The following is a 125,849-nucleotide window of genomic DNA, read 5'->3' on the forward strand; positions in this document are numbered from 1 at the left end:
CTCCCCAAGCCTGCACAAAATTTAGTCATTTTATTCATATTTAGTTTCTTTTGTCTTTTATTAGCATATTTGGTATTGGAGTAATCCAAAAGTAATTGAAAGTAATCCAATTAAAGTAACCCTACCCAACCCTGTTAACCAGAATATCCCTGTTACTGGTAGGTGCAATAGATTCTCAGAAAACAAACAAGACCCTGCATTTATAATAGGCACGCTCCGAATCTGTGCAGTTAGGAAAATAAATCAAAGCACTGTGTTCAAAAAATAGCAGTTGGGCAACCAATATCTAAGTTCATCAATTTTGGGGAAGAAAAAAAAAAAACTGGTGGAAATCAGGTGTGAATCAGGTGGCACCTGTCACGACCAGAACGGAATCAGGATCCAAATGTGTAGCATTAACCAGAGGTTTATTGATAGAAAGAGAACAGGCAGCGCCCGTGATCCAGTGCTCGCTGGACGCGGGAAGCAAGCCCCTCACGTAATCGGATCGTGATCCGAATACGGAAGTGGATCTTCAGCAGCAGGAGATGGCGGTGTCAAGGACGGAAAAACAGGTCAATAGCCAGGACAGGAGAGCCAAAACGTGGTCGGGTTTAAAAACGGGTCGTAAGCCGGGACGGGAGAGCAAACGTGGTCGGAATCAAAAACAGGTCGGAGCCGGGGACATACGGGGAGATCAGGAACGGACGGGCCGGAAAAATCAGCTCCAGGACAATCACAGTCTGCAGTTACCTGTAAGTGCTTTGACCATTAGAGGACATCTTTTGTGGACTGATGATAGTAAAATTGTCTCTTTGGGCTTATTCAGTTTTGTGTGGTAATGCCGTTTTATATTAAATTCCTTCATCACAGCCACATTTGCTTTACAAAGAGGACACACGGGTTTACCGGCAATGTCAGTTAACAAATATTCAGCCTCTCCTCGGTTTTGAAAGGCACCGTTTTCAGAATGAACTTTTTTCTTGGTCATTGTGAGGGTTTGACATCCGCCCAATCCACAGCAACAGAAACGTCACCCTGCTTTTTTCCGTTGAGCCTTCCGTTACATCGTGATAGATAGATGTTTGTCCCCGGACGTCACGTCTCCGCTTACTGAGACTAAAGACTCACTATTAATGCATTTGTTGGTCTTGTCAGGCTACAACTCGATTGATGCGGGAACATTTCCGGGAAGTCTTGTGGGGGCAGTAGAAGTGCTGCATTGTGGGTTCTGTAGTTTGAGAGTTATCAGCCTTTCATAGCCGGGCCATTTAAGTAGATGTATGTAAAATGATTTCCCGGGCTAGATATAATTGCCTTGACCTCTAGGGCAGTGTTTTTCAACCTTTTTTGAGACAGGGCCCGTTTTTTTTACATTGGAAAAATTTCACGGTACACCAATAACCAAATATGTTATAAAATAACACTAAACAGTATGTTTAATTACAATATAATTTATAATACCCCCAGTTTTTACATCACAGATACTTGACAATGACATAATATTTGCAGAAAATGATTCATAAATGTTTTATACAATTTTACATTTTAAAAAGAGACAATGGACAATCTCTCACACCATACTAGTGTGCTGCGGCACAGTGGTTGAAAATCACTGCTCTAGGGTCATAGGGGCCTCACTTCCCACGGTGTGTCTTGGGCAAGTACAGCCTGGCGGTGCCCAATGTATTCACATTTTTAAGACTTTGGAAAATTTGATTTAAGACATTTCAATGTCAATTAAAGACTTATTTTTAAAATCATGACCTCAACGCCTTCTAAGACTTTACAAGGATCCGCGAAAATATCAGGACCAGAACATAAACAGGACCCAATTGCGTTACGTTTCTTAAAAGTTTTATTAAAGGCGTTCGCTAGGCGCGGGAAGCAAGTCGCTCTCGTACTCGGATTGTGATCCGAATACAAAAGTGGATCTTCCGTAGCGAGCGATGGCGGTGTCAAGGACGGAAAAACAGGTCGATAGCCGGCACAGGAGAGCAAAAACATGGTCGGGGTCAGAAACTGGTCATAAGCCGGGACGGGAGAGCAGACGTGGTCAGGATCAAAAACGGTTCGTAACCGGAGACAGACGGGGTCAAAAACGGGACAGGTGGGAGTCAGGGTCGAAAAAGGCTTGCCTAGTATACACTGAGGTTTGCAGACGGACTGACCCAGGGGACTGACAGGACTGAATTCAAATAGTGACAGGGAGCCAATCAGAACCCGCGGCAGTTGGCGCCAAAAGAGCGTGCACAGCTGAGTCACATCAGTAATCATGACAGAAAACCCTGTGTTGTTGTTTTTTCCAAAAATATGATTTAGAAAGCAGATCAAATAAACCACTGTGTGGTGCTTGTTGCAGTGTTTATTTGGCATTCGTCATACAGCTGTAATTACAACACTTCAAGTTTGAAAAAACAAACATACATAAACAAAAGACACACTTGCAATCTTTTGATTCTTTTAATAACCTCGCCGTACATAAAAAGTCCAAACATAAGTCCAGGAATACACACAAAAAAAAAACTAAGGAACTGTAGAGCTAACCTTCACGGATGACTTGACTGGAAGAAGCACGATCCAGATCACTTTTTAGGATAAAAGCCCAAAATATAAACGAAGCCCCGTTTGCGTTCTCGGTTCTAAAATAATTCTCGTAACGAGAAAGCGCCGCAAATTCCAAGCGTGAGGTAAGTCCTGTAGCCTTCTATCGCCCACACAGGTGAGCAAAGTGACATTTTGGTTTTCAAAAATCCACTTTTTCCAATTCCTCCTCACCAAAGTACAACAGCGCTCAGTCTTGAGTGATAACGTGGGTTTTTAGAGAGGTAATTTTTGGATGTAAACACACACGAAACACAATGAGGAACTAACAGAACAAAACGAGGAGATATTAAAAAGAATTACACGCGCGAAAGAATGAAACTTAGAAGTGCGCAAAAAACATGCAAAGAGAAATCAAAAGTAGGAATCGTATTTACACCCGCAAAAAATCCGAAACTTGAAACCTCAGTGTTTGTTTATAAATATCCAGAGATTCATATCAGATGGGTGTGGTTTTCGATAACTAACATCGTATTGTAAAGAAAACCGTCATCGAAACTGGAGTATAATTATAGTCAGGGTTGGGTAGGGTTACTTTAACTGGATTACTTTCAATGACTTTTGGATTACTCCAATACCAAATATGCTAATAAAGGACAAAAGAAACTAAATATGAATAAAATGACTAAATTTTGTGCAGGCTTGGGGAATAACGGAATACATGGAACGGCAAAAATGATGTCGGCAAGCTGTTTGGATTTATTTTCAGTTTGTTTCTGTTGCATTTCATGTTCGTTTTGCCGGAGATCTAAAAGATCAAAGCCAGGAGAGAAAGCTTACCACGTGTTGTGAGTCATCATTTTATTCAGATTTAGTTTCTTTTGTCTTTTATTAGCATATTTGGTATTGGAGCAATCCAAAAGTAATTGAAAGTAATCAAGTTAAAGTAACCCTACCCAACCCTGATTATAGTGCATTAGCTTGTTAATGTTGTTAGCTTCCCTTATAATTTTTGTCTTTGGTTTTAAATCAGACTATGTTACTTGCTTCATCCTAGCGAACGCTAAGCTAAATAAAACAATCAGGGCTGGCTCATAAGCTAGCAATCTCCATTTTATTCGTTGCTAACTCGGCTTGACACGAATAATTGTGTTGCGTTAGCAAGCCGATTAGTTCGAGTCTTGTGTTTGTTTTATGCCGTTCCACTTTTAGCTTTAGTCAACAAGTTACTCATTTTAAGCCGTACGATGAACTTCCACAACAATGTAAATGTTAAATTTCCACCTATTCGCTCAAACATTGAGGTTAGCATCATTTTGTTCATTCAGACTTAATCGCTAACAGGCTTGTTTTGGTCTTCACTTCCGGTATCAGTGTCCAGGAATCATGGGGAACGTAGTCCTGCTAGCCAAAGCTGCGGATAGTGATGCTAACTGAGTAACTCATGAATCCAGGGTTCAAGATAGCAAGCTTCATAAAATGTGTTGCTAATTTGCCTTGACACCAACAACAGTGATGTATAGCTACCGAAATAATCCCAATTTCAAGCCTTGTGTTTGTTTGTACTGTTCCACTTTTTGAGTTAGCTAATAATATTGATTAATGTGTACAATTATACAATAAACTGAAAACAAAAATTCAACGCTGAGTTGCCATCGATTCACTTTAGCATTGGGGTTAGCATTCGTTTTTCCATTGGCTTTTAATCACTAGCAGACTTTTTTTTTTGCTCATTATGTCCGGGTTCTGTATCTTGGAATCATGGGAAATGTAGTCCTGCTAGTATAAACCAGCGGAAAACAGTCATACCCAAAGCTAGCTGGGTTATTCTTTAAAACAGTAAAGTGTTAGCTGGCCAAATATGACCAATTTGAATGCTTTGGTTTGTTTTGTGCCCTCCCACTTTTTGCTTTCGCTAATGATTTGTATAATAAACTGAAAAAATAAATATAAATGTTAAATTGACTCTTATTAAATTGAACTCTTTCAGGTTAGCATTCACTTTTTATTCTTATTTAACCACCGGCAGGTATGTTTTGGTCATTACTTCCAGGTTCAGTGTCTAAGAATCATGGGAAATGTAGTCCTGCTGGCCTAATGCTGCAGACAACAGTCAGAAACGATGTTAGCAGAGTTTTTCTTCAAAAGTCCAGCGTCCAAGCTAGTAAGCCTCCTATTTGTTGCTAAATTGGCTCGACACAACAACAGTGATGTGTTAGCGAGCTAAATAGTCCCCGTTCTAAGATTTGTGTATGTTTTGTGCCATTTTCCTTTTTGGTTAAGTAAAAAATTTAATGTGAAATAGATTCCGAATCAACTTTAAAATTCAGGTAAGTATTTTCCTTTCATCTACATTTAATCGCTAGCAAGTTTGTTTTTGTTCATTTGGTTTCCTGTTTTCATGTCTAATAATCATGGGAAATGTTGTCCTGCTAGCTTAAAGCTTCAGGGCGTGTGGTTTGAAAACAAAAAAATTGCATAGCTAGCTTGTCTTAATTTTCAACCTGGATAATATTAAGCATTAGCTAAGTGCTAAAATAAAATGGTTATAGTTTTGAATGAATATGTGATGGGTATTTTATCCCTGACCAAATATTAACATCGGATTGTTCGATTAGCATAGCATTAGCCAAAGCTAACAGATACTTGATTTCAACCATTTCCGCAGAACTTTTTAAGCTAATTGCTACAATGATATTTTCTTCTCGACAGAAAGTGACCCAGACGTGCAGTCCAAATATTTAAAAAACGAAAAGTTGAATGCTGAAGATGCTTGTACCAGCCCTAATAGTCTCCCTAGTCAGAAGGCGGTTTCCGGTGAGGAAAATTTACACAGTTTTTTTGTAGTTTTTCTTTCATGTTAAATATCAGATGAAAGCATCCTGATGTAAAATGAGGTATCGGTCTCTTGAAATCGCTGGGAAATATAGCAAACCAATAACCAGCAAACGTCCAAGCAGATTAGAAGAATCTATTTTTCTTTTTGTGCGTCGATCCGAGGATGAACTTTGGTGACTTTTCCTTGGTTTTACTTCATTTTTCTTCCCACCCAAAATTTGTCCAAGTCTCCCATTGGCGAATCCCAGAATGCGTCTGTCTGAGTGTCATGTTCTCAGGGCGGACTCTCAGGTATCACATGGGAACGTAGGGCCAGCTGATGGAGCTTCCGGAGAGCTGCATGTCTCGGATGAGCGTCTCGATGGGCGTCTTCCCCACCAGGCGCATGAAAAAGAGTTGGGAGATGAGGCTGGCGGGGACGGCACGGAGAGCCGGGAGTCGGAGGAGAAGTCGTCCGAAGCGCTGAGGTTGGTTCGGGTACTGCATCCTCTCGTACTCTGTGAGCGCCACTTGAGCCTTCTCCTGCAGGGACTCCACGTGAACCGCGTCTGTTAGACCGCAAGCGTCTGATGGAGGGACAGAAGAGAAACTTAATAAGGAGATGCTCAAATTTTAGGATGAAGGTATGATAAGTGGTTGGCACGCAACACCATTTCCACTCCTCAATCGTATGATCTACACGCCTGTTCATATATCTATTGTATAATTCAGCTGCCCGTTCGGCCATCCATCTATCAATATAATGGTACCTCCACTTACGAATGTCTCTACATACTATTGGGATTTAATATCAAAATGTACCGTTTTACCAAATTGTTCGAATTAGTTATCTGACTCCATTAACCAAACACGTCCTACATTCATCCAACAATTATGCACGCTCGTTTTTTGAGAGAGAAATGACCAGGAAGGCCGACATTTCGACACGGGGGCGGATGTTTATTATTCCTAACAGCAGAACTAAGTGTACCAACAGGAGACGGCCCCCACCCAAGTTGCACAGGATCATTTATACATTTCAACAAACAAAGCCTATTTGCTATGTGTCTGCAGCCAACTTAAGCTTTCTCTTATTGGTTAACTTCTCCCCTCAAGATGGCGTCTCAGCTCCTCCCATGGGCGTGCCAAGCAGTTGTTTGCGCTCAACAATCCCACACCACAGCGCCTTGATGTCTGGTTCATTCTGTGTCAGCAAATCCACGAATACCGTTATCAAAAATGTCCTAGACACATCATCTTCCACACAGCCTGCCCTGACCTTTTATGGTACATTAAACTAAAGCACAGTCAGTGAATATCTTTATTGCATTAAACTGAATAAAACTGAATACATAACGTAACTTGTAGTCAATCGTATAAAATCCTTTAATACAAAGGTTTCAGGTTATGAAGTACCTCAAGGAAAATATTGCCTATAGCTATGAAGATTGCTTGTTACAGTACGCTTCTATTAGCCGCTCCCAGAGTTTCCCGTAAGTGAACAGACTGGCTATCCAGTGTGTATTTGTGCTCCCAGCATACCCTCCATGTCACCGTCACAGTTCAGAGACGACAAGAAGGAGGGGTTCCGGCAAGATAGCGGGGAGAAAGACATTTTAGCAAAAGTCTGGAAATTTCTGGAAAGGAATAATCTGGAAAAAGTGTTTAGTCGCGCTAAATCTGCCTCGTGCATTTCCCATCGATTGTCAAAAGCCGACAAAAGCGGACGTCATTGGATCAGTTTTTCAATAAACGCGAGGGAAAAACGTAAATAGAAATTGTAATTATTTCCTTTAAACTTCAGGGTTTTTTTTTACATTATGTGCCTCTCGTCGTTTGTTTATTGTGCGGTAATCTAAATTTAATATGTATTTGTTTCATGTTCTGATGCTCTTTTATGATTTATTTAAAAAATATCATGGTTTACTTTTGTGGGGCTTGGAACGGATTAGCACATTTACATTTAAAATGCGTCTCTACTTACAAAGTCTTAAGGCTAAGAAGCTACTCCCAGAACAAATTAAATATGCAAACAAAGGTACCACTGTAATATAATCTCCCAGCCCGTTCATCCATTCATCATATCATCTACTCACTCGTTCATCCAACCAATCCTTCTATACTTTCAACCATCTATTGTCTCTTCACGCCTGTTTATCTATCCATTGTATGATTTAGCCACCCTTTCATCAAATATACTCACGAAATATTCGATCCCTCCATTGTGTCATCTACCCAGGCATTCATTTATTCATCCATCATTAGTCTACCCACTCGTTTAGACATTTGTCATATGATCTAGAGACTCGTTCATCCATCCATCGTCTAATCTAGTCACCCGTACATCTATCCAGTGTATGATCTAGTGACTCATTCGTCCATCCATCCATTGTCTAATATACCTGCCCATTCATCCAGCCATCCATTTATCATATGATATACCTGCCCGTTCATCCAACCATCCATCTATTCATCCCATCTAGCCACCATCCATCCATCGTATGATCTACCCACCCACCTGTACATCCATCCATTCAACCAACCAAGCATCCATCGTATGATCTACCCATATGTTCGGATATCAGTCAATCCATCCATCTCTCCATCCGTCTAATCTACACACTAGTTCATCCAATCGTCCATCAGTCCTTCTATCCCTCCATTGTGTAATCTACTCGCCCTTTCATTCATTCAGCCGTCCTTGCATCCATCTCTTCATCCTTCCATCTATCTGTCTAATCTACACACTAGTTCATCCAATTGTCCATCCATCCATCGTATAATCTATCCGCCCTTTCATCCATACAGCCGTCCGTCCATCCATCCTTTCATCCGTCTATTGTACACACTAGTTCATCCAATTGTCCATCCATCCATCCATCCATCTATCCATCGTATAATCTATCCGCCCTTTCATCCATACAGCCGTCCGTGCATCGATCCTTTCATCCGTCTAATGTACGTACTAGTTCATCCAATTGTCCATCTATCCATCCATCCATCGTATAATCTATCCGCCCTTTCATCCATACAGCCGTCCGTCCATCCATCCTTTCATCCGTCTATTGTACACACTAGTTCATCCAATTGTCCATCCATCCATCCATCCATCTATCCATCGTATAATCTATCCGCCCTTTCATCCATACAGCCGTCCGTCCATCGATCCTTTCATCCGTCTAATGTACGTACTAGTTCATCCAATTGTCCATCTATCCATCTATCCATCATATAATCTATCCGCCCTTTCATCCATACAGCCGTCCGTCCATCCATCCTTTCATCCGTCTAATGTACCCGCCAGTTCATCTAGCTATCTAATGAATAATCTACCCACCTGCCTGTCCATCCATCCATCCATCCATCCAGCCATCCACAGTAATAAAGGAATATGGAAGTTTGAATTTGGGTTTTGTCTGTTGGACTCTGTGTTTTGTGCAAAAGTTTTGTGGATTAAATCACGTGGGGCAGCTCTCAGGCAGTGGGAGGTGACCAGCTGTTTGGGGGCCGAGGCGGAGTCGACGCGCCATTTTTCCGGGAACGGGAGACCAATGGGAGCCAACCAAGTGGCGGAGGAGATGCTTTGCTGAGCAACTCGGAAGAAGGAGAAGAGTCGTTTATTTGGAAGAAGAAGCGTGCAAAGATGTTGTGATTTGTGTGTTAGAAATAAATCCACTCGTGAGTGAAATGCCGGCTTCTGAGAACTTTCTATGCAGAAAAGAGCGCGCAAATTGTTTGGATGAGTGGTGATTGGGAAAAGTCACAAATTGGAGTCAGATGATTAATTGAAGTGTGTTGATTTAACAAGAAATTCCAACAATATCTATCGTTTGACCTACCCATACGTTCAGCCATTTGTCAATAAATCCATCATGAATGTCCATCCATCCATCAATCCATCCACACTTACTGTACATCCATCCGTCTAATTTACCCAACAGTTCATCCATCCGTTGTATAATCATGAATGTTCATCAATCCATCCACCAGTTCATCCATCCATCTAATCTACCCAGCAGTTCATCCATCTATGTATCCATTCATCCATTCAACCCGCCCACCCATTCATCCATCCATCCATCATCTTTTGTCAGGGCTGTCACCTGGCGAGAAGAGGGCGATGGCCTTGAGGCAGCTGTACTCGGCCGAGTCCACCTGCAGCCGGGTCAGCTTGTCCACTTGGTCCTGGAACACCCTGACCTGGTCCATGAAGGAGACCACGCGTTCCGCCGACATGGGCGAGGAGTGGAAGCCGGCGGCGGCCAGCAAGGGCGCCATGTGGAGCGGCAAGGCCGACTGGGCCGCGTTAAGGATGAACAGCTCGCTCCAGCTCAGCCTCAACAACGCCACCTAGGGTTGTGTTAAGGTAGAAATCAGAAAAGTTTCCCTGTTTATTTTTATATTTAAAAAAATAGCATGAAATTACCCTTCTACTATGATTTTCTTTTTTAATTATACGACAATGTAACCTGTTTATTTTCACCGTAATATAAGACGTATATCAAAAGATATTTTAGAATTTTTAGTATGATTTTGTTTTTGAATCCAATGATATTCCAATTCATACTTAAAACTCAGGTACACTTTCTGCTGATGGGTTAAGTGTTTTAATTTTTTTTATGTATCTCATTACTGCGTCTCTTCTACATTCAATATAAATTAGTTTTTTTTTTCTTAATAAAATAATAAAAGTCCTACTTGTGTATTGTAAGGGATGGCAGATTTCTTTCTTGTAATGTTGGTAGAAAATAATTTCCGAAAACACTATCTAAAATTTTCTACATTAGATTATTTAGTAATTTGTATGGATAATATACGAAATTTAAAATAAAAACATAAAGCAATGCAACTTAAAATAAAAATAGCATTTTTATTTCTGCTAATGGTTAAGAAATCATTTTTGGGTGTGTCATTTTTCTGTTAATGATGGTTGCTCCTAAAAATATATATATACTTTATAAACAGTGCATGATTTGTAAATATATTTAAAGATGCAAATTTGATACTTTAGTTAAAAAAAACTAACCTAAAGAAATGGGTTACGTTGACCTGTTTACAAACAAAACAAAACTACAGCTAAATAATAAATATGAATAAAGTGGCCTTTGTATTTATTAGCATTCTGGGCGTGGCCGGAAAAGTTTGGATACGGGAAAAAAAACAGAGGGTGTGTTCCCACTCTTAAGTCTCATTTGAGTAAAATTAATAAACCATCTTAAACCAAAACCAGTCTAAGAAAATCCCTGCAAAAAATGCCGAAATAAAATAAAATTCTAGTGTCCTGGTTGTTGTTTTCACTTTATTTAAGCCTGTTCCAGATTGCAGCACATTCGACCCTAATCCAGTTGACATCAGGCAAAAGACAGACTAGTTGCCACTCAATCACAAAGCAGTTTTCTCATCCCATGTATTGATTTTCAATCCAATACTGCTTGTCCTCATTAGGGAAGACTATCCCAGCCTACTTGTTGAAGAGGAGTGGCCCTGGTGGCTTTGCTGAATGTAAATAACCATGCATGCATGATGAATATTGGGCCCATAGTTATCCGACTGATGAGGGGGAATATATAATGTCAGTTATCGGCGAGGTACAAAAAAAGGGGTTCGGCAAATAAGTCAACCACTGATTGTGCAAGATCACCTACTTGAAAAGCTTAGAGAGGCCTGAAACTGTCAACATGGGTAAACCTCAACCACAAGAGACAGAATGTGGTTGGTAAACTAGGAAATGACATTGTTTGGTTTTTAAAGAATTTATTTCGGAAATTAGTGTAGAAAATAGATATTTGGCCACCTCCAAGCATTATAATTCAAAGGAATCCAAATTTCCGTACAACTTCTGTGACGCAGTTGTGAATTTTTTATCTCAAATACATTGGAAAGGTCCATTAAAAAATATACATTAAAATAATATTTTCATGTTCATGACTTATTTAGCTTTTTGTTCTTAAATATTGTAAGAATTATTTATGTGAAATAAAGAAATAAATACTTTAAATGGGGAAAAATAAACCGCCATTTTCTATATAGGATAACCATGTTTATTCTAATAGTTTTTGTAATTATAGTATTACAAAAACAATCATCTAGGTAACAAAAAATACTTAAAAAATAGCTAAATCTATCTGATAGTTTTAAAAAGTAATGAAAATACCGTCAAATAAGAAATAAATTCGATCAAAGTGAGTATAATTATCAGCCAAATCAGATCATTTGGCTTGTTTTAGGTACTGTTATTTGTATTATTTTATTACGAATGCAAGTTTAAAACAATACGTTAATATTTACAAGGAGCTAAGTTATCTGCAGTGCTAGATATTCTACTAAATTTACTCAAAAAAAACTAAAAACTGAAAAATATTGCAGCATAAGAAATAAGAAATAAAACTATCTTAAAAACCATTGAAAAAGTAATAAAATGCCCTAAAAAATACTTAAAATGAAGATTTTTTTACTAGTTATTTTCAGCACTACTTCAAGTAAAATACTTTAAAAAATGTGTGTCATGAGACCTATAGCTGTATTTTGTAGTGCAACCGAAAACGAGCACAAGAATACAAACTGCGGAGTCTCCGTCTACCTTTCATTTTTCCCTCCAGCCTTCTTTTCTGAGGTTTTCGGGTAGCTTTGGCAGCAAGATACGGACAATTATGTCAGCTCCCTTTAGGTGAGGCTCATGTTATGTAAAATAAATGCTTATTTCTACCTACGGGTATTTTTTTAAACATTGCACGTTGATATGATAGATAGTTTATGTATTTTTTTAAGCATTAATATGTTTTTTTTACCACTATGGGGCTCTATATACAAACTGTCCCTTTAAAATAAACACTATAATGAAAGGGTGCGGGAAAAAAACAGAACTTGTTGATAGTTTCACAAACCTGATCCGACACTGGCAGTTCAGGAAAGTAAGGGATGTTTCTGGCCCATTCCACGGTGCTGAAGAGAAGCCGGGCGGCGAGTTCACAGATGTTATCGATGCCCATAGAATTATCCGGACCGGCTTGCTGGTTATACTGGTGGCTGTAGCGGCTGCTGGGATACGGCTCGGCTCTCAGAAGCTGCGAGATGAGCTCGGAAACCGGCTGGCCGCCGCTCCCTCCGTTGTTGTTGTTGTTGCTGTAGAATTCTCCCCCTCCCAGGCCGCCGGTGCCCCCTATGGGTGTGAGGGTGGGGCTGAGGCTAGGCTGCGGTGGAATGCGGCCGCGTTGAACTGCTGTAGTTTGGTTGGGGGAGCAAAGGGGGATGGGCAACACAGGAGAAGGGGGGAGAATATGAAATGGGTGGGGGAGGATTTAGGAAAGAGAAGAAAAGAGGGGAAAAATTAAAACTGGGTTCAACGGGCGGTGTATGTCAGATTACAGTCGGGAGGGGTTGAGACGGTTCGCTGGCGTTTTCCCTGAGATGCAAATAAGACCTCATCAATCGGAGTACTGTAACCCTTCCTTTATTGTGGTACCCAAACCTCTCACAGTATGCGAAAATCGGAAAAAAAGACTCCATATTTTTAACTTGGGCCCTGCCAGCCTCTGCTCACAGCAATAGTCAAGCAGGGATAACTAATGGCGGCCACACGGGTGCTGTTCTAAGTTAGGCGGAAAGAACAGAAAATAAAGAGCCCCCTGCTTGGCACAAATTTGCTGTCTCGGCACCTTCTCTCAGTAATAGAAGACTGGAGATAATGGATCACAACCTCAACCGTGCATATCATTCTAGGCCGGCCAGAACGATACTGCCAGTCCCTACTCACAGCAATAGTTGAACGGGAATAATGAATTACTGCCGTACAGGTGCTGTTCATTTTAGGCAGAAAGAACGGGGAGAGAAAAAGAGCCGCATGCATAAAGCTAATTTGCTCCCAGGGGCCCCGCTTTCAGCAAAAGTCGACTGGGGATAGTGGATCACAGCCAAAACAATGCAGTTTACTTTGGGCGGGATACAATGGAAAGCTTGAGCCGAACAAACCAAAATAAAAATGAGCTGCCCCTTGAAAAAAAGTGTTTTCTGCCAGCCCCCCAATTGCAGCAATCGTCGACTGGGAATAATGCATTGCACTACACAGGTGCTGTTTAGTCATACGAAAAAAGCGGTCATGCATGACATAAATTTGATGTCAGAAATCTGCTCTCAACCCCTGCCTTCAGAAATACTCCATTGTGGATAATGGATTGCAGTCAAATCAGAGCAGTTCAATTTAGGCAGGCCACAACAACACAATTCAGCAAACCAAACCAAAAAATGCATTCTACCAACACCTGCTCTCAGCAATAGTTGACCGAAGATAATGGAATCGCAGCCACAACCGTGCATCTCATCAATGGTTTGCGGCTGCATGAAGTGCTGTTTATTTAAGGCAGAAAAAAAACTCAGCCTACGCACTCAGCAATAGTCGACTGGAGATGGGCGGCCAAACATTACAGTTCATTAAAGGTGGCATGATTTGGTGGCCTGAACCGAAAAAAAATGGCTTTTGAGTTTTCCTTTCCCGCATGTAAGCTTTAGAGCAGGGAATGGAGTAATAATAATCTGTAGTTTGCAATATTATGTGATCTGTGCAGTCCTTTGAGATTCCTTGTTATTTAGGCCTATACAAATAAACATAACTTGACTCTGCCCGGCCCCTGTTCTCAGCAACAGTCGACTGGAGATAATGGACTGCAGACACAACTGTGCATTTTATTTTAGGCGGGGCAGAATGGCACACATCTGGATTAAAGTGCCTTTTGCTGGTACCCACTTGCAGCAATATGGGATTTTGGATAACGGATTGTGGCTGCACAGGTGCTGTTCGTTTTAGACAGAAGGAGCAGAGAAAATAAACGATAGTCGACCAGGGGATAATGGTTTGCGACCACACAGTGCAGTTCATTTAAGACAGACTACAATGGAACACTCTGCAGCCCTAACCGGAAAAAAAATCGCACAGGCAGAGAAGCTTGCATTTTTGTGAAATATTTAAAACAATTTTGAAGCGGTTATGAAGCAAAAAGTGGCTAGGGATTACAGCAGTGTTCTCGTTTGCCCGCGTCCCCGCGTCCTAGACGCATCATTTTTGCTGGGGACGCATTGTGTCAAATCAACGTGCGTCCCCGGGACGCAACTTTTTTGACACCAAATTGTCATTATTACCCGATTACTTTTTTTTTTTTTTTTACAAAGATTTACCGCATTCCAAACTTTTCGTCAGGCAGATTCGCCATTGTTGTTTTGGTCTCGCGCCGATCTCGGCAAACGAGATCTCGTTGCTTCATCATTGTTTTGGTGGTTGTCGAGTGAAAGAAAAGTATGCCTCCGTAAAAAACAGTTGGTATTAGGTGCAAATCAACAAAAAATTGGTAATTTCTTCAGTAAGTCGAAAAATAATACAGAAAGTGATAACAACGGCAATAATTCCGGCACGAAAAAACGGCGGAGAAATTCTTCAGAAGACTGTGATGGCAAGGAAAACACGTGTTTTGAAGCGAACGATTCGACGAAAGATAAACAAAAGAATACTCCTAGCAAGAAAAAGACTTTTCTGCCAAAATGGACTCATTTATATTCCTGGTTACGCTATGAGGAGGATGATAATGGAGGCTACATGTTCTGTGATGCGTGCACCCAGCGTGACAAAAAAACTGGATTGCATGAATCATTTGGCAATATGAACTTTCAGAAAAGCACATTGGATCGGCACAACGGCAATGAAAACCACAAATTAGCTATGGAAATTCCGTTGCTGCAGGAAGAGAGAGGCAAGTATGAACGGATACGACATCAAAAAGAACACTTGGCCATGCTTTCACTGCTAAAGATAGTTAAGTGGATGGCAGTATTTTCAGTATTTTGTATAAAGTACAATATTATGAAGTGAAAAATTGCAATTGGACCTTGAGAAGGCATTACAACTGTGGCTGGACTGCAAACCACGAAGAATATATGAACTGAAAAATCTGAAGTGATTAAAACTGCATGAATATATAGACTAGTATTTCAGCAATATTATTGTGTATAATGTACAATATTTTTCTGAACTAAAAAATCTGAAGTGATAACTGCTTTGTATTACCAATTAACTGTGATGATTAAAACTGAATCAATATATAGATTTATATTGTATATTTGTCACCGATTTACAATTTCAACCCCGATAACACTAAATTTTGGGGACCCATGGAACTCTGTTGGGACCCATAGATTTTTGAGCATGCGAGTCCCCGGGACCCATCCCTTTTCACAGGTAAGATGAACACTGTTACAGTATTCTCCTTTCTTCGCTGCTAGATAAAGGTTATCAAGAAAATTATATTACACCCGCAAAGCACAAAAGCTCAATCGCTATCAGGCTCAAAGAAGTGCCGCTCTGTGGCCGCCCATGAACCTTGACCTGCCGGTAGACGCACCCAGGGAAAGGACATTTCTCCACAGGGAGCAATTCTGTGTCCCATTATCTTGTTTTATGATGTTTTCTATTCTGTGGAAGGTAAACCACACACAACATGTGGTTCACTCTGAGATCTGATTTTCTGTACTGTCCTGGGGAGGGTTATTTGTAGGGACACTGTTTTTTTTCTACTAATACCCATAACCGATAAAATCTTGCTTTTGGTGACCAATTTCTATAACATTATTTTTTTTCAAATGCATGCTATACTTAGAAAAAAAACCTCAATCATAAATTCACACGTAAAATAAATTAGTTTTATTTAGTCTTACAACAACTCTAAAAAGTTGCCTGCCCAGCCATAAAGTTCCTGCCCAATTTTCCCAACTTGAAACACAATAAGACGACTCATCGCTAAAAAACTTGTTGTTGCAAAGTATTAAGGACTGATAATCAGAATATATAACAGAACAACACTTTAAAATTAAGTTTATCATTTATCTACAAATAACATTCATTGCATGGATATGACATCGCTGTTTTCCATCTGCCATCAGTATGTACCTGCATTTACTCATCTTCATTCATGCAATGTTTACGTTGCGTCATCTGCTTTAATGTACGTTTACGTTTTGTAGCGTCATCAATTGTGTTAGCTTCTTTTGAATCTTTCTTCTGGGGCTGAGGTTTTGGCTTGATTCTGTGTGCGTCTACTTTGTAAAATTATATTTAAATGCACAACCTTATAAGGCTCGGGAAAGTCCGGAAGGACTAAGTTATTCGATGCGGGCTTCTGATTGGCTGCAGAGTATGCAAATTGCAAATGAACCGAAATTCCGAAATTTCCAAGCCGAACGAAGATTTTGAAATCGGAATAAAGCGGACGTTTGATTTGAAAATGTTTTTAAAGAATACAAACGAAAGATTTTTTCATTTCTTTCTTGAAAAAGATGTCGGCCACCCGGGCAGAGACGTTGTGTAAGACTTACGCCCGACGTAAAAGATGCACGCCCCGGGCGTCCGGGCAGACGTTATTTCAGACACTGATACATGTATGGATAAAGAAGTGGTATTTTCACCAGGAGGCAGAAATTAAAACTGAAAATTTCCAGGGGAATTAGTAATAGTAATAATAATAATAATAATAATTGGAGTCTTCTTTTAGCAAACCAGTTTGCGTGTATGGTTCGATTTTGTGCTATACCGCATAATGATCAGTGTTCTCGTTTGCCCGTGTCCCTGCGTCCTAGACGCATCATCTTTGCTGGGGACACATAGTCTCAAATCAACGTGCGTCCCCGGGAAGCAACTTTTTTGACACAAAATTGTCATTATTACTCGATGACATTTTTGTAAAACAAAGATTTACCGCACTCCAAACTTTTCGTCAGGCAGATCCGGCAGATGTTGTTTTGGTCTCGCGGTTCGAGTTTTCGTCTGCGGCCCGATCTCGAGTTGTGTGGTGAAAAGTCCGTCTCTTTTTAGAGAAGCGGCCTTTTCGGCTCAACTCATTCAAGAGAGCCGGCTCTCAAACGGCTCACTTGCTTTAATGCATTATATTACGAATTATGATGTTGTATAAAGAAGTTAAGAAAAAAAGGAAGTATAAAAAGAGAAAATGAAAAAGACAGGTTTGTGGTTATCCCTTAAATCGGTATATTACCAACAATAATTTGATGCGGAAAATGAATTAATAATTTGATGATTAAAACTGAATGAATATATAGATTTTTATTATATATTTGTCACCGATTTACAATTTCAACCTCGATAACACTTAATTTTGGGGAGCCATAGATCTCTGTTGGGACCCATCGATTTTTGAGCATGCCAGTCCCCGGGACCCATCATTTTTCACAGGTAAAATGAACACTGAATGATATCCCAAGATGTGGGAAATTGCACATGCGCACGAGCAATACTGCATATAAATGAACGAGTGATCAGAAAAATGAAAAGAATAACCTTACTTGGATTTCTGTGTGTGTTTAGATGGCTTAACATAACAGGAATACTGGCAATAGTCCATTTCCAATCGGATTATTGTCTGTATGCAAACATAACCAGTGTCTCGAGTGTCACCACATGAGTGAATTCCAGTGTTGGAGGGTATGTTGAGCAATGTTCCCTGTAATTTTCCTTACGGGTCTGAGCGTTCACGCAAAGTCGGTGAGCAACGCTTGAAACAACAGTGAGCAACAGCAATCCCAAGTGTGGCAACTAATCCATTATCAAACATGTCCGTTACATTTTGCTGAGTTTCCGGCAATGCAGAATTATTTTTCTCTTTTGAATGGATTGACTCATGTACGATTGCAAAGGTTGCAGGGCCTACAAATGTCATTTGTTTTTACAATTCTTACACAAGATATCCATTTCTTTTTATTTCCTGATATATTTTGTCGCATAATATTAACATTTTGGGGGGCTTATTTAGTAAGATACAGAACTGTACTTAATCACATTTTTTAGTGGAAGTACAATGTTGGCAACAAGATTCACTTGATATAATTGGAAATTATTTGAATGCAACAAACTTTTTCTTCTTTTTTCCGTGTTTTTTTCCTACTTTTTTTTAAAAAAATTCCTTTAAAAAAAATCTAATTGTGTTTTTTTCCGAGCTGTTACTTTTTTCTTTTTGTTCTCTATTTACTTTTTTCCTACATTTCTTTCTTTTCTTTTTTTCTGGCTTTTTTTCAAAATGTTTCCCTCTTTTTTTCTCAGCTTTTCACTACTTTTTCATTTTGGTATTTTTTTCTTTTTTGTTCCATTCCCCCCTTCCTTTAAGTCATTTTGTGCATAATTTTACATAATATTTGGTCATATAGGGTCTAAAGAAGCAAAAACAACCTGAAGAGCCGTTTAGGACCTGAAAGAGCCGGTTCCTTTTAGTGAGCCGAGCCGAAGAAGCCGGTTCTCGACAAACTCTACTAACTTTACTCAACTTCGTTCTACTTCGACTCGACTTCAAAACACCGCATTTAGGACACAACGTCGGGGGAACCCGTGTATTTTTACCTTCATGCACTGTAACTTTGACTTAAGTCGCTTCTTAATTAGTAATTTTGAGCCCTCATTTTTGTGCGCAGGCTAGATTTTCTTGTGCGCTGAGAATGTGTGAGCAGTGCGCAATTGCGCACGCGCGCAGCTTAGAGGGAACACTGATGTTGAGCCTCAAGCACTGGCTTAAGGCTACCAAACTTTGTCGTTTTAGCAAAAGGTTCATCCGAGTAGATGGGCGCCAAGACACACCGCAGGAAATGCTGCAATCCACTATTGCACGAGTGGAAACATGTAGGGGTTACCTGTACTTTCGCTACAGTGACTAAAAACAGGAGTGAATCCAGACCTGCGTTCCAATTTTGAATGTAGAGAACATATAAAGCGATGAAAAAAAGTAAAAAAAAGAGTTACCTTCTTTGCGCATGCCCACTCGGAAACACTTTTTGAGGCGGCAGTATTGGCATTGGTTGCGGTGGTGCTGGTCAATCTGACATTCTCTATTAGACCTGCAAACATAAAATAGTCATTGGTGAGGCTTCTGACGGATAAAATTTTGTTTGAAATTCAAAAATGCATCCAGGTGATTATTAAAGGTGGGGTGCGTAGTTTGCGGTGTCATTAAAAGGTTTAAAATTACATATTTTCTTTATTAAGTATGTTAACAATGCCTAAATGAGTTCAAAGAGCCTTTATGAAAAAATCTGCTTTTATCTTACTTTTGTAATCGGTGTTCCGGCTACAGAGCGTATTAGGCTGGAGAATAGGGGGAAGGGAGAGTGATTTCACGCGTGTGCTTGCAGTTTTCTTTTATTTTAGGGTGAAAATGGTGAGAGTAAGAAAAGGACCGTTTCAAATACAGTAACAATACAATAAAGAGTTTGTCTAAGCACAACAAGCAGCTTAACAGAGGCTGCAATTTTGATTTCAGCCAGAAGATGGCGTCACCAAGTACAATATTTTGAAGTTAGGTACACCAAATATGTGATTGAATTAATAGTTGAATATTCTGAGATTACTAAATTTCTTTTTACACCTCTATTTCAGATTCAAATTCAACTGTTTTTTTAGAAGGTAACAGTCGCAAGTAGCTCAGGAGGTAGAGCGCTCGTCTTGGGATCAAGGGATCCCAGTTCGAATCCCGGCTCGTCCTTGTTACATGTCGAAGTGTCCTTGGGTAAGACACTGAGCCCCTAATACCCCCAATAAGCAGGTTAGCGCCTTACATGGCTGCAATGCCGCTATTGGGAAATGTGGAGCACATTGTAAAGCGCTTTGGGAAGTCATTGACTTGAAAAGCGCTATATAAATGCAGATCATTTCATTTCATTATTTCGTAAAAGTAGTGAGTACTTGTGAATGCTGCCAATACTTTTCACACTTAAGGGAAACAAAACATACCAAAACAAAACAATTAAATTGGGGAAATATAATCTGCATAAAATGGAAAGGGGGCAGCAAGGCGGCGCAGTGGTTAGTGCGTGTGCAGCACAGTTCTGAGGTCATGAGATCAAACCTCCTGTTTGGAGTTTGCATGTTCTCCCTGTGCTTGCGTGTGTTTCCTCTGGGCACTCCGGTTTTTCTCCCACGTTCCAAAAACATGTATGTCAGGTTAATTGGCTAGTCCAAATTTTCCCTAGATGTGAATGAGTGAGCGAATGGTTGTCTGTCTCTTGGTGCCATGCGATTGGCTGGCAACAAGTTCAGGGTGTCCCCTGCCCGAAGATAGCTGCGATGGGCTCCAGCACCCCCGTGACCCTACTGAGGATAAGCGTTGCAGATAATCGATGGATGGATGAAAATGGAAAGGTGTTTTACTACAACTTAATCGTATTTGGATTGCTTAATCACTAGGGTCCAGGGGCACCATTTCCTGTGGTGTGTCTTGGGCAAGTACAGCCTGGTGGTGCTCATCCCTCTCATATAGAACAAAACTTGCTAGTCACAGCATTGATTACCAAATATGGAATATTATTACAGTACCAGCAGTAGTATTATGTTTAAACGCTGCAAAAATTGATAATTGAAATTACCCCTTTGGCAGGAAATTTTTACGTTACTTCTCTAGCGAGATCATTGATTATTCAATATGAAAAATAAGATAAAGGAACAATCAAAATAGGAAAACAACCGTAATTATAGAAATTCTCTAAATGTTCTGCTAATGGGGAAAATGTAGTTTGTTTTTGTAGTACTTAGAGTACTTTTACTCCATTTTGTAATTTGTTTTCATTTTGATTGAAGATAATGCTTATTTGGTCATTTCTGCTCCTTTTGCTTGCTAGCAACGGTTTGCCTAACAAGCTAACATATTTCACTCCAAATATGTTTTTATTACTTTGCAAAACAACATAAAATATTTATAAACCCTTTGCATGTGACGTCACATTGCCTTCTATTGAAGAAAGAGAGCCATGACGGACGGCAAGAGGCGCATGAGTGCATGGGAGTTGAATCGTCAAATCGAAACAAATACATATAACCACTAAATAAATATATAAAACTACCACTTTTTACCGTAATGATTTACAAACCTCTAAGCCCGATTTGGAATTTGATCCTTTTTGATGACGACGGAAATGTTTATCGGTCAAACAGAGGGACTGGTGTTGTTCAGAGGCACAACCCTGGCAGCCATTAAATACTCCAGGATTTGCAGAAAACAATTTTTACAAAGTTCCGAGCAATCTTATCTTAAGTAGGTATGAGTCACGTTAAAAACACTCAATATAATAAGTAAGCCAGTGCTAACTAGCTATGTCAGTAGCTTAACATTGCCATTTCGTACTATGTAACAAGCTGCTTTTATTGTGATTACCAGGGATTCAAAACAGTATTCTTCCGAACATCACATGTATTAAAAAAGTTATGTGCTTTACCATAAAGCTTATTACGCAGAAATCCACTGACAAAATATCAACGAACAAAACCGGAGACGAACCTCGGGAGATAAAATGTCAAAGTAAGTGTTTTCAACGTGTTCAAAGGGGATTTCTATTCAAGGTCCAAATGCCCTGTCCTTTACTGCTCTATTACATTCCCCAAAAATGTAGATAGAAAGTAACAGAAGGACGTTTCATGCAGGGGGTGCATTTGTCAGCAAAACAAAGCACAGCAACGCATACCAGCTATGAAGAGCTAATAAGTATCCAGACTTTTATAGAGTTTTATATAAGAACTGTAGTTTGGGGTTACTCCCTTTACGATAGAGTGGTACAGATCATGTGGACTGAAGACTGGACGATTTGCTTGGATGTGTGAATATGTCAGAATGAAGGCTGTATGGCTGGGTAGATAGCTATCCCCAGTTTCTCTAAATAACCCCTTTTCTGCTTTTCGACAAGCTGAGCCGCACTATTTTGGCTTAACTAATCATTGCTAATTGTGTTGAATAGTATAGCTGTTTTTGTTGTTGTCTACCGCTTACTGGCCTCATCTATTGTTTACTAGGGTTTGCTACCGTCCGTCATGGTGTCGACACGTGGTTAGGTCACGTGTGTGCAAAGGGTCAATAAGGAGTTTTTTTGTAACATGTTGATCTAAATATTGTGCTTATTTACAAATGTGGGAGGAAACATGTTTGACATATTTTCACCTGCTATGAAAAAATATCGTTATGCTAACGTGATTTCGCTCGTTGGCCGACAACAGGACTACAATGATGTCGGCAGATAGCCAGGTAGCACACAAACTAAGGAGTCACTTTTAAAAAGTCTAGATTTTAAGATAGATGGTCTTATTTACTTATGTAGGGCACGATGTATTCAACACATTTTCGCCTATATAGAGAAAAACACAATTATTTTAAACGTGAGTTGGCTGAACTGACAATAGAACTACAAAGATGTCGGCATTTTGTTGCAACGGTTTGTATTGATTAACAAAGCTACACAAAAACACTTATAAGAAGTTATTACACCCAAGGTCGATGTGCTTATTTAGTTAAGTAGGACGTGGCGTATTTTCACCTAAACACAATAATACAGTGAAAAGACGGATGTGATTTCACAAGTTAGCTTAACTGACAACAGAACTACAAAATGTCGACAGCACACATTTCCCATCATGCCCCCTCACTTACCTGCACGTGTAGCTCAGGTTACGTCGGACACTTCTCTTGAAAAAGCTTTTACAGCCCTCGCAGGTGAACACGCCATAATGTTTCCCACTCGACTTGTCCCCGCACACCACGCAGTCCAACACGCAGGCTTTGTCGTCCTCTCCGGCCTCCATGTCGCTTCCTCCCGCTTGTGGGGAGCCGTCCTCATCCTCCCGCTTTAGGTAGCCCTTTTCCCCGAGGCCGTTGGTCCCGCCATTGGGATCTCCCCAGCCCCCACTCACCATGGCCATCGCTTGGATACCGAAACCACCGAGGAAGGGCAGGCCACGGCCACTAGTCGTCAAGGTAACATGAATATCCGCTTAGGACGACAGAAAACGTCAATGTTTTTCTTTTTAGGGCCGTAATGAGAAAAGGGGGACCGGAGGAGGGAGGTTGTTTAGTAGGAAAAAACAAGAGCAGCCTCCTCCTACTGCACTATGACCTGGAAACAGTGAGTGGCGTAACTTTTCAATTTTTAGCTTCCAAACGTCAGCGTGTTCTCCTTTTCACCCTGTAGGCTTATTCCAACCGCGGGGACTCAAGCCAGAGTCTTCTTCATGAACATGTGGCTGGGAAGAAATGAGAAACCTATTTTAACTACATGAGGTGGTAAATACAAAGCAGAGACACAAACATGGCCGAAATAAGGCTTGAGTGCCACACACACAAATATTTAACCTTAAATCCCCTCTTCCCTGCCCCCTCTATATGAATCATTCAATGCTTACCTTCAAATCCTCCCCTAGATATTTCCGTCCTCTATCCCGAAAGCAAGTGCAGATTTCCTACCCTGCTGTAATCCTCTAAGCGGCACCATCATGACCCACAAAGTGGAGCCATTCCACGTCATTTGCTCCTCTGGTGGTGGGCTTTTCTTCAAGGGGAAAAAACGTGTCTGGACTGTCAAGTCGACCTCCAGAAGACACACTGGCCGCAAGGAAGCGCTGTCCTTGTGCTTTCCTTTCCCTTCTCTGCAGAAGCCTTCGCCGTGCTCGGAGGTTCTCGAACCTTTTGTTGGTGCTTGGCCACCAAGAACTAATGACGTGCAGCCTGGCTGCTGCTTTTCATCTATGTGTGTGCGTGCCTTCCCCTGTGGCAAGTGGTGGGGGAGGAAAGCATGGGTGCGCTTACTCTCCCTGTCTCGTCCACACGTCCGGTTTGCATTCGGGAGAAAATCCGAGGCGACGTACAACTCTGATCGTCTTGTCTACGTTTGCATTTTGCTCCCTGCTCCTCTTGCTTTAGGTCTCTGTGTGTGTGTTTCTCTTGCCTATTTGCGATAAAGCAAGTGAGAGAGGCACAGGGAGGGAGGTGGAGTGTGTGCAGAGGGGGAAGGGTAGGTCTATATATGTGTGTGTGTGTGTTCTGAGGGATTTGACACTACTATTCAAGCCCAGTGGTTGCCATGGTGTTGCTTGCCTTATATGGCCATTGGAGTCAAAGAGCAAAAAGAGTGGGCTGCAGTGGGGCAGCACACACAGGAAGAATGTGAAGGATCTCTGCTGGGATGCAAAGAGCATGACCCCAAGGCCATACACAAGAAAACATTCAATAACCAGATATCTCCCTGCTGCAAATTACAGACACGCTGACCTTTTCTCTCACAGAAAGCTTTTCACTGTCAGCCTAATGGTCAAAATATGAACTTTGTTTGTCAATGTCATGTAAATTCCCCAGCCTGTCTGGACACCTCATTGCCCCGTGAATTAAATTGGTTTTATGGTCATTGCTCACCATGCAGGGGCTTAGCAGAGGAGCATGCAGCGAAAGGTCAAAAAGACTCTGCGCCCTCGCCGCGGTAGAAAGCCGGAGGTCAAACGCAGATAAAGAAGAGGAGTGCACCCGGAACAACCGTGGATAAGAGATAAGTAATGAATCTCCTTGTAAATGTGTGCGTGCAGAGGGGGGGTGCCGTCACGGGTATAGACACATGAAAGCATTGGGGAAGATGGATGATGTGAAACCTGTGGGGCTATCTACATGATGTGAATAAAGGTTTTAAAGTCATCCCGTCCCCCTCTCTCAACACGCAAGCATACACATTCCCAAAGCAAAACCAAGCGTACCCCCTGGAGACCACAATGTGTCTCACACAAGCATTGTCCCCGTCTTTGTGTGGCTAATAGGTCATCAGAGGGTTGTGTTGGGGGAGGAGAGTGTTTGTTAATGTAAATGGGAGTCCCCTTAATGAGGCCACTGTTTGCCTGCTTGTCACTTCTGGTTTGGGGTAGCCATGATCAAGCCTGCCTCTAGGGGGCGGTTTGGTGCTCATGTGGATGATACAAATGTATTTTATGAAACCCAGGAAGAAGTTCATTTTCAGAAGTATAGTATATCTTTGCAGAATAAAAAGAAGAAAATGCCCCCGTTGTGCTTCAAATACTGCATACCCTAGGTTAATGAGATGTTTTTTTTCAGCCTCTTGTTAGGGCATTTTCCCCACCATACGACATCGACAGTTTGTTTTGCTCCCCCAAAAACATACAGAAGTCAAACTGCGGCATTTGTAAAAATGACCAAGTGCCTCATTCATCTAAGATGCTAGTCTGCTATTGGTCAACGTTATAAGATTCTCGTCTGTCATTGGTTTACGTCATGGCATTGTGAAGATGCAGATATGCCATTAGGTGAACTCCCTCCCACAATGCCTTTACCTTTTGTAGGTCAGAATATTGTTTGCTTGGTAAATACTTTGAGTTGGTGCTATAGAATACTGTATATTTTTGTATTGTATTATTTAGCTACAAGTCCAAAGACTTTCAGTGATGCTAAAGAAATAAACTAAAACATGATAATCATGAAAATGAAGCTTGAGATAAAAAAATGAAGTAGAAGAACATGCCTACTCTGTGCGGGGAGGCTGCAGTAGCTAGATTTGAACTCTGGACCTCCATGCCGCCATAACATTGCAATGTGAATTGATCTTGGGTTGTGGCGGGGAGAGCCCTACATCCTATGCCACTAGGGATACTTGATAAATCATAATTTTCAATCTATTTGGAAGGTCAATAAACGTCCTTATCCATATGTTTATATAATATGGTTTATTTCTATTAAACACAAACAAACCATTCTATGCACTTAACTACAAGAGATACTTGATAAATCAGAGTTCAAAAAAATTGAAATGTCAATACATTTTCTTATCCAAATGTGGAATATTTATAAAAGATGGTTAATTTCTATTAGTCAAATCATGTTTATTTGTATAGCCCTTAATGCACAGATTATTGCAAACCACAGACTATTATGACACCATCACCTGATCTACAACCTACATGAAGGCAAATAATACACAGATATTGTCAACATAAAATATAGGTTATTCATATGCTATAGAAAAGCAGTGCGTTTTAAGCTTAGATTTCAACATTCCCACTGAGGTTGCAGATCGAATCTCAGGCGGAAGAGCTTTCCAAAACACCGGGCCTGGAATGGAGAACGCTCTTGTACAGGCAGATCTCTTCTTGGCTCTTGGGATCACTAAGAGACCAGCATTTTCACTTTTTTTTCCCCAAACAAAATTACCATCTTAATATTACAGCAATGCTTTTAAAAAGGGTTTTGTTTTATATTGAACTAATTAGCACATTTCATACAAATTTTCACGTTTTTGTGTGTACTTTTTGGACATGATTTTATTTAAATAATGCAAATTGTGCATAGTATAACATTCGGCATTAATGCAGCTACAGAATATCCGCAATGCTAGCATTGGTTGGTAGTTGAGGTGATGCTAGTGGCTAAAACAAATCATACCACCAAAATGATGCTATTTGATGTATAGATCGATAGATACTTTATTCATCCCTGTAGGGAAATTCTCACTTCCAGCAGGATCCTTGTTTTGAAAAATAAAATAATAAATCAAAAGCTATAGAATACAAAAATACCCAATATAACATGTTAATAAAGAGTATTTAAATACTGTTACGAAAAATACACACTAATAAAAATAGGCTAATATGCAAATGTGGGTTTGGGGTTAATGTGGGCTTTTACTCCCCCGGGTGGAGTTAAAGAGCCTCATGGCATGAGGGAGAAATGATCTCCTCAGCCTGTCCGTGGAAGAAGACTGTGATAGCAGTCTGTCGCTGAAACTGCTCTTCCGTTTGGAGATGATGCTGTGTAGTGGATGTGATGAATTGTCCATGATCGACCGCAGCTTGTTCAGTGCCCGTCTCTCCGCTCCAGTTGTCAGGCTGTCCAGCTCTGTGCCCACAACAGAGCCCGCCTTCCCCACATTTGATAATGCGGCTAGTGGCTGGGTTCGCAAAAAGTGAGCTAAATTCAGGCCAGGGACTGCCAGAAAAGAACAGATTAGGTCCCTAAGAAGTTTCAGTCCTGCACAATCTTATATCCTTATATCACCCATTCCTACTGTACAGTTAAGATTGTGTAGCGGGTGATTGTATAAAGCATGGATCACCAACATGGTTCCTGCAGGCATTCGGTAGCACCCACAGAACACCTGCAAATGGACTTAAAATAGCTCACCAGTGATGGGTCATTGTGATTTTCTTGGAAACGTCATTTCCAATTTGTCAGCTTCTTTAAAAACATGATACATTTTTCCAAATTATTTTTATTTGGTGTTTGTATAATATATATATAAACAAGGCCAATGTTTTAGTGTTTGACTGAGCTATATTAACCCCACTTTAAAAATTACAACCTGGTAGTTACATAGTAACAACATAGGTACATTCTAGGAAATAACAGCGGGTTGTGCTTCCTATTTTAGAAATGCATATCAAACTGGTAGCCCTCTTGGCTAGTAAAAAAATTAGTAGCTCTGTGCCCCTAGGTATAAAGTGTGCAGTTTCAGCCCAACCATACAGAACTGCTTATCTAATTACTTTGTTCTGTCATTATCGTGAGGAACTGCGCCAAATGGCGTCACCGTTCAGTTGGAATTTGAAGCCTTTAAAAACAGGCTGTATTTTTAGGCACAAATGTTGGCTGCTTTTAGCGAGAAAGCAAGCTCTGTGCCTGTCATTCCGCTTCCAGTGGGGGCGAGATGAATGCCACAGGGGGCAGAAGTGACGTGACCTTTGAACCACGCCGCAGCTCCTGTTGAGGAAGCAAAATATTTCTGAGGGTGTGCATGTTGAGTCAACACTTGCACAGAATTGTACACAAACAGCAGCTGCCAAAACAGTGTTCAATGTATAACGGCGTATTGCTTTGGGGTATTTTTCCTTTAATTTTTGATTTACCATATTTTCCAGTCTATAAGGCGCACCTAACAACCCCAAATTGGACATAAAGGGTGCCTTATAATCTGGCGGGCCTTTATATAAAGGGCAGAATTCAGATTCAGATCTAGTTTATTGTCATTTTAGTACACGTGTATACAGAACAAAATGTTGATACATCTGACCCGCACAGTTTCCTTGAATGTACAGATATAAATAAAATGTATTGAGTTGGAGTATTGAAGTACTAATAATATACTAAATAATTATGGATATGTATAGTATTTTACAGTAGTGCAAAGAGTGCAAGAGGAGCAGATAACCAGATGTGCAAAATGGGCAGTCAGGTAAACAGTAACAATAACAGTGTAGTACGATAGTGCAGAGGAGAACAGATGTGCAAGGAGTGGCTAGCTATAAAGAACTGCCAGTAGTGCAAAAAAGTCAAACAAAACCAACAGATGTACAGTGGATAAGAATGGAAATGCATACAGTGTTTAAGGGGTGTGCGTTATTATACATGGTTGATGGTATACTACCGTATTGGAACAACCATCAATCAATCGATAATCATCACTGGCCCAAATTGCAATACATTTTATTCAATGGGATTTGAACTCGGGTCGTGGCGGTGAAGGTACAGACACTTTATCAATAGACTACCAGTGGTACAGCTGACATAAGAAAAGGCATTAGAGCTTATCTCATTATCACACTTTTTTTACAATGCAAAATAACCCCTGCTAATTTGCATTTTTTTTTCCTGCATTCTGATGGGTTAATCAGTCACTCTACTCCAGTTTCCGTCAAAAATATTTTAAAAGACTGAGCGGAAAAAGAAAAGTCTTTTAACAAAAGACAGTCGAAGCTTTTATGTATGTATATATATATATATTAAACTGCTGCGTTATTGATGTTGTGGTGGAGAGAAGGTTTATCATAATGCAGGACAAAATGCACTATGCAAATTAGAATTTCTGGCACCATGAGTAAAAATAATGTGATAATAAGATAATCTCTAATGCTTTTTCATAGGTGATCTGTGGTAAAGTGTTGGCAGTGAGGTACGCCCTATTATTTGGCGACACTTAACGGCTGATGCGCTTACTGTATTCTCAATTTTATGCACCGTAACTTCCAGGGCGCCTTATGAAAAGTATATGACAAAAGACTATTTTTGGGAGGTGCGCCTTCTAGTGCGTAAAATATGGTTATCGTTTCAATGAAATGTGTAATTTTATTTCCGCCTTCAATGCATTGCAAGTGTTTCTTTGTGGGGGCTGGGCTCTGTAGCTCAAAGCTACAAGATTGTCAGACATTTAACCTCATTGTGTGGCATTTCAGAGTAGGCCAGACCCGTCTCAAGTCAGCTATTGATTCACTTAACATTTGAGTTAACCTTTAAGGTCCGTATGAAGAGACCCCCGCCCCCTGCAAATGGAGTCGCGCCCATCCACCACATGACTGGACGTCTTAAGTCAGGCCAGCTTTTTTGCCTAGAGCATCGAAGCATGTAACTCAATCTCAGGGTGTGAGCGAGGTTGTTCGAACCACATCAAAATATGGAAAATAGGAGGGATACGCCATACTGAAAATTTAGGGCTGAAAACCAGAAAATGAGAAAACGCTTGGCCAAAATAGCGACGAGCAGACCGAAATAAACTACAAAATGACTAAAACAAAAAATACAGAAGTTTAACACTTTTATGTTGCACTTTCTCCCTTGAAGCATAATATAAAATAATACCAGACTGGCATTACTAGCTGCTGACTTTCAATACTTTTATTTGATTCTTGTAAAACAAAGGCGTTAATGAGTACAGTAATCCCTCAGTTATCGCGGTTAATCGGGACCGAGACCACCCGCAAAAACTGAAAATCCGCAAAGTAGCGGCGCCCCTTCAAAAATGCTTTAAAAAAAACGTATACAGTATACACCCCCGCCATTAAACCGAAGTGATCGCTGGCATGATGGCAAGGAGTTATTGGGTGACTCATCTAGAACTCTTCACACTGGACCTGAATGTACCAAAACATGACCCACAAGTGTAGCCATGTCTTACATAATCAATTTACACGGTATAGGACTGTGGCGAAACCACTACAAACCATTCAGTATGATTGTATTACCTGCTCTCAACCACATGCAGCCATCGCAGTTTATTTCGCTTGTTAACACTACCGGTTACATATTGAACATAAAAACAGTGATAATTTGATAGTTGATGAGTGTTTGTGAAGCGTTTTGGGAAACAACAGTTAAAAAAAATGGTCTGTGCCCCTTTTAATGAAAGTGAAAGAGCTACCTTCTGACAATAACAACATACTTTAGCTAGCGGCATCGTACAGCTTTTACAATAAATACACGAAACCACACACAATTAGCCGTGTTTAGGTAGTACAAACAACCGCTCGCTTTTGGTATAATAAAGTCAAACTTGAGATGAAATGTGACTGAAGAGAAAATACTTACGTCGCGTCGCCGAGTTCCTACATGATAAACTGAGCGCCAAATAAGAAGGGGGTGAGGTGGGAGGAGTGAAGGAGGGGGGGTGAGCGAAGTGGTAACTCACCATGACTAAGCATTGTGTCAGGGCCTCCCCTCCCCTTCACAATAAGAGTGTCCACACAGTGTCCTCAGTTGACATAAGCTTGCGCTCAATGGCGTCAAGTCAATAAATGCTTTTATTGAGAAGGTAAGGTATATTTTTTAGACCCACGAAGCTCTGAACCCGCAAAAGTGGAACCGCAACGTTCCACTGTATTTAAAAAGTTCCTGTTGGAGAACAAAGTGCAACAGATGAAGCAAAACTGCAGATAAATAAAAAAATAACGCTAGCAGGTTCATTCCACTTAAGAACTTTAAGTAAAATGGCTGATCATGATGAAAACATAAAAAGGACATATTTTGGGGGCATTGTAGCTTTTAATGGTAGGAGTAGGATGCAATTGATGACGGCGGGGGTGCAATAGCCACCACAGTCAAATGCAAAAATGGAGTCAAGTCATGTTTTTCGTATAGCCCTTTATGACAAAGAGTCTCAAAGGGCTGCACAGACCACATAGTATATCAAACTACAGACCACACCATCCCCTGATCTAAAACCTACATGAGAGCAAGGAGAAACTCAAAACCTCAACATGAGGAAAATAAAGAAACCTTGACAAAGTTGTTGGCTCCTATCTATTAGCATGTACTCGTTAGCATCCCCCCGGTAGAGAAATTATTTATTTTCGAACTTTTTAAGGACACCTTTAACTACGCACTCCACTTTTAATTCATAATTCTTTTTAGCATAAAATTATAGTCAGATTACTCTTAAATACACTTGGTTTAGGGTTTTGGATGACATAATCTAGGATTAGTTAATATTGTTTTAATCACTCTCTTTTTTTCTATTTCAGTTTTATGACCAGCCCTCTACAAGATTGAGAAACCTATTATCAGTCGAAAAAAATGTACTTTTATGCACACTGACATTAATCTATTTTCATATCAGTCTCACAAAAATCCAGCACTTCATCCAAACTTCAAGCACTTTTTAATCCTTGAAAAAACAAAAATAAAATTCAAGGATTTCAAGCACCTCTAAGAACCCTAACAATGTAAAATAATAATATCTGTGCTACCAAATACTACGAATCTAACCTAGTTTACTACGCCAATTCTCAGCAAATGCGCATTTTCCTTGAAAACTTAACAATGAAGGAAAGAAACGATCAATGCTCGTTTTTTATTAACAATGTTGCTTGTTCCTTGGTTATTTATGATGCACTAGTGCCATCTGCTGGACACTTGTACAGGGTTCCCGCGGATCCTTGAAAAGTCTTAAAAGGTATTAAATTTATTATTCTAAAAAATAAGGCCTTGATTAGCATTTAAATGTCTTAAATCCAATTTCCGAAAGTCTTAAAAATGTGAATACATTATTAAGATGTATATACTGTTGAACTAAAAAGATTTATTAATATCTATCAATTGTCTTTTTTTCAAAAACCTAATTCACGATTTTATTTTCTTGGCAACATCGCGTAACCACAATAATGGAAGTACTAAACGGTGATGTGGTTTCAGTCGGGCCTTTCAGAGCACACACACCCACAATACACGTAAGAACTTTGCACAAAAAACGTTTACGTTGGACCACGTTAAAGTGTCCATTTAATGAGAAGGGACTGACGAATGCTTTTCGCAATGGGTAAACATTAAGCTGGGCCAGGTAATGTGTACGTGACACAATGTATTGTGTGCAAGAAATATGTGTGTTTTATTTTTGTTTTGTTATTTTCCGAGTGTGTTTTTTGGTCTTAAATTCGATGTCAAAAGGAATTAAAAATTCTTGAACTAAACTTGCCTTAATCTGTAGAAACCCTGTTATAGTAACTGCAGGTTTGGTGAGCAGTTTATTTTAGTCTTAGAATCAATTTCGACTTAAAAACGGCGCTCTAAATGTTACTATGAATTTTTAAAATCTGAAAATTTTCTTTATAATTTTTGAATTATGATTTTCAATATTTGACCGCTTTTTTATAGTAAATTAATCTTTCACCGAACAGAATGCCTTCCAATTGACTTCTGGTACAAATAGACTCAGTTGTAGAAACTAAGCTCTCACCTTAGTAAGTAAAAATTAGCCAAAGTTGAGAAAAGCTAAGGAATACACAAACTTTTGAGAAAAGCCTCGCACCGCTACCATTTTACTTCCACCTACTTTTTGTGAATAAAATGAAAAATAAGTAGCTGTGACTGACACAAGCCCCCCAATGAAAGCTAGCTTCACATGGCTTGCCTCACTAGACGAGCCGTCATCACAACATCGTTTTTTCAAAAGGGTTTATTGTCATTTTATATTTACTTTTGGCTGAAACAAAAAAAATGCAGTTCTCTTGATTTTCAAAAGAGCATTTTTGTTCAGTGCTGAAATTTCAGTGCATCCATATAAAATAGGTTTTAAGTAGTCATAAGGTGTCATTGCTTCCTTCCCACTGCACTCTGTTTACATGAAACCCTTATGGCCGTCACCGTTTGTTTGGACTTGTGACAGCTTCTCCATGAGACCACAGTGACCTGTGACCTTTGCAGAAAGGATGAGCCTAGAAACCAAAACAGAAGCCTTTTGTTGCAGCTCAAAGAAAAAACATCTGCTAGGTTCGGGGAAAAAGAAAAGGGGATTAACTTTTTTTTTTTTTTTGTATTGCTGTTTTTTTTTTAAAAGGCTGTTACGTCCTTGATTTTTTTTCCACTCGTTGTTAAATCCCCACACGACATGGAAAACCGCAAACGATACATGGAAAAGTGCAAATGAGGGAGATTTAGTTTGTATTATAACCGTAAAGTCTCAATTGTACTGATGAAATTAAATGAGACAAGAATAGATTGGTGAACCGAAATCTAAAAGTCACAGTGACAAAATGTCTATTCTCTTTGCCCCTTCAACAAAAAATGTTTAACATAGTGTTATTGTTTTTGTCATCAGAGAATAAATGAAGCCTTTTTTTGAGATCCGACAAGTATAATGAAATTTAAGACTTCTCCATTCAGTGCAAGTAGAACAAATTAAAAAGGGAAAATTGTATAAAAATGATTAAATAATTAAACAATAAAACACACTTAAAACAAACTTCTATTCTATAGCATACGAATAACCTATATTTTATGTTGACAATATCTGTGTATTATTTGCCCTCATGTAGGTTTTAGATCAGGGGATGGTGTCATAATGAGCGTTCTCTATCCGGGCCCTGGTGCTGTGGAATGCTCTTCCCCCTGTCATAGACACGTGCGGATGCGGTGTCCGTACGATGTCACTCAAATGCATCGTTCCATCATTCGGAAGGTTAAAGTCTTGGGATTCAAGAAATGCCAACCATTCCTTAGTTTCTATTTTCTTTTTCACTCGCAACTTTACTGTGCATATGACAATAAACACTTGGAATTGAGTTTAATTTAAAAATAGACACTCCATTCCATCCATTATCTGCACCGCTTATCACAGAAACATCGAGTTCAGTCTGAAACTAGATATATAGCCAGAGTAGCTCACCGAAGTCGTTGTGTTCATAATAATAATGTGCAGCCGTGGTCCTCTTATATCCGTGAGTGTAGTAAATCCAGGAGAATAAAATGTTTACAAATACAGTATAGTAAAAAATGCTTTCTGTATGCCGTCAGCCACGTGCTATACACATTCATCTTTTTCGGCCAATTGCAGGCTTTGTTTTGCCGTTTAAGCCAATGCCAGCCTGTAAATGATAAAAAGGATCCGCCTCTTGACTTCCGACTAACTTTAGCCAATAGTGATCGATTCAAATGATGATTGACACATTGGTTAGCCAATGAAACGCCGGTAAATAAATCCCAGCATACACCGCGGACTACTTGGCGTTCGGGGGAAAATCTAGTTGGCGGCTGCAAGTTAGTTGGAAGACTTTGCGATTTAATATTGTTCCATAAATAAGGCGCACTGTATTATAAGGCGCATGGTCAGCTTTTGAAAAAAATAAAGGCTTTTAGGTGCGCCTTATAGTGCGGAAAATACGGTACTTTACCGGTACTGGTGCCATTCTACCCTAGCATACACAGTACAGAGAACTCTTTCTTCCCAACAGTCAGCTGATGTTACATGTGTCCGTGATATGACTTACCAGAACCTTCCCAGCGATTCAAAATTCAGCCAATCCTCTTTAAACACACCATGTGAGCCCGATTCCTGAAATAGTGACACTTGCATGGTTGTTGTCAATGCCGGAGTGGCTAATCGGGAAGAACAGGAGATTTCCCGAAGGGCTCATGTCAAGGTGGCGTTTGGGTTGGCTGGATGGGAAAAATATTTTTAATATTCATTCTCTAGCCAGCTATTTGGCCACATTCAGCGCAACCCCAACAGAGCAGATGGAACAAGTTCTCCCATATGGGGGACTCTTCTCCTCCCAAACATTAAATTGGTTTGGCCCACCACCAGTATTCTTTTCTGTAGTGGTAAAATGAACAGAGAACAGTGCGAATGATATGAGTCAGGTTTGATGGAGGGTAGAAAGGTGCTAGTTGGAGCTGAAAAAGCCAGGAAACGAAATAGAAACGGGTTATTGAAGGACTGCTACCATTCATTTCACTCTTCTTGCACTTTTCGACTGTCATCTGTGTGTCTTCGGTCGTGTGTTGTGCTGCGTTTTTGCAGATTTTAGCGGATACCCAAATAAGCTGGTAATGATGGGAATTCCGTCTCTTTTTCTAAAAGCGGCTCTTTCAGCTCGTCTCCCAAAATCTTCGGGTTTTTTGATACTTTTATCCTTATATTAAGAAATATTATGCACAAAATTACTTTTGGGAGACAAGTAAAGATAAAAAAAATAAAAAAGACAATGAAAAAAGAAATAACAGAAGAAAAAATAAAATAAAGGTCGAAAAAACTGAAGGAAAAAAAACTATTAAAAAGAAAGGAATACATAAGTAATAGGCAAGAAAAATTAAAAGAATACAAGAAAAAGGAAGGAAAAGAACTCCATCCCTGATTGTTGTCATTATTATGCAACTGTATATCAAGCAAACGCCATTTACCATATCTATGGGAAGGGCAAATGTTTGGTTTAAAGCCCCAGTTGTGTAAAAATACTTCAATCATTTAAATAGGTCACTATTAATTCACGTTGTATGCAAAAACACGTGTACTCCTAACCATGTTTTTTTTTAAAATGGTAGGTTTATAATTTTCTATTTTTATTCCGCAACTTGAGATCCCCTCTGAAGAAGGTAACATGTTTGGATGCCACCTTATTACTACGGAAGATTAAATGACTATTTAAGGAACATAGTTTTTTCCCCAGCGGTGTTTTTAAGCACTTAAAGGCCACTTACTTTGCCACAGATGTGTCCTGCATGTGAACCACCACATTTGAGTACATTAAATTAGGGATCTTCCCCAATTTTCTCCACTGCTTCCTTCTCTAGCCACTAATGCAGGCTATAGCTTGCTGCTAGTGTTGGCTGTTCCTGCTTTGTCCTTCAGCGTCACTCGCCTTCCACAGCTGCTTGTACAAGCAAGAGTTGCTGATTTCATTCTACTTCACAGTCGCAACGCTTAACAAATTCTGCACTTCTCTTGCAATATTTTTAGTAGCCTCTCCTGCTAGTTGCTAAAGTTGGCTACTTACAGCAGGTCTGACCAACACCGGCCATACACTCTTTTCAGCTTGAGTGAATGCCACTCGAGAGGATCATCAAGTCCTGTGGCTTGCTGAAATTAATCATTGTTCATGCAAGTAAATATGCAAGTAGGTTTTGTATCTTGGGAAGTGGCAACCTTTGGGCTTCCATGGTTTGTTTTCTTCAAATGAACACGCTTCAGGTATCTATTCTAGAGGTAAGATCAGGCCTAAATAATCCAGCCCGGCCCTGCCTGCGATTAATAAGGCCTAGCCCGAGCCTGACAAATTAACTTGATTTGAGGGACAGAGCCTGAAAAAAAACGAATCTCCATATTTCATTTGAGAGCAAGAGGGAGAAGCCGTAGAAAGAAGAAAGTATGACTGGCCGCCGGGTTAGCGCATGCCTGCGTGGCCTTGTGGGAGCACTGATAAGCACGCTAGCACTGTAGGACAAAGAAATGGAACCACATAAACGACGCATGTGTTTTCCTCACGACAACTGTTGTTGTTGAATAAATAAGTTACTGTGTTTAGGTTGAAATATAAAGTGAAATGATGATAATAGTAGATCCGAGTAATAGTACTTCCAGGTTTTAGGTGTCACCTCTTGCTCTTTGATCTAGTTGTCCGTAGTAGTCACACACTGACCAACAGGACAAGCGAATGTTCTAATCAGTCTCCATCCATGTTGAAGGATTAACAAAGCAATGCTGTGAGTTTATGAAAGTGTTTTATATGATTAGATACTTACTATATCTTGTAATAGGTTTGACAGATGTTACGTCTATGTACTTTATTGCTGTGAACTTCTTGGCACATGGACTCAATGCATTCTAATGTAATTTGCAGTTTTCACCATTGATAGAAGGAATGAAAGCTACAGTTATACGCCCACTGCGGTCATAGTCCTTCTTTGATGGTTTAGCTCGGTGTCATATCGATGACACTACAACGTATGTGGCATGTAAACACAGCCACAGGATAGGGTTATGATGGCGTGACGTCACAGACTTAAAGTGTGCGGTTGCCGATAAGTGTAGCGATAAGAATGCCTACTGTAAATAAACGCCAGTGAGCACAGAGCCAGTTTCCAAGTTCCTTATTGAGCATATCATTGCCGCAAAAGATGGATCCTCTGTTCCTCGCCCTGCCTGGCAATCCGCCAGTCCCGTGGCCCCGCTGGTTAGATTTTTTGGAAACCTTTATTGAAGCCATTGGGCTATGCAATGTGCAAAGGCCTGCAATACTAAGGCCCACATCTTTCAAATCTTTGGATCTGCCAGGAAATTTGCGGACTGTATTGCATATCACTCCAGACCCTTCGCCGCTCCACAGAGTGTCATGGTGCGCAGGATTATCTTCGGGCAGTGTTGGCAGCGGCCGGTGAGTCGGTCCACCATTGCGTCGCTGACCCCCAGGGCTTAACCACCCTTTGCAGGTTTGGAGATTTGGAGGACAAGCTGAGGACACGACGGAACTTAAACTGCGGGACAAGCTCTTTTTAATGCCGGACGATGCGTCCCTAATAGAAATTAGTGAAATAAAACGCGAAAGAGAAGCCCAGCCTAAGCCAGAGTTAATGATTGACTTTTGATGTCTAACCTGACCCGAACTTGTCAGCTGACCTCACATGGACCGTCAATGCTATCGATATTCTAAAGTCATCCAGACAAAGGCTCTACTTACTTCGTCAACTCGTCATTCGGAGTCCGTCAATTCATTCCAGTCATTTTTTATCATGCTATCATTGAATCCGTTTTGACTTGGTCAATCACAGTTTGGTTTGGTCGAGTCAATCAGAAAGAATTGTCAAGGATGGAATCAGTGGTGAGGACGGCAGGGGAAATAATAGGTGCTGGCCTTCCGTCCCTGCATAGTATCTACATCGAACGTACGAGAAAACGGACACTAAAAATTATGGACGATCCCAGTCACCCTGCTCACAGGTACTTTGATTACCTGCCGTCAGGTTCCCGTCTTCGCTCCATTAGGAGCAAGACTACACGTCTTTAAGAGAGTTTTTACCCTTCCGCTATTCACATGTTCACCAAGAAATGATTAGGTTATTATGTGTAGAACAGTGTTCATTTTACCTGTGAAAAGTGATGGGTCCCGGGAACTCACATGCTCAAAAATCTATGGGTCCCAACAGAGATCTATGGGTCCCCAAAATTTAGTGTTATCGAGGTTGAAATTGTAAATCGGCGACAAATATGTAATATAAATCTATCTATTCATTCAGTTTTAATCATCAGTTTATTGGTAATACAAATCAGTTATCTCTTCAAGATTTTGCAGTTCACAACTATATTGTAAATTATACAAATTAATATTGCTGAAATAATTATATAAATCTATATTTTTATTCAGTTTTAATCATCACAGTTAATTGGTAATACAAAGCAGTTATCGCTTCAGATTTTTCAGTTCACAATATTGTACATTATACAAAATACTGAAAATACTGCCATCCACTTAACTATCTTTAGCAGTGAAAGCATGGCCAAGTCTTTTTGATGTCGTATCCGTTCATACTTGCTTCTCTCTTCCTGCAGGAACGGAATTTTCATAGCTAATTTGTGGTTTTCATTGTCATTTTGCCGGTCCAATGTGCTTCTCTGAAAGTTCGTATTGCAAAATGGTGAATGCAATGCAGTTTTTTTGTCACACTGGGTACATCCATCACAGAACATGTGGCCTCCATTGTCATCCTCCTCATAGCGTAACCAGGAATATAATTGAGTCCATTTTGGCAGAAAAGTCCTTTTCTTCCTAGGAGTATTCTTTTATTTTCTTTCGTCGAATCGTCGGCTTCAACGCACGTGTTTTCCTTGCCTTCGCGATCATCTGAAGAATTTCTCCACCGTTTTTTTCGTGCCGGAATTATTGCCGTTATCACTTTCTGTATTATGTTTCGACTTATTACTGGACAAGAAAGAAATTACCAATTTTGTGTTGATGTTCACCTTAATTCGACGACAAGCACCACAACAATGACGTCATCTCGAAGCAACAAGATCTCGTTTGCCAAGATTGGCGTGCAGACGAAAACTCGAACCGCGAGACCAAAACAACCATGGCGGATCTGCCTGACGAAAAGTTTGGAGTGCGGTAAATCTTTGTTTTTAAAAAAAAAAAAGTAATCGGGTAATAAGGACAATTTGGTGTCAAAAAAGTTGCGTCCCGCGGACGCACGTTGATTTGAGGCAATGCGTCCCCAGCAAAAATGATGCGTCTAGGACGCAGGGACGCGGGCAAACGAGAACACTGACAGTATTATTATGCCAACGAAGTTCCTCCGACCTACTATTCTACTCTAGTCTTGTTATTTACATATTCTTTCATTTTAAACTATTCTACTTAATTACCTTGTATTATACACTAGAATATTTTTTTTTACTGTATTCTCTTTATTCTTTTACATTACTGGCTAAATGAATAAATACAATAATACCTCCAATCTATTTCAACACTGTCACTATAAGTTGTATTAAAGAGTTGATTTATCATTGTTTTTGTCACCTATTCATCCATTTATTTAATCTCTTAGCTGCTTTGTCCTCCTGAGAGTCCTGTTTTAGCTTGAACTCTCTACAAAGAAGCAAAATTACCATCCAAGTGTTACTTTTACACATACTCACTCTTAATGTAGCAATTTTTGATTTTTTTTTTTATATTAATTTGGAATCACCTAGTCGTGAAAAGAAACCCATTATCATATATCTATTTATCTAAATGTATTACTGTGAAAACTTAAAGGTTGAGCAGGGGTCTCCAATCATTTCAAGCCGAGAGCCACTTTTTATCACTTATTAGCAGGGCACCCAGTTTGATATGAATTTCTACAATAACATGTCATCTTATTATGATGTTATGGTCATGCTGCTGCCCATCAATGGTGAAAACTAGCTCATGATGCATTATATCGAAAAACAACAGCTGCCACATGATGAAGGTGCTATATCTGAGTCGGATCAGAATGTTTCCCCTGCTGCAATGGAAATCGGTACCATCTGTTTCGTGTGGGGGAGCAAACCTCCAAAAAAGTCACAAAGACCTGGTACAGGTGAGCTACTTTAAAACATTTGTTGTTAGGGAGCACCCTGGTGCCCAAGGGCACCACGTTGGAGACCTCTGATTCAGACAGTTAAGAGGACAAGCTATGGCTTTTTTTCTTGTTGTCTAGTTAACTGTAGTCGCACTGGAAACAGATATACACCGGAAATGCAACTTCAAAATAAAAGAGTACAAGACACGCAATTAGACTGATTATTGAACCGTTACTTCATGTGTGTGTGAAAGATTGTTTTTATATTTAGGAATATAAAAACAAGTTATATTCACACTGTGAATTCTGAGAAATGTTACAACCAAAACGACCAACCTATCAACTGGGTGAAAAAAATAAAATATCAATCTATTCATACTCGTTTTTAGCTGCATTTTGGACTCCAATACTCCAATGTCCATATTATTTATGGCTCACGCAAATCATTGTCAGGGTTGGGTAGGGTTACTTTAACTGGATTACTTTCAATTACTTTTGGATGACTCCAATACCAAATATGCTAATAAAAGACAAAAGAAACTAAATATGAATAACATTATGACTCACAACACGTGGTAAGCTTTCTTTCCTGGCTTTGATCTCCGGCAAAACGAACATAAAATGCGACAGAAACAAAATGAAAATAGATCCAAACAGCTTGCCAACATCATTTTTCCCGTTCCATGTGTTCCGTTACTCCCCAAGCCTGCGCAAAATTTTGTAATTTCATTCACATTTAGTTTATTTTGTCTTTTATTCGCATATTTGGTATTGGAGTAAACCAAAGGTAATTGAAAGTAATCCAGTTAAAGTAACCCTACCCAACCCTGATCATTGTATTCAGATGTAATATTTTGAGTCCTCCACTGAGTGGCAGTGCAATACATGCCTGCTTTCCAGCTCAATTTAAATAATTTTACTCAGTGCCAATTCTGATTTAGAAGACTGTGGTGGGGCTAGCTCAATTAAACACTGCGAGGAAATGACAAAGGTTCTTCTTCAATATGGTTATGCACAATATTTAATATAATTGCAAAAAGAAATAAAACAGAATTCCATTTATCCCAAATTTTCAATATTTGTCAAATAGTGGTGCTTTACTGTGGATCATTGCCTTTAGAGATTTTCTCACAGTGGTAACATGTCCTCATTTTTGTAAGTATAAAATATAAAAATTTTTGTTTAATGGTCGTTTTCTCAAATAACAGTCAATCCATCTTAACCACAAATGTCCATCTAAACTTGTTTATTTTTTTGTGGATAAAATTATATATCACTTATTCAAAAGCCTTCACATGATTTCTGAGGACATGAAGAGAAAATTCCTTTTTGTATGAATCACAGTATTCTTAAACGGTTTCCCTATTCATTTATTTTCTTTGTGTTGACTAATATTACTAAACCATAACAAAAACAGGAAACTGCTTAACTTAAAGATCACGGTCAGCCAACAATTCTTGAATAGATGAATAGATAGATACTTTATTCATTTGGCAATTGAACCAGCATTGTTGACAGTGTCATGTCCTGCACGGATGTCAACTGTGGTTCTGCATTCATCTAGTGAATTTCACTTTGCCCACTTTGAGATTCAAATACTATCGGCATGGAACTGATCATTGATTTTTGCAATCCGGAGATGGAATAAGAGCTTGCTCTGTCCACTCCACGCATCGGCCCGGTATTGCAGTACCTCCGGGAACGGTGCATTCGCAATGATCGCATCAAGGCTTTAGGGCTAGGACCTAAGCTTGGCCTTTTGGCTGAGAGTAAGTGTCCCGGCTCCTAGGCTTTTTAGCGTATTATGAACTGACCGACAACGGATAATGGATAATGAATAATGAAGATAGAACAATAACCCTTAAAATTATATTATATTATTATTTAATGGAACATTTTACCACTGGTTGGTGCAAAATAATACTGTCCTTTTGAAGGTAGTGTAGTCCTATTGTATTATTTTTGCAAAGGAATGGGGATTTTGTGTATTATTCATACAGAAGCTCTATGTAGGAAAGGTCAAAGCCGACTTTACTTCCTCAGAGAGCTGGCCTCCTTCAACATCTGCAAAAAGCTCCCGAAAATATTCTATGAGACAGTTGTGGCAAGCGCCCTCTTCTATGCGGCAGCGTGTTGGGGAGGCAGCGTCATGAAGAAGGATGCCTCTCGTCTCAATAAACTGGCGAGGAAAGCGAGCTCTCTTGTGGGCTCAGAGCTGGACAGCCTGACAACAGTAGCTGAGAGACTGGCACTGGAAAAGCTGCGGTCAATCATGGACAATCCATCGCATCCACTACACAGCATTATCTCCAGACAGAAGAGCAGCTTCAGCGACAGACTGCTGTCACTGTCTTGTACCACGGACAGACTGAAGAGATCGTTTCTTCCTCATGCCATGAGGCTCTTTAACTCCACCCGGCGGAGTAAAGGCCCACATTAAGCCACACCCCCTACATTGCATATTACCGAATTTTATTGTAATATGTATTCTGTGTTGCACTATCTAGATACTCTATAGAACACGCTACTTTGGGTATTAGCACGTCACAATGGGTATTTGTATATTGTGTTCTTTTTGCTTTATTATTGTATTGTTCTCAGCACAGGGATGCTGCTGGAAATGTGAATTTCCTTGCGGGGATGAATAAAGTATCTATCTATCTCTCTACCTGGTATCTTTATTGATGACTATTCAAAAATTAAATTTTCTTTTTAAAGCCAGGGCCTCAAACGATCCTCCTGCGGCCCACAATTGGCCCCTACGCAGTAAGTTTGAGACCCCTGGTCCACATCGTGTTTATATCTTGCATTTTATCCAATAGCCATCATTTGTTGGCGCCTTTTGTATCTACAGTCTGGAATAGGACGTTCAAAACGTAGGTCCCTCAACACGTCCATGAATTACTGCTTCCTGCCAAGATGAGTTCTGGCACGCCAACAACGCCCGGCAGGAAAAAAAGAAGTGGTAACTGTTACTGTCAAGTCCTTACTTTTCCTTTCAAGTGCGTGTGTGTTTGCGTGCCTTCGTCCTGTGAGACAGAGGGCAACTTACCGACGTCATCGTGTTGGACTGAGACTCCATGCATCAAAGAGCCTGCCCTAGAGAACATCGTGAGCCATTGTTTCCCGACGGTTGTGCGCCGGAAAACACTGTTCATGATCCCATAAAAGTGTTTCTGGCACGTTGACTTTGGCAACCCTGGGCACTGCGATTTATGGATGGCTTTATGAAGAGATAAGCAATTGAAAGATTTTTTTTAGAAGGTCTCAACTTTGACATGTTTGCAAGAAGTCTTGCATGGTGACGGACAAATGTTATTTAAAGCAAATGACAAGAATGAAGATATTGCATGGGTAGTCTCTGGGATCTTACCACTTTGCTTCCTTTTCCTGGACGCAAAGGGATCGTTCGGGATATCCCAGAATGAAGAGCCACTCCGTGCAGTGGGTTGTGAGCAGTGTTCCCTCTAAGCTGCGCGCGTGTGCAATTGCGCACTGGTCGCACATTCTCAGCGCACAAGAAAATCTAGCCAGCGCACAAAAATGAGGGCTCAAAATTAGTAGTTAAGAAGCGACTTAAGTCAAAGTTACAGTGCATGAAGGTAAAAATACACGGGTTCCCCCGACGTTGTGTCCTAAATGCGGTATTTTGCAGTCGAGTCGAAGTAGAACGAAGTTGAGTAAAGTTAGTAGAGTTGTCGAGAACCGGCTTCTTCGGCTCAGCTCACTAAAAGGAACCGGCTCTTTCGGGTCCTAAACGGCTCCTCGGGTTGTTTTTGCTTCTTTAATCCCAACATGACCAAATATTATGTAAAATTATGCACAAAAGGACTTTAGGGAAGGGGGGAATAGAACAAAAAAGAAAAAAATACCGAAATGAAAAAGTAGTGAAAAGCTGAGAAAAACAGAAACAAAAGCAAGAGAAAAAAAGAAGGAAAAATTTAGAAAAAAGCCAGAAAAAAAGAAAAGAAAGAAATGTAGGAAAAAAGTAAATAGAGAACAAAAAGAAAAAGTAACAGCTCGGAAAAAATAAACACAATGAGATTTTTTTAAAGGAATTTTAAAAAACACGGAAAAAAGAAGAAAAAGTTTGTGTTGCTTTCAAATAATTTCCAATTATATCAAGTGAATCTTGTTGCCAACGTTGTACTTCCACTAAAAAATGTGATTAAGTACAATTCTGTATCTTACAACCGACTAAATAAGCCCCCCAAAATGTTAATATTATGCGACCAAATATGTCAGGAAATAAAAAGAAATCTTGTGAAAGAATTGTAAGAGCAAACGACATTTGTAGGCCGTACAACCTTTGCAATAGTACATGAGTCAATTCATTCAAAAGAGAAAAATAATTTTGCATTGCCGGAAACTCAGCAAAATGTAACTTGATGTCAAGTTTTGGACAAGTTTGATAATTAATTATCTTGCCACACTTGGGATTATGGTTGCTCACTGTTGTTTCAAGCGTTGCTCACCGACTTTGTGTGAACGCTCAGACCCGTAAGGAAAACTAGAGGAAACATTGGTTGTGAGTGATGATGGGAGGGGTCTGAAGTCAAGCTAACTTCCCATCATGGGAAGTGTGTGGCCAAGCAGTTTATAAATTCCTACCCGTGTTTACACCTCACCCACAATCCAATCGATTCTCGTTTTTTCAGCACCACACAGAGGAAACGTCTGGGCCGCTTTTGCAGTGTTTTGCGATTTGTCAGACAGACGGGCACCGGCCCTACAATACATGGACATAGCCTGTAAGCTGCTCTCATATAAATCAGTCTCCGCAGATGTTATTTGGATTCCAGAGCGCCTAGGAGGAAATTGTGGGTTTCTCTCTCCTGGACCTTCTTGGTGCAACCAGCACTCATGTATAGCAGCGGCTACTCTCAGGTGTCCAAAGCCAGCCCGCAAGCCCAGAAGAAGATGCAGTATCGGTCAAAGGGCAAAGGCTGTGGCTACTACTTGAGAATCATCTTCTTCTTTTCCTCGCTGATTCAGTCGCTGATCATCGTTAGCCTGGTTCTCTTCTTGGTCTATGGCAAGACGCAGGACTCGGCTTCAACCTCGCGCATCCAGGATTTGGAGGAGAGCTTTAGTCGGCTCTCGATAGAGAACGTGGCCCTCAGGCAACAGAGGAGGAATCTGACAACCCTTCTCAACGGCACCCTGATGGAGAAGACCCGTAACGACTGGGATCTGCTGAGATTTCGTCGCTTGTCGAACATGTCCGCCATGTTTATTCAAGACCTAGATAAGAGGCTGGTAAGTACATTGAGAAGTTTTAGAGTTAACAAATTGAAAGGTCACCTGCGTTGTCTCATCTCATCTCATTAGCTGCACCGCTTATCCTCAGTAGGGTCGCGGGGTGCTGGAGCCCATCCCAGCAAGCAGTGGGCAGGGGACACCCTGAACTGGTTGCCAGCCAATCGCAGGGCACACGGGGACAGACAACTGTGTTTTAGGAATTTAAGTAACAATCCCGTTTCTGAAAGTTATTCATTTTTAATTTACAATGGTACAATCCCATGGTACAAAAGTCAACTGGATCCTGCACTGTTTAAATCTTTATATTTTGTATAATTGTAGTAACCACTAAAAATCTGAAATAAATGTTGTTTCCGAATTACTTGCACTGTATTTATACTTGTACTGCTAAAATTTCATTTATTTCAAGTAAGCTAGAGTTTGTCCAACAACATAATGGCAAATCTATGTCATCATTTGTTTTTACTGATTTGGTGATGCGTTCTTCTTTCACAATAAACAGCAACAAGCCAATATGGAGCTCATGATGTGCAAGAGACAAGCCCAATTTCCTTCAAATTGCCCTCAAACCAATGGTAAGTAAACCATTCTATAGTTCAGGGGTCACCAATTTTTATGAAGCCGATAGCTACTTTTTGGTTTATGATGAGTGCGATGGGCTTCTAAATTGATATTTGTATATGTAACTAATGCTATTACTGTGTTATTATTATGTTATTACAATGTGCCAAGTATTTAGAAGTAGGGCTAAGATAGGCTCACTAAAACATCTGCTATTTATTAGGCCGATAGCTACTTTTTGGTTTATGATGAGTGCGATGGACTTCTAAATTGATATTTGTATATGTAACTTATGCTATTACTGTGTTATTATTATCTTATTACAAGTATTTAGAAGTAGGGCTAAGATAGGCTCGCTAAAACATCTGCTATTTATTAGGGCAGTGGTTTTCAACCTTTTTTGAGCCAGGGCACGTTTTTTACACCACCAACCAAAAATGTTATAAAATGACACTGAACAGTATGTTTAAATCCAACATAATTTATAATACCCCCAGTTTTTACAGCACAGACACTTGACAATAACATAATATTTGCAGAAAATGATTCATAAATGTTTTATAAAATTCTACATTTGAAAAAGTGTCATTGGATAATTTCTCACGGCACACTAGTGTGTCCCGGCACAGTGGTTGAAAATCATTGTATTAGGGCACTGAGTGATTTACGTATACAAATAATATGCTAATTTCAACAATCTTTTTTTAAGAAAATGATCATGCCAGGTGAAAATCAAATTTCCTAGATAATCACAATGACCTATCACGGTGAACAGTTTTCAGAATATTCTACAAAACAAAAAAAACAATACTTTTTCTGAATTCACCCAATGGCCCCCACAGACAAAAAATAAAAAGGTTCCCCAAAACAGAAAAAAAATATTACAAGAAACAGAAAAAAAAACAAATTTCAGATTATTAGGAAGTCACTGCATGTCCGTAAAAACACAAAATTCACAAAACAGGGGGGAAAAAAAAGGAAAAAATCTGTAAAATCCCCCGAGATTCGATCTGCAACCTCAGTGGAAATTTTAAAATCCAAGCTTAAAACACACTTCTATTCTATTCTATTCTATTCTATTAATAATCCCATATTTTAAGTTGACAATATCTGTGTATTATTTTCCCTCATGTAGGTTTTAGATCAGGGGATGGTGTCATAATAGTCTGTAGTTTGCAATAGTCATTGATCTGTGCAGCATTTGTGATTAAGGGCTATACAAATAAACATGACTTGACTTGTAAAAAACTATCAAACTTTGAAAGTCACTATATATTCTGAAAAATATCTGTGAATAACAGAAGAAAATATTCTGAAAACTTAAACATAATATTCCGAGAAAAAAAAATATTCAACATTATTGAAAGTCATTACACAGCCCAAAAATATTCAGCAAAAAACATTTTGGAAAATAAGAAGATACTACATTTGGTGACCCTTGCTGGACACCTAAATGAAATAGATATCTTTTTAGATTTTGTTATAAATTTGCTTGCATATACTCTATTTTTTCAGTCATGCGTGTAATGCCTGCATCTGGAGGTTGCGGGTTGGAGATGGAGCGGCTGAGCGCTCGGCTGGAACTCGTCGAGTCCAATTTTACTCAGACCACGCAGAGGATGAGAATGGAAATGGACCAGATTTCCAAGGACAGGGACAACCTTGACCTAGAAGCTATTCGCCTCCGAAGAGACAAGTCAGTCCATCTTAAAGAAATTGAGCTCAACAAAGAAAGATGCAAACAAGACTTTGTTCAGTCCTTGAGTGGCGTTTCTAACGTCTCAAGAGCCTTCCTCATGAAGATCGAATCCCTTTTCCCAACTCACATTGCTTTCCAGCTATCCTGTGAGAAACAAAGGGAGCATCTAGAGCAGATTCGAAGCAACTGTACCAGTCTGTCTAGAGAGGTGGAGGACAGGTTCCAGCGCTACCTGAACAATGTAGGCGATCAGATGTCCGACATCCAGTCTGAGAACAGCCGCTTGAAGGCTGAGAACCAGCGACGGTCCGACGACTACCGTGTCTGCAGTCAGAACCGCACAGGTCTGATCCTAGAGCACAGAAAAACCTTAGAAAAGCTTCAGCTGAAACATGACAAGGACTATGAAAGACTTCTGTTGGAGAAGAGGAGGCTGAGCGGTGATATTGAAGTCCTCGAAAATAACGTCAACTACAAAAACAAAGAAGTCGAACACCTCACGGATCAAGTCAGGAAGCTCAACTTGTCCTGTGGGCCTAAGGTGGGTTTGTGTGTTTGTCTGAGAATATTGTATAGGTTTTTTTTTTGTTTCCCTCCCCGAGTTAACATTAGTGCAATTTGAAAAATATGGCATCAGGGGCGTGGCTTTGCAATGGATTTGACAGGGAGGAAGCAATATGTGAAAATAGGAGAGTTATAATAATAATAATAATTGGGCTTCTGTTGTGGAGTACCACAGGGTTCTATCCTGGGTCCAAAGTTATTTAATTTACAGTATTTTCCGCACTATAAGGCGCACCGGGTTATAGGGCGCACCCCCAAAAAATAGTTTTTGGTCCTATATTTTCCATACATAAGGCGCACCGGATTATAAGGCGCTACAATGGGAACGTCGACAAAACAGTCAGATAGTTCAGTCCAACTTATTACCCCCTTAACATTCCCAAAGCTTGCAAAGAAGCAAATACGTGTCGTAGACACGTGTGGATGCGGTGTCCGTACGATGTCACTCAAATGCATCTTTCCAAATATCATTCGGAAGGTTAAAGTCTTGGGATTCAAGAAATGCCAAACATTTCTTAGTTTCCATTTTATTTTTTGCTGGCAACTGTGTGGACAGCAAAATAAGAATTTTATTGTGCAGGGAAACGGGGTTCTTTACTGTGCACATGACAATAAACACTTTGAATTGAATTGAGTTTAAAAATAGACTCATCACAGAAACATCAAGATCGTTCTAAAACCAGATACCGGGAAAATATAAATCCGCATAGCTCACCTAAGTTCTCTTGCAGCCTTCACGTAACCATGGTTTTCTTACAACCGTGAGTGTAGTAAATACAGGAGAGTAAAATATTTACAAATACAGAATAGTAAAAAATGTTTTCTCTATGCCGTAGTGCAACCCAACGTGTGATTCACATTCATCTTTTTTGGCCAATTGCAGGCTTTGTTTCGCCCCTTTAGCCTATGCAAGACTGTAAATAATAAAAAGGATCCGCCCCCTTTACCTCCGAATAACTTCAGCCAATAGTGACTGATTCAAATGATGATTGACACATTGGTTAGGAAATGAAACGCCGGTATATAAATCCCAGCATACACCGCGGACTACTTCGCCTTCGGGGGGAAATCTAGTCGGCGGCTGCTTGCCTTAGTTGCAAGACTTTGCGACTTAATATTGATCCATATACAAGGCGCACTGTATTATAAGGCGCATGGTCAGCTTTTGGAAAAAATAAAAGCTTTCAGGTGCACCTTATAGTGCAGAAAATACGGTACATATTAACAATATTTTTAATGTTTCAAAACTATTGAAAATAGTCATATTTGCAGACGACACTAACATTTTCTATTCAAATGATAACTATATTGATTTGGCAACCTGTATTAATCGTGAATTAGTTAACCTAAAAGTATGGATGGATATAAATAAATTATCGTTAAATTTAAATAAAACCAAAATAATATTCTTTGGTAATCGCAAGGTAAATCAAGATTTAGAAGTAAAAATGCATGGTGCTGCAATAGACACTGTATCAGAAATTAAGTTTTTAGGGGTCATAATAGACAATAAATTAGGCTGGAAAACACACATCAGACACATACAAACTAAAATATTTAAAAGCATTTCAATAATTAATAATAATGCATTGTATTTATTATATTGTTCTCTAGTGCTGCCATACTCAACATATTGTGCAGAAGTCTGGGGTAATTATTACAAAAGTTCACTACAGCCCCTTTTTATCCTCCAAAAACGTGCAATTAGAACCATACACAGGGTAATCGAGATCATACTATAATATTTTATTCATGCAGTCCAAATGATCAAAATTGGATGATTTAGTAGAATTTTTCACTGCACAACTGCTATTTAAGGTCAACAACAAAAAAATGCCAGAAAACATCCATAAATTATTCATTCGGAAAGAGGGAAATTATAATTTAAGGGGCTGTAGTAAATTTATAATCCCAAAGGTGAGAACCACCAGGAAAAGGATGTGTGTGTCTGTGTGTGGAGTCAAACTTTGGAACAATTTACAAGACGAGATCAAACAATGTCCAACTATTCACTTCAATCCAAAATTACTGGAGGAATACAGAGATGAAAAAATGGGTGATACGAGACATTGGGAATAGTGCATCTAGAACTATGGTTAACTTTGTGTTATTGATGCTATTGTTATATCATAACTGTTATTATTAATATTATTACTATTGTTGTGTATTTAATAGGGAAGATGAAGGGGTAGGGAATATAAGCATTTGCTTCTTACTACCCCTTTTCGAACATATTATGTACCGTATTTTCCGCACTATAAAGCGCACCTAAAAGCCTTTATTTTTTTCAAAAGCTGACCATGCGCCTTATAATACAGTGCGCCTTATTCATGGATCAACATTAAGTTTTCCAACTAACTTGCAGCCGCCGACTAGATTTTCCCCCGAACGCCAAGTGGTACGCGGTGTATGCTGGGATTTATTTACCGGTGTTTCATTGGCTAACCAATGTGTCAATCATCATTTGAATCGATCACTATTGGCTAAAGTTATTCGGAGGTCAAGGGGCGGATCCCTCTTATCATTTACAGGCTGGCATTGGCTTAAACGGTAAAACAAAGCCTGCAATTGGCTGAAAAAGATGTGTCAATCATCAGTTGAATCGATCACTATTGGCTAAAGTTATTCGGAGGTCAAGGGGCGGATCCTTTTTATCATTTACAGGCTGGCATTGGCTTAAACGGCAAAACAAAACCTGCAATTGGCCGAAAAAGATGAATGTGTATAGCACGAGGCTGACGGCATAGAGAAAGCATTTTTTTCTATTCTGTACTCGTAAATATTTTATTCTCCTGGATTTACTACCCTCACGGATATAAGAGGACATTGGCTGCACATTATTATGAACACAATGACTTCGGTGAGCTACTCCGGGTTTTATATTGTCCCTGTATCTTGTTTCAGACTGAACTCGATGTTTCTGCAATAAGCGGTGCAGATAATGGATGGAATGGAGTGTCTATTTTTAAATTCAACTCAATTCCAAGTGTTTATTGTCATATGCACAGTAAAGTTGCGAGCGAAAAAGAAAATAGATACTAAGGAATGATTGGCATTTCTTGAATCCCAAGACTTTAACCTTCCGAATGATGGAACGATGCATTTGAGTGACATCGTACGGACACCGCATCCGCACGTGTTCTTGACACGTATTTGCGTCTTTGCAAGCTTTGGGAATGTTAAGGGGGTAATAAATTTGACTGGACTATCTGACTGTTTTGTCGACAGTCCCATTGTAGCGCCTTATAATCCGGTGCGTCTTATGTATGTCAAAAATAGGACCAAAAACTATTTTTTCGGGGTGCGCCCTATAACCCGGTGCGCCTTATAGTGCGGAAAATACGGGTAATAATATTGTGTTGTTGAGTTATTGTTTTTGTTATGTTTTTTATTTCTATGTTCGGATAATGTCTTTATTCATTTATTTATTCATTCATTTCAGACTGGATTGGGTGGCTTGCCAGGAGCTGGTGTCGGACAGTTGGGAAGGGGAGGGACGAATAGTTTTGGCTCAAACTTCAACTCACCCGGTTTAGGATCAGTCAAACCAGCATCGACTGGGTTGGGCTCACCGAACTATGGGTCAACTGGATTGAATCCAAGTTCTGGCTCAACTGGCTCAGGATTAAACAGATTCGGGTCCACTGGATTGGGATCCTCAAGTCTAGGTTCAACTGGTTCAGGAGTAAACAAATTTGGATCAACGGGGTTGGGCTCTTCCAGTGTTGGTTCAACTGGTTCAGGATTAAACAGGCAACAATCAACAGGATTGGGCTCCTCAAATTTTGGTTCTACCGCGTCAGGGATGAACAAACAACATTCGACGGGTTTGGGCTCCTCGAGTCTTGGTTCAACTGGGTCGGGATTAAACAAATTAGGATCATCTGGTTTGGGCTCTTCAAGTCTTGGTTCAACTGGGTCAGGCTTAAACAAGTTAGGGTCAACCGGTTCAGGAAGTAATAAATTTGGTTTAAGCTCTTCGAATACTGGATCGAGTGGGATAGGATTATCCAATCAAGGCTCCACAGGGTTAGGTTCCTCTAGCCTTGGCTCAACTGGGTTAGGCTCCTCAAATTTAGGATCAACTGGGTTAGGTTCCTCGAGTCTTGGCTCAACCGGTTCAGGAACTAATAGATTTGGGTTAAGCTCTTCGAATACTGGATCGAGTGGGTTAGGATTATCCAATCAAGGCTCCACAGGGTTAGGTTCCTCTAGCCTTGGCTCAACTGGGTTAGGCTCCTCAAATTTAGGATCAACTGGGTCTGGATTAAACAAATTCGGATCAACAGGAATTGGCTCTTCAAGTCTTGGATCAACGGGGTCAGGTTTAAATAAACCTGGTTCAAACAGTTTGGGCTCCTCAAGCTTTGGCTCGACTGGGTCAGGATTGAACAAGCTAGGTTCATCAGCGTCAGGTTCCACTAGCATCGGCTCGACTGGGTTAGGATCCACTCGGCAAGGATCACCTAGTTTGGGCACTTCGGGTCTAGGTTCAACAGGATCAAATAATAAACCAACTTCAAGTGTCAAAAGTAATCCATTCTCCTTCTTCGGATTCGGGACGAGTAACAGTAACTCGGGGCAAAGTAAGACAGGAAGCGGAATAGGGAGAGGAACATCTAGCGGATCTTCACTTGGTGAATCTTCACTCGGAAGTGGACGAACCAGTGGGATGGGAGGTGGATCAGGTAAAAAAAAATACAAATCTGTGTCGGTTACAGTTCCAGGTCAATAAAATTGTCTGATGAATGTTTTATTTTGTGTGCATACAGTCACCGCCTCTCAGCACGTGCAAGAGCTGCTACGTATGATAAATCCGTCGTACGCTAACGAGTAAGTATAAAGTAGTACAACTTTCAATTCCGGTTATATTTCTGCAGTGTTTTGGTCACAAAAGATACATTCACTCTTCAAAATCTGCAACTCAATGTACGTACTATTAACAGGGTTGGGTAGGGTTACTTTAACGTGATTACTTTCAATTACTTTTGGATTACTCCAATACCAAATATGCAAATAAAAGACTTCCTTTTGTTTCTTTTTTCTCAGCTTTTCACTACTTTTTTCTTTTCTTTTTTTTTTTTCTTTTTTGTTCTATCCCCCCTTCCTTTAAGTCATTTTGTGCATAATTTTAGATAATATTTGGTCATGTTGGGATTAAAGAAGCAAAAACAACCTGAAGAGCCATTCAGGACCTGAAGGAACCGGTTTCTTTTAGTGAGCCGAGCCGAAGAAGCCGGTTCTCGACAAACTCTACAAACTTTACTCAACTTCGTTCTACTTCAACTCGACAAAATACCGCATTTAGGCAGGGTTGGGTAGGGTTACTTTAACTTGATTACTTTCAATGACTTTTGGATGACTCCAATACCAAATATGCTAACAAAAGACAAAAGAAACAAAATATGAATACAATTATGACTCACAACACGTGGTAAGCGTTCTCTCCTGGCTTTGATCTCTTTGATCTCCGGCAAAACTAACATAAAATGCGACAGAAACGAAATGAAAATCAATCCAAACAGCTTGCCAACATCATTTTTGCCGTTCCACGTATTCCGTTACTCCCCAAGCCTGCACAAAATTTAGTCATTTTATTCATATTTAGTTTCTTTTGTCTTTTATTAGCATATTTGGTATTGGAGTAATCCAAAAGTCATTGAAAGTAATCCAGTTAAAGTAACCCTACCCAACCCTGACTATTAAGTAGTACATATGCAAAAATAAATACCCATCATTCTTACTTCATTAATACCGAGTGGCAAGATTTCCCTTTATATCATGATTTTATTTATTAATTTTAAATATAATTGTTACTATAAATTATGATCTCATACTTTATTTTAGTTATGGTTGAATAATGCTCCATTTTTTAGATGAATACCAGCACAATTGTAATAAACTGTAGTCGCCGGTACTTTTCAAGAATCATATTTTCTCACTAAATATAAAACTAAACCGATTTAGGCTATAGGAGGTCGCAGGTTCGATTCCCGGCTCCTCCTTGTTATATGTCCAAGTGTCCTTGGGCGAGACACTGAACCCCTAACGCCCCCGATAAGCAGGTGATTACCTTGCATGGCTGATGCTGCTATCAGTATGTGAGTATTTGAGTGTGTGTGTGTGTGTGAATGGGTAAATGTAAAGCACTTTAGGAGGTGTTCAGTGACTTGAACATCGCTATATAAATGCAGACCATTTACATTTTAGTACCAGCTCCTCGCTGAAAATGCGATGTCTATTTCAAACATTTTTACAGCACTGGAAAACATGGAAAGTGTATGTGTTATGTTTATCCTCCTACAGAAAGCATTTAAAAATGAAAAATATATTTTCCTCCCCTATCTTTCTCCATGTGTAAACATTTTTGGTAAAGCACCAGGGTCCCACTTAGCCTCGCTAAAGAGCCCCATGCGTGTTGCTTACCCCCTGCTCAAATAGATAACAATTTCTTGACTTACGAGTACCGTAAATTCCGGACTATAGAGCGCACCTGATTATAAGCCGAACCCACCACATTTTAAGAGGAAAACCGAGTTTGTACTTACACAAGCCGCACCTGTATATAAGCCGCATGCGCCCACATTAAAAAAATGTAACACAAACACAAAATTAACCCAAACCCGCGATTTAAACTGAATGTCCTTCATAAAAGTACACAGTCCAAAAATCACAGCCGGCAAAATGAACAGAAAATGATACCGGTACTTAAGGTTTGATGCAGACCTGCAGAGTCCGGGTCCCGTTGAAAGTAATCCATGGAAAAAAGTGCATATTTCCAAAGGTAAGGGTGGGAAAAATATATATCCACTATTGTCGGCCGCGTCCACAAACACTCACCTTTACCGGTACCCACTTCCCGTCACCCGGCGTTTGTTTCGCCCCTTCTTTTTTATTCGCCCGTGCAAAACATATCAGAATAAGTGTCTGAAATAAATACATTACAAAAATATACAGTTGCAAATACATATTATACATGGTTACACATATTTACAAAGAAAGACGGTAAACCGAGAGTTTTCAAAGCTTTAATAATAATAATATAACTTTCCTCCCAAACGGTGCCTGTGACAGGGCAGTTAATGGTAGCAACACGCAAGCAACACGCTAGCAACACGCTCGCAACACAGAACGGGTCTGTTAAAAAAACATACCGTACTTGTAAAAATCACAGTAAACCGTCCTCATCTTCCTTCTTAGAACTGAAGCCATCAACGTCTTCCTCAGTGTCGGAAAGAAACTTTGTCATATAGACGTCGTCCCACGCTCCCTTATTCCAAAACACGCTAGCAACACGCTCGCTCCTTCTTTACCGGACTACTTGATTGCTTTTAGCTTGAAAGCTGCGTCATGTGCCTTTCTTTTTGCATTTTGCATGATGAGGGTATGTTTACGCTAATTTAATTTATGCACAAGCCAAGAAGTTGCAGTCTTCCTCGGCGCATGTATTCCACCGGTCTAAATCTTACCTTTTGTACTCGAGCGCCGCTGGCGGCCGTTAGAAAAATGACATAAATTGGCCGCATCACTGAATAAGCCGCAGGGTTGAACGTTTGGGGAAAAAAGTAGCGGCTTATAGTCCGGAATTTACGGCATTTGAAAAAAAAACGTATGTCTAAAAGGCAGTTTATGTATTTTTGCAGATTTTTCAAATCAACATTGTATTTGTCACGAATGAAAGTTTTTTTTAACACTAAGATAATAATAATAAAAAACGATAATAAAAATTAATAATAAAACACAATATCCCGTTAAGTGCGCCATTTTTAAGTCAAAAGTCAAAGTTAGAGAGTTCCTACAGTTTAAGGCTAGCTAAACTTAAAACTTTTGAAGACTTTTAAATGCCTTTGAAATCAATTTTGAGACCAGAGTGCCCAAAAAAGTGAGTGTGTTTGAAAGGGTAAGTGTGAAGTACATTGTAAAGCGCTTTGGGAGGTCTTCAGTGACTTAAAAATGGCTATATCAATGCAGACCATTTACATTTTAATGCATGATGCAAATTTGTCAAGTATCAAAACCATGAAATGTATTTTGCTAAAGAAGAAAAAAGCAGGAAAAATATGATAACGTAAGAAAAAATATATTTTGTTCCACTGAAACTTGTAACACAGGTTAAAAATACAGCAAAATCCAAAATCACAACAAAGATGTTAACAGTGTACTTTTTTTCAAATCTTTATTCCGATTTCGTAATCTTCTTTCAGATTGGAAATTTTGGAATTTCGGTCCGTTTGGCTGCCGAGTATGCAAATTGCTAATGAGAAGCCTGCATTGAATAACTTCCGGACTTTCCCGAGCGTTGTAAGGTCGCTCATTTGCATATAATTTTCCAAAGTAGACACACAGAGAACACAAAAAAATTGGAGAAGTGGTTAGGAATCGAGCCAAAACCGCAGCCGCAGAAGAACGATTCAAAAGAAGCTTACAAAATTGATGATGCTACAAAACGTAAACGTACATTAAAAGCATCGTGGAAAGAAGAGTTCACATGGCTTGGAGGTAAAATAGAGGTACATACTGATGGCAGATGGAAAACAGTGATTTCATATACATGCAATGAATGTTATAAGTAGATTTATAATAAGCTTAAATTTAAAGTTTTTTTTCTGTTATATATTCTGATTATCAACGCTTAATACTTTGCAACAATGGGTTTTTTCACAAATAGTCACCTTATTGTGTTTCAAGTTGTGAAAAATGGGGCAGGCAACTTTATGGCTGGGCAGGCAACTTTTCAGAGTTGTCTAGTAACTTTTTCTCATGAGTTTCAGACACTGATGTTACATCTGACTTTGTCTTTTCAGAGAGAGACAAGAACTCTCCAGAATGATGGGTTAATCTTTTGTAACAAGGAATACGGAGAAGCTCTAAAGGAGTTATATATGCCACAAAGATCATCAAATTCTCCATGGTATTTATAAAAAGTCTCCACGATGTACTCATCCCAAGGGCGGACAATCCGAAGCACTTTTTTATTCCAATATTAATGTGAAATGTGTATTTTCAGTTATCATTTATCTCTTATTGTGTATAACTCTGAAAGCGATCCCACGTTGTATTTCTAAACCTGTAAATACCAAAGTCTTTGTTCAAGTACCCATCTCTTTTTAATAAACACAATCTATTTCAGATCCCGACTTGGAAGTAACTGTTTGTTCCCGCGCTTGTCTCCTATTGTGTCGCTAATGATCTAACAAGACTCGACTGAGCACATCTGGCCCCTCGTGCGAGTCAAGGACCGGATTGCTGGCACGGCCGTTTAATCCATCTACCGTGTTTATGTTTTCCTGCCAACCTGTCGGCAGTCGGGCGCTCTCCGATGGGAGGAACCTCCACCAACGTTCGTGGAAACAATGCGATGTACTTCACTGCAAAAAGAAGGTGGAAATCGATTAAGTAAACACGATACAGACGCTCTCGGGATCTTCGCAGGGGGGCGTCTTTATTTAAGACGAATGAGTGTCCGGACCTTGAAACAATGGAGTGTTGTACAAAAATATGCTGTATATCATTTCAATGCTGAAATTATTGTATGGCAGGACAGACTTTAGTTCTAAATTTCCTGAAAAATCTGAGATGACGATGATTAAATTACCGTATTTAATCGTGTAGAATGCATGCTTGTGTATAACACGCAGCACTATTTTTTGATTAAATATCTGACATAATTGCCCACTATTTTGCTGCTATGGGTACTCCCAAAACCTTGAGAAAGGCTAGGCAAAAATGAGGAGAAAAATGATTTTTGGTCACTTTGAGTCTCCGTAGTTTGTATTCTTCAGGTGTCAAGTCAAGTCATGTTTATTTGTGACGCCCTTCATCACAAGGAGTCTCAAAGGGCTGCACAGACCACAGATTATTGCAAACCACTGACTATTATGACACCATCCCCTGATCTAAAACCTACGTGAGGGAAAGGTAAAACCTCAACATGAGGAAAATGGAGAAACTTTGAGATGGGACCGCACATGAGGTTGTGTCCCCCTTCCAGGATGACCAGGCTGCAATGGATGTTGCAATAACAAATAATACACAGATATTGTCAACATAAATTGTAGGCTATTCATATGCTATATCTGTTATATGTTATTTAATTTCGCAGCTCAAACTAAGCATTGTAAGTGACAAACATCGTTGATTAAAATCATTGATAACGCAAACTATGAACACAATACCAACAAACATAGAATTTACAATTGAGTTTGAACAATTTTTATTGACACTTTTAACAGCAATTAAATACATTCACAATTTCATTATATCATTTTCTAACAATATGAGGTTTGAATTAATTTATTAAAGGTATTTTCAATTCATCATCAGATGCGCCGGGGATTGGGAACCCTTTTTATGAGTACATCGTTGATAGTCAAGGTGTCACACCAAAAAACACGTTTTGGCTTTATATAGAAGCTCCTTAAACAATCTACGTATACTACTAAAAGAACCTTGAAATCACATCTAAGGCTAACTGGGAGCCAATGCAAGTTAGCCAAAACTGGGGTGCTGTGATCAGACTTTTTTGTCCTAGTTAAAAGCCTCGCTGCGGCATTTTGTACCAGCTGAAGACTCTTGAGTCTGGTCATCGGAAGACCGGAGAGTAGAGCATTACAGTCATCGAGACGGGAGGTAACAAACGCGTGAATTATAATCTCCGCATCCGACTGAGACAGTATAGGACGGATTTTAGCAATGTTATGGAGATGGAAGAAAGCGGTTCTAGTAATTTTCTTCACGTGTGTTTGAAAGGACAGATCGGGGTCAAGTGAACATACATTTTTAAGTGAGTCACTCTGTGTGATGTGACATTTGTCAATGTTCACAGCAGTTTTAGAGAATAAGTCGCGGCATTTAGATGGACCAATAACTAACATTTCGGTCTTTTCAGAGTTAAGACGCAGGAAATTGAGTGACATCCACTCTTTTATCTCAGTGAGGCAGGCCTCCAAATTTCCACAGTTTAGTGTGGCAGATTCCTCCATCGGGAGATAGTTGAGTAAAATGATCCTAATAATAGACCATGCAGAAAGTTATTCATTTTTGCGTTAAATCTTTTCCATTGAAGATCTTGAGAAATAGCACCAACCATAACATTGTAGTGCCAGCAGAGTTATCAAGGTCTCCTCTCACCCTGGCCACCACCTCTTTGACCTGCTGCTCTCTGAAAGATGCTACAGGTCCCTTAAAACAAGGAAAAACATGTCACGGTTGCCATGGCGCCCAATTGGCCCTCCGCCGTGTGGCGCCAGCTTCTGTCACGGTTGCCAGGGCGCCCAATTAACCCCGCCCATGGACACCAGCTGAAACTCGTTGACGGATTGCTCCCTGTCACTACTTAAATGCTGTCCTGTGAGTCGTCTTTTGTCGGAGCGTCTGCGAAACTCTGTTTTGACACGTCTAGCCCTGAGAATCTCCGGTTTTCCTGTGTTTTTGCTCTTGTTTTGCCAAGCCCTGTGAATTTCCGTGTTTTCCTTGCTCTCGCCAAGATCTGTTTGATTTTGACCAGTTCCGCGTTCTCCGGATCGAGTGTGCGCTCCTTTCTCTTCTCCCCAATAAACTGTGAGTAACGTTACGCGAGTGGGTTCTGTTTCCTGTTTTCTGTGCTGGTACCTGACAAAACAGGCTCAGAGAATGTTTCTTCCCCAAGGCTATTGCCAACCTAAACAAGCGCACAAGATTGTAAAAAAAATATATATACAGTGAAGAAAATAGGTATTTAAACACCCTGCTATTTTGTTATTTCTCCCACTTAGAAATATTGTAGGGGTCTGAAATTGTTATTGTAGGTGCATGTCTACTCTGAGAGAGATAAACTAAAAACAAAACTCCAGAAATCAAAATCCATGATTTCTTTAACGATTTATTTGTGTGATACAGCTGCAAATTAGTATTTGAAAAACCTCGCCCGATAGGAAAGGGCGAATCAGTCTGCCTTGTAGGATGGGACTTTAGGTTTTCACAACCTAGTCACTTCTTTCTCAATTTTCTTCTATTTATTGGGGGTGGCTTCACACTAAACCTAGCTAAAAACACCGACTAGAGGCCTAAAGTACAACTGTGTACATTTTCCCAAAAATCGGTTCAGCCATTTTGGAGGATATAGGTCACATACGAGCACACAGAAATACATACACACACAAATCTATAATTATGTATATAAAGTTTATATTAGATATTCATTTCCCGATAATTTCTACAATCAGAGATGGTAAATAAATGGAATACTGCAAACAGAAGATCTCTATTGGGACACACAAACATCCTGTCCGTTCTATCGTGAGAGGATGTCTGGAGCCTCCTGTTAATCCCAATGTCTATTGTTTTTGTATTGTGCTGCCAATTAATGCTTGGATTTGACTAAATGCTTCTAAAGGATTTCCTTTGTATAATATCAAGTACTTTTCCACATCGACACTGAGATTTTACCCAGACGGGGGGCCACTGGACCAGATGTCAAAATATTCAAAGTCGTTGACACTCGGGGAAGTGGTTTTATTTCACTGTCCGGGACAGTTGGTCTGGAATCATGTTGGGACGGTAGTCGTTGCGATGGAGATTTGTTTTCGTCTAAAAATGTTTCCTGTGTTGTCAGCAGGGTTGGGTAGGGTTACTTTAACTGGATTACTTTCAATGACTTTTGGATTACTCCAATACCAAATATGCTCATAAAAGACTTCCTTTTGTTTCTTTCCTCTCAGCTTTTCACTACTTTTTTATTTTGGTATTTTTTTTTTGTTCTACCCCCCCCTTCCTTTAAGTCGTTTTGTGCATAATTTTACATAATATTTGGTCATGTTGGGATTAAAGAAGCAAAAACAACCTGAAGAGCCGCTTAGGACCTGAAAGAACTGGTTCCTTTTAGTGAGCCGAGCCGAAGAAGCCTGTTCTCCACAAACTCTACTAACTTTACTCAACTTCGTTCGACTTCGACTCGACTTCAAAATACCGCATTTAGGCAGGATTGGGTAGGTTTACTTTAACTGGATTACTTTCAATTACATTTGGATTACTCCAATACCAAATATGCTAATAAAAGACAAAATAAACTAAATATGAATGAAATGATGACTCACAACACATGGTAGGCTTTCTCTCCTGGCTTTGATCTACGGCAAAACGAACATCAAATGCGACAGAAACAAAATGAAAATAAATCCAAACAGCTTGCCAACATCATTTTTGCCGTTCCATGTATTCCGTTACTCCCCAAGCCTGCACAAAATTTTGTCATTTTATTCAGATTTAGTTTCTTTTGTCTTTTATTAGCATATTTGGTATTGGAGTAATCCAAAAGTAATTGAAAGTAATCCAGTTAAGGTAACCCTACCCAACCCTGGTTGTCAGTTAATATTGCTAGTCGTTGTTTTTCCTCAATACCGCGTTCGCTAAAGGTCTGGAAGGAATTTGACCTCAACAAAACTTTTATACTACAGTTAGTCGTTTTTGGATGAATTTCAAGGTTCGAAAAGTGGAAGTCAGCCTAAAGGATTTCCTATCGATATTCGGGGTTCGTACGGGTGCTTGAAATCCTTGAAAATGCTTGAATTGTAATGTTGTGTTTTCGAGATTGAGAAAATGCTTGGAAATGTTGCCATTGTCATGTCCCTTGGCAGTCTGACTCGATAGACTACCCAATAATTAAAGAAGTAAATGGTTAAATACGTGGGCAGCACGGCGGAACATTGGTTAGCGCGTGTGCGGCACAGTTCTGGGGTCATGGGTTCAAATCCAGCTACTGGATATTGATTTTCACATAACTTGAATGTTCTTAAGTAGGGGAGCGTCTGTACTTAAGAATGGGCCCTGCACCGAACCAAGAATCTGATCAGCGTTGCCTCACCTTCACACATACCAAAATCTGGGTGAAATCATTCAACTTTGGAACACCACAGAGAAATGTGCAATGGTAGAATTTCATCTCTGAGCCACATGTACTCACGAAAAGTGCCATATATCACTTGCGAGCAATAGGTTCCCGACCCCTGATTTAGAGCCCAGTATTATGTTGTACTAGTAAGCTGTCATGGTTTCCACGGCGCCCAATTGGCCGCGCCCGTGTGTGCCACGGTTGCCGTGGTGCCCACTCAGCCCCGCCCATGTGTGTCACGATTGCCACAGTGCCCAATTGGCCCTGCCCGTGTGGTGCCAGCTGCGGCTCGTTGAGAGAATGACTTTCTGTTTATATAAAGCTCAGCGCTCTCTTGCTTCGGTTGTCAGCCCGTCAAACGAACTTCTGCCCCACAAGACGTGGGTTCTGACTCGGTCCTGGTTTCCCGTGATATCTCCAGTCCGGTGTTGTTCCCGTTTATTTTTGTACTGTTTAATTTCGGGTTCCAGTTTTGTTTTCCGTCAATTTTTGTCCTGTTGGTTAGTTTCTCAAGATTTCTTTCCCGTCTAGTTTCTCCTGTTTATTTTCGTTACCCTGATTCGTTATAGATCTCTGGCTTCGTTAGGGGCGACAGTAGCTCAGGAGGTAGAGCGCTCGTCTTGGGATTAAGGGATCCCAGTTCGAATCCCGGCTCGTCCGTGTTACATGTTGAAATGTCCCTGGGTAAGACACTGAACCCCTAATAAGCCGGTTAGCGCCTTACATGGCTGCAAGGCTGCTATTGGGAAATGTGGAGCACATTGTAAAGCGCTTTGGGAAGTCATTGACTTGAAAAGCGCTATATAAATGCAGATCATTTCATTTCCTGTCCTTTTACGCCAGACCGGCTTCCTAACGTGCATGACTCCCCATTATTATTATTAGCTGCACTGCTTATCCTCAGTAGGGTCGCGGGGGTGCTGGAGCCTACCCCAGCATTCATCGGGCAGTGTGCAGGGGACACCCTGAACTGGTTGCCAGCCAATCACAGGGCACACAGGGACAGACAACTCGCTCGCTCATTCACACCTAGGGACAATTTGGACCGGCCAATCCACCTGAAATGCATGTCTTTGGAATGTGGGAGGAAACCGGAGTGCCCGGAGGAAACCCACGCAAGCACGGGGAGAACATACAAACTCCGAACAGGAAGTTCGGTAGCTGGATTTTTTCCCAAGACCTTAGAACTGTGCCGCACACGCGCTAACCACTGCCCCACCGTGCTGCTGCATGACTCCCCATTTCCCATGAAATGAAAGGCTAGAGAGTGAGAACGTCACGCGATTGGGTCCTGATCCTGTTCTGGTTCTGACAGTAAACTACCGTTTAGCATGTTACTCTGATCTCGATTAACAGTTTTGGAATAAAACACAGATTGGCCGTATGTATAAACATTAAAACACATTTCAAGGGGTGATCAAAACACGACATCCGACGTTCCAGTTTTCCGATCCAGTTTTCCGAAGAGCGGAAATATTCCTATTTGTTTTTCGGAGCGGACTCTGGCTGTGACAACGGGATGTCGCCCCTCAGTAGCGACACTCAGCATGACGAAGGTTGAGGGTTCTATTGTCTCAGCGGCCGAGCCAACCACGGTCCAGGCTGTGCTGGTGCAGGAAAGGGAATTTTTGCTTATGATTACAACGTCCTTCCTTACCTGAGGTTGTGCAAATCTGACCTCTTTTGTCCATGGTTGCTCATGTCCCTTTTTGCTCTGACTTCTAATTGCATTTCCTATTTGCTTGTGGTGTATCTTGGGCTCATCGCCTGTTAAAGTCATTGAGCTGGGAGGGGAACTACTGCATCTTCCTTGTGCACAGAGCGTCTTCTCATGTCCCTCTAGGTGACCTTGACATTTTCAATTGGAGAATTGTAGCAAGGGAGAAGCTAGGGACCTACGATAGTTTTCAGCTCAATAGTAACCTAACCCATCCACCAGCTCAGTAGCCTAGATGGTAGTGTGCCCGCTTTGAGACTGGGAGGTCGCTGGTTCGCGCCTCGGCCGAGTCATACCTAATTGGTTAAATGGCGGCGCCCTCTGTTGGCTGCGGCTGCATCGGCTCGCTACAACGGGTCAGGTGTATCGACATTTCGTTCTGTGTACATTGTTACAAAGAATGACAATACAAAGGAAATCAATATTATTAGTATTATAAAGATATAAAACTGTCATTTCTTGTGAAGCATCAACAATGAGTTGGACACTATCGTGAAGTGGAACACACTTTGTTGGATATTTTAAACTTTCTTAACAAATAAAAAATGAAAAAGTGGGTGTGCAAAATGATTCAGCCTCATTGAGTTAATACTTTGTAGCGCCAACTTTTCCTGCGATTACAGCTGCAAGTCGCTTGGGGTATGTCTCTATTAGTTTTGCACATCGAGAAACTGATATTTTTGCCCATTCCTCCTTGCATAACAGCTCAGGCTCAGTGAGGTTGGATGGAAAGCGTTTGTGAACAGCAGTTTTCGGTTCTTTCCACCGATTCTCAATTGGATTGAGGTCTGGACTTGGACTTGGCCATTCTAACACCTTGATATGTTTTTGGGTGAACCATTCCATTATTGTCTTGTCAGAAGACAAATCTTCGTCCCAGTCTCAGGTCTTTTGCGGACTCTGTCAGGTTTTCCTCCAGAATGGTCCTGTATTTGGCTCCATCCATCTTCCCATCTTTCCTGTCCCTGCTGAAGAAAAGCAGGCCCAAAGCATGATGCTGCCACCACCATGTTTGACTGTGGGGATGGTGTGTTGAGGGCGTTGAGCTGCGCTGCTTTTACGCCAAACATAACGTCTTGCATTGTTGTCAAAAAGTTCAATTTTGGTCTCATCTGACAAGAACACCTTCTTCCACATGTTTGGTGTGTCTCCCAGGTGGCTTGTGGCAAACGTTAAACGACACTTTTTATGGTTATCTTTAACAAATGGCTTCCTTCTTGCCATTCTTCCATCAAGGCCAGATTTGTGCAATACAGTATACGACTGATTGTTGTCCTATGGACTGATTCTCCCACCTCAGCTGTAGACCTCTGCAATTCATCCAGAGTGATCATGGGCATCTTGGCTGCATCTCTGACCAGTTTTCTCCTCGTATGAGCTGAAAGTTTAGCGGGACGGCACGATCTTGGTCGATTTGCAGTGGTCTGATACTCCTTCCATTTTAATATTATTGCTTGCACAGTGCTCCTTGGGGTGTTTAAATCTTGGGAAATCTTTTTGTATCCAAATCCGGCTTTAAACTTCTCCACAACATTATCTTGGACCTGCCTGGTGGGTTCCCCGTTCTTCATGATGCTCTCTGCGCTTTTAACAGACCTCTGAGATTATCACAGTGCAGGTGCCTTTATACAGAGACTTGATGACACACAGGTGGATTCAATTTATCATCGTTAGTCATTTAGATCAACATTGAATCATTCAAATATCCTCACTGAACTTCTAGACAGTTTGCTGCATGAAAAGTAAACGGGCTGGATATTTTGCACACCCACTTTTTCGTTTTTTATTTTATTAAAAATTTTAAAATATCCAATGGCTCAGGATGTGTACAGGGCCTCAGAACTGAATTCAATTAGCTCAATGTTACTATATAAAGATTAAGAAATCGTTGACTACGATTGATAGCTACCAAGTATGCGATTCAATGTCTTTATTGCGACACAATTTGTTACTTTTCTGTCGTAGTAGTACTCAAAGTGTATATTTTATTTTTTGTACCCCTTAAACAAAGCATTTCTCCCTTGAATTAGCTTCAGGTGAACCGCTATTGGCCAAAGATTACATTTAGCTGTTGTAGCATTTGTGTATTTATTTTTATTTCTTATAACTGCGAATGTGGTGTCATAATAGTCTGCAATTTGCAATAGTCTTTGATTTGTGCAGCCCTTTGAGACTCCTTGTGATTAAGGGATATACAAATAAACATGACTTGACTTGACACTTGAAGAATACAAACTACGGAGACTCAAAGTGACCAAAAAGCATGTTTTTCTTCATTTTTGCCCAGCCTTTCACAAGGTTATTAGGGGTACCCTTTAGCAGCAAGATGGCGGGCAATTATGTCAGCTCCCTCTAGGTGGGACTAATGTTATGTAAAATGAATTCAATGTTTTTTCATGTTTGTAGGATAGTTAGGATAGTCAGAACCAGAACAGATACAGGACCCAATCGCGTGATGTTTTCACACAAGCCTTTTTTGGGAAATAGAATAGAATAGAATATAATAGAATATAACTTTATTGTCATTGTTACAACATGGGTTGGTATAACGAAATTGGACGTGGCACTCCAGTTCCACATTTTACAGTGAGGATAAAGAAAACAAAGAGATAAAGGAAAAAAAAAGATGTTTGTACTGTCCTTGTTGCATAGGCTTTGTTTTCCTCCGGAGGGGGATGTATGAGGGGGTGAGGGACAGACAGAGATGGCCGGATCTAACTAGATGTTTGATCTTACTGTACACACGGTCCAGTGTTTTTTCCCTAATTGCTCAGTCCACGTATTGAATGGATTTGGGAAGTACAGTCCTTAAGCATGCCCGATTAAAGTCGCCGGCGACGTTAAAAGCTGCGTCGGGGTGTGCAAGTTGCTGTTTATTTATTTGGGGCGGCAGTAGCTCAGGAGGTAGAGCGATCGTTTTAGGATTAAGGGATCCCAGTTCGAATCCCGGCTTGTCCGTGTTACATGTCGAAGTGTCCTTGGGTAAGACATTGAACCCCCAATTACCCCCAATAAGCAGGTTAGCAGCCTTACATGGCTGCACAGATCACGGCCGCTATTGGGAAATGTGAAGCACACTGTAAAGCGCTTTGGGAAGTCATTGACTTGAAAAGCGCTATATAAATGCAGATCATTTCATTTCATTTCATAGCAGCGGTCAGAATATTTAGCGCTATGCTAACGTTAGCAAATGGGGAGTCATGCAGGTCTGGCGTGGAAAGACAGGAAGCCTGAGACCGACATGATCGATAACGAATCCGGACAACAAAAATAAACAGGAGAAACTAGACAGGAACAAAAACTGGAGAAAATAATAAACAGGACCAAAATAGACGGAAACAAAACTGGAACCTGAAATTAAACAGGACAAAAATAAACGGGAACAATACTGGACTGGAGATATCACAGGAAAACAGGACCGAGTCAGAACCCACGTCTTGTGGGGCAGAAGTTCGTTTGACGGGCTGACAACTGAAGCAAGAGAGCGCCGAGCTTTTTATTGACGGAAATCCAATCTCTCAATGAGCCACAGCTAGCGCCCCACGGGCGGGGCCAATTGGGCACCATGGCAACCGTGACACACACAGGTCCAATTGGGCGCCATGGCAACCATGACAAGTTCGTTATTATTTAACCAATATTATAGTTTTTCAAATGAATGAAGGTCTTCTTGAACACTAGGAGGCGCTAAATAATACACACAGTGCCTTTAAAGTCTGTTCTTTTAAGAAATCGAGTTTGCATACTGTCTGTAAACCTACCTCAACTTATATGCGTGTGATCATATAAAGAGGGACCATTCACAAATAGCCTCTTTAAACCCTGCCGTATTTATCGATGTCCCTCGCAATCTCTGGCTTTGTGCAAAGCTTTAACAGGAGGGGATCAGAAGAAGATTATGGAGCATCTGCTTGCTAGTGACACGACAGAGCTAAAGCCCCCGGGGTGGGATTTGACTTCTGATGGTTGGACTTAGAGAATAGAATAGAAGAATTTACTTTTATTGTCATTCTTGTAACCATGCACACAGAACGAAATGTCGATACATCTTAAACTGTAGCGAGTGTCACGAGACCGGACCAGATCGGGGGCAGGAGGCAGGAAGGGTGAACTCATTCGCGTTAACCATCAGTTACTTATATTAAGGAAATAAAAGTCGTCCAACACTCAGGGACAAAAACATAAACAGGCTTACAGGCAAACAGGAACTCAGACCAGGAATACTCACAAAACAGGCTTTTACTCAGAACGGGCAAGTACAGGTTTCCTCAAGTCAAACAGAACAGAATAATGCAAAGTAATGCAATGAACCCGCAACCGGCAATCCCCAACCCGCCCTTAAGAAACACACACGCAAATGAGAAAATCTACTACAGCCGGTGCCAAGGGGGCGGGGCCAGCCGGTCGCCACGGCGACCATGCTGGCCATGACAGCGAGCCGATATAGTCGCAGCCAGACAGGGCACCGCCATTTTAGACCCCAGTTCCAACCCTTAATGCCGAGCAGGGAGGCAATGAGTACCAATGTTGTAAGTCTTAGGTATGACTCGGCCAAGGCTTGAACCAGCGACCTCCCGGTCTCGGAGGGGGCGCCCTACCCACAAGGCCACCGAGCTGACTGAATTTTGTCAGTTTCAACAATTAGGTCATCTTATAACTGTAAGTGAATCACCGGAATCCTTTACTGGTTGCTAATGCATTATGGGCCCTTATGAACTCTAATTAGATCATCAGATCATCAATCAACACAGCCCAAAAGATCATCGGTTGCTCTCTGCCCAGTTCAGAAGACATTGCCGGTTTACGATACCGTAGTATAGTCATTAACATTATAAGAGACGATTCTCACCACGACTACCACCTCTTTGACATGTTGCCCTCTGGTAGGCGCTACAGGTCCCTCAAAACCAGGACACAGACACAGCTTCTTCCCCACGGCCATCACAACCCTAAACAAACGCACAAAACTTTGAAAATATCTTGCGACAACTTTGTGTTTACTTCGCTTTTTGTTGTTTCCAATTGTAACTGAAAATATATATACTATTGCACACAAATGTGAGGGAAAATCTTAAATATATGCATGGGGCTTCACTCCGATTGAGATTTTCTAATGATTGTTCTAACAGTGGACCTTTTTTCACCAAGCTGCTTGGCAATTGTTTTGTAGCCCTTTCGGGGTCAGAATTTTGGATGCTACACAGGCGTTCAAATACTTATTTGCAGCTATAACACGCGAATAAATTGTTAAAAAAATCATGCATTGTGATTTCTGGATTTTTCTTTTTAGTTTATCTCTCTCGGAGCGGACATGCACCTACGATGACGATTTCCGACCCCTCCATGATTTCTAAGTGGAAGAAATATCAAAATAGTAGTGTGTTCAAATACTTATTTTCTTCACTGTATACATATTTATACACCTTGTAAATTATATTGGGTTTTTCAAATTTCTGCTGCTAAATGTTATTGCATTTATTAATTACACTATTACTACAATGCACTATATTTCTTCATTGCATTATTATTATTATATGTAGGCCAGTTCTTCTAAACACTACGTTCTCTCGTTATTTACAGTTGCTGCAAATGAATGAGTCACACACAACTTGTGGTTAGCTCCTCTGCTGGCTTTCAACACTATAAGGGGAATTAGCATTTTAGCACAACATGCAACGTCCGGCAAAACTAACATAAATGGCCACAGAAACAAAACGAAAATAAATCCAAACAGCTTGACAAGATCGATTACATTACTTATGTTGCAACATTTGTCAGTTATGGTTTTAATGTTGTCATTTAACTTTTTGCGGGGCACCAAAAAGTCGTGGCTTACCGTTAGCAGCGCGCTGTAGTCTGCCAACAGCATCCGCCTTCCGGTCAAAAGATCAAAAGCTAAACCAAACCTTACCCCATACCAGCAGGTGGCACTGTTGGACTCATCATTGCAGGACACTTACACAAAAACTATACAACATTTTTCAGCAGGAATTTCAACAAAACAAAAGTTATTATTACACCCGTTCCATATACACAGAGGTATTAGTGTCCAACATAATCTTTTTGAACTTTTTAGGTTAATTTTGTCCTCAGTTCCACTCATTAGCATCGATATGCAAATACCGGTGTCTCGTGGCGCAGAAGCGTCCCTTTGTGAATCTCGTAGTCGACAGGCATTGTGGGAAATGTAGTTTTTGGTCAAAGCACTCTTTTGAACCATTTATTTTCAGATACTCAAACATTTTAAGCTCTTTCAGGCCATATAAAATGATGTGGTAGGCCACATTTGGCCCGAATTGCCCCAAATCACCCCAGTCGGCCATAACGAGGACAAAGCTCTATTGTGAATAGAGTCACTGTTCTGGATGTGAAGGGAAAATATTGCAGTTCCTTTTTAGTTTGTAGGCTTACTCTTTGGCGCTCTCTAGTGTCCATTATGACGTAACGATAATTCCCATATACTGTAGAAATCATATTAAAGTTCACATTGACAACCAAGATTTAAGTGGTAACTTAACAGATACAACCAAAAAGTTATTAAAAATATTTTTGTTAAGAATAACAATAAAAAGACACATTTCCTTTTGTGCAAGATTATTTGTCACTTAGTTAATACGATAAAAAAAAAATTAATTGTTTATAACATAGTAAACCTTGTTCAGTTCAGCCACTAGATGGCAGCTTATTCCCTTTCTTTGTGTAACCACCCGAACATATTAACACCACTCTGTCAATAAAGCTCCTTTGGTGTTTTTTCAGTTCTATATTGATTTATTAACTGGTTTCTATTCCCCTGCAATAGATTTGCACCAGCAACCCCCCCGCCCCCTCTTCTCTCATAACCAGCCAGTCACGATCGGGGGGGACTCCTTAGCGTGTCGTAACCATGATCGTGCACCTCCTCCCCCTCGTCCCCATCTTTTCCCTCCCATGCAATTGAAAAGAAATAGACCCGTTCTTCTTTAACGTCCCTGCCTCCTTCTCCACCCGGATACATGCGAAGCGAGCATGCACGCGACGAGCGGCGCAGCGGCCGAGGGTGATGCCGCAGCCGAGGGGATGGAGAGGACGCCTGTCGGGGAGCTGCAGCATCGAACAGACGACCCGCAGCACCGTGGGCCGTCTTCTGCAACCATCGGTGTGCTCGGTAAGTGGATTTAATAGGGAATTGTGCGCAAAATGTCAAGTGGAGATTTGGAGCAAAGGAGGGGAGCAAAAGGGGATAATGGAGTAGGGGTGTTGTTCTGAATCACTCCCTGTGGAGATAAATGTGTTTATGAAATAGTCGCTGCACGTTGAAGCTTGCAATACCGGTCCACAAGTGCATACCTGTCAATCTGGAGTCATTCAAACGTGTAGCTTTCCTGAAAACTGGATTATTTTCCTTCTTTGGTGATTCTATTTAATAAAGGTACAAAGTACAAAAATCGATGGGTCCCAACAGAGATCTATGGGTCCCCAAAATTGAGTGTTATCGGGGTTGAAATCGTAAATCGGCGACGAATATATACCGTATTTTCCGCACTACAAAGCGCACCGTGTTATAAGGCGCACCTTCAATGAATGATATATTTTAAAACGTTTTCCATACATAAGGCGCACCGCATTATAAGGCGCTACAGTAGAGGCTGTGGTTACGTTATGCGACCATTAGATGGTGCCGCGCTACAGGGAATGTCAACAAAACAGAAAGGTCAGTCAAACTTTATTAATAGATAACAAACAAGCTTTCCACAACTCCATTCACTCCCCAAATGAATAAACAGCTGTTTTATTATTTTCTCTGAGGTAAAGCATTTTCGTGACACATCTTTGAACAACGGCAAGGCATAACATTTTACTTTTCCTCCATTTAGTCAACACGCAAAAAAACGTCTGATACTTTTATGGTAAATTAAACGTTAGTGCAATCGCAATATAGTGACACTCGTAATCTGCAAAACAATAACAATAAAGCAATAACATAATAACTGTAAAATGTAAAACGTAAACAGCTCATCCTCATGCTTCCTCCACTTCCGCACCATCGATTCATTAATGTTAATCTCTCTCGCTGCTGCTCTATTTCCGTGTTCTACTGCGTGACTGATCGCCTTGAGTTTAAACTCTGCGTTGTAAGCGTGTCTCTTAATAGGAGCCATTTCAGGGTCTTTATACAAACGAAAAAATAATAGACAATCGTTGTTTAATATTTCCCAGTATGCACAGCGCACTTCTTCTTCTACGCGAAAAATGGAGTCGGTGGCTGCTTACCGTAAGTTGCGAGACCTGTCGCGGCTCAATATTGATCCATATATAAGGCGCACCGGGTTATAAGGCGCATAGTCAGCTTTTTTAAAAAACAAACAGATTTTAGGTGCGCCTTATAGTGCGGAAAATACGGTAATATAAATCCATATATTCATTCAGTTTTAATCATCACAGTTTATTGGTAATACAAATCAGTATCACTTCAAGATTTTTCAGTTCACAACAATATTTTACTTTATATAGAATAATATTGCTGAAATAATTATATTAATCTATATTCTTTTGTTTATTTTCTTTCATCGAATCGTTGGCTTCAACACGCTAGTTTTCCTTGCCTCCGCGATCTTCCGAAGAATTTTTCCTGCCGGAATTATTGCCGTTGTTATCACTTTCTGCGTCATGTTTCGACTTATTACTGACACTGAAGAAATGACCAATTTTGTGTTGATTTGCACCTAATACCAACTGTTTTTTCGGAGGCATACTCATACCTGTCAACCTCCACGGCTCCATGTTTGAGAGCCGGCTCTCTTGAACGAGTTGAGCCAAAAAAGCCGGTTCCCTAAAAAGAGACGGACTTCCTTTCACTACACAAACTACCACATGAAATCCGAGGCGGCAGACGCATGCGCACAGTGGCATCAAACCGCTCGCTTCGTTTGCAACGAAAAAAAAACCATACCGAGATAGAGGCTACCGCGGCGAACTCGTTTGACTTGATTGATTTGCGTTTCATGATAACCGGTGTACACCGGATAGTACCCATCATTGAAAAATTTCCGTTTTTCCGTACAGATTTTCTTGTACGTCGTACACGTCTTAAAATGCATAATAAACGTACTTTGTACGTCAAAAACGTTCAGGTTGACAGTTATGAGTCATTAAAACGTGTACCTTTCCTGAAAATTGGATCATTTTCCTTCTTTGGTGATTCTATTTAACAACTGTAGAAATATTTACTTTTAGAACAGAATGGAGGATGTTGGAAACTACTTACCTGGTACCGTTGTTGCAGGAAGGCATGTCCGTGATCCTTGTCTTTGGCTCCATTATCTTCGACAAATATAGTAAATCTCGGGTATACCACATTTCTTCCTCATGCCCTGAGGCTCTTTAACTCCACCCGGGGGAGTAAAAGCCCACATTAAACCCCACCCCTACATTTGCATATTACCCTATTTTTATTACAGTGTGTATTTTATGTAGCACTGTTTAAATACTCTATATCAACGCGTTATATTGGGTATTTAGGTATTATATTCCTTTTACTTTATTATTATTTTATTTTCAACACAAGGATACTGCTGGAAGAGTAAATTTCCCTATGGGATGAATAAAGTATCTATCTATCTATCTAGCTAGCTACTGTATCTATCTATCTATCTGTCTAGCTACTGTATCTGTCTAGCTACTGTATCTATCTATCTATCTATCTATCATTTAGCTACTCTATCTATCTATCTATCTATCTATCTATCTATCTATCTATCTATCTATCTATCTATCTATCTATCTATCTATCTATCTATCTATCTATCTATCTATCTATCTATCTAGCTACTGTATCCATCTATCTAGCTAGCTAGCATTTAGCTACTCTATCTATCTATCTATCTATCTATCTATCTATCTATCTATCTATCTATCTATCTATCTATCTATCTATCTATCTATCTATCTATCTATCTATCTATCTATCTATCTATCTATCTATCTATCTATCTATCTATCTATCTATCTATCTATCTATCTATCTATCTATCTATCTATCTATCTATCTATCACTTTGAGTGTGTACTGTGTAGGCTAAACCTGACTAAGACCAATTTTCCATCTCTCCTCTAGATAAATTGTTTGGGAAAAGGCTTCTGCAGGCCAGACATTTCATATTGTCGAGAAAATCCTGGCTGAAAATGGTTCCCACGGAAAACTGTGATATCCTGATGACGTTCCCAGGTGATGCAAATACTTCTATGTTTTGTTTTACTTTGAAATTTGTAACATTTCGAAATCACGATTTTTACCGTCCGGTACCTGTTATATAGAATACAATAGAATATACCATTGTTGTCATTGTTACAAAATGTGTTGAACATATTGTGACAACAAAATTGGACGTGGCACTCCAGTTTCACATTTAACAGTGAGGATAAAAAAGAAGATAATGTTTTAATTATACAATAAAAAGGAACAAAGAAGGGCTCGAAAAGGGAAAACTATATCTATTCTTACTTGTTAGACTGCTTACAGTATTCCCTCGCCATTTTGCGGTTTGCGGGATCAATATACAAGCGCCAGTACATTCGAGCAATCCCAATGAATCGTTGATCTCGAGTGAAAAAAGAATAATCCTGTAAATATAAAGTAATTATTCAAATAGATGTTGTTTCCACATTTAATTTTTCATGCCGCTAACCAAAATCTACAAAGTACAAAATGTGTTGAAATGCTGTGTCCCATCTATTTACAAGTTGTGCTCGTACACAGATTTCCAGAAGCCTAGACTTACACTCTATGTAGATGGATACAAATGTGACAATAAATACAAGTGTGAACTTTTCATCATCGGGGCAGAAAATAAAATGGAAATGTCTGGATAAATCAACCAAAAGACAGAAGCATTTCAGTAAGCCGGAGTTTGGTTGTAACATTCCTGTCTGTAATACAAGTCCCACAAATCACCACGGCATAAAAACTATCCCCTTTAGGGATTTTTCTAGCTTTAATTTTGAAAATCTTTGATTGAAATGAATTTTTCTTTACTGCAATCAGTAAATGACTTTGCCTCTGGGTGCGGCTGGTGCTCCACCATAAAAAAAAAAATTCTCTGAAGGATGTGAGGATTTCCCACACTGATAAAATTCATCTCATCTCTCATCTCATTAATTACAAATGGATTTTGCTCTTATGGCTATTTGGGTGAAAAAGGTTCCTCACCACTGCACTATAGCTTGAATCTATAGATTAGATTAGGGCGGCGGGCAGCACGGCGGCGCAGTGGTTAGCGCGTGTGCGGCACAGTTCTGAGGTCATGGGTTCAAATCCAGCTACCGGACTTCCTGTGCGGAGTTTGTATGTTCTCCCCGCGCTTGCGTGGGTTTCCTCCGGGCACTCCGGTTTCCTCCCACATTCCAAAAACATGCATTTCAGGTGAATTGGCCGGTCCTAATTGTCCCTAGGTGTGACTGAGCGAATGAGTTGTCTGTCCCCGTGTGCCCTGCGATTGGCTGGCAACCAGTCCAGGGTGTCCCCTGCCCACTGCCCGATGATTGCTGGGACGGGCTCCAGCATCCCCGCGACCCTACTGAGGATAAGCGCTGCAGCTGATGAGATAAAATGAGATTAGGGCGGCAGTAGCTCAGGAGGTAGAGCGCTCGTCTTGGGATCAAGGGATCCCAGTTCGAATCCCGGCTCCTCCGTGTTACATGTCGAAGTGTCCTTGGGTAAGACACTGAACCCCTAACACCCCCAATAAGCAGGTTAGCGCCTTACATGGCTGCAAGGCCGCTATTGGGAAATGTGGAGCACATTGTAAAGCGCTTTGGGAAGTCATTGACTTGATCCAATTCAGCCATATCTAATATGAGGTACCAATATTTGACAATTTTGGAGTAACAACATGTCGTCACTTACAGTTATGCATCAAACTGAATGCTAGTTAAATCACCTAGAGGTATGAGTAACATTCACTGCTTTTGGCAGCAGACTCGAAATCTTTACAAAAATATACCGAATCCATCTAGCAGAGTTATAAACCGCTTGCCACCCAGAGTTACCGACCCGTGCTCTGAAGTCACAGCAGCTATGGGAACAACGTCAAGATGTATTCCCGTCAGGTCTGAAGTTGCAAGGGCACGGTTAGCAACACAGACTCGCAGGTTCGAAGTTCAAATGCTGGAACCTCTTAACTGTTGGGAATTAAATATCAAAATGTACCGTTTACCAAATTAGTTATCTGACTCCATTAACCAAACACAACCTACATTCACCTAACAATGCGTGCTCGTTTCTTGAGGGAAAAGATGAACAGGAAAGCCGACATTTTCACACGGGGGCAGATTTCATTTCATTAACAATTTAACTAAGTGCTCCATCGAAAACGGACGAATTAGTGTCGTTGGAGTCTCTGGGAAGCCCTATTCCGAAGTCCTTTAGCTCTCTCCTATTCACCATCTTCTCCCCGCATAATGGCTTGCCGACTCCTCCCATGGGCGTGCCAAGGAAGCCCCCCCCTGGGTGTCGCGATGTCTGGAATACTCAAAACAACACCGAGCGTTTCTGCGTCATCAAGGCCTTTCTGCGTCTGGATGGGCTGATTATCTTATCAGCCTCACGTGCCGTTCCCGCCGTTCCTGTAAACAACATTTTCCACCAGGGTGCCCTGAGATTGAACTACAGCCCAGTCAGTTAAAGGAATATGGAAGTTTGAATTTGGGTTTGTCTGTTGGACTCTTTGTGTTTTGTGCCAAAGTTTTCTGGAGTAAATTTTGACGTGGGGCAACTCTCAGGCAGAGGGAGGTGACCAGCTGTATGGGGGCCGACAAGCGGAGAAGTCGACGCGCCATTCTTCCGGGACGGGTTACCAATGGGAGCCAGCAAAGGGGCGGAGGAGATGCTTTGCTGAGCAACTCAGAAGAAGGAGAAGAGTCGGTTTTTGGAAGGAGAAGCGTGCAGAGATGTAGTGATTTGTGTTCTGAGAACTTTCTATGCAGAAAAGAGCGCGCAGATTGTTTGGAAGAATGGTGATTGGGAAAGGTCACAAATTGGAGTCAGGTGATTCATTTAAGTTCGCGTTGATTAAACCAAAAATTCCAACACAGTGAACATCTAAATGTAATTTGTAGTCAATCGTATAAAATCCTTTATAGTCAATTGTATAAAATCCTTCATAACCAGGTCATGAATGTCGCATTGTCAGTAAAGTGGAGCCTATTTATATGTGAAAATACTCTGTCACTGTGTATAGGCTCAAGCTTCCGTGACACTGTACAAAAGCGATCGAAAATATCTGACGGGACAATCAAACAACTCCATTTATTTCTATACCACGCCCTCAATCGGTCTTTGTAGATGTCTGTTTGACTTGGAAACAAGCCCAGAACAGCGAAATGAAAGTCAGCTCGTGTATATTTATCTATTTCACAAATTCAAACAATGGCATTGTGTAATGAACTCCCGTTTGGGTTTGCTCTCAGATTCAATAGATGACCACACTCTGCTCTGGCTCCTGAACCAAATCCGCGTCGGAGTCCCACAAGTCAGCATCCAAGTCCGACAGCATAAACATACCCAGGCTTATGCTTTCTTCATCACCACGACTTTTGAGAAGTAAGAGCTAACAGGAACGCTGTCCCAGCGTTGTCCTTTCTATGCTAGTTAGGGGTGTGAAATAGTTGAGTGGTTCAAAACTTAAAGGGATTATAAAATACAGTGGAACCTCGGTTTTCGAACGCCTCTCAGTTCGAACAAATCGGAGTCCGACCCAAAATTTGGAGAAATTCTTGCTTCGCTGTTCGGTCAAAAAATCGGAGTTCGAACGCCGGTAATGCGTGAGTGCGTACGCTAGGGTGTGATGCTGAGCGGCGTACGGGTGTTTTAGCCCCTTATTATGCCTCCGAAGAAAGTCGGTGCAAGCAGCAAAGTTGTTACAGGTGAAAAAAGAAAAGTAGTGCGTACAACTATTGCATTTAAGAAAGAAATAATAGCCAAATATGAAGGAGGTGTGAGAGCGCCTTCTGCTGCTGACCACCACAAAGGTAAGAAATCCTATTCATAACGTACGAATGTACGATTAGCCTCGGTTAGCTTTAAGTTTATGTTAAACATTCAGGGTGTAGGAACGGAGCCCAACATTGAGGGTGTTGGAACGGAGCCCCCTTTCCAATGAACCGCTCACCACTTGTTGTGGAGACCCGGGTGCTAAATGACTTGTAAACGACCTGATTTTTTTTTATTTTTACACGTTCATGTTAACGTAATCTTTCGTACGGAAGAATACGATAATGCGAACATACGATTAGCCTGGGTTAGCTTGATGTTTACGTTAAACATTCATGATAAACATTCAGGGTGTTGGAACGGATTAAAACGATTTACATTATTTTTAATGGGAAAAATGATTTCGGTGATCGAACAAATCGGTTTTCGAACAGGGTTCTGGAACCGATTATGGTGGAGAACCGGGGTTCCACTGTACCATTTTTTTCAATTAGCCAAAAACATCTATGGTTCCTCCATAAGAATGACTGAAAACTATATTTTGAACATTATAAAATAAAAACAGGACAAAACAAATTACTCGACAACAAAAATAATGTTAACATAACATATTCGAAAAGGGGTAGTAAGAAGCAGACGCTTATTTTCCCTACCTCTTCATCTTCCCTATTATCGTAAATTCCGGACTATAAGCCGCTACTTTTTTCCCAAACCTTCAACCCTGCGGCTTATTCAGTGATGCGGCCAATTTATGTCATTTTTCTAACAGCCGCCAGCGGCGCTCGAGTACAAAAGGTAAGATTTAGACCGGTGGAATATATGCGCTAAGGGAGACTGCAACTTCTTAGCTTGTGCACAAATTAAATTAGCATAGACTATCCTCATCATGCAAATTGCAAAAAGAAAGTCACTTAACGTAGCTTTCAAGCTAAAAGCAAACGAGCAGTCCGATAAAGAAGGAAACAGAGCTAATGAACGTAAACTTCACTTTGCAAGCGCGTTGCTAGCGTGTTTTTGAATAACGGAGCGTGGGACGACATCTATATGACAAAGTCTCTTTCCCATACTGGGGAAGACAACTTAGATGACATCAGTTATAAGGAGGAAGATGAGGACGGTTTACTGTGGTGTCACAAGTACGGTATGTTTTTTTTTAACAGACCCGCCTACTGTGTTGCGAGCGTGTTGCTAGTAGCGTTTTGCTACCCTTCACAGGCACGGTTTGGGATGAAAGTTATAATATTATAATTAAAGCTTTGAAAACTCTCTCGGTGTACCGTCTTTCTTTGTAAATATGTGTAACCGATGTATAATATGTGTTTGCACCTGTATATTTTTGTAATGTATTTATATGAGACCATATGTATCCCATATGGTCTAGCGGTTAGGATCCCTGGTTTTCACCCAGGTGGCCCGGGTTCAACTCCCGGTATGGGATTTATTGCTATCACTATCTTACTACAGTGTTATTGTTACTGTTTACCTGACTTGTTTACCTGACTGCCCATTTTGCACATCTGGTTAGCTGCTCCTCTTGCACTCTTTGCACTACTGTAAAATACTATACATAGACATAATTATTTAGTATATTATTAGTACTCAATACCCCAACTCAATACAACATTTTATTTATATCTGTACATTCAAGGAAACTGTGCGGGTCAGATGTATCGACATTTCATTCTGTATACACGTGTACTAGAATGACAATAAAGTGTATCTGAATCTGAATCTGAATCTGACGGGAAGTGGGGTAAAGGTGAGTGAGACCTGTTGTCGCGGCGGACAATAGTGGATATATATTTTTCCCACCCTTACCTTTGGAAACATAGACTTTTTTTTCCTTGGATTAGTTTCAACGGGTACCCGGACTCTGCAGGTCTGCATCAAACCTTAAGTACCGGTATCATTTTCTGTTCATTCTGCCGGCTGTGGTTTTTGGACTGTGTACTTTACAATCAGTTACAATCGTGGGACTCAAAGCTAATTTTGGGCTAATTTTGTAATCGTGTTACATGTTTTAATGTGGGCGCATGCGGCTTATATAAAGGCGCGGCTTGTGTAAGTACAAAATCGGTTTGCCTCTTAAAATGTGGTGGGTGCGGCTTATAATCAGGCGCGCTCTATAGTCCGGAATTTACGGTAGTCGTCTTATTGTGTTTCAAGTTGTGAAAAATGGGCCCTGGTGTCCGCTAACTTTTTGTGATCAGTTTCAGACACTGCTTATTGTAAAACGGTCACAGTCCCAACTCCCGCACAGTGTTTTTTCTCTCCCATCCGGTTTATTTGTGCCGCACTTGGGTTCTCAGCTTACTGCGCGGAGCGGAACAGACGAGCATGCACAAAGCAGTCAAGCCTCAGTTCGGTGGCGGGATGCGACGCTTCTCTTGTGAGGAGGACAACATCTACGAGAACATAGAGAGCCAGCTCTGCTTTTTCACGTCACAGGTTGGAGATGATTGCGATAAATTGGGTCATGGAATGTACGCGAAAATCATGTTGTGGGTTTTTCATTTGATGCCACTTTTAATGTGAAATATGCAGAATATACAATATATATGTTTAGTTGACTAGAAACATAAAAGTGATTATACTTAGAATAAGCCAAATGATTGACTATTTAAATGTATGTTTTTTTTTTCTCATTTTATCATATTTTGACACACCAAAAATATACCGTATTTTCCGCACTATGGGGCAAAAAAATAGTTTTTGGTCCTATTTTTGACATACATAAGGCGCACCGGATTATAAGGCGCTACAATGGGAACGTCAACAAAACAGTCAGATGATTCAGTCCAACTGATTACCCCCTTAACATTCCCAAAGCTTGCAAAGAAGCAAATACGTGTAGACACGTGCGGATGCGGTGTCCGTACGATGTCACTCAAATGCATCGTTTCAAATATCATTCGGAAGGTTAAAGTCTTGGGATTCAAGAAATGCCAACCATTCCTTAGTTTCTATTTTCTTTTTCGCTCGCAACTTTACTGTGCATATGACAATAAACACTTGGAATTGAGTTTGATTCACTCAACTCATCACAGCAACATCAAGATCGTTCTAAAACAAGATACCGGGAAAATATAAAGCCGCATAGCTCACCTAAGTTCTCACGTTCAATAATGATACGCAACCATGGTCTTCTTACAAGCGTGAGTGTAGTAAATCCAGGAGAGTAAAATATTTACAAATACAGACTAATGAAACATGTTTCTTTATGGAGTAGTTTAGCAAGCCTGCTATTCAGTCATCTTTTTCGGCCAATTGCAGGGTTTGTTTCGGCCCTTTAGTCTATCCGAGGCTTCGAATAACTTCAGCCAATAGCGATCGATTTAACGGATGATTGACACATCTTTTTCGGCCAATTGCGTGGTTTGTTTTGGCCCTCTAGCCTATCTGAGGCTTCGAATAACTTTGGCCAATAGCGATCGATTCAAATGATGATTGACACATTGGTTAGCCAATGAAACGCCGGTATATAAATCCCAGCATACTACTGCACGTTCGGAGGAAAATCGAGTCGGCGGCTGTTGCGTAAGTTGTGAGACCTTGTGATTTAATGTCGATCCATAAATAAGACGCACTGTATTATAAGGCGCATGGTCAGCTTTTGAAAAAAAATAAGACTTTTAGGTGCGCCTTATAGTGCGGAAAATACAGTAATTCAAATTTTAAGGTTTATTTTTCTTATTTCACTGGACATTTTTTATGATTACTAGAATTATACAAATAATACTTTTTTTCTACTCTAAAAATGAATTTAGAATATATCCAAAGTCTTAAATAGTTTGAATATTTTTAAATATTTTATATGATTACTAAAAACTGATTCAGAAATGTTGTAAAAAAGGGGATAATGTTTCGATCATTTTGCTTATTTTAACTATGATTTTTGTAATTCTTGTTTTACTACATAAATAAAATATATATAAATATAAATTTAAAAAAAACAATTTCAATTATAACTAGAGCATTCCTGAGCTAATTGCGAGAGTTGGTGCTGGATCTGGAAGATGTTGGCATCAAACCAGTAGCATCAAGTGTAACCGCGGTGTACCTGTCCCACCAAAGATCCACATTCACGCTGGACTGTATGATGAGGTTTTTTATTACAGTTTCTGCAGATGAAATGAGTCACAACATTAGCTTCTCTGCTGGCTTTGATCTCTTTGATCTTGTTGGCAGCTCTCTCTGTAGACTGCCCCAAGCATAACAAAGAGCTTGCTTTTCAATTTACATAAAATACATTTTAGAATATCACAATACATTTTTACATCCATTTTAACAAGATACTTTTAACAAGAGATTGTATAGTTGTCACGGTACCATACCAGATCGGAGGCAGGAGGCAGGAAGGATGAACTCATTCGCGTTAGCGATCAGTTACTTTCATTAAGGAAATAAAAGTCGTCCAACACTCAGGGACAAAAACAAAAACAGGCTTACAGGCAAACAGGAACTCAGACTAGGAATACTCACAAAACAGGCTTTTACTCAGAACGGGCAAGTACAGGTTTCCTCAAGTCAAACAGAACAGAATAATGCAAAGTAATGCAATGAATGCAATGAATGCAATCCCCAACCCGCCCTTAAGAAGCACACACGCAAATTAGAAAATCTGCTACAGCCGGTGCCAAGGGGGCGGGGCCAGCCACGGCGACCATGCTGGACATGCCAATAGTGTTTTTTTAACGTTTACAATGTATTCAACATATTTTTCTTTAGTCTGAATTTTAACCAACATCATCCTTTTTATATATATATGAGAAAATAGTAATAATAACAACAATGAGTATAAAAACTGCAGATGAAACAACATTGGCTTCTCTGCTGGCTTTGATCTCTTTGATCTCTATAAGGGGAATTAACATTTTAGCACAACAGAAACAAAACGAAAATAAATCCAAACAGCTTGACAACATCAATCACATTACTGTGCACGTTGAGAGATTTGTCAGCTGTGGTTATAATGCTTAAAATAAACTTTTTTTGTGGAGCACCAAAAGATGTGTCTTACCGTTGGGAGCTCTCTCTGTAGACTGCCAACAAACCCCGCCTCCCGGTCACATGTCAGAAGCCAAAACCAAACCCTACCCCATACCAGCAGGTGGCACTGTTGGACTCATCATTGCAGGACACTTACCAAAAACTATACACATATTTCAGCAGGAATTTCAATAAAACAAAAGTTATTATTACACCCGTTACACAAGTATGTAACAGTAGGGGTGTAGTCGTTAGCAATAAGGAGATCCATTGGGGAAAGGCTAAAAATCACATTTATAGTATTACTAGGGTAATAACACTGTTATTACACTGTGTAATAACAGTGTTATTACCCTGGTAATGCTATAAATGTTAGCATGTAGCAGTTGGCATATTTTGTTAGCATGCAGCTGTTAGCATAACTTGTTAGCATATAGCCGTTGGCATATTTTGTTAGCATGCAGCTGTTAGCATAACTTGTTAGCATACAGCCGTTGGCATGTAGCAGTTAGCATAACTTGTTAGCATGTTTCCATTAGCATTATTTGCTAGCATAAGGTCGTTAGCATTAAGCCATTACATAATTTGTCAGAATGAAGCCGTCAGCATTTCGCCGTTAGCATAACTCGTTAGCGACAACGGTGTTAGCACAATTTGTTACAGCATTGATGGCACAGAGTTAGCATAGCATCAGCTGATAATTGGGCTGGCGTAGCAAAACTTGACATAATCAAGTAAATTATTTTAGTAAAACACAAAAAAATATTCTAAATCATTGTAATATAGCTGAATAATGAGTTAGCATTATCGTAAAATAAAGAAATGTTGGGGGGAAAAAAAACGAACTCAGAAATCTTTATTCTTTGTTTTTAGGAGCGTCAGAGCATCATCAAATACTGGCTGGATAATCTACGCGCCAAACAAGGGGAAGTGCTTCACAATATTCATTTTCTGGAGGGACAGCCCATCAGTAAGCTTGAGTTTCTCATCTCATTTGACTTCCAAAGGACGATAGGTATATTTTGATAAGTCACAGCTAGAATTTTGGAATGATTATCAGCAAGGCTTTAGGGCTAGGACCTTAGCTTAGCCTTTTGGCTGAGAGTAAGTGTCCCGGCTCCTAGGCTTTGTAGCGTATTATGAACTGACCGATAACGGATAATGGATAATGAATAACGAAGATAGAACAATAACCCTTAAAAACCCCCCTCATGGGAGAGTTCTTTGGCAAATACTGTACTCAGTTTAAGGGATGGCCCACACAAAGGGACAAGCTAAACAAGAAAGAAAGAAAAAAAGAAAGAAATGGAATGATAGGAAGAAAGAGAGAGTGAAATGGAGAAGGATAGACAGATAAGGGAGAATGAAAGAAAGACAGAAAGACAGAAAGACAGAAAGACAGACAGAAAGAAAGAAAGAAAGAAAGAAAGAAAGAAAGAAAGAAAGAAAGAAAGAGTGAGAGCGGAAGGGAAAGGGATAAGGGAGAAAGAAAGAAAGAACAAAAGAATGAAAAAAAGAAAGAAAGAGTGAGAGAGGAAGAGTGGATAAGGGAGAGATAAGAGAGAAAGAAAGAAAGAGCGAGAGAGGAAGAGAGGATAAGGGTGAGATAAGGGAGAAAGAAAGAAAGAGAGAAAGAAAGAAAGAAAGAAAGAAAGAGTGAGAGAGGAAGAGAGGGATAAGCAAAAAAGAATGAAAAAAAGAAAGAAATACTGAAATAAAGAAAGAAAGAGTGAGAGAGGAAGAGAGAGGGATAAGGTAGGAAGAAAGAAAGAAAGAAAGAAAGAAAGAAAAAAGAAAGAAAGAAAGAGTGAGAGAGGAAGAGTGGATAAGGGAGAGATAAGGGAGAAAGAAAGAAAGAGAGAGAGAGGAAGAGTGGATAAGGGAGAGATAAAGGAGAAAGAAAGAAAGAAAGAAAGAAAGAAAGAGTGAGGGAGGGAGGGATAAGGAAGAAAGAAATAAAGAAAAAAATATCAAAATAAGGAAAGAAAGAAAGAAAGAAAGAAAGAGTGAGAGAGGAAGAGAGAGGGATAAGGGAGAAAGAAAGAAAGAATGAAAGAAAGAAAGAAAGAAAGAAAGAAAGAAGGAAGGAAAGGAAGAAATGAATAAATATTGAAAGAAAGAAAGAAAGATAGAAAGAGGAAGAGAGAGATAAGGGAGAAAGAAAGAAAGAAAGAAAGAAAGAAAGAAAGAAAGAAACAGGGTGACGGAAAGAGAAAGAAAGTGTGAAAGAAAGAGACAGAGAGTCGAAGAGAGAACGAGAGATAGAAAGAGACAAAAGGTGTCAGAAAAAGGGAGAGAGAGAGTGGAAGAGAGAAATAGAGCGATAAAAACACACAAAGTGTCAGAGAAAGAGACAGAGGGAGAGAGATAGAAAGAGACAGAAAGTGTCAGAAAAAGAGCCAGGGGGAGAGAAGGGAGGAAGAGAGAAATAGAAAGGGAGAAACTAAGAAAAAGAAATGGAGAAAGAGAGCAAGAGAGAAAGAGAAAGCGAGGAAGAGAAAGAAAAAACAAATAGAAAGAAATAAAGAAGAGAGAGAAGAAGAGAGAGAAATAGTAGGACACAGTCAACCACATTAAAAATAAAACATTTTACTAGGAAGTAATGACCCAGCACTGGCGAGGTATTTTCAGAGCAGGTCTGCGGGCACCTCAGCTGCCCTTAGGGGCCACCTGTGTGCCCACGGACACCAGGTTGAAGACCCCTGAGCTAAACTGTATATTTAAGCCCTGGTCAATTATCGACCATCATCACAGTTTTCCGAAAGACGATCTTGTTTTGGCTTCTGTAATATTTAGACTAAAAAAAAAAAATCTCCTTCCAACCCAATTGAGCTGAGTCAACTGAGCCTCTTTCATCTCCATCCAGCATGTCTCATCTGGAGGACATCTAAACACCTTTTTGCATGTCTAAAAAATCAACAATGTCTTCTAGTTCCAGAGCTGGTGGCCCGTGGTGTGATTCATCAGATGTTTCCTCTCCACGAGCGGAGGATTCTTAATCAGCTGATGACGTCATGGGTGCAAGCTGTCTGCGAAAGGCAACCTCTAGGTAAGTACCGTATTTTCCGCACTATAAGGCGCACCTAAAAGTCTTGATTTTTTTCAAAAGCTGACCATGCGCCTTATAATACAGTGCGCCTTATATATGGATCAATATTAAGTAGCAAAGTCTTGCAACTAATGCAACAGCCGCCGACTCGATTTTCCCCCGAAGGTGGAGTAGTCCGCGGTGTATGATGGGATTTGTATACCGGCGTTTCATTGGCTAACCAATGTGTCAATCATCATTTGAATCAGTCACTATTGGCTAAAGTTATTCGGAGGTAAAGGGGGCGGATCCTTTTCATCATTTACAGGCTCGCATAGGCTAAAGGGGCAAAACAAACCCCGCAATTGGCCGAAAAAGATGTGTCAATCATCAGTTGAATCGATCACTATTGGCTAAAGTTATCCGGAGGTAAAGGGGGCGGATCCTTTTTATCATTTACGGGCTCGCATAGGCTAAAGGGACAAAACAAAGCCTGCAATTGGCCGAAAAAGATGAATGTGAATAGCAAGTTTGGTTGTCTACGGCATAGAAAAAACATGTTTTACCATTCTGTATTTGTAAATATTTTACTCTCCTGGATTTACTACACTCACGGTTATACGAAGACCATGGTTGCACATTGTTATTGAACGCAACGACTTCGGTGAGCTACTCCGGCTATATATTTTCCCAGTATCTTGTTTCAGAGTGATATCGATGTTACTGTGATGGGTCTTTTTTTAAATTAAACTCAATTCCAAGTGTTTATTGTCATATGCACAGTAAAGTTGCGAGCGAAACAGGAAATAGAAACTAAGGAATGGTTGGCATTTCTTGAATCCCAAGACTTTAACCTTCCGAATGATGGAACGATGCATTTGAGTGACATCGTACGGACACCGCATCCGCACGTGTCCACGACACGTATTTGCTTCTTTGCAAGCTTTGGGAATGTTAAGGGGGTAAGAAGTTGGACTGAACCATCTAACTGTTTTGTCCACGTTCCCATTGTAGCGCCTTATAATCCGGTGCGCCTTATGTATGGAAGATTTAGGACCAAAAACTCTTTTTTGGGGGTGCGCCCTATAACCCGATGCGCCCTATAGTGCGGAAAATACGGTACTTTAAAACAACCATCAGAAAAATATTTGAGATACCATATCAGTGTTCTAGTTTGCCCGCGTCTCCGCTTCCTAGACGCATCATTTTTGCTGGGGACGCATGGTGTCAAATCAACGTGTCATTATTACCCGATTACTTTTTTTTTTTAACAAGGATTCAGCGCACTCCAAACTTTTCGTCAGGCAGATCCGCCATTGTTGTTTTGGTCTCGCGCCGATCTCGGCAAACGATATCTCATTGCTTCTAGATGACGTCATTGTTGTGGCGGTTGTCGAGTGAAAGAGAAGTATGCCTCCATAAAAAACAGTTGGTATGAGGTGCAAATCAACCAAAAATTGGTAATTTCTTCAGTGTCGGTAATAAGTCGAAACATAACACAGAAAGCGGTAACAACGGCAATAATTCCGGCACGAAAAAAACGGCGGAGAAATTCTTCAGAAGACCGCGAAGGCAAGGAAAACACGTGTGTTGAAGCGAACGATTCGACAAAAGAAAATAAACAAAAGAATACTCCGAGCAAGAAAGGACTTTTCTGCCAAATTGGACTCAATTATATTCCTGGTGGCGCTATGAGAAGGATGATAATGGATTAAACCTTGAGAAGGCATTATAACTATGGCGGGACAGCAAACCACGAAGAATATATGAACTGAAAAATTTGAAGTGATACAGTGGAACCTCGGTTTTCGACGCCTCTCAGTTCGAACAAATCGGAGTTCGACCAAAAATTTCGAGAAATTCTTGCTTCGCTGTTCGGTCAAAAATTCGGAGTTCGAACGCCGGTAATGCGTGAGTGCGTTCGCTAGAGTGCGATGCTGAGCGGCGTACGGGTGTAGATCGTGTAGATCGCCCCCACCCCGCGTGACCAACTGTTATCACGTGCGCACTTGCCTCTTTTTGCTTTCGCTTTTAATATCGGTGAACGGAGTGTTTTAGCCCCTAACTATGCCTCCGAAGAAGGTTGGTGCAAGCAGGACAGGTGAAAAAAGAAAAGTTTAAGAAAGACATAATAGCTAAATATGAAAGAGGTGTGCGAGTTTCCGATCTTGCTAGGGAATACAGCATGCGCCTTCTGCTGACCACCACAAAGGTAAGAAATGCTATTCATAATTCTTTTCTTTATCTTGTTTTTTTTATTTTTACATGTTCCTGTTAGCGTAATCTTTCGTACGGAAGATTACGATAACGCGAACGTAGGATTAGCCTGGGTTAGATTTATGATTCGAGGTAAACATTCAGGGTGTTGGAACTGAGCCCAAAATTCAGGGTATTGGAACGGAGCCCCCTTTCCAATGAAGCGCTAGCCACTTGTGGTGCTAAATGACTTGTAAACGACCTGATTTTATTATTTTTACGCGTTCATGTTAGCGTAATCTTTCGTGCCGGAAGATTACGATAACGCGAACGTACGATTAGCCTGGGTTAGCTTCATGTTTACGTTAAACATTCATAGTAAACATTCAGGGTGTTGGAACGGATTAAAACGATTTACATTATTTTTAATGGGAAAAATGATTTCGGTGATTGAACAAATCGGTTCTCGAACAGGGTTCTGGAACGGATTATGGTCGAGAACCGAGGTTCCACTGTAACTGCTTTGTATTACCAATTAACTGTGATGATTAAAACTGGAAGAATATATAAATATTTCAGCAATAGTATTTTGTATAGTGTACAATATTGTGAACTGAAATATCTGAAGTGATAACTGCTTTGTATTACCAATTAACTGTGATGATTAAAACTGAATAAAAATATAGAATAATATAATTATTTCAGCAGTATTATTTTGTATAATGTACAATATTGTTGTAAACTGAAAAATCTTGAAGTGATAACTGATTTGTATTACCAATAAACTGTCAAGGGACCAGACCAGAACGGAGGCAGGAGGCAGGAAGGATGAACTCAATCGCGTAACGACCAGTTACTTTTATTTAGCAAAATAAAAGTTGTCCAACACTCGGGGACAAAACAAAACAAAAACAGGCTTTCAGGCAAACAGGAACTCAGACTAGGAATACTCACAAAACAGGCTTTTACTCAGAACGGGCAAACACAGGTTTCCTCAAGTCAGACAGAACAGATTAATGCAGAACCAGCAACCGGCAATACCCACAACCCGCCCTTAAGAAGCACACACGCAAATTAGCTGATCTGCTACAGACGGTGCCAAGGGGGCGGGGCCAGCCGGACGCCACAGCGACCATGCTGGACACGACATAAACTGTGATGATTAAAACTGAACGAATATATAGATTTATATTATATATCTGTCGCCGATAACACTAAATTTTGTGATAACACTAAATTTTGGGGACCCATAGATCTCTGTTGGGACCCATAGATTTTTGAGCATGCAAGTCCCCGGGGACCCATCACTTTTCACTGGTAAAATGAACACTGCATATGTTTTCCTTTATGACGCAGATGATATTTGTGACTACTTCGGAGTGAAGATCAGCATGTATTTTGCCTGGCTGGGTTTCTACACCAACTCTATGCTGTACCCTGCCGTCATTGGCTTTCTCTTGTGGATACTTGCAGAAGACGATCAGGTACCTCGATGCAAATGCCCAGACGGTGTGGCGAAGCATTATACAGTACTGTATTATTTGTCAAAGTATAAAGCAGCCCTTGCCTCTGCAAAATCAGCCTATTTTTCGAGGGTGATTGCGGCACAAAAGAATAACCCCAAAATCCTTTTCGATACTGTAGCATCGCTACAAAGGCAACAGATTATCCCAGATAGTTCTACCCATTCAGCCCATGACTTTATGGTCTTCTTTAATAAGAAGATTCTACGCATACGGGAAGAAATTTCTAAAGACGATGTTAAGTCTTTTGTAAATGCTATTTTCTACAATTACCAAATATCTGAACTCTTGAATTTTTGGGCCCTTAATATCTCATCTCATCTCATCCCATTAGCTGTACCGCTTATCATTATTAGGGTCGCGGGGGGGCTGGAGCCCATCCCAGCCATCTCCGGGCAGTGGGCAGGGAACACCCTGAACTGGTTGCCAGCCAATCGCAGGGCACACAGGGACAGACAACTCACTCGCCCAGTCACACCTGCCCGGAGGAAACCCACGCAAGCACGGGGAGAACATACAAACTCCTACAAAGACCTCGGAACTGTGCCGCACACGGGCTAAACACTGCGCCGCCGTGCTGCCCCCTTAATATCTGTGTCGGGTATTTAAATTAAATTAGTCTACCAGTGATTCCAAGAGCCAAGAAGAAATCTGCAGGTTCGGGAGCGTTCCCCATCTGGGCCCCGGTGGTGTGGAATGCTCTTCCCCCTGAGATTCGATCTGCAACCTCAGTGGAACTGTTAAAATCTAGGCTTAAAACACACTTCAATTCTATAGCTTATGAATGACCTATATTTCATTGTGATGATTCTCAAGGTTAAAACTCAAGATTGTGTTAGGATGAAAAACAGAACACACTCTGAGTCGGAGATTTAGGTTTTTGATAGCCCCTTCCATCAGAGGCGCGTGATTCCAGGATGGGATCAGGAAGAAATCACGCTCAGCCCATGGAAAACACAAGAATGAAACAAGACATCTGATTGGTTCAAACGAGATTATATGAACACAGGAAACAAATCTGATTGGTCTGGACAGGAATCACATGTTTAAATGCAGTGTATAATGTTGGTCACTAGATGACGTTTGGATATAATAAATGAACAATAAGGATAGGGAAACTTTGCAACACAATACTGTAATTGCAGGGAGGCAAGCTCTCGAGCGGACTTGGAATATGGGGGAGGGAGGGAGTCAAGCTCTCGAGTGGGATTCCCGGCACCAAAACCTAGCTACAAACCCGCGTGGGGCTTAAAGAACCATTGTTTTAATTTTAACACCAATCAGTTCAGCCGTTTCGGAGTCTATAAAACACACACGCACGCAAATCGGGATTTGTAAATAGATTAGATCTAATCTCTCATCTCATTAGCCGTACCGCTTATCCTCATTAGGGTCGCGGGGGGGCTGGAGCCCATCCCAGCCATCTCCGGGCAGTGGGCAGGGGACACCCTGAACTGGTTGCCAGCCAATCGCAGGGCACACGGGGACAGACAACTCACTCGCTCAGTCACACCTAGGGACAATTTGGACCGGCCAATTCACCTGAAATGCATGTCTTTGGAATGTGGGAGGAAACCGGAGTGCCCGGAGGAAACCCACGCAAGCACGGAGAGAACATACAAACTCCGCACAGGAAGTCTGGAGCTGGATTTGAACCTACGACAGGTTCCCATGACATGAACTGTGCCGCACAAGCGCTAACCACTACGCCGCCGTGCTGCCATTTAGATTAGATTGCTTTAAATTTGACTTGAAATTTTTTTCTTTAAAAACGAAGAAGTTAAATCCAATTGATCCCCAACTTCATTACCCAAGTGGTTGTTGTTCTTTTTCAGTCTGTTAAATTTAAATTAATTAATAAATTTGATTATTGTCAGGACCAGAACGGAGACAGGACCCACTTGCGTTGCGTTTTATTGGAAGAAAGGGAATGGGTTGCGCCCACGATCCGGTGATTGCTGGACGCAGGAAGCAGGTCGCTCTGAACGCACAAGTGGAACTTCCGTGGCAAGCGATGGAGGTGTCGGGAACGGAAAACGGGTCAGTAGCCAGGACAGGAGAGCAAAATCGTGGTCGGGGTCTGAAGCGAGTCGTAAGCCAGGAAAGGAGAGTAGACGTGGTCGGGGACAAAAAGAGGTTGGGAGCCGGGACGGGAGAGTAGACGTGGTCAGGGCCAAAAACGGGCCAAAGCCAAGGGACAGACGGGAGCAAAAACGGGACAGGTGGGAGTCAGGGTCGAAAATGGCTTGCCTAGTGTTCACTGAGGTTCCCAGACGGACTGACAAAAGGGGACAGACAGGAGTGGGTACAAGTACTGATCGGGAGCCAATCAGAGTCCGTTTCATATCCGTAGTTATGACAATTATCTCATCTCATCTCATTAGCTGCACCGCTTGCTTATCCTCAGTAGGGTCACGGGGGTGCTGGAGCCCATCCCAGCAATCATCAGGCAGTGGACAGGGGACACCCTGAACTGGTTGCCAGCCAATCGCAGGGTTATGACAACTATATTGTTTTTAATTATTTTTTTAGATCGTGTTAACTTTAATTATTTTTCATTTTTAAAACATTTCACATCCGGGAAAACAAAAATAAAACCACTGAATTATTTGAGATCCGTGCATTGGTCTCTGTTTTTTTTAGACAAGTCAGGACATATGCTGCGTGGTGTTTGCACTCTTCAATGTTGTGTGGGCGACCTTATTTTTGGAGCGCTGGAAGAGGAGAGAAGCTGAGCTGGCCTACAGGTGGGGGACCCTCGATACCCCTGCAGAGTCCTTGGAGGAGCCAAGACCGCAGTTCAGGGTAAGAACCACCTCAAAATCCTGGAAACTGCACGGAAATCTTTCCTTTTTTTCATGTTCTTTTATGAAATCTCTTGTCAAAAGTCTTATGAGTCTTTCTATATGTGATGCACGGGTTCACGGATCGCTGAACCGCTAGGGTCGCATTTCCTGTGGTGTGTCTTAGGCAAGTACAGCCTGGTGCTGCCCATGCCCCTACACAGGGTTGGGTAGGGTTACTTTAACTGGATTACTTTCAATTATTTTTGGATTACTCCAATACCATCTCTCATCTCATCTCATCAGCTACACCGCTTATCCTCAGTAGGGTTGCGGGGGTGCTGGAGCCCATCCCAGCAATCATCGGGCAGTGGGCAGGGGACACCCCGAACTGGTTGCCAGCCAATCGCAGGGCACACGGGGACTCACTCGCTCATTCACACCTAGGGACAATTTGGACCAGCCAATTCACCTGAAATGCATGTTTTTTGGAATGTGGGAGGAAACCGGAGTGCCCGGAGGAAACCCACGCAAGCACGGGGAGAACATACAAACTTTGCACAGAAAGTCTGGAGCTGGATTTGAACCCACGCAGGAGGTTCCCAAGACATGAACTTTGCCGCACATGCGCTAACCACTGCGCCGCCGTGCTGCCCACTCCAATACCAAATATGCTAATAAAAGACAAAAGAAACTAAATATGAACAAAATGATGACTCACAACACGTGGTAAGCTTTCTCTCCTGGCTTTGATCTCTTTGATCTCTTTGTTCTCCGGCAAAACTAACATAAAATGCGACAGAAACACAATAAAATAAATCCAAACAGCTTGCCAACATCATTTTTGCCGTTCCATGTATTCCGTTACTCCCCAAGCCTGCACAAAATTGAGTCATTTTATTCATATTTAGTTTTTTTTGTCTTTTATTAGCATATTTGGTATTGGAGTAATCCAAGAGTAATTGAAAGTAATGCAGTGAAAGTAACTTTTTTTTTGGGGTAGGGGTTAGCTCCCACACATTAAACAGATAGCCTCCTGATCTGACTCCGATACAGCACCTTCATCATCTGGTCTTTGTTGGTATTTGTTTTAAAGTGTTATCCCGCTTTTGAGATGAGCCAGATAAATAACATAAATATCACAGATTTTTTTGACCTCCTGGATCGTCGGGGCACCAATGAGGACTCAACTCTGGACAGGTTTCTCCACTGTTGACGGTTCCTGGCAGCATCTTCGTGTTAGGGAGTGGCCGACCATTTTCTCAACCGCATCAAGCTTTCTTATTCCAAAATTATACGGCTCGCTTCTTCTTTACACATTACACCAACCATATTGAACGAATGCAGTTATTAAACAATAAAATTGTCAAAGTTCTTAGCGCTCTGGATATTCAGTACAGTAGCCGGAGCTAGCTAAGCGGCTAGCGGCGTTATAAGTCTTCAACACCGTCCGTAATCATAGGAAATGTGAACTCTCTACCAAATAAGACCGACGAACTGGCTATCCTGGTGAAAAGCTTTAAAGCGCACAGGGAGTGCAGTTTGATGTGTTTTACGGAAACGTGGCTCACGTTGAGCATCCCGGACGCTAAAGTAGAGCTACCCGGAGCTATTTGGAGCTACCCAGCTTCAGCGCTGTCAGACAGAGACACGAAAGCCTGCGGGAAGTGGAGAGAAGGTGGACTCGCTATCTACAGGAACACGAGGTGGTGTAACCCTGGGCACAAAGATTTCCATCTGCTGCAGGGACGTCGAACTTTTGGACTAGCGTGTGACGTCTTCCACTCTATCTATCTATCTATCTATCTATCTATCTATCTATCTATCTATCTATCTATCTATCTATCTATCTATCAGTATGTTTACACACGAACTAGGAAGTAGAAGCCAGATTTCTCCTTCGGGGTGGATGCTGGGTTACCTCTCACAGCGCCACTCGCCGGTAGTGGCGGAAAGAAGCACTGCAGTGCTGTCCTGTACTCGGAAAAAGGTGCACACAATACAAAATCTAACTTACAGCAATGTGCGGATATTTTTCCACATCCCGAAAAAAATGTTCGTATCTACTGTTTTACGTACCGTAAATTCCGGACTATAAGCCGCTACTTTTTTCCCTAACCAGCCAATTTATGTAATTTTTCTAACGGCCGCTAGCGGCGCTCGAGTGTTGCTACCATTAACTGCCCTGTCAAAGCTATATTATTATTATTAAAGCTTTGAAAACGCTCTCGGTGTACCGTCTTTCTTCGTAAATATGTGTAACCCATGTATAATATGTATTTGCAACTGTATATTTTTGTAATGTATTTATTTGTATTTATTTTAGACACTTATTCTGATATGTTTTGCACGGGTGAACGAAAAATGAGGGGCGGAACAAACGCGGGGTGCCGAGTTTAAGTGGGGACCGCTAAAGGTGAGGGACAGACCAGGAAAGAAGAGGGGGTAAAAAGTTGGTTCAAGAAAAAGGAGTTGCGTGAGTAAATGTGTTCATCTGATATATTTTCCCACCCTCACCTTTGGAAATATACTTTTTTTTCCTTGGATTACTTTCAACGGGACCCGGACTCTGCAGGTCTGCATCAAACCTTAAGTACCGGTATCATTTTCCATTCATTTTGCCGGCTGTGGACTTTAATGAAGGACATTTAGTTTCAATCGTGGGACTTAAAGTCGGGTTTGAGTTAATTTTGTGTTTGTGTTACATGTTTAAATGTGGGCGCATGCGGCTTATATACAGGTGCGGCTTGTGTATGTACAAAATCGGTTTTCCTCTTAAAATGGGGTGGGTGCGGCTTATAATCAGGTGCGCTCTATAGTCCGGAATTTACGGTAAGTGGAATCGTCGTAAGTAGGGGAGCGTCTGTATATGAAAGCAGACCATTTGCCGTCCACCATTTACCAAAAAACATGAAAATAAAAGCTAGGGACACTTGATTTTTCTTCATAAATCCATTACTTGCCCTTGCTCTACCCGCAGGGTGTAAAACGTTGCAGTCCCGTCACAGGATGTGAAGAGTTTTACTATCCTCCGTGGAAAAGGGCCATGTTCAGATGGCTGGTCAGCCTCCCTATCTGCCTCCTCTGCCTTTGTTTTGTCTTCCTGCTCATGCTCCTCTGCCTGGAACTGCAGGTTTGAAACACGGTTTTTGTACTGTTAAACAACCCATTTCAATGGTTTAAACCAGGGGTGTCAATTTCATTTTAACTCGGGGGGCCACACGATAGAACAAACATTGTGTCGGGGGCCGGACTAGTAGATTAAAGAGAAAAAAAAAGAGATAAAGAAGTAAGAGAAAAAGGGAGGGAAAAGGAGAGAGGGCGGGACAAAGAAAGAAAAGGAGAGAGGGAGAGAAAGGGAGAAACAAAAGATAAAAAGTCGTGAGAGAGGGGGAAAGAAATACAAAGAGAAATAGAAAGACAGAAGGAGAGAAAAGAGAAAAGAAAGCGCGAAGGGTAGGAAGAGAGAAAGAGAAAAGAGAGAAAAGGGAAAAATGAAGTTAGAGCAAAAGAGGTTCAAAGACACAGAGAGAGAAAGAGACAAAGAGCAACAAAGGAAGAGAAAAAGAGAGACACGCAGAGTGAAAGAGACAGAGACAGAGTGGGAGAAAAGGGGTGGAAAAATAAGAGAGAGAGAGAGACAAAAAAGAAAAGAGAGAAAAGGAAAAAAAGAAGTGAGAGCAAAAGAGGTTAAAAGACACAGAGAGAGAAAGAGACAAAGAGCAACAAAGGAAGAGAGAAAGAGAGACACGCAGAGTGAAAGAGACAGAGACAGAGTGGGAGAAAAGGGGTGGAAAAAGAGAGAGAGAGAGAGAGAGAGACAAAAGAGAAAAGAGAGAAAAGGAAAAAAAGAAGTGAGAGCAAAAGAGGTTAAAAGACACAGAGAGAGAAAGAGACAAAGAGCAACAAAGGAAGAGAAAAAGAGAGACACGCAGAGTGAAAGAGACAGAGACAGAGTGGGAGAAAAGGGGTGGAAAAAAGAGAGAGAAAGAGAGAGAGAGAGAGAGAAATACAAGTACAGTGGAACCTCGGTTCTCGACCATAATCCGTTCCAGAACCCTGTTCGAAAACCGATTTGTTCGATCACCGAAATCATTTTTCCCATCAAAAATAATGTAAATCGTTTTAATCCGTTCCAACACCCTGAATGTTTACCTTGAATGTTTAACGTAAACATCAAGCTAACCCAGGCTAATCGTACGTCCGCGTTATCATAATCTTCCGTACGAAAGATTACGCTAACATGAACGTGTAAAAATAAAGAAATCAGGTCGTTTACAAGTCATTTAGCACCCGGGTCTCCACAACAAGTGGTGAGCGGTTCCAACACCCTCAATGTCGGGCTGAATGTTTACTGAATGTTTAACGTAAACTTAAAGCTAATCGTACGTTCGCGTTATCATAATCTTCCGTACGAAAGATTACGCTAACATGAACGTGGAAAAATAAAAAAAAAGGATAAAGAAAAGAATTATGAATAGGATTTCTTACTTTGTGGTGGTCAGCAGAAGGCGCAGGTGGACAGTGGGGTATTCCCTAGCAAGATCAGACACTCGCACACCGCCTTCGTATTTAGCTATTATTTCTTTCTTAAAGGCAATAGTTGTACGCACAACTTTCCTTTTTTCACCTGTAGCAACTTTGCTGCCTGCACCGACCTTCTTCGGAGGCATAATTAGGGGTTTAAAATACTTCGTTCACCTATATTAAAAGCCAAATCAAAACGTAACATGTCCGCACGCGTTAACAGTTGGTCACGAGGGGTGGGGGGCGATCTACATGATCTACACCCGTACGCCGTTCGAATTCCGATTTTTTGACCGTACAGCAAAGCAAGAATTTCTCAAAATTTTTGGTATGTTGCAACTGAGAGGCGTTCGAAAACCAAGGTTCCACTGTACAGTGTCTTTGTTCGAGGCACCTGGCTTTGGCAACATCAAGTTGACATATTTCAACCTGCAGCTCATTTTTCTCTTGCGCTTCTTTGAGTGTTGTCTCGCGGGCCGGATTCATTCCTTTAGCGGGCCTGATCTGGCCCGCGGGCCGCCTTTTTGACACCTGTGGTTTAAACCGACCATTCATTTCAGAGTGAGTGACACTAAATGCTCTTCCAGGAAGTGGTTATGGAGATTCAAGAGCTACCTGGGATCACGAGATTCATTCCCAAAATCCTGCTGGCAATCACGGTAACCATATGCGACGAGGTATATAAGAAGATTGCCTATTGGCTCAATGACATGGGTAAGCAACAGCAGTGGCTCTTTTTATTCGACATCCTTTTAATGACGCAATGTTTTTTTTGCAGAAAATTATAGACTTCAGAGTGCCTATGACAATAATCTCATCATCAAGATGGTTTTTGTAAGTTTTTTTTTTAAAACTCCAATCGAATTGCAACGTTCAAACGCGTACCTGTCAAGCTGTACGTTTTTGCCGTACAAAGTACATTTATGATGCATTTTAAGACGTGTAAGACGTACGAGAAAATCTGTACGGGAAAACACAAATTTGTCAATGATGGGTAACATCCGGTATACACCGACTATCACCAAACGGCAGATCAATCAGGTCAAACGAGTTGGCCGCGGTAGCCTCTATCTCGGTATCGCCTTTTTTCGTTGCAAACGGAGCGAGCGGTGTGATGCTACTGTGCGCATGCACCTGCCACCTCAGATTTCATGTGGTAATTGTGTAGTGAAAGGAAGTCCGTCTCTTTTTAGAGAACCGGCCTTTTCGGCTCAACTCATTCGAGAGAGCCGTCTCTCAAACGGCTCACTTGCTTTGATGCATTATATTACGAATGATGATGTTGTATAAAGAAGTTAAGAAAAAAAAAGGAAGTATAAAAGGAAAAAATGAAAAAAGACAGGTTTGTGGTGATCCCTTTAATCCAGGGGTGTCAAACTCATTTTAACTCGGGGGCCACACGATAGAACAAACATTCTCTCGGGGGCCGGACTAGTACATTAGAGAGAAAGAAAATGAGGAAGTGCAAAAGAGAGGGCGAGAAAAAGAGAGAGGGTGGGACAAAAGAGAGAGAAAGGGAGAAAAAGAGAGAGAGAAGGAGAGAGATAAAAAAAAAGAACGTGAGAAACATAAGAGATAAAAAGAGAAATAGTGAGAGGGGGAGAAAGCGAGAGAAAGACAGAAATCCGAGGAGAAATAGAAAGAGAGAAGGAAAACAAGAAACTGAGAGAAAGAGAGGAGGGGAGAAAGAGAGAAGGGGAAAGCAAAAGAGAGAAAGAGAGAATGGGAAAGCAAAAGAGAGAGAGAAAGAGAGAAAAAAGAGAAAAGGAAGAGAGAGCAAAATAAAGTAAAAAGGCAGAGAGAAAAAGAGAGACAGGGGGGAGTGAAAGAGAGAGATAATGGTTGAGAGGAAGAGAGAAAGAAATACAAGTACAGCGTTTGTGAGAGGCACCTGGCTTTGCCAACATCAAGTTGACATATTTCAACCCGCAGCTTGTTTTTCTCTTGCGCTTCTCTGTGTGTTGTCGCGGGCCGGACTCAATCCCTTAGCGGGCCTGATCTGGCCCACGAGCCGCCTGTTTGACACCTGTGCTTTAATCAGTATATTGCCAACAATAATTTAATGCAGAAAATGAATTAATAAATTGAAATAAAAAATTCTACTTAATTCTATTTGCATGTATTTTTTCCTTCTACAGTGAACGTCCAAGCGACTTCATTTTTGAACTTTTTTATAATAAAGCTCATTCATGTCGAGCGACTCAGTATCTCACGACAAAATGTTAATTAACAATATATATGATATAAGGAAACACATGTACAATATAACATGTTAAACTACATGAATAAACACGTTTGAAAGAAAAGAATTTTGTATTTTATAAGGGAAAATACAAAATTTTGTAAGACAGGTATGCAAACATGACTGATTCCTTTATTGTACAGTTTGAATTCATCAATTCCTACCTGAGTCTTTTCTACATTGGATTCTACCTCAAGGATATGGAGCGACTGAAAGAGGTGAGAAAAATTAGCCACCATGGGTCATTTTCCCCTTAACAGATGACTGAAACGCTAAAAACGGTAAAATTAACTAGACAATTCCCGAGGCAATTGTGAGAGTTGTGATGGATCTGGAAGATGATGTTAGAGAACCGGTAGTGTTGAGTTTTTTACATTTAAATATTGGCAAAACGTTATTAACTCAGAGGGATGTATTTGTAATCACTGTATTTTCCGCACTATGAGGCGCACCACATTATAAGGCGCTACAGTAGAGGCTGTAGTTACGTTATGCAACCATTAGATGGTGCCGCGCTAAAGGGATTGTCAACAAAACAGTCAGATAGGTCATCTCATCTCATCTCATCAGCCGTACCGCTTATCCTCATTGGGGTCGCGGGGGGGCTGGAGCCCATCCCAGCCATCTCCGGGCAGTGGGCAGGGGACACCCTGAACTGGTTGCCAGCCAATCGCAGGGCACACGGGGACAGACAACTCACTCGCTCATTCACACCTAGGGACAATTTGGACCGGCCAATTCACCTGAAATGCATGTTTTTGGAACGTGGGAGGAAACCGGAGTGCCCGGAGGAAACCCACGCAAGCACGGGGAGAACATACAAACTCTGCACAGGAAGTCTGGAGCTGGATTTGAACCCACGACAGGTTCCCATGACATGAACTGTGCCGCACAAGCGCTAACCACTGCGCCGCCGTGCTGCCCTCAGATAGGTCAGTCAAACTTTATTAATAGATAACAAACAAGCTTTCCACAACTCCATTCACTCCCAAAATGAATAAACAGCCGTTTTATTGTTTTCTCTGAGGTAAAGCAAGGCATAACATTTTACTTTTCCTCCATTTAGTCAACACGCAAAAAAACGTCTGATACTGTTATGGTAAATAAAACGTTAGTGCAATCGCAATATAGTGACACTCGTAAATGTGCAAAAACAATAACAAGTGCAAAACAATAACAATAAAGCAATAACATAATAACTGTAAAATGTAAAACGTAAACACACAAAAGAAAAACATAAAGCTCACTCTATCAGGTCCTCATCTACGAATCCCTCAAATTCTTCTTCTGCAGTGTTCGAATTGACCATCTCAGTGAATGGGCCATCCAACACGTCCGGCTCCGTCTCATCAAGGTCGTCATTAATCGAGTCAGTGTCGCTGTTTTTGTCTGGTAGTAAGGGGACAATTCAACAACCCACTGTTCAAGTGTGTCCTCTAACTGTGGCCATCTCACTTTATTGCCACGGAAACTTTGTTTAGTCTTCTTTACTTGGCGCAGCTCATCCTCATGCTTCCTCCACTTCCGCACCATCGATTCATTAATGTTAAACTCTCTCGCTGCTGCTCTATTTCCGTGTTCTACTGCGTGACTGATCGCCTTGAGTTTAAACTCTGCGTTGTAAGCGTGTCTCTTAATAGGAGCCATTTCAGGGTCTTTATACAAACGCACAAATAAAAGACAATCGTTGTTTAATATTTCCTAGTATGCACAGCGCACTTCTTCTTCTACGCGAAAAATGGAGTCGGTGGCTGCTTACCGTAAGTTGCGAGACCTATCGCGGCTCAATATTGATCCATATACAAGGCTCACCGGGTTATAAGGCGCATAGTCAGCTTTAAAAAAAAAAAAAAAAAAGATTTTAGGTGCGCCTTATAGTGCTTGGTTCACATTAGCAGTTAGCAATCATCCGTTAACATAACCTGCTAGCATGTAGCCGTTAGCATAATTTGTTAACCTGTAAATGTTAAATTTTAGCCATTAACATGACTTTTTAGCATTCAGCTATTAGTATTTGGACACTAGCATCACTTGTTAGCATCTAGCCGTTATAATAACTCATTAGCACATAGCCGTTAGGATAATTTGTAAACATGTACCCGTTAACATGTGGGACCTCGCTACTTCGCGTTACGACGTTCGCCGGTTCAGAGCTTCGCGGGCCTGAAAAATAATAATAATAAAATAAAATAATAATAAAAAAAAAAAAACTGAGGATAGGTGGTGCAGATAATGGGTGGGTGGATACAGAAGAACTATTACATTCCACTTTTCTTCCCAGATGCTGGCAACACTGCTGATTTTCCGCCAGTTCCTTCAGAACATCAAAGAGGTCCTGCAGCCTTACCTCTACGAGCAAAATAAGCTAGGGGTCTTCACCCCGAAGGTCCTGTGGGAGCTTCTCCAAGCCATCACGCTCAAGTATGGCCGCCTGGCTCTGGGAAAGGCCCAGGCCTCCATGACCGCTTACTCTTTCCTGGGGCCGAGAGAAGTCCCGGCCGACACCGGCGCCACTTTGCGGCCTAAAACCAGAGGGGACCTGAAAGCCGGGTTCAGGTTGTCGGAGGAAGAGTGGGATATGAACGAAAGCGCCCTGAAGCAACGAAAAGTTAGCTTCACGGAGAAAGTGGACTACCGGGATGTCGCGGCGGAGGCGCAGGGGGCGGAGGACAACTTCCCGGAGGACAGTCCCACTCTGATGGAGGACGGGATGGATCCGTCCAGTGTTTTTGACAGCTGCGATGAGGACAGTGACCTTGAAATGATGCCTCAGGTGCGCTTACACTGAATATATTTGGTTATTTCTAGTTTTAGTCATCATCCTTCCGATCCCCTCTTTCTTCCACTCAGTCGCTTTACTTCCACATCCTCTCACATTTAGTGACCTGAGAACTAGGGTTTGCGAGATCTTTCGATAGATAGATAGATAGATAGATAGATAGATAGATAGATAGATAGATAGATAGATAGATAGATAGATAGATAGATAGATAGATAGATAGATAGATAGATAGATAGATAGATAGATAGATGGATGGATGGATGGATGGATGGATGGATGGATGGATGGATGGATGGATGGATGGATGGATGGATGGATAGATAGATAGATAGATAGATAGATAGATAGATAGATAGATAGATAGATAGATAGATAGATAGATAGATAGATAGATAGATAGATAGATAGATAGATAGATAGATAGATAGATAGATGGATGGATGGATGGATGGATGGATGGATGGATGGATGGATGGATGGATGGATGGATGGATGGATGGATGGATGGATGGATGGATGGATGGATGGATGGATGGATGGATGGATGGATGGATGGATGGATAGATAGATAGATAGATAGATAGATAGATAGATAGATAGATAGATAGATAGATAGATAGATAGATAGATAGATAGATCCCAAAAATGTAACCTCTAAATCAGGGGTCCATAACGGACAGTTAGGGTGAAAAAAAGCTGACCAGAGCTGGGTCATTGTGATTTTCTAGTTCAATGATTTATTTTAATTGGTTGACTCGGTTCATTTATAATTAACTTGGTCAAGTCAAGTCATATTTATTTGTGACGCCCTTTATCACAAAAAGTCTCAAAGGGCTGTACAGAGCACAACTACAACAAAATAACTCGTAAAATATAACAGAAAGGAGGAACAGAAATATGTTAAGCAAAATATGGAAAAATTAAATATCGCAATCCATTATCCCTCCCCAGTGAATTCCTAACTTCTGACTTCAACTTCAGACTTCCGCCCCCCTACTGCCCCCTTCTTCCTCACCGCCCCCAGGGGGCGGTACCGCCCACTTTAAGCACCACTGCTTTAAACTAACAACATACGAACATACAATCTGGCTTTTTTAAACCATATGCCTTCATTGCATCATCCCCGTTTGACAGACCAATAGATCAATTAAGGGCTTTCAAAATAATATTTTTTTTGGAATGTATGCTACGTTTTTTCTCTTCCTGATACGAAAACCGGCTTCTGTAGACAAACCCGATTACTTAATTTTTTTTCTTTTCAACTGCATGTTTTTTCTACAAAAACGCATTCAAAAACTAGTTTTTAAAGTTTGTTTCTATTGAAAGACCCATATATTATAATGTTTTTCCTAAAAAATGCACGTAAATATTTTGAACTTCATGATTGTAGAGTGACCACAAGAGAGCAGCCATGAATTCAAATATTTGGAATACCATTTTTTTTTAATCACCGAATCTTATGACCCTCTGGAACAGGGGTGTCAAACTCATTTTAACTCGGGGGCCACGCGATAGGACAAACATTCTGTCGGGGGCCGGACTAGTAGATTAAAGAGAAAGAAAAAGAGAGATAAAGAAATAAGAGAAAGAGGGAGGGAAAAGGTGAGAGGGCGGGACAAATAAAGAAAAAGAGAGAGAGGGAGAGAGCGTGAGAAACAAAAGAGGTAAAAAGTCATGAGAGAGAGGGAAAAGAAAGGATGAGGAAGAAAGAAATCCAAAGAGAAATAGAAAGACAAAAAGAGAAAAAAGATAAAAGAAAGCGCAAAGGGTAGGAAGAGAGAAAAGACAGAAAAGGAAAAAGGGATGTTAGAGCAAAACAAGTTAAAAAGACACAGAGAGAGAAAGAGACAAAGAGCAACAAAGGAAGAGAAAAAGAGAGAAGCAGAGAGTGGGAGACAGAGAGTGGGAGAAAAATGGGTGGAAAAGAGAGAGAGAGAGAGAGAGAGAGAAAGTGAGAGAAAGAGAAATAAATATAAGTACAGTGTCTTTGGTCGAGGCACCTGGCTTTGGCAACATCAAGTTGACATTTTTCAACCTGCAGCTCGTTTTTCTCTTGCGCTTCTCTGAATGTTGTCTCGCGGGCCGGATTCAATCCCTTCGCGGGCCTGATCTGGCCCGCGGGCCGCCTGTTTGACACATGTGCTCTGGAAAGATCTAAAACGATCCATGACTGCTCCGATCGTTTTGTGAAATAAAAAATTCACCATTGTTATGGACACAGTTGGAAAGTGCAACTTATGCAAATGTGCATTGACAGGACACCAAAGAGAACATCAAGGAATCTTCTTCCAGAGAACCCAACGGTCTACGGCAGAGAGGAAAATCCCAGGACAAAAAGTCCTGGATCGATCCCCCACAAGAACCCCAAACCGTCACTCTGGCTCAGGCTGAAATTGAAAGTTGCATGCAGACGTATGAGGTGGGTCTCCCCTCCCCCAAAATGGTTGAGATCTGCGCTAAACAAACTCGTTACCCCACGCAGGACACGCTTCAGGACTATCAAGAGATGTTCATCCAATTTGGCTATGTGGTTCTCTTCTCCTCTGCGTTCCCTCTGGCGGCCATGTGCGCTCTCATCAACAATATCATTGAGATCCGGAGTGATGCCCTCAAGCTTTGTACGGGCCTACAGAGGCCGTTTGGACAGAGGGTGGAGAACATCGGGCAGTGGCAGGTGTGTAAAGTGGACTCAAACTAGTTTTATCTCTAAACCAGATGGTCTCACGTTTCTGTTTCATATATTGATACCGCCCAAAGGGACGTTTCTTTCTTTCTCTTTCTTTGTTCTGCCTAAATAAATGCAGTTTGGTGGGGGAAGGGCCCCCCAGAGTTGGGAGCGCGACCAAGGAGATGGACGTGTAAGTTCCTCCTCTTCTGGCCCCTCCCCCTCTCCAACTGGCAGTTGTAAAAAACAAGTCGAATGCTTGGTGTATCTTTTTTAGCGTTCGCAAATTGTAAAAAGCTCTCCCTCATGTGAGAGGTCGACTTAGACCCCACAAGGTCAGCCCCCCAAAAAACACAGGGTTTTCCTTTTTGTTTTAAAATCAAATCTGTTTCTCTCTTTGGACCTCTAGACAGCAATGGAGGCTATGGGCTTGATAGCCATTATCGTCAACTGTTACCTGATTGGTCAGTGTGGTCAACTGCAACGTCTTTTCCCCTGGTTGAGCCCGGAGATGACGGTCATCTCAATCGTTTTGCTGGAGGTGAGCGACACGGTTCTCAAGTTAAGCCATGTTTATTTGTATAACCCTTAATCACAAGAAGTATCCAAGGGTTGCACAGACTACAGAGGGCGGCAGTAGCTCAGGAGGTAGAGCGCTCGTCTTGGGATCAAGGGATCCCAGTTCGAATCCCGGCTTGTCCGTGTTACATGTCGAAGTGTCCTTGGGTAAGACACTGAACCCCTAACACCCCCAATAAGCAGGTTAGCGTCTTACATGGCTGCAATACAAGGCCGCTATTGGGAAATGTGAAGCACTCTGTAAAGGGCTTTGGGAAGTCATTGACTTGAATCATTTCAGATCATTTCATTTACAGACTATTATGACACCATCCCCCTGATCTTAAACCTGCATGAGGGCAAGGAAAAACTCAAAAACCTTGAGAAGGGACCCCTTCCAGGATGACCAGGCTGCAATGGATGTGGCAAGGGCATCAACAAACAATACACAGATACCATCAACATGAAACATAGGTCTAAGCTACAGTATAGGCAAGGAGTTCCTGTAAACAATATAAAATGGCTGAAAATATCTAACAGGATTAAATATTGATCTATTTTCTCATCAGAGGCATTTGGAATGTGTGTTTTTATATTTGAATTTGGTTGCTGTCAAATGCTGGATGAACAGTTTAACTCAAAACACACTGAAATGCTGACTTTCTGGTTTGAAAGTTGATCCATTTGTGTAGGGTTACCGAAAAAAATACAGCGGTAGTAAAACTGAGTTTGGTTGTGGTTTATTTAATGTATTGATTACAAAGTAATACACAAAGATAGATTTGTTTTCAGATTCCTCCAAGTTGCGAACCTTCAATACATTAGTCTTAAATTATCTCGCGGAAGCTGCTCGGTTTCCATGTTGTTCTGCCTGGCGTAGAAATCAACACACGATGGCAGACAAAAGAGGGAAAGTGAGGTTTTGGATTTAATTCGAATTTGGGGGTGAAACTTTTAGAATAGAATAGAATAGAATATGCCTTTATTGTCATTGTTACAACATAAATATGCTGTGACAACGAAATTGGACGACTCCAGTTCCACATTTACAGTGAGGATAAGGAAACAAAGAGATAAAGGAACAAAGGCTAACTGACTTTGTTGTAAGTAGGCTTGTTTTCCTCCTTGGGGGGTGCTGAGGGGGGTGAGGGTCAAACAGAGTTGCTGGATACAACCGGAATGTTTGATGTATGATCTTACATTACACATAGTCCAGTGTTTTTCCGAATTGCTCAGTGCACAATTGAATGGATTTGGGAGTACAGTCCATAGACATGCCCGATTTTCAGCCTTCGGTAGCATAATAACTTTCAAATTGCTAGATAGGCTACCGGCGCTAGCATCCATGAGTAGGGAAGATGGTTAAAATTGATGGGAAGATGGATGGAGCCAAATACAAGACCATTCTGGAAGAAGTCCGCAAAAGACCTGAGACTGGGACAGAGATTTGTCTTCCAACAAGACAATGATCCATAACATAAAGCAAAAGCTACAATGGAACGGTTCACCCAAAAACATATCAAGGTGTTAGAATGACCAAGTCAAAGTCCAGACCTCAATCCAATTTAGAATCTGTGGAAAGAACTGAAAACTGCTGTTCCATCCAACCTCACTGAGCTCAAGCTGTTTTGCAAGGAGGAATGGGCAAAAAGATGTGCAAAACTGATAGAGACATACCCAGAGCGACTTGCAGCCGTAATCGCAGCAAATGGTAGTAACTCTATGGAGCTGAATAATTTTGCACACCCACTTTTTCATTTTTTATTTGTTAAAAAAGTTTAAAATATCCAATAAAGTGTGTTCCACTCCATTACAGTATCCCGCTTATTGTTGATGCTTCACACGAAATTACAGTTTTATATTTTCATGCTTGAAGTCTGAAATGTGACAATAGGTCACAAAGTTCAAGGGGGCCAATAGTTTCGCAAGAACTGTATATTCCAAAAAGTGGACTGATAGACCTTAGTATTCTAATCTCTCTGTCTTGGAACGCTATGAATCAATTCGGCATCTGTAAAGCGTTCTTCGAACATTCACCCTCGCCTCAATTAAGCACAAAAATAAAACAAACTTGTCCTATTAGCAAATGTATGAGATGAAATTGTTATTCTATCTAATTGTTTGTCTATATGTGCCTCGTGATTGGCTGGCTACTATTCCTAGAATACGATGCAGCCCTCACATGGATAAGCATTCCACAACATGGATGGCCAGCAACTGTACTCTTGTCTTCACGTAGCAACATTTATACCGTAAATTCCGGACTATAGAGCGCACCTGATTATAAGCCGCACCCACCACATTTTAAGAGGAAAACCGATTTTGTACTCACACAAGCCGCACCTGTATATAAGCCGCATGCGCCCACATTAAAAAAATGTAACACAAACACAAAATTAACCCAAACCCGACTTTAAGTCCCGCGATTGAAACTGAATGTCCTTCATTAAAGTACACAGTCCAAAAGTCACAGCCGGCAAAATGAACGGAAAATGATACCGGTACTTAAGGTTTGATGCAGACCTGCAGAGTCCGGGTCCCGTTGAAAGTAATCCAAGGAAAAAAAGTGTATATTTCCAAAGGTAAGGGTGGGAAAAATATATATCCACTATTGTCCGCCGCGTCCACAAACAGGTCTCACCTTTACCCCGATTCCCGTCACCCCGCGTTTGTTCCGCCCCTTCTTTGTCACTCGCCCGTGAAAAACATATCAGAATAAGTGTCTGAAATAGATACATTACAAAAATATACAGTTGCAAATACATATTATACATGGGTTACACATATTTACAAAGAAAGATGGTACACCAAGAGAGTTTTCAAAGCTTTAATAATAATAATATAACTTTCCTCCCAAACGGTGCCTGTGACAGGGCAGTTAATGGTAGCAACACGCTCGCAACACAGTAAACGGGTCTGGTAAAAAAACATACTGTACTTGTAAAAATCACGGCAAGCCGTCCTCATCTTCCTCCTTAGAACTGATGCCGTCAAAGTCGTAGACGGAAAGAAACTTTGTCATATAGACGTCGTCCCACGCTCCCTTATTCCAAAACACGCTAGCAACACGCTCGCAAAGCAAAGTTTACTTGCAATAGCTCTGTTTCCTTCTTTATCGGATTGCTCGATTGCTTATAGCTTGAAAGCTGCGTCATGTGCCTTTCTTTTTGCAATTTGCATGATGAGGGTAAGTTTACGCTAATTTAATTTGTGCACAAGCTAAGAAGTTGCAGTCTTCCTCGGCGCATATATTCCAGCGGTCTAAATCTTACCTTTTGTACTCAAGCGCCGCTGGCGGCAGTAAGAAAAATGACATAAATTGGCTGCATCACTGAATAAGCCGCAGGGTTGAAAGTTTGGGAAAAATGTAGCGGCTTATAGTCCGGAATTTACAGTACATATCCTTTCAAATGTGTGTTTCATAAGAGTAAATGGTGTGTTTTTAATGACTGTGCCTGTATATTCAGAAAAAGCCGCAAATGTGATCAGTGTGTCCCTCTGTGGTCTGCAGCACTTTGCCATTCTCCTAAAGTACATCATCCATGTTGCCATCCCCGATATCCCTGCGTGGGTAGCAGAGGAGATGGCCAAGCTAGAATACCGACGAAGGGAAGCTTTCAAGGTATAGTTGGGATATAACTTGAAAGACCTTCGGCCATCGGCTTGAATCTATTGTAAAATGTGATGTCCACCTTGTTGTGTCACAAAAATATCAGGATTTTCATTTAGGGATGTTCGATACTAGTTTTCGTCAGGTCGATATCGATATTCAATTTTGTAGTCATTGATACCAGTTACAGATACCACTGGCACATAACACAAAATGCCTATAAATTCCAAAATTGCATAAAATGATAATAAAATAATCCTCTAATTTGGATTTCCACTAGGGTGCAACAGATACTCTGCTTCGGTCACACGTAACGATAAATTGAAATGTGGTTAGTATTGGAGACAATGCAATACATGACTTTCTAACAAATCAAAATCAATTCAAAATATATTTATACAGCACTTTTCAGACAAAATGTGAATTAATTCACCATATTAGGAAATAATATACCTGTCAGGACCAGAACGAACACAGGACCCAATTGTGTTACGTTTCTCACAAGTTTTATAGCCTGGACAGGGGGAGCAAAAACGTGGTCGGGGTCAGAAACGGGTCGTAAACCGGGACGGGAGAGCAGACGTGTTCGGAATCAAAAATAGGTCGTAAAACGGGCAAAAACGGGACAGGTGGGAGTCAGGGTTAGAAAAGGCTTGCTTAGTACACACTGAGGTTTGCAGACGGACTGACAAAAGGGGACAGACAGGAGTGGGTTTGAATAGGGACAGGGAGCCAATCAGAGTCCGAGGCAGTTGGCGCCAAAGAAGCGGGCACAGGTGAATCATATCAGTAATCATGACCAATCAATACCCCCATGTCCCCTACCCAATAACCTGGAACGCCAAATACACACAAAGGTTAAAATAAAAAGAATAAAACAAGAAGTATTTTTATAGATACAATACAATCGGTGGAATCTTTGAAGTAGAAAACTTTCTCTTTTTTTTTTTTATACAATTATCCTACAATTAAATACTCTATTATACACTGACAAACAAAAGATGTCAGGACCAGAACGGAGACGGGACCCACTTGCGTTGCGTTTCTCACAAGTTTTATTGGAAAAAAGAGAAAGAGTTGCACCCACGATCTGGTGGTTTCTGGACGCGGGAAGCAGATCGCTCTGAACGCGGAAGTGGGACTTCTGTGGCGAGCGATGGCGGTGTCGGGAACGGAAAAACAGTTCAGTAGCCAGGACAGGAGATAAAAAATGTGGTCGGGGTCGTAAGCGAGTCGTAAGCCAGAAAAGGTGAGTAGACGTGGTCGGGGACAAAAAGAGGTCGAAAGCCGGGACGGGAGAGTAGACGTGGTCAGGATCAAAAACGGGTTGAAGCCGGGGAACAGACGGGAGAAAAACAGGTGGGAGTCAGGGTCGAAAAAAGTTTGCCTAAAGTAAACTGAGGTTCGCAGATGGACTGACAACAAGAGACAGAAAGACATGGGTTTAAATAGTGACAGGGAGCCAATCAGAGTCCGGGGCAGTTGGCGCCAAAGGAGCGGGCAGAGGTGATCATGACAAAAGTACCGTATAAGTGTTTTTTTTTTCTCCATTTTTACAAGTAAATACTGTTGTGTCAAATAATAATAAGCTAGTAGACTCTTTAGCTAATCAGAAAGCAGAAAAAATCCACTATGCAAGGCACAAACAATGTGAAGAAAAGAACGTATGAAATAAAATCAAATTGAACTAAAATAAAAAAAGATTGATAAATGCATTTTTAGAAACTAACGTTAAGACCAGGACTGGGCTTTATAGGCAAAACAAATGAAATTTCATCAGTAAAATTACAATTACCTTAAAATTCGGACTATAGAGCGCACCTGATTATAAGCCGCAGCCAGTCCATTTTTAAAGGAAAAAAATATTTTGCGTTTTGCCGTACAGATTTTCTTGTTCAGTGGAACCTCGGTTCTCGACCATAATCCGTTCCAGAACCGTGTTCGAAAACCGATTTGTTCGATCACCGAAATCATTTTTCCCATTAAAAATAATGTAAATTGTTTTAATCCGTTCCAACACCCTAAATGTTTAACATGAATGTAAACATGAAGCTAACCCAGGCTAATCGTACATTCGCGTTAGCGTAATCTTCCGTACGAAAGATTACGCTAACATGAACGTGTAAAAATAAAAGTATCAGGCCGTTTACACATCATTTAGCACCGGGGTCTCCACAACAAGTGGTGAGCGGTTAAATGATAAAGAAAAGATTTATGAATAGGATTTCTTACCTTTGTGGTGGTCTGCAGAAGCCACGCTCTATTCCCTCGAAAGAAGGGAAACTCGCACATCTTCTTCATATTTTGCTATTATTTCTTTCTTAAATGCAATAGTTGTACGCACTACTCTTCTTTTTTCACCTGTAGCAACCTTTCTGCTTGCACCGACCTTCTTCCGAGGCATCATTAGGGGTTAAAACACTCCGTTCACCGATATAAAAAACGAAAGCAAAAAGAAGTGCGCGGTCACGTGACAACAGTTCTTCACGAGGGGTGGTGGCAATCTACACGATCTACACCCGTACGCCGCTCAGCATCGCACCCTAGCGTACTCCGATTTTTTTGAACGAAAAGCGAAGCAAGAATTTCTCGAAATTTTTGGTCAAGAACCGATTTGTTCGTACTGAGAGGCGTTCGAAAACCGAGGTTCACGGCTTAAAATGCATAATAAACGTACTTTGTACGTGCAAAAACGTACAGGTTGACAGGTATGTGAATGTGGTAATAAATATGGGCGGAATATGTTTAAATATATATATTTTTTTAAACGGGTTTTATTTTCGATCTCCGATCCAGCGGCATGAACTCCAAGCGCAGCACCATTTCCAGCAGCAGCTCCGACGTCGGCGCGAGGAGGAAGAACTCCATCGCCAGGCCGAAGCTCGCCAGGAAAACGAGTGCCACAAGTCGGACGCTCATCACCAGCACCACCATGAAAAAACAACCGGCGGCAAACCCAAAAGACCCAGTTCCCTGCTCGGCAACAACAACGTGATGAAGCTGAAGCAGATCATCCCCCTCCAGGGTAAGTTCACCTCCGGCGCCTCCCGTTCCCCGGCGCAGTCGCCCACCGGCGGGGAAGCCAAACTGCCGAATTTCCTCAAATTTTTGAAGCCGAACGAGGTGAAAAAGGAGCCCACCTCGGCCGTCGGGTCGCCGGGAACCTCGGGCGGAGCCGCGGCCGCCCCCGGGGGTCAGGAACGGAATCAGTCCCCCAACAGGACATTCAGTCCGGGTAAGCTGTTCGGGTTCGCCAAGTCGGAGGGGAACGGGATGCAGACGGACGGTTGTCACGGCAACAGAGCAGAGCTAAACTCGCCTCATGAGGAGATGCCTTCGAATGAGTCGGAAAAAGGAGAGGCCGACTTGGAAAGCTCAAAGAGTTGAATAACAAAAGTGACGTACGAGATCAAAATGTTGACTGGTGTGCTCTGAAAAAAAAAATGAAAATCTTGCCCTATTTGCAGATAAACTGACTCATTTCCCACTTATATTTTCTTCAAAAGGAAAAAGAAATAATACTCAAATTGAGAAATGTTGATTTCAATATTATCTTAAAGTATTATATTTGGTTATTTTATTTTGAAAAATGTATCAATTCTTCCTACTTGTCAGGTTTTTTATTTAAAGAAAAAACAAAAGGAAATAATATTTCTAGTGGGGTGTCTAAACTATGGCCCAGGGGCCATCTCTTTGACGCATGATGTACTGTAATGCACCCCTAAATATGTAAAGCATAAATCCATCCATCCATCCACTGCTTATCCTCAGTAGGGTTGCGGGGGTGCTGGAGCCCATCCCAGCCATCTTTGGGCAGTGTGCAGGGGACACCCTGAACTGGTTGCCAGCCAGTCGCAGGGCACACAGCGACAGACAATTCGCTCATTCATTTACACCTAGGCACAATTTGGACCGGCCAATTAACCTGACATGCACGGGGAGAACATGCAAACTCCACACGCACTAACCACTGGCCGCCGTGCTGCCCGTAAAGCATAAATATATTAAAAATATCTACTGTAAAACAACATTATCCTTCATGATTATGTGGTGGGAACAAAACATTTTTTTTTATTTTATAAGAAATGGGGATTCATGCACATTAGGAAGCCGGTCTGGCGGGGAAGGACAGGAAGCCAGAGACGGACGAGACCGATTCCAATTGCCCGAGTTGATATCGGACAGATGGGGTCGATACCGGATAGGAAGTGACAGGCAGAATAAATAACGGATCAGGATATCGAAAATTAACAGGAGAAACCAGACAGGACAAAAACTAGAGAAAATAATAAACAGGACAAAAACAGACGGAAACTAAACTGGAACCCGAAATTAAACAGACAACAATAAACGGGAACAATCCCGGTTAGGAAAAGCCAACAGCAAACAGAAGCGTGTGCGGCACAGTTCTTAGGTCATGAGATCGAACCTCCTGTGTGGAGTTTGCATGTTCTCCCTGTGCTTGCGTGATCTTTGGCTTTAAGTAACGTGGCCTTTAATTGGATACCTGCTAACTTGTGTCTCGTCCAAAAGCAATAAGCTTACTTTCACCAGCAGCCTGGTCAGAGTGAGAAGTCTGTGCACAATTTGGATCATTAGCTTTAAGAAACGTGGTTTTTATTTGTATATTTGCTAACTCGTGTCTCGTCCACAAACAAAGCACTTACTGTCAGCAGCAGTCTGGTCAGAGAGTGAGGTCTGCGCACAATTTGGATCTTTTGCTTTAAGAAACGTGGCCTCTAATTGGATACCTGCTAACTTTTGTCTCGTCCGCAAGAAATGCGCTTCATTTCACCAGCAACCTGGTCAGAGTGAGAGGTCTTTGCACACTTTGGATCTTTGGCATTAAGAAACGTGGCCTTTAGTCGGTTACCGGCTAACTTCCTCCTAACTCCGGGCACTCCGGTTCCTTCCCACATTCCAAAAACATGCGTGTCAGGTTAATTGGCCGGTCCAAATTGTCCCTGTGTGCCCTGCGATTGGCCGGCAACCAGTTCAGGGTGTCCCCTGCCCGAAGATGGCTGGGATGGGCTCCAGCACCCCTGCGATCCTAGTGAGGATAAGCGGTGCAGATAATGGATGGATGAATACCTCGGTGTTCTTGATTTCACAAAAGAGGTTTTATTCCAAACTGTCCTTGGATCATTTGATTGTCCTTTAAATCACAGGTGTCAAAGAGGCGGCCCGCGGGCCAGATCAGGCCCGCTAAGGGATTGAATCCGGCCCGCGGGACAACACTCAGAGAAGCGCAAGAGGAAAACGAGTTGCAGGTTGGAATATGTCCACCTGATGTTGCCAAAGCCAGGTGCCTCGAACAAAGACACTGTACTTGTGTCTCTCTCTCTCTGTCTCTCTCTTCCACCCCTTTTCTCCCACTCTCTCTCTCTCTCTCTCCCTCCCCTTTTCTCCCACTCTCTCTCTCTCTCTCTCTCTCTCTCTTCCACCCATATTTCTCCCACTCTCTCTCTCTGTCCCTCTCTCTTCCACCCTTTTCTCCCCCTCTCTCTCTCTCTCTCCCACCCCTTTTCTCCCACTCTCTCTCCCTCTTCCACCCTTTTTCTCCCACTCTCTCTCCCACCCCTTTTTTCTCCCACTCTCTCTCTCTGTCCCTCTTTCTTCCACCCCTTTTCTCCCACTCTCTCTCTCTCTTCCACCCCTTTTTTCCCTCTCTCTCTCTCTCTCTCTCTTCCACCCTTTTTCTCCCACTTTCTCTCTCTCTTCCACCCCTTTTCTCCCACTTTCTCTCTCTCTTCCACCCCTTTTTTCTCCCACTCTCTCTCTCTCTCTTCCATCCCTTTTCACCCATTCTCTCTTTCTCTCTCTCTCTCTCTCTCATGACTTTTTATCTTTTGTTTCTCACGCTCTCTCTTTTTCTTTATCCCTCTTTTTTCTTTTCTTTTGAATCTACTAGTCCGGCCCCCGACAGAATGTTTGTTCTATCGTGTGGCCCCTGAGTTCAAATGAGTTTGACACCCCTGCTTTAAATGGTCCCCAGATCCAAGTTTGGACACCCCTGTCCTGGACAAACACCTACGAAGTAGTGACTCATTTGCCATGTGAAACGTCGACTTTGCACAAAGCATCTAACAAACAGCTTCCATGTATATAATTGTACAGCACGAGGAATGTGACTCTTCCGATTTCTTTTCACTATTGCACGAATCGCACCTCAAACGCACAAATAGACGATATTAATCTCAGCGTTTTCATGCACACTGCCTCCGGAACCGATGAGGATTTTATGAACTACAGGAGGAAGGAAGTCGGATTTCAAATGGAGAGATATACAGAGTCCTGATCCCTGTGATATTCTGCATATTATTCAATTCAAATCACATTTATTTGTGACACCCTTAATCACAAAATGTCTCAAAGAACTGCATAGGTTACGTTTTACGCTAGGTATTTTAGCTCCTTTTGAGTTTTTTTACCAGTTTACCTTTCTAGATAGCTATCAATCTACTTTTTTAAACTATTTTGCAAGCTATCTAGCTAGCTTCTTACAATTTTTGTATGCTATCTTAACATTTTACCTTTTTTACTAGTTATCAAGCTAAATATTGACCTCCTTTCTTGATAGCAATATAGCTTTTTGTCTAGCTATTTTAGTTGGATTTTTACTCTTTCTAGCTCCCTTATAGTCGTTTTTTTAACCAGTAATCACGCTACTTTATAGCTATTAGCAAGCTATATAGCTATTTACATTTTTTGCATGCTATCTAGCTAACATTTGATCTTTTTTTGCTTGTTATCGAGCTAAATGTTTCCTTCCGTTCTAGCTAGCTGTCTCGATTTTTCTTTAGCTATCTGGTTATTCAGCTGGCTTTTTACCCTTTTAGCTAGTTATCTATTTTTTGTACGTTATCTAGCTAATATTCTATCATTTTTTTGTTAGTTATTAAGCTTAGTTTTGGCCTTTTTTTTTTTTTAGATACCCGTATAGCTGTTTTAGCTTTCTATCTGGCTATATAGTTGACTTTTTACTATTTAGGCTAGTCATCTAGCTCCATTTTAGTTTTTGACTGGTTTACCTTTCTAGCTAACCATCAAGCTACATTTTAGCTATTTTACAAGCTATCTAGCTATTTACATTTTTTGCATGCTATCTAGCTAACATTTGATCTTTTTTTGCTTGTTATCGAGCTAAATGTTTCCTTCCGTTCTAGCTAGCTGTCTCGATTTTTCTTTAGCTATCTGGTTATTCAGCTGGCTTTTTACCCTTTTAGCTAGTTATCTATTTTTTGTACGTTATCTAGCTAATATTCTATCATTTTTTTGTTAGTTATCAAGCTTAGTTTTGGCCTTTTTTTTTTTTTAGATACCCGTATAGCTGTTTTAGCTTTCTATCTGGCTATATAGTTGACTTTTTACTATTTAGGCTAGTCATCTAGCTCCATTTTAGTTTTTGACTGGTTTACCTTTCTAGCTAACCATCAAGCTACATTTTAGCTATTTTACAAGCTATCTAGCTATTTACATTTTTTGCATGCTATTTAGCTAACATTTTATCTTTTTTTGCTTGTTATCGAGCTAAATGTTGCCTTCCGTTCTAGCTAGCTGTCTCGATTTTTCTTTAGCTATCTGGTTATTCAGCTGGCTTATTTACGCTTTTAGCTAGTTATCTATTATTTGTACGTTATCTAGCTAATATTCTATCATTTTTTTTGCGAGTTATCAAGCTTAGTTTTGGCCTTTTTTTTTTTTTTTTTAGATACCCGTATAGCTGTTTTAGCTTTCTATCTGGCTATATAGTTGACTTTTTACTATTTAGGCTAGTCATCTAGCTCCATTTTAGTTTTTGACTGGTTTACCTTTCTAGCTAACCATCAAGCTACATTTTAGCTATTTTACAAGCTATCTAGCTATTTACATTTTTTGCATGCTATCTAGCTAACATTTTATCTTTTTTTGCTTGTTATCGAGCTAAATGTTGCCTTCCTTTCTAGCTAGCTGTCTCGATTTTTCTTTAGCTATCTGGTTATTCAGCTGGCTTTTTACCCTTTTAGCTAGTTATCTATTATTTGTACGTTATCTAGCTAATATTCTATCATTTTTTTGTTAGTTATCAAGCTTAGTTTTGGCCTTTTTTTTTTTTTTTAGATACCCGTATAGCTGTTTTAGCTTTCTATCTGGCTATATAGTTGACTTTTTACTATTTAGGCTAGTCATCTAGCTCCATTTTAGTTTTTGACTGGTTTATCTTTCTAGCTAACCATCAAGCTACATTTTAGCTATTTTACAAGCTATCTAGCTATTTAAATTTTTTGCATGCTATTTAGCTAACATTTTATCCTTTTTTGCTTGTTATCAAGCTAAATGTTGCCTTCCTTTCTAGCTAGCTGTGTCACTTTATTTTAGCTATCTGGTTATTCAGATGGCTTTTTACCCTTTTAGCTAGTTATGTAGTTGTTTATTTTTTTACCAGTTTACCTTTCTAGCTAACTATCAAGCTACTTAGCAAGCTTTTTACATTTTTTGTACACTACCTAGCTAACATTTGATCTTTTTTTGCTTGTTATCGAGCTAAATGTTGCCTTCCTTTCTAGCTAGCTGTGTCGCTTTTTTTTTAGCTATCTGGTTATTCAGCTGGCTTTTTACCCTTTTAGCTAGTTATCTAGCTCGTTTATTTTTTTTACCAGTTTACCTTTCTAGCTAACTATCAAGCTACTTAGCAAGCTTTTTACATTTTTTGTATGCTATCTAGCTAACATTTAATCTTTTTTTGCTTGTTATCGAGCTAAATGTTGCCTTCCTTTCTAGCTAGCTGTGTCGCTTTTTTTTAGCTATCTGGTTATTCAGCTGGCTTTTTACCCTTTTAGCTAGTTATCTAGCTCGTTTAATTTTTTACCAGTTTACCTTTCTAGCTAACTATCAAGCTACTTAGCAAGCTTTTTACATTTTTTGTACACTACCTAGCTAACATTTGATCTTTTTTTGCTTGTTATCGAGCTAAATGTTGCATTTCCTTTCTAGCTAGCTGTGTCGCTTTTTTTTAGCAATCTGGTTATTCAGTTATCTTTTTACCCTTTCAGCTAGTTATCTAGCTCGTTTAATTTTTTACCAGTTTACCTTTCTAGCTAACTATCAAGCTACTTAGCAAGCTTTTTACATTTTTTGTATGCTATCTAGCTAACATTTGAACTTTTTTTGCTAGGTATCAAGCTAAATTTTGGCCTACTTTCTAGCCACATACCTAGCTGTTTTTCGCTTTCTATCCGACTATTTAGTTGGCTTTTTATCCTTTTGGCTAGCTATCTAGCCCCTTTAGGTTTTTTGACCTGTTTACCTTCTCAAGCTACTTTTTAGCTAGTTAGCAAGTCACCTAGCCAAGATGCCATTTTAAAAATTCAAACCAAAGTGGGTGCTAAATAGTAACAAAAGGTAGCTCGGCCCTAGAAAAGCGTTGGGGACCCCGGATTATCAAGAATCTTGAACCCCCATTAATTTTCCAAACCATTCGGACACAGAGACGCAACAAATGGACATCTTGCAAATTCCACGCGGCGTCCGAACGCATCCATTCCGGATGCAGTGTGCAAGAAGCTTCAGCCTCATTCCAGGTTGGAGTCTCTTTTTTTTAAGCCTGCATTGAATGCATACTGTGTTCAGGATGTGTTATTTAGCACTTTAAATTTAAAAAACAACAACATTCTTCTGCAATATCTCACATTCCAGTCACTGTGACCATGACAGAAAAAAATAGTTTATTTTTCTCAGATGAGATTTTGTCATTCATAAATTATTTTGCTACATGATTTTGTGAATGTATTCCGAATATAGAGGAATTCCACTAAGGTAGAAAAGCGTTTACACTAAATAAACATCATGGATTGAAACACATCTGGGTTGATCTAGTGACTTTTGTTTGCTAACCAATATGCAGCGCCCTCTATTGGTGTAAAGGACTTCCTTTATGTAAATATAACCCTATTAATTCAAATAATGAGCATAAACATGATTTTTTTAAAACTCTTAGGTCTAGAAATTTTTAATAATATTACACTAAATGAGAAGCCCTTTGAAGACACTGAAATGTTTGGCAGCCGTCTTACTGCTACAGAAGCACGGATGGCCATCTTGCAATGGTAGCTCGTCCTGGCGGTGCTTTTGGCACTAGCCGAGTCCTGCATGGGATGGTCGCCAGTCCAGTCCAGAAATTCAGGCATCTTCAACATTTTTTCCACGGTTTCATTCTCTAGCCAGTCACGTAAGCGATTTGGCTGCAGTCTCGGGCTCGCCGCTAACCATTGTTGTTGGTTGCTCTTTGTAATTAAAGCTTTTAGGTTTAGAAATTTGTAATGATATTACACAACTTGAAGCTAAAACGCTTGGCGGCCATTTTAGCACTATAAAAGCTAGAGTGACCATTTTGTAAAGATAGCGCCTCCTGGTGGTGCTTTAGGCACTTAACGGCTACCCACCTTCTTCAGCTGAGCTCTATATGTGAAGGTCACCAAGTCCTGTGATTCATGCAACTTCGACTTTGTCCCCGTTTTCTTCTCTAGCCACTCATGTTAGCTACTTTGCTAAGGCTAGCTGTTAACCGTTATCGTTAGTCACTTCATGTAAATAAAGCTTTGAATTAAATAATATAACATTCCTCTAACCAACGGATGCTTGTGATCGATTTTTCCCCATCGTTTCCTTCTCTAGCCACTCATGTTAGCCATTTGGCTGCAGGTTATGACAGTCATTTTTTTCTTCCTGGCCCCACCTCTCCCAAAATGTCTCAACCAAATGCCGCCTGCATCTCAAAAACTTTTTCCACCCCTGCTCTAGAATAATACAAATTAAATAATACAATATTCCTCTTAGCACCAAAGGCCTTTAGTATTTGTTTTTTTTCATTGTTTCCTTCTTTAGCCACATATTTAAAACGTATGGCTGCAAACTATGGCAGCAATTTCCTCCTGGTCTGACCGCTTTTCAAATGTTTTAACCCAATTCAAAGTTTGCACACTCCGTTTTAGAAAAATCGAAATAAAATATTCCCCTAAGTACTACATGATTGTGATCTTGGATTTTTTTCCCCATTGTTTCCTTCTCTAGCCACTCATGTTAGCCATTTGGCTGCAGGTTATGACAGTCAATTTTTCTTCCTGGCCCCACCTCTCCAAAAATGTCTTAACCAAATGCCACCCCTGCTCTAGAATAATACAAATTAAATAATACAATATTCCTCTCAGCAACCAGAGGCCTTTAATGTTCGGTTTTTTTTTATTGTTTCCTTCTTTAGCCACATATTTAAAACGTATGGCTGCAGGCTAGGGCAGCAATTTCCTCCTGGCCCGACCCCATTGCAAATGTTTTAACCCAATTCAAAGTTTGCACACCCCATTTTGAAAAAAAAAAGTACTACATAATTGTGATCTTTTTTTTACCATTATTTCCCTCTCAAGCCACTCATGGTAGCCATTTAGCAACAGACTACGCCGGTCTTAATTTTTCATCGAAGATGTTTCAGCCCAATACTGTCCACACAAGCTTGCCCTAGTTTTGTTATTTTTAATATAAATTGTCTCATTACACTAAAATAACATAAAAATGAGATAAATCACTTAAAATAAGCAAAAAATGTTCTTCAAATAGGATGAGATTTTTTTTGGCATTGTAGAAAACTGATTTATAAAAGAAAGGCATTATTGTCACAACATGATTCCGATTGTGATTTAATAATTCATTCATTTATACAGGAGCAATTGAATGCACCGCCAAAAGAAACTCCTAGTTTCAATCCCCCCACCCGCAATCGAACGCCCACCCCGCCCCAAGTATCGCTCGTCCACCCGACACACAAGTCCTTGCGGGATTTCGTCCCTCCCGCGCTCAGTGCGTGAGCGATTTCCTCCCCTTCAACATCCTTCTCAAGATCACCTCGATTCCTCCTCGGGTGCTGAGCCTCTTGATCCAGCCGTGGGTCCTCTTGCGCTTCAGGTTTTTGGGCTGGTACTCCATTCCTCTTTTCTTGGTCCGCACTTGCTGGTATTGCCACGGGAGCTGGCCGAAGACCCCCGCGCCTTCGGCTTGGGGAGGAAGAGGCCTGCCGGCGGACATCTGCTGGCCCGCGGGAACTCTGGGAAGAAGCCAGTTGCTGAAGAATCGGAGGTGAGGATCCCTGTTTATTGCTGGGATGCTAGGAGAGAGAATATGAAAACGATTCATTGTCACTTTGTTTTTCTGTGTTTAATACCTCATCTGATGATACACCTAATATTGGGAGTTTTTTAATCTGAGAGCTACTTTTTCCTACTGATTAGCACCAAGGGCTACCAGTTTTGATAAGCAGTACTGGGGCGGCAGTAGCTCAGGAGGTAGAGCGCTCGTCTTGGGATCAAGGGATCCCAGTTCGAATCCCGGCTCGTCCTTGTTACATGTCAAAGTGTCCTTGGGTAAGACACAGAACCCCTAATAAGCCGGTTAGCGCCTTACATGGCTGCAAGGCCGCTATTGGGAAATGTGGAGCACATTGTAAAGCGCTTTGGGAAGTCATTGACTTGAAAAGCGCTATATAAAATGCAGATCATTTCATTTCATCATTTCATACTGAAATAACAAGTCTATCCTTGCTATGTTGTAACTATGTCATTAATATGTTATTACCGGATTATAATTATTGGGCGTGGGGTTAAAACAGTCAACCACGAAAACAAAACAAAAAGGGGCGGGACGATATGGGTCGGTCACGCGATACTCGGGTGCCGACTGGATTTATATCATGATTCTGGATATTTGCGATTCGATATAATTGATGACTGTGATTTAATTTGTTTCCCTGAAACAAACGGCAAAAATAAGGGACCCGATATATTATTTTGCTTTCGATCTGAAAATTAAAAAACACAAACAAAATAGTACAAAAATACTACTACAGTAACACTATATTACAAAAATACTACGACACAAATACTATGACTAAAAAACTATGAAGATACAACTACATCAATAGTACAAAATAAATAATGTGCGGTCCCTTCTTAAGAATTATTCATTTTCCTCATGTTACCAGCTCAGTAGCCTAGATGGTAAGGCGCCCGCTTTGAGACTGGGAGGTTCGGGTTCGCGCCCCGGCCGAGTCATTCCTAAGACTTAAAAAGTGGTCGGCGGCGCCCTCTGTTGGCTGCGGCTGCATCGGCTCGCTACAACGGGTCAGGTGCAATCGACATTTTTTATCCTGACCAGCTGTATCTCTGTGTGGTGTGGAGGCTGCAGCGCTACCGACTGGGGTAGTGTGAGGAGGGTAACGAGGACAGCAGAGAAAATAATCGGGACTACACTTCCCTCCATTCAGGACATTGGCCAGAAGCACTGCCTATCCCATGCTAAAAACATTACCGGGGACCCCTCTCACCCCCATCATGGACTGTTCACTCTGCTAGCCTCTGGGAAGAGGTACTGCAGTGTGCGGTGCAGGACCACCAGGCTCCGCAATAGTCTAGTCCCCCTGGCCATTAGACTGTTAAATGGTCAATCTAACATATAGTTAACTTAAATCTAAACGGCTGCTAATCTGACTTTTGCACTACTGGCAGTTTTTTTTTATAGCTTGCCACTCCTTGCACATTGCTCTCTGCACTATTGTAATTACAGCGTTATTGTTACAGTGTTAATGTTACTGTGTACCTGACTTGTCAACCTGACTGCCCATTTGCGCATCTGGTTAGCTACTCCTCTTGCACTATCGGCACTATGGTAAAATACTATACGTAGCCAAAACACAATACAACATTATTTATATCTGTACATTCAAGGAAACTGTGGGGGTCAGATGCATCGACATTTCGTTCTGTATACACGTGTACTAGAATGACAATAAAGTAGATCTGAATCTGAATCTGATCTGAATGTTGAGGTTTATGAGTTTTTCCTTGCCCTCATGTTGGTTTTATATCAGGGGATGGTGTAATAATAGTCTGCAATAGTCTGTGGTCTGTACAGACCTTTGAGACTGTCCCTTCACAAGGTTTCTTAATTTTCCTCATGGGGAGGTTATTGACTTTTTCCTTTCTCTCATGTATGTTTTAGATCAGGGGATGGTGTCATAATAGTCCGTTAGTTTGCAATAATCTGTGGTCTGTGCAGCCCTTCGAGAGTCTTTGTAATTAAAGGCTATACAAATAAACATGACTTGACTTAAAATGTCATTATACCAGCTCAGTAGCCTAGATGGTAAGGCGCCCGCTTTGAGACTGGGAGGTCGGTGGTTCGCGCCCCGGCCGAGTCATTCCTAAGACTTAAAAAGTGGTCAGCGGCGCCCTCTGTTGGCTGCGGCTGCATCGGCTCGCTACAACGGGTCAGGTGCAATCGACATTTCGTTCTGTGTACATTGTTACACAGAATGACAATACAAGGAAATTATTATTATTATTATTTCAAAAACCACCACGAATGGTCTGTTTCAAAACATTTTGACTGAGATCAGGATTCCATCCCGCACAACAAAAAGTAGTAAAAAGACTGCAAAATACCTCTTTCTTTGGTTGGGGAAAGAGTATTTTCCGAGACGTTGAAAAGACGTCTTTATGGGGGCTAAATTTGGACAAGGTTTACACTTAAACATAACCTGATTTTTACCTTTTTTATACTAAACATGTGTAAAACGGACCAAAATCAATTTAAACTGAATTGGTTTTACGTTAAATTGTTGCACACACAGCTGCACAAAATATAATTCAAATATAAAAGAAAATAAAGCTGAATCTGATTCCGTATCCTCCATTTCTGCAAACCTTAATGTTTTTGTCCCAGTACATTCGACTCCAAACAATCGCAAAAATCAAACAGAAATAAAAATAATGGCACACTCTTACCCTTTAACACGCGTTAATTCGCGTAACCTGCAAAAAGATTGAAATATCGTGTTCATTTTGAAAAAAAGTGGAAAGAATCCCGAGCGTGTGTAACGTTGAAAGTCACGGTTCTTCTTCGACGTATGCTTTGGGGGAGTGAAAATCAGGTTTGGGTAGAATGTCGCCATCTGCAGGTTTGTTGATGTGACTGCCTTGAAAACAACAACACGAGCGATTCTTGGCGATAAAAAGAAATTTGGTAAAAATGTACAAGGAATTAAAGTTCACGTTTCACTTTTATTGTGATGACTATAATAAAATAATGTAATTTAAATATGTATACCCAATTTGTTTTACGTAAAATATTTACATGGCACTCCAAGGTCAATAACGTGCTTCAGACACTAATAAATATTTACAACATTAGTTCCAAATTCATCTAATTTTGTGTTTGTAAAACAAAGAAAACACAAGCCTCATTGTGCCCTTTTTTAATTGCGAGCAGAAATACCATTGCAGAAATACTACAAAAATACTTCTAAAAAACTACAGAAAAATACTTCAGAACTGCTACAAAAAGAGTACTACAGTAAAACTATAATATAGAAATACTGCTAAAAAATACTACAACAGAAATACTAAAAAAATAGTGCAACACAAATACAGGAAAATAAATGCTACTAAAAATATACTACAAAAATACTACTACAGAAATACTACGGAAGCAGTACTAAAATACTACTGAAACATTACTATATTACAGAAATACTACTACAGAAATACTTCAAAAGTATTATTACCGAAATACTAAGAAAATACTATTAAAAATACAACTACATTAACAATGTAATTCAGAAATACTCCTCCAAAAATACCGGAGAATACTATTACAGAAACACATAAAAATACTACTACAGTAATACTGTGATACAGAAATGCTACTACAAATATACTACAAAAATACCACTACAGAAATACTACAATAATACTACTGCAATATGACTACCTTACAGAAATACTACTACAGTAATACTACCAAAAATATTACTACAAAAATACTAAAAAATAATACCAAACAAAAACCAACTAGATTCATAGTATAATACAGAAATACTACTACAGATATACTACAAAAGTACTACGACAGAAATGCTACCAAAAATATTACTACAGAAATACTAAAAAATACTACCAAAAAACCATAGTATAATACAGAAATACTACTCCAGAAATACTACAAAAACACTGCAGGGAAACACGACAAAGATAATACTACAGAAATACTGAAAAGTCCTACCAGAATACTACTACAGTAATACTATGATAGAGAAATGCTACTACAAATATACTACCAAACTACAACTACTACAGAAGTACTACAATAATACTACTGTAAGATTACTACATTACAGAAATACTCCCAAAATATTACTACAGAAATACTAAAGAATACTACAAAAAACAACTACATTAATAGTATAATACTGAAATACTAATCCAGAAATACTACAAAAACACTGCAGGGAAACACTACAAAAATACTACTACAGAAATACTCAAAAATCCTACAAAAATACTACTACAGTAATACTATGATACAGAAATGCTACTACAAATATACTATGAAAATAATACTACAGAAATACTACAATAATACTACTGTAATATTACTACTACAGAAATACTACCACAGAAACACTGCAAAGATACTACTGTACTACAGTAATTCAATGAGGCAGACATGCTATGACAAATATATTGCAAACAATTTACAACAGAAATACTACAATAATACTACTGCACTATTACTACATTACAGAAGTATTACCACAGAAACACTAAAGAGATACTACTACAGTAATACTAAAAAAATACGACGTAAATACTACAAAAATACTACTACAGTAATACTATGATAACTATGTGGACTGCAAATGTCCTACAAAAATACTATTACAGAAATAATACAATAATACTACTGTAAGATTACTACATTACATAAATACTACCATAAATATTACTACAGAAATACTAAAAAATACTACAAAAACAACCACATTAATAGAATGAAATATGATAGAATAGAATAGAATAGAATATACCTTTATTGTCATTGTTACAAAATGGGTTAAGATATTGTGACAACAAAATTGGGCTAATAGTATGATACAGAAGTACTACTCCAGAAATACTACAAAACACTGCAGGGAAACACTACAAAGATACTACTACAGAAATACTGAAAAATCCTAAAAAAATACTACTACAGTAATACTATGATACAGAAATGCTACTTAAAAATACTACAAAAATACTACGACAT

The 125,849-nt window shown here is 40.6% G+C and overlaps 4 protein-coding genes, 1 long non-coding RNA gene, 1 other non-coding gene and 1 pseudogene across 11 annotated transcripts; 5 read left to right on the forward strand and 2 right to left on the reverse strand.

Moving 5' to 3' along the window:
• Positions 1 to 5,145: 5,145 nt before the first annotated feature.
• Positions 5,146 to 24,081, reverse strand: nr2f6a (nuclear receptor subfamily 2, group F, member 6a). Of its 2 annotated transcripts, none has more exons than XM_088348819.1 (6): positions 23,537 to 24,081; positions 22,788 to 23,377; positions 19,121 to 19,215; positions 12,225 to 12,556; positions 9,444 to 9,690; positions 5,146 to 5,927 (listed from the first exon to the last, which is right to left on the reverse strand). In XM_088348819.1, the coding sequence occupies exons 2-6, from the start codon at positions 23,054 to 23,056 to the stop codon at positions 5,656 to 5,658; spliced, it is 1,215 nt and encodes a 404-aa protein (XP_088204945.1). In that variant the 5' UTR covers positions 23,057 to 23,377; positions 23,537 to 24,081; the 3' UTR covers positions 5,146 to 5,655. The 2 variants fall into 2 exon arrangements, with proteins under 2 accessions (XP_088204945.1, XP_088204937.1); XM_088348811.1 differs by having other exon boundaries at positions 12,225 to 12,559; positions 23,537 to 24,080.
• On the forward strand, positions 22,787 to 26,022 carry LOC148376592 (uncharacterized). Of its 2 annotated transcripts, none has more exons than XR_015852170.1 (4): positions 22,787 to 23,111; positions 23,166 to 23,259; positions 23,326 to 23,417; positions 24,550 to 26,022. It is a non-coding gene; the product is annotated as an uncharacterized LOC148376592 (long non-coding RNA). The 2 variants fall into 2 exon arrangements; XR_015852169.1 differs by having other exon boundaries at positions 23,326 to 23,414.
• Positions 26,023 to 41,817: 15,795 nt separating this feature from the next.
• LOC148376593 (U2 spliceosomal RNA) lies at positions 41,818 to 41,907 on the forward strand (annotated as a pseudogene).
• Positions 41,908 to 42,646: 739 nt separating this feature from the next.
• plvapa (plasmalemma vesicle associated protein a) lies at positions 42,647 to 57,416 on the forward strand. 3 transcript variants are annotated; one of them, XM_088348860.1, is made up of 8 exons: positions 42,647 to 42,965; positions 43,054 to 43,164; positions 44,984 to 45,458; positions 45,964 to 46,036; positions 47,538 to 48,262; positions 51,728 to 52,973; positions 53,058 to 53,118; positions 57,090 to 57,416. In XM_088348860.1, the coding sequence occupies exons 3-8, from the start codon at positions 45,063 to 45,065 to the stop codon at positions 57,121 to 57,123; spliced, it is 2,535 nt and encodes an 844-aa protein (XP_088204986.1). In that variant the 5' UTR covers positions 42,647 to 42,965; positions 43,054 to 43,164; positions 44,984 to 45,062; the 3' UTR covers positions 57,124 to 57,416. The 3 variants fall into 3 exon arrangements, with proteins under 3 accessions (XP_088204986.1, XP_088204978.1, XP_088204970.1); XM_088348852.1 differs by having other exon boundaries at positions 42,647 to 43,164; XM_088348844.1 differs by lacking the exons at positions 42,647 to 42,965; positions 43,054 to 43,164 and having other exon boundaries at positions 44,322 to 45,458.
• A 13,318-nt stretch (positions 57,417 to 70,734) lies between these two features.
• On the forward strand, positions 70,735 to 112,486 carry ano8a (anoctamin 8a). 2 transcript variants are annotated; one of them, XM_088320153.1, is made up of 18 exons: positions 70,735 to 71,016; positions 73,965 to 74,075; positions 77,315 to 77,447; positions 80,147 to 80,285; positions 83,700 to 83,796; positions 85,759 to 85,875; positions 89,407 to 89,534; positions 92,217 to 92,378; positions 95,337 to 95,489; positions 97,471 to 97,597; positions 97,662 to 97,717; positions 99,269 to 99,343; positions 101,407 to 101,898; positions 104,165 to 104,326; positions 104,390 to 104,581; positions 104,982 to 105,113; positions 108,642 to 108,752; positions 111,537 to 112,486. In XM_088320153.1, exons 1-18 carry the CDS (start codon positions 70,878 to 70,880, stop codon positions 112,125 to 112,127), a joined length of 3,117 nt encoding a protein of 1,038 aa, XP_088176279.1. In that variant the 5' UTR covers positions 70,735 to 70,877; the 3' UTR covers positions 112,128 to 112,486. The 2 variants fall into 2 exon arrangements, with proteins under 2 accessions (XP_088176279.1, XP_088176287.1); XM_088320161.1 differs by lacking the exon at positions 108,642 to 108,752.
• Positions 79,204 to 79,275, forward strand: trnae-uuc (transfer RNA glutamic acid (anticodon UUC)). The gene has a single exon. It is a non-coding gene; the product is annotated as a tRNA-Glu (tRNA).
• Positions 112,487 to 120,489: 8,003 nt separating the features above from the next.
• mrpl34 (mitochondrial ribosomal protein L34) lies at positions 120,490 to 120,902 on the reverse strand. Its single transcript, XM_088326190.1, has one exon. It carries the CDS (start codon positions 120,900 to 120,902, stop codon positions 120,567 to 120,569), a length of 336 nt encoding a protein of 111 aa, XP_088182316.1. The 3' UTR covers positions 120,490 to 120,566.
• Positions 120,903 to 125,849: the final 4,947 nt, after the last annotated feature.

Source organism: Urocampus carinirostris, chromosome 1, assembly GCF_059441175.1.
Source record: "Urocampus carinirostris isolate Australia breed hairy pipefish chromosome 1, RoL_Ucar_1.0, whole genome shotgun sequence".
Lineage (NCBI taxonomy): Eukaryota > Metazoa > Chordata > Actinopteri > Syngnathiformes > Syngnathidae > Urocampus > Urocampus carinirostris.

Excerpts from the sequence above, each read along its gene's own strand:
- nr2f6a (XM_088348811.1), bottom strand. The coding sequence starts at position 23,056 with ATGGCCATGGTGAGTGGGGGCTGGGGAGATCCCAATGGCGGGACCAAC. Across the intron at positions 19,216-22,787 it reads AACCTGAGCTACACGTGCAG|GTCTAATAGAGAATGTCAGA; the intron begins GTAAGTGAGGGG and ends TTATGTTTGCAG. Across the intron at positions 9,691-12,224 it reads AACTGCCAGTGTCGGATCAG|GTGGCGTTGTTGAGGCTGAG; the intron begins GTTTGTGAAACT and ends ACACAACCCTAG.
- plvapa (XM_088348852.1), top strand. The coding sequence starts at position 45,063 with ATGTATAGCAGCGGCTACTCTCAGGTGTCCAAAGCCAGCCCGCAAGCC. Across the intron at positions 46,037-47,537 it reads AAATTGCCCTCAAACCAATG|TCATGCGTGTAATGCCTGCA; the intron begins GTAAGTAAACCA and ends CTATTTTTTCAG. Across the intron at positions 52,974-53,057 it reads TGGGATGGGAGGTGGATCAG|TCACCGCCTCTCAGCACGTG; the intron begins GTAAAAAAAAAT and ends GTGTGCATACAG.
- ano8a (XM_088320153.1), top strand. The coding sequence starts at position 70,878 with ATGCACGCGACGAGCGGCGCAGCGGCCGAGGGTGATGCCGCAGCCGAG. Across the intron at positions 95,490-97,470 it reads TCCTCTGCCTGGAACTGCAG|GAAGTGGTTATGGAGATTCA; the intron begins GTTTGAAACACG and ends ATGCTCTTCCAG. Across the intron at positions 97,598-97,661 it reads CTATTGGCTCAATGACATGG|AAAATTATAGACTTCAGAGT; the intron begins GTAAGCAACAGC and ends TTTTTTTTGCAG.
- mrpl34 (XM_088326190.1), bottom strand. The coding sequence starts at position 120,902 with ATGAATCGTTTTCATATTCTCTCTCCTAGCATCCCAGCAATAAACAGG.